This window comes from Ovis canadensis, chromosome 1 (genome assembly GCF_042477335.2).
Source record: "Ovis canadensis isolate MfBH-ARS-UI-01 breed Bighorn chromosome 1, ARS-UI_OviCan_v2, whole genome shotgun sequence".
Lineage (NCBI taxonomy): Eukaryota > Metazoa > Chordata > Mammalia > Artiodactyla > Bovidae > Ovis > Ovis canadensis.
In genome coordinates this window covers 106,147,886-106,269,781 of record NC_091245.1, presented here as the reverse complement: position 1 = coordinate 106,269,781, position 121,896 = coordinate 106,147,886, and the positions used below count along the sequence as shown (strand labels likewise).

The window sequence follows — 121,896 nt, the reverse complement described above, 5'->3', positions numbered from 1 at the left end:
GAAGCAGGTCACAGTCCCTGGGAGGAAGGGTGCCTTTGGAAAATGTTTGGAATTGAGAGATTTTGTTGGTTGATGTTAGTTGTGGGTAGTGAGAGTCCTCCAGTTTCACTGAGATGCAGAGAGAGAGCTGAGGGGGCAGTGTAGGATGGGGTGAGGGTTAGGGCTATAAAAGAAGTTGCTTGGCTGTAGCAGAAGGTGCAGGGTGGAGAGGGTCCGACCAGTGAGTGTGGCCTCTCCTAAGAGGTGGACTGTTGGATGTGAGGGTCTGCAGCCCAGGAGAGCGGCTGGGGTGGCTGGACCCTTCTGAGTCACACTGACAGCTGGGTCCCCTCATTCATCAGTTATGTATTGAGCACCTGTCAGGCACTAGGAGTAAAGCAGAGGACAAAACAGACAAAATTCCTGTCTTCCTAGAACTCTCTAGGTGGGGTGAAGTGAAAGTCTCATAGTCGTGTCAGACTCCGATCCCATGGACTGTAGCCTGCCTGAATCCTCTGCCTGTGGAATTCTCCAGGCAAGAATACTGGAGTGGGTTGCCACGGTATGTGCATCTTCCTGATGAAGGCATCAAACCCGGGTCTCCTGCACTGCATGCAGATTCCTTACCAACTGAGCCACCAGGGAAGCCCCTAGGGGGGGTGGAAACACAGTTAACAAGTGACATGTATAAAAGTTGAGGAGGGAAAGAGAGTAAAGCAGGAAAGGGAGGACTGCAGTGTTAAATGAGTGATCAGGGAAGGCCTCACTGGCAAGGTGATACATGAAAAGAAATCAGAAGGAAGTAATAAGCAAGGTGGGCTTCCCAGGTGGTGAGTGGTAAAGAATCCACCTGCCAATGCAGGAGAAATCAGAGCCGCGGGTTCTACCCCTGGGTGGGGACGATCTCCTGGAGGAAAGCATGGCAACCTACTCCATTATTCTTGCCTGGAGAATCCCATGGACAGAGGAGCTTGGAGGGCTACAGTCCACGAGGTCGCAAAGAGTCAGACACGACTAAGTGACTTAGCACTCACACAATAAGCAAGGTGTTACTTCCTTATCTAGAAGAAGGGCATTCTCCATAGACAGAGGTGGGAACAGCAAATGCAGCAGCCCTTTCTGAGGCAGGAACTGACTTCCCGCGTTTGAGAAACAACAAAGAGGTGAGTGAGACAGGATTAAAGGGATAGTAAGAGGACTGGGGGGCTACCCAGGTGGCGCTAGTGGTAAAGAACCCGCCTGTCAATGCAAGAGACGTAAGAGACTCGTGTTCGATCCCTGGGTCAGGAAGATCCCCTGGAGGAGGGCATGGCAACCCCCTCCAGTATTCTGGCCTGCAGAATACCATAGACAGAGGAGCCTGGCAGGCTACAGTCTGTGAAGTCGCAAAGAGTCCGACACGACTGAGCAACTGAGCACAGGAGGAGGACTGGGAGGGAGCAAGGCCTTGTAAGGACTTTGGCTTTTACTCCGAGCATGATGGGGCTCATTAGCGGTAAGCAGAGTGTTCTTTTCTCAGCCTCCACCTCCTCCTCCCCAAGCCTCAATGTATGGCTCTTCCACTCACCCATCCTCCCACCAGAGTGGACCCTCTGCCCCGCCCCAAATGCAACATGAGACCTAGGCCAAATAGGACAGGCCTTCACAAAAGGCTCCAGGAGGAGGAGGCAAAGACCTGGGCCCATACACCCATGTTCATAGCAGCATTATGCCCAATAGTCAAAAGACAGCAGCAACCCAAAGGTCCATCAACAGAGGAATGGATACACAGTGTGGTATATACATATGATGGAATATCATTTGGCCTTAAAAAAGAAGGGAATTCTGTCTGATGTATGAAACCACGTGGATGAATCTTGAAGGCATTGTGCTAATCGAAATAAGCCAGGCACAAAAGGAAAAATAATGCATGAGTCCACTTATAGGGGGTACCTAGAAGAGTCAATTCATACAACCAGAAAGTAGAATAGTTGTTGCCAGGAATTGGGAAGAGGGAAGAGTAGGGAGTTACTGTTTAATTGGTATAGTTTTTCTGTTTGAGTTGATGCAAAAGTTTGGGGAATAAAGAGTAGTGTTTGTCCAACATTGTGAATGTACTTAAAACCACTGAATTATATGTCTCAAAATGGTTGAAAGGGTAAATTGTATCTTATGTATATTTTTCCACATCTTTTTTTCAAAAGAAAAAGGAGACCTGGGCCCAGATTGGCCTCTCCCTGTAACTCCTCCCTGGCTAGTATCCTCCCATGCAAATGAGGGGTTCCATGCATGGAGGTCAGTGAGTCCCTTACAAAAGCTGTAAGCAAAATCGAGGCCTCTCTTCAGAGGCAAGAAGCCTAAGATCTACTTGAAGTGGGAAAAAAAAAATAATGTTCAGAGTAGTATGGGGAGTATCATACTGCCACTTGAATAAAAAAGGAACAATTAGGGACTTCCCTGCTGGCGCAGTGGATGAAAATCTGCCTGCTAGTGCAGGGAACATGGGTTCAATCTACTGAGCCCATGCTCTAGAGTCCAAGAGCCCCCACTACTGAAGCGCGTTGGCAAAGAGCCTGTGCTCCTCAAGAGAAGCCGCCTCAATGAGAAGCCTGCATACTGGGAGAAGAGTCGGCCCTGCTCCCCACAACTGGAGAAAGGCCACGCGGCAACAAAGACCCAGTGCAGCCAAAAGCAATTAATAAAAAATTAATAAATTAACTGATTTTTTAAAGAGGGAACAATTACATATTGTTTGTACCTGCATCATCTATTTCTTGGAGAACACACAGAAAGCTCAGAAATCTGGTAACCTGCTGAGGGGAACTCAGTGGCTGGGCAAGGAGGTGAAGGAAGACTTGACCTTTGAATTTTAACATCGTGTAAATATCTATACAAATAAACCTAAATAGGGCTTCTCTGGTAGCTCAGCGATAAAGAATCCGCCTGCCAGTGCAGGAGACACACGTTCGACCCCTGATCCGGAAGATCCCACATGCTGCCCAGCGACTTAAGCCCGTGGGCCACAACTACGTAGCCTGTGCTCTGGAACTAGGCAGCGACCGGCTAGTGAGCCCACGTGCTGCAACTGCTGAAGTCTGGGAGACGTAGAGCCGGTGCCCCGCAGCAAGACAAAGCCACTGCAACCAGAAGCATGCTCACCGAAAGGAGAGAAAACCCCGCAGGGAGCAACCGATACCCAGAGCAGCCAAAAACAAAATAAAAATAAACCTAAATACATTCTGGACGAATTCGACGGCACTTCTGGAAATAGTGCAGGAAAAAAGGAAATAGAGGCAGGGGCCCACCCCCGAAATTCTGCCGACTACAGAGGCAGAGAAGTCATCACGTTTGCCGGAGAACAAGAGCAATATTTCGGCGCTCTCTGTTCCGGCAGTGCTCACAGCAAGTCCCCGTACGTTATCGCGTGGAGAGCTCCGGAGGGTTTATTATCTCGGTTTGCAGGCGACGAAACCGAGGCTGAGAGAGTCTCCGCCTCACTTTGGCTCCGGATGGGGACAGGGGCTCGGGCCAGGGACCTCCTTCTCCCGGGGGCCCCAGCCTGGCGCTTGTGCTCGGCGGGCGGCTCGCGCGCGCCCCTCTCAGGCCTGCCGGGAGCCTTTTATCGGATGAGGCGGGCGGTGTTCTCTGGTTGGCAGAATAAAGGCACCTAGACAGTGTGTGTGTGTGTGCGCGCGTGTGTGCACGCGCGCGTGTGGCTGGGGACAAGGGCTAGACACTGTGTATGTGTGTGTGTGTAAGAAAAAGTGTGTGAGGTTCCAGTGTGTCTGAATCTTTGTGAGTCTGCTGTATGCATGTGCGCCAGCAGAGTGTTGACTCTGTATGTTAGAGCTGGGGGTGTGTGTCCATGGGTGAAATGGGAGTGTTTGTGTACATGTGTGCGGGCAATCTCTGTCCTTGACTGTACAGCTCTGGTATCACCTCTATGAAACCACCCTGACCTCCCTGGCCAGCATCACTCAGTCCCTCTCCTGGTGCCCTCCCTCCTGGACGCAGCTCCATCACCCTGCCTGACACACACACTTTATTAAACCTTACTGCTGACATCCCTGTCCCTCTCCTGTCTGGGCAGGGAGCTGAAGTCTGCACGGGACAGGGCACATGGTGGCCCATCCATGCGTGTGTACATGTTTGATGTCACATGAGAGGCCTGTATATGTTGGAAGGTGTCAGGGGGTGGGGAAGGGTCCCATCTGACAAAGTTAAGTACACCCATTCTGTTTGGATCCTGGGGGCCTATAGTCCTTCTCCCAGATTTCTCACCCACAGGCCTCCTACTCAAAGCAGCCCAACCCCATGACAAAGGGCAGGCCATCTCTCACGTGGTTACTTATGGACCCAAGGTCAGCCAGACTGCTCTTCCTCTGTGGCCTGATTTTAAGGCAAGGCGTCTGTCCGTCTGCTGGATAGGACAGGGGCTGCCTTGGGACACCGAGCCCCACCTCCTGTTGGTCCTCCCAACTGGTCCTGGAGTCAGTTCGAAATTGCCAGGTCGAACTTAATGCCTCTCTCCAACCCCCAAGCACAAGGCCTGAATTCCCAGGTCTGTTATGTTATGCTCACGCTAGTAACAGCTGTGGTGCATTTTTATCTGTTCTGTCTTCTGTAGATAGAGCCTAGGACTCCAGGGCCATTCCCCCTGGGGAAGTCCTTCCTCCTGTTGATCTTCTTGCTTTTCCAGTCAAGGTCTGAAGCTTCTCTCCTTCTCTTCCAGAAACAGTGCTGAAAGGGAAGGAATAGAGCTTAAATGGTTACACTACTCAGACTCTAGAACTACACTCTCTGGAGCGGTTGGCCCAGCTCTACCAGTGGCAAGATTTTTAGCTCCAGGCAAATGTGTCAGACCAAAGCCTTTCTCAAGTTGGATAATTCAAGGACTGTTTCGTAAGAGGATTATGTGCAAAGGTATGGGCAGAGCATTGGTGAACCACAAGGAATAGTGAGTGCATTACCCGCAAGCTAGTAGCAGCGGCTTAGTTACTGCCCTCGGGGGCCCAGGAGATGGAGGGAGCATGGTTCCTAGAATCTGGAGAGAGAGGGCCGCCCAGAAAGCAGACGGCAGGTGCTGTGATCTACAGCAACCCCGCAGAAGGAGGGCAGGGACACACCCAGACTTACTCTCCTCTACCTCATCGGTCAGCGCCACTCTCCAGCCAACCCCTACAGAAGTCACGGGACAAGGCCTTCGGCCTCCTGGCTGCAGAGCAGAGTGGAAAGGCTAAAGAAAGGATGTGGAGTGGCAACAGAAGTCCCCCACACCCTGCCAGCCTGAGTTCCCTCATCGGTAAAACAGGCTATTAGGGGAATTCTCTGGCAGTCCAGTGGTTAGGACTCTGTGCTTTCACTGCTAGGGCCTGGGTTCAATCCCTGGTCGCAGAAATAAGATCCCGCAAGCCGCACATGCAGCCAAACTAACGTAAAATAAAACAAACCAGTCTATTCGTCCCACCTTGCTTCTAGGTTGTCATGATGATAAAAGGTGAGGATGTGTATGAGGCCTTGCATGTTGTACCAGCACATGCTGCGTGCTCAGTGAACAGAGTCAATGGTCTGCCTGTCGATTTTAATGATGAACTGACATGGCACATTTGTGTGCCTCCTAAGTCAGTTCAGTCATGTCCAGTTCCTTTTGATAAGACCAGCAGTTTTGTTATCCTCTCCCCCTTCTCTCACCACAGTCCGGGAGGCTCCAGCTCCAAATTTTGAAGCATGTCAGTGCAGAAGAACATGCTCCCCAACTGGCTCTGGTCATGGATTTCTAAGTCCCAGCAGGATGTAGTGAAGTCCATCCTGATTGCAGCTCCAGGAGGTAAGAAGGGGCATCAGATGCCATTAAAGAGAAGGGGAGAATTGAAAGTAGGAATCAGGTGTGGGTGGGAGGACAAATGGTCCATATTTGCTGCTGGCTAGGAGGTATTTGGGGAGGATCTGTGTTCACAGTCTCCTCCATGTTAATTTATAGCGACGCTATGGACTGTAGTAGCCAGGCTTTTCTGTCCATGAGATTCTCCAGGCAAGAAGACTGGAGTGCATTGCCATGCCCTCTTCCAGAGGATCTTCCCGACCCAGGGATCGAACCCACGTCTCTTAAGTTTCCTTCATTGGCAGGCGGGTTCCTATCTAAAACAGAGACCTTGAATGCTTTCCCCTGCAAACCGCTCTTCCCTTCCTAACCTAACTGCTCAAGCCAGAGTCCCTCAGTGCCATCCTTTGGGTCTGGGAGCCTTGCTCTGTCTCTCCCCACATGGCACCATCATTCCGCTCTGTCTGCTCTTCTCCAACATACATCTCAGATCTGGTTCCCACTCTTCATCTCCACTGCCACTATGCTAGTCCTCCCACCTCGACTTCCCCTAAAACACCTCACTGGTCCCTCTTCACCTACTGTCTGGTCTCTAAAGCATCAGTTGACCGCCACCCTCCTGGATGAGCCCACTGCCCTCCAAGGCCCTGCTTCTGTCTCCAGTTTCACAGGGACCATGCGCCTCTACTCTCACTGCAGCTTGCCCTCACTAGCACCAGGCTTTTCCTTCCTCAGAGTCTCGGCATATGTTATTTTCCAACCCCACAGAAAACTCCTTGCACCAAATTGTCCCCACTGGTTCTTTCTCCTCCCCCAAATCTCAGCTTAAATATGATCACTTCAGGGACTTCCCTGGAGGTCCAGTGGTTAAGATTCCATGCTCTCAGTGCCGGGGGCCCAGGTTCGATCTCTGGTCAGGGAACTGGATTCTGCATGCTGCAACTAAGACCTGGCATAGCCAAATAAATAAATATCATTAAAAATGTAAGATCACATCAAAGTGGCTTTTCCCAACCACCTCATCTAAAATACATCCCCTTCTCCTCACAGGCTTCTCTGTTCCAGCACCATGATCCATTTCTTCATAGAATTTACAAAGTATGTAGTTATATATTTATTTGCTTAACCCTTGTTTATAGTCTGTCTCATCTCCATACTAAAAATTCCATAGAAGGGCTCTGTTGGGCTCTGTTTTGCTTACCAATGCATCCTTAGGACCTGGCGCAGAGTAGGTGCTCAATAAATATTGCAAATGGTCATCAAGCAGACAGGAGCCGATGTGAGAATGACAATGATGCTATCAGAGCCCTTCTAGAGAATCTCATTGCATGATCAAAATGTTCCCCATCCCCTTTCTTCAACCTCCAGCCCCTACCCTAGATCCCCTGCTTCCTAGATTCATCTAGGGCTAACTTCAGTAAAGTACAAAGGGACCATAGTGAAAGTGAAAGTAGCTCAGTTGTGTCTGACTCTCTGCGATCCCATGGACTGTATGGTCCATGGAATTCTCCAGGCCAGAATACTGGGGTGAGTAGCCATTTCCTTCTCCAGGGGATCTTCCCAATCCAGGGATTAAACCCAGGTCTCCCTCATTGCAAGTGGATTCTTTACCAGGTGAGCTACCAGGGAACCCCCTCAAAGGGACCATATTACTGGCAAAAAAAAAAAAACTCTGTTCAGGTTGATGACCAGACAGAATGGATGGATTAAAAATTTATCAGGAAAAATGGATGAGAGAAGGGCGGAAATGCCAGAGGACAGGGGCAGAGAGCCAGCAGGTCCAGGCGAGGGGCTCTGAGTGGGTGTAGGGGTGGCCCACTGGGTGTGTCCCTTTTCTTTTTTCTGGCTCCTTTTGATAAGACCAGCAGTTTTGTTATCCTCTCCCTCTTCTCTCTCCACAGTCCGGGAGGCTCCAGCTCTGAATTTTGAAGCGTGTCAGTGCAGAAGAACATGCTCCCCAACTGGCTCTGGTCATGGATTTCTAAGTCCCAACAGGATGTAGTGAAGTCCATCCTGATTGCAGCTCCAGGAGGTAAGAAGGGGCATCAGATGCCATTAAAGAGAAGGGGAGAAATGAAAGCAGGAATCAGGTGTGGGTGGGAGGACAAATGGTCCAATTTGTTGCTGGCTAGGAGGTATTTGGGGAGGATCTGTGTTCACAGTCTCCTCCAAGTTAATTTATAGACCCCAGTCTGGGCCTCTTCTCCCAACCCCAATAGGCAGGGCAGAGAGGAGCATGGGAGCCAAGGGGCATTCCCATGACTATTGGACTCTGGCCCCTGGTGCACAGGACTTCCAGTGACACTTTAACCAGGATACAGAGCTGATTCCCCACCCGCCGGCCTCCTGCCTCCCACAGTTAACAGCGTGGAGCAGATCCCCGGAGACAGGCAGGTGTGCAGTGGCATGGAAGGTGTGGCTGGCACTGGGGCTCCTCTTCCTCTGAGCTGGGCTCGGGCAAGCTACGGAGACTTCAGGACCTGGAGGAGCACTGAAGGGGCTGAGGAAACTCAAAGGAGGGAGTGGGAAGCCAGTCAATTGTCAGGGGCTGGAGGGAAGAAGTCAGGAACCTTAGGAAAGGGGACTGGGTGATTCTCAGCCTGGAAATGAAGGGCCACTGTGAACTAGATATCAAAGGGGGCTGAGGCTGAGAGAAGTCAGCAGCTAAAGAGCAAGAAATCTGATGTTGTGAGGGACCAGATAGCTAGGTGATCAAGAATTTGAGCCTGGAGTTAGTCAGACCTAAATGGGAATCTTATCTCTGTTAATTAGAAGCTATACAACCTTGGGCAACTGATCTAACCTTTCTCAGCCTCTGTTTCCTTGCCTAGAAAATGGGGATAATTACAGAACATATAACAATACCTGCTTACTAGCATCCTGGTGACTAAATAAGATACTGTATACATAATGCCCAGCTCAGAAGACTCAGCAAACCGGAGAACTGAGGGAAGGAATAGAAAGTGCGCTGAGATGAAAGGATGGGGACCAGAGGCAGGTGCCCACACAGCCCCTTTTCACTGCAGGACCAGCAGGGTACCTGCGATGGGCTAGTGTAGCCCAGATGACTAAGGAGCTGAGCATTTCCTTCTTCCAGCGGCAGCAGCTGCCGGCCGCTATGGCAGACACCTTCCTGGAACATCTGTGCCTGCTGGACATCGACTCTGAGCCTGTGGTCGCTCGCAGTACCAGCATCATCGCCACGATCGGTAAGCACCCCCACCCCCCCTGCAGCGTCACAGGGCCTCGTGTGTTTTTCTCAAGGTGCTGCCTCATCTTTTGTGTTCTTTGAGACTTCTCCTGGTTTGATTGAGGGATAAATAAATAAATATACATTTTAAAATTTTATTTATTTATGGATGCACAAGGTCATTGCTGCAAGAGGGTTTTCTCTAACGGCTGAGGGCAGGGGCCACTCTCTGGTTGTGGTGTGCAGGCTTCCTCATTGCGGTGGCTTCTCTTGTAGAGCATGGGCTCTAGGAGAAGTGGGCTCAGTATCTGCAGCTTGGAGTCTCTAGAACAAGGCTTGGTAGTTGTGCTGCTCAGGCTTAGTTACCCTGAAACATGTGGGATCTTCCTGGATCAGGAATCAAACCGGTGTCCCCTGGATTGCAAGGGAGATTCTTAACCACTGGACAACTTCAGAAACCCAACAAATATTTGTTGAGTGCTTGGTAGATAAGCTTCTGGGTCCTGGGAGTAGGTCAGTGAAATGAAATAGACAGGGATTTCTCTGGTTAGGATTCCATGCTTCCACCGCAGAGGGCCAGGTTCTATCCCTAGCTGGGGAAGTAGATCCCACCTGCACAGCATAGCCAAATAAGTAAAAATAATTATTTTTTTAAAAAGAGACTTCCCTGGTGGTCCAGTGGCTAAGACTCCATGCTCCCAATGCAGGAAGCCCAGGTTCAATCCCCGGTCCAGAAACTAGAACCCACATGCCACAACTAAGACCCAGCACAACCAAATAAATAAATATTAAAAAAGAAAAAAACAGACAAAGATCCCTACTCTTGGGGAGCTGACACTAGCTGGGTGGGACCATAATAAATATAATAAGTTATTAAAAAATACAGAAAGTATTTAGTATATTAGAAACTGATAAGTACTATGGGGGAAAAAAAAAGAAAAATCATGCGTGGTAAGGGGTATTAAAATGCAAGGGCAGGAGGGAGGTGGCAGTCCTAATAGGGAGTCAGGGTAGCCATTGTTGAGAAAATTAGACCTGAGCAATGTCTGAGGGAAGAGAGTTCTAGGCAAAGGGAATAGTCAGTGCCAAGGCCCTAAGTCAAGGAGGCTGGAAACCATCAAGGGGAAGAGCAGCAAAAATGAAGAGGTTGGAGGAAGGGGAAGATAAAGGAGGGTTTAGCAGGCCATTTTTAGAACTCGAGTTGCGTGTCACTCCAAGTGTAGTGCGAAGCTGAAACTACTGTAGAGTTTTGAGCAGGAGTTACATGCTGTTACTTAGGTCTTAACAGAACCGCCCTGGCAGCTATATTGAAAGTAGATTGGGGTTGGGGGTTGGGGTGAGCGCCGAAGCTGCTCCTGCAGTATATCTGGTTTAGACCACGTGGTGGCAGTGGAGCTGCTGAGAAGGGACAATATTCTGAATGTATTTTGAAGGTAGTGCCAACAGGATATGATGGATTGGATATGGGGTGGGGGTGGGGGTGAGACAGGAGTCAAGGACTAGTCCCAGTTTTTTGGTGTGAGGAGCTAGAAGAATCCATTATCAACTGAGCAGGAGAGACTGTGGTGGAAATGTTTAGAGGAGAGATCAGTTCAGTTTGGGGCTTGTTGAGTTTGATTACACATATTAGACATGCAAGTGTGGTATAGAGTAGGCAATCAGATACACAACTCTGGTTTTGGGAGAGGGGTCTAAACGGGGCATGTAAATTCGGAAGTTGTTGACATACTGATGGGATGTAAAGCCATGAGACTAGTTGAGACTACCAAGGGAGTGAAAGTAAAATGAGAGAAGAGGAATGGTCATCTAATGGGAGCTAAGGCTGAAAGGGAGCAGCCAGTGAGGTGGAAGCAAACCAGGAGAGGGTGGTGTCCTGGAGGCCAGCCAAAATGTATGTCAAGGACGTGTGTCAGATACTGTTGACAGACCAGCTAGGATGAGGACTTTTAGCAACAACACAGAGGTTGTTGGTGACCTTGACAAGAGCAGATGTAATGGAGAGTGGGTACAAGGAGAATAGGGGGGAGGGGTTTACAGAGATAACTCTTGTCATGAATTTTGCTGTGCCAGTGAGCAAAGGAATAGGGCTGTGTAGCTAGAGGGGGAACTGAAATTAGGAGAATTCATTGTTGTTGGATGAAATAATACCAGGCTTACATGCTGATGGGAATGATCTAACAGAAAAGGGACATAGACAACTGGGGGAACTGCTGAATCTGTATTTGATTGGGTGAGAAGGAGACCCAGTAGGCAAGTGGAAGAACTGGCTTAGAGAGGGACTGGAGAGGCTGGTCAGCTGGGTCTGTTACTCAGCTGTCCTCCCAGCAGGGAAGGAATGGAACTCAACTCTCCTCAGTCCAACAGGAAGGAGGCTCTAAAGCTTGGCGCCTATCCCCTTCTCATTCACTGGGGTTCCCCCACCCTGCAGCACGGAACATCAAGGGCCTGGCTGAGCCCAGTCTTCTAGGGGCTTGCAGTGCAAGGAGGCGGGTCTTAGCTGGAGAGGGGAAAGTAGTCTCTGATCTGTGTGCAGGGGTGGGGTCAGGGGACAAAGGTCGGGTGACAGGCCTTCTGCGGCCTGGGGCGGCCCCAAGGGTGATGATGGGTTCGGCTGTCACTCAGGTTTGGTGAGAAAGTTGTCTGAATCGGGTCTCTGGTTCCAGGGCCGGCATCTCGCTCCGTGGAGCGCCTCAAGGAGATGATCGCGGCCGGGATGAACATCGCGAGACTCAACTTCTCCCACGGCTCCCACGAGGTTCAGGGCGGGACCACGGGGAGACGGGTGGGGCTAGAGGATGCCCCGAGGTCCCGGCCAGCTTCCCCTGAAATCCTCGCTTTGTTCTGGTCCCCAGTACCATGCTGAGTCCATCGCTAACGTCCGGGAGGCGGTGGAGAGCTTTGCAAATTCTCCGCTCAGCTACCGACCCGTGGCCATCGCCCTGGACACCAAGGGACCAGAGATACGCACTGGGATCCTGCAAGGGGTGAGAGGGGACCAGCCCTGTTCTGGGGACGGCGAAGGGGGCGGTGCGGCGTGAAGGAAGTTATCCGTAGGGCGGAGCATTGGGAGGGGCCGGCCCTGACCTCCGCAGGCCGAACTCAGCGGTCCTCTGGCCCCGCCCCTAGGGCCCGGCGTCAGAAGTGGAGATAGTGAAGGGCTCCCGGGTGCTGGTGACCGTGGATCCAGAGTTCCGGACGCGCGGGGACGCGAACACCGTGTGGGTGGACTACCCCAGTATCGCCCGAGTCGTGCCGGTGGGGGGCCGGATCTACATTGACGACGGGCTCATCTCCCTAGTGGTCAAGAAAATCGGTGCGGAAGAGCCTCCAGCCCTGGTTCTGCGCAGTGGGCCCTCTTCCTTTCGGTCCCGCCTTCACCCTTCACTCCCACCACACCTTCCCGAGTCCCTGGCATCCAGACTCCTGGGCTACCCTGGGCTGGGGCTGGATTGGCGGGTTAGAAGTTTCTTCCACAGACGTCCACCCTGTGCTATTCGGTGCAGAGCCCAGGCTGAGCATGAAGAAACAAATAAGACATCGTTCCGTTTTCTTGAGGTCCAAGCCTGGTGTTCTCACTGCTGTGACTATGCCCCGGCCTCACCCCTAACCTAGGTGGATTCTTTCCATATCCGCAGGTCCAAAAGGGCTAGAGACTGAAGTGGAGAACGGCGGTGTCCTGGGCAGTCGGAAGGGCGTGAACTTGCCAGGCATCGAGGTGGACCTGCCCGGGCTGTCCGAGCAAGATGTCCAGGACCTGCGCTTCGGGGTGGAGCAGGGCGTGGACATCATCTTTGCCTCTTTCGTGCGGAAAGCCAGCGACGTGGCTGCCGTCCGGGCTGCTCTGGGGCCGGAAGGACAGGGCATCAAGATCGTTAGCAAAATCGAGAACCACGAGGGCGTAAAAAAGTGAGACTTGGTCTTTGTTCCCATCAGGCCCTACGCATCCCCGTCTCCCTCCTCTTTCCCTGCCTCCCTCTCTCTGGCTTCTCTTGGGTCTTTCCCAGCCCTGACTTCCCCAACCACCCAGGTTCGATGAAATCCTGGCAGTGAGCGACGGCATTATGGTGGCCCGGGGTGACCTGGGCATTGAGATCCCGGCCGAGAAGGTTTTCCTGGCTCAGAAGATGATGATCGGCCGTTGCAACTTGGCGGGAAAGCCCGTTGTCTGTGCTACACAGGTCTGCCATGAGCCCTGGGGGCAGGGCCCTCTATGAGTCTGGGGACACCGAGGGTGAATATGCACACCTTAGTTCTCTAGCACGTTTTGCTGTCCAATGTTTGACCCTCAAACAACAAAGCTATGAAGACCTACTGTGACCCCCGTTTTCAGATGAGGAAACAGAGCAGCCAGGATCACACAGTTTGTGAGTGTGACTCTGGTTTTCAGGGCCCTCCGAGTGGATGTCAGAGACATAGTCGGGGCAGGGTCCCCAGTCATATATGACTCCTACAGCTCTGACCTCAAGATATCCCCCAGATGCTGGAGAGCATGATCACTAAGCCCCGGCCAACTCGGGCAGAGACGAGTGATGTGGCCAACGCCGTTCTGGATGGGGCGGACTGTATCATGCTGTCGGGGGAGACTGCCAAAGGCAGCTTTCCTGTGGAGGCTGTGAAGATGCAGCATGCGGTAGGAGCTCAGGATGCAAGGCAAATGGGCTGGAAAACCACCCCCCCCTTCCAGATCCCAGTACCCTTGCCCAGCTTGACCTCCTGGTGCCCACAGATTGCCCGGGAGGCAGAGGCTGCCGTGTACCACCGGCAGCTCTTTGAGGAGCTACGCCGGGCAGCACCACTGAGCCGGGATCCCACCGAGGTCACCGCTATTGGTGCTGTGGAGGCTGCCTTCAAGTGCGGTGCTGGTGCCATCATTGTGCTGACCACCACTGGCCGGTGAGGAGCACACTGGGACCACAGCAGGACAGAGCTCTGGGTCCAGGGCAGGCTGGGATGGGCCCCAAGCGTGGCTTTTATCTCATCATCAGAGATCTTTCTGGGGTAAGAAGAGAGGCAGCTATGGGAGCTGGAAGCCTAGAGAGACAGATCTTGGAGCACACCAGGAATTGTGCCTATCTCCTCAAGGGGTTGGGAGGGCAAGGGGGCATCACTGGGTGCACTGACTTCCAGGCCATCTGGGCTTCCAGGGCTCAGAAACAGGCCCTCTGCATTTAGCCCACAAAGCTGTGCAATGCTGGGGTATTACAGAAGGCTCCAGAAGGTCTGAGTTCAAATCTTCACTCTGAAACTTAGCTATGATATCTTGGGTAGGTCACCCAGGTTCTGTAATACTCCTCCACTTGCTCACAGGGTCATGAGGATTAACAAGAAACATTTTTTAAGTTAAATACTATATAAAGATGCACTCCCAGAAGGGTTTTCTGTTTTTCAAAGAGGTTTCTCATCTCATTTGATAGATTTTTTTTTAGTCATCTCATAGTTTCCCCATGTGGTCAGAAAGGCAGGTATTCTTACACCCACTTTATGGGTGAGACAACTAAGGCCCAGAAAAAATATGATGACTTACCTAGGGTCACAAAGCTTATTGGTGGCGCCTGAAACCCGAACCCAACACTCTTCCAATATTCTGGACTGACCTTGTCTGCCTCCTTCAGCTCAGCCCAGCTTCTGTCTCGGTACCGACCTCGGGCAGCAGTCATTGCCGTCACCCGCTCTGCTCAAGCTGCCCGCCAGGCCCACCTGTGCCGAGGAGTCTTCCCTGTGCTCTACCGTGAACCTCCAGAGGACATCTGGGCCGATGATGTGGACCGCCGGGTCCAATTTGGCATCGACAGTGGTGAGCCCCCTGGCTCCCTCCCACCCTCCCCTGGATTTGGATCCTGAGTCCTCCAACCCCACTTCCTACACTCACCCAAAGGGTCTTGCCTCTCTCCTCTGGTCCCAGGTGTTCTCTGTGAGATTCACTAAGATTGAGATACTTGAGTCTCCAAGGGTGGGGGGAACATGCTGAGAGAGGGCAGAAGGAGCGAGGGCAGGGACCAGGGCATCCCTAAGTGGCCGGCACAGCTGCTGCCTCCACCAGGTGGCTGGAGCTGGGCATGACACAGGGAGCAAGAGAGGAGAGGAGAAAGAGGGAGCCAGGGCCCTGCAGCTGCAACTGAAATCGAATTGACAGTTGCTATGCTTATACCCTGGGCTTCCCTGGTAGCTCAGCTGGTAAAGAATCTGCCTGCGAGGCAGGAGACCCTGGTTTGATTCCTGGGCAGGGAAGATCCCCTGAAGAAGAGATAGGCTACCCACCCCAGTATTCTTGGGCCTTGCTGGGGGCTCAAACAGTAAAGAATCTGCCTGCAATGCGGGAGACCTAGGTTCAATCTCTGGGTTGGGAAAATCCCCTGGAGGAGGACATAGCAACCCACTCCAGTATTCTTGCCTGGAGAATCCCCATGGACGGAGGGGCCTGGCAGGCTACAGTCCCTAGGGGTCTCAAAGAAGTTGACATGACTGAGCGACTGAGCACAGCACATACTCATACTCCCCCTTTCCGTGTGCACAGCCATGCAGGTGGAGAGACTTGCTGCTCAGCAACACGCCCCATGGCACCCCATGGGCACAGCTGCAGCTCGCATCTCCTACAGTGGTCGCATTCCCTGCAGTGCCCCCTGTGGGGCACACTGTACAGTTTGCCTCAGGCCCCTCCTTCCTTATGGGTGCCCTTGAGGGAGGCGGTGAAGGGTGGTGGCTGGTTCTCTTTACAGAGCTGGCCTGGGTCCCTCAGTGGCTGATTATCATCTTCTCTCCTTCCCCCGCTCCAGGAAAGCTCCGTGGCTTCCTCCATTCTGGGGACCTGGTGATTGTGGTGACGGGCTGGCGACCAGGCTCTGGCTATACCAACATCATGCGGGTGCTGACCGTAACCTGAGGTCCCCCTCCTCCTCTGACCAAGCCAGCCCAGGACCCGCCCCTCTCCACTCCCTCCTGCAGCCCCACATCTGAGTCTTTTCTACTCCCAATCCTCCCTACCCCAGGCCACATCTGCCATCCAGTTTCCTTCCAGGGCACTCCCTCCCTTTCTCTGTCTCATGCAGGCCTGGATAGTCTGTATCCAATTAAGCACTGGCCATCCAACAGAACCATTGGTACATTCCCTGCATCTAATGCTCTCAACTGGTCCCTAAGATGCTCTGAGCCTTTAATCCCAGCTCAACTATTAATTCTATTCCCCCAGGTTTCCCATAGCTGAGGGTGGAGGGGAGGGGAGCAGGGTAATCATGGCCACAGTCTCCACAAAATCTCATCTTAAAAATCATCTCCCAAGGAGAGTGTCACCTCTTTCTTCATTGTGACTGGAAGCTAGGGGAGATGGAAGCCGGGGAGCACCAGAGCCAGGCGGGCCCACCTCGTTAGTGTCTCACCACCTCGAGGCTTGCAGGCCACGCCCATTTGCTCTCACACCCATCTCATGCTTTACTGGGTCAGGTCTTCTGGCCTCCTTCTGCACCCTGAAATGCCCACTTTGTTCCCACACACAAACCAGGAGCCAAAACAAGTGTCTCTATTTTCTTTTTAAACCCAGATATTTGGAAGCCATATAAAACTTCTTCCATACACCCAGAACCCCAGAACTCCCTGCCTAGGAGAAAAGGAGCATTAGGGTCCTGGCCCCACATTCTTTGATGCTGGAGAGTAGATGTGGGGACAGAGGGGTGAGCTGCAGGATTCGCTTGTCCCTGAGAAGGCAGAGGTACTGGCTAGCCTGCCCTTCCCTAGGCTTGGATACCTCGGGCCCTCCCCTTGCTCCTGCACCAACAGCAAACTCAACAGGAAAGAAAAAGAACTAAAAATAAGAACAGTCCTTCTCCCCGTCTCAGGTGGCCCTTCCTGGTCCTACCTAGATAGGGAGGGTGTTCAAGTATTGCTGCTGATGGTAGTTGCACAAGACCGCAAGAGCTGGAATGGAGGGCCCTGTCCATTCCTGTTTCCCTGGTAGGAGGGAAGGGCAGAGACGGATAAAGGAATGGATAGATAAAGCGAGTTGATAATAACGAAAACTAGCAAATGAATGAATAAACTATTAAATGAATAAATAAGGGAGGGAGGAAAGAAAAAAAATTCCAGCTCGGGATTCAGCCACGTGCCCCCTACCTGGGGGGATCTAGACTGGCACACTAAATAAGGGGGTGTCAGCAATCCCATAGCTTCAAGGGGGCCATCACCCGGACAAGGGCACAGGAAGGAGAAGGTTCCCAGTTTACAAAAAGGTAGTTCTACCACAGAGACAGAAAGCACAAGGAACTCGGCAGGAGGTGTGTTCCCACTCGGGATACAGACAGGGAGGGTCCACGCATGGCAGTAAAGCTGGGTGCCCACACCAGGGGCCTGAGACATTTGTTGACATCAATGAGGGCACGGGTAGTTGGCAGTGCCCAGCTATGCTAGCCGGACAGGAAGATTAACCATGCCAGGCAGAACCTGAAAGGTCATGGACAGGAAAACAGAGACATCTAGTTACTTGGCAGTGATGGTGATGGCAAGTACTTGTGCTTAGTAAGATGGGCTCGTGGACTTGGGCCTGCACCTGGCAGGACCATAGCTAGGGGAATACCCTCATCAGAGGACTCGGAGTCGCTTCTACTTGGCAGTGGAGACATACAGCGCCTGGCACAGTGCCTTGAACATGGTAGGCGCTAAGAACCTTTGATGACTTGGTGAATGGATTAGGATGGGTGTCAGGCTACAGGGTGCCTGAACTGAGGACAGAGACCATCTTCTTGGTACTAAGGGGAGATAGTCCCATAGGGCAGTGTTTCAGGTCCCCTCGGTGTCCCCAAGAGGTGTCTGCCCTCAGGCGTACGCTACTGCACCCAAGGGCTTACCTAAAGGTTTCACATGTTGGCAGACAGCTGGGGGCCCCGGGGAGTAGCTGGCTCAGGCACTGGCAGCCTGGGGGGCTGGGCTGTCCCTGGAGGCTTGGTCAGGAGCCCTGAAGGGGGCAGGCGCTCACTTCCTGAGCTCTTACGCCCAGGAGAGCCATCACCTGCTGCCCTCTGAGGCAGAGAAGGTTGGGAGGCTGAGAGAGGGCGGCCCCGAGGTCCTAGTCGCCGTCCACCCCCTCCTGGGGGAGGCCCCAGCAGTGACACCTGTGAGCGCCCAGCCCGAGATAGGCTGGCATGAAGGGTTCGAGCAGGCGGGGCCGGCAGGCGGGAGGTGGATGCCCAAGGCCCCCGGGCTAGAGGGCCAGCTTGGACAGGCACCAGGGGGGAGGCTGGGGAGCCTGCTCCTGCTGATCTTCGAGCAGAGCGAGCAAGGAGGGTGACTGGAGAGTCGGGTGAGAGGGGAAGAGGGCCCCGCTGGTGTGTCAAGGCAATGGCCACACTAGAGGTCACGGCGGCTGCTTGCAGGGGTGCGTGCACCAGCGGCTCCCACAGCACCGGCTTTCCACTGAGCCGAGCGCCTGTGCTGGGCGCCAGGCCCCGAACGCCGCGAGCCATATCCCTGTCGTGTTGGACCAGGTGCTGCTCCATGACGCCTCCACTGCTGCCCGGACTTGGCTCAGAGCGCTTCCGCTGCAGTATGGAATTCTTCTTGCCTAGAAATTATCCCGGGGGAAGGAGTTAAGGATAGGATAGGAATTCAAGATGAAGGTTGGCTATCAAAAGAACGAGGGTAACAAGATGGAGTCAACGGACACTGGCAGGGTGAAGGTAGGGGATGGGGATCAAGTGTGTGGAGACGGAGTTGGGAGATGGAGATTGGGAGATGAGGGTTGAAGGAAGAGGGTTAGGGGATGAGAGTACGGATCAGAGATGGTGAGGATCAGGGACTGGTACTCAAGGAAGGAGGATTCAGTGCATGGGAACTGGGGGCGATGTCTCCAGGGTTCAGAGATGCTGGGTTATAGGGACTGGGAGCCAGTGTGTTGAGAGCCCTACGGGGGGCATCTGCTGGGACTCGGGTGCCCTGGGGTGTGCCAAGGCACTGGAGCCTGGGCCCTGGGATCCGGGGGACTCCTTGCCATGGATGAGGGTGAGGGCGCAGCCTGGACCTCACCGATACGGCGCAGCCGATCCATGGCCACTGTCTCGAAGGCCCGGCGCATCATAGGGAACTCCTCGAGCACGGCGTTGAAATGGTCCACGCTGAGTGAGTACAGGCGGCAGTAGGTGTCTGCACGCACGCTGGCCGTGCGTCGGCCCCGAGTCAGCAGGCAGATCTCTGACAAAGTTGGGAGGAGGCCTTCAGAATCACTGTCTGCAGAACTCCCTCTCACTGGGCCTGCAGCAACTGACCCAGATTCCTCAGACTCCTCCCCGGATGGGAGCAACTTATGACTCCCCACCCACCCAGAGGCCCTGAGTGCTCCAAGCACCCTCACTCTCCCACATAATTACTGTCCTGCCTCTGTCCAAATTAAAGCTGATAACAGGCAGGTCTGCTGCACTCCTAGTTATTCCACTTCACTTTAATTCCCACCCCACCTCCATGGCTTTAGCCCAAGGGGTAGGCCTAGGGCAGTGCCCTCTCTTCCCTCCCCTTTGAAAGAACACCAAGGCAACCCAGAAGGAGAAAAGTAGTGCCAAAGGGCGAAGGGCAACACAATGAGGATGCTGGAAGGTGGTGGGTGATTTGGGGATTGAGAGATTATGAATCTCAAACCCTTTTGGGCAGCAGCCAGGAGAACTGTGGAACTGCCACAGGCTGGGTCCCTGATTCTCCCACCAAGTCATTCCCCCAGGGAGCCACAAAGCTCCAGCCCCTGGGATAGCACTGCTCTATTCCTATCTTTCCCTCATCTTGTGGGCTCCCTGGGTCTCACTGGCCCAGGGATTTTCAACCTGACCATGCACGGGAATCTCTTAAGCCTTTAAAATTACAGAACTCTAAACCCCAGACCCAGAGATTCTAATTGAATAGGCCTGGGGAGGGGCTGGAACTCTGTGGTCCTGGAGCACAGCCAGGTGAAGACCCAGACCCAGGGGAGCAGCTGCCCTCCTTTCTCTGCTCCAGATCCCCCACCCGCCCACCCTGAGGCCTGCTGACCCCCAAAGTAGGATCCATCAGTGAGGCGGGTGTCCCGGGCGCCACGTGCCAGCACACTGAGCAGCCCATGCTGGATGAAGTACATCTTCCTGCCCACGGAGCCCTCACGCACCACGAGGTCCCCCGGCTGGAAGACCTCAAAGCGTAGCTTGGTGAGCACGGCCGTGACGAAGCTGGGGTCAGCATGGGCAAACAGCGGCATGTGGGCCACCAGGCCCCGGCAGGTGAAGTTAATGATCTCCTGGGCAGGGGAGGGGCCTGTCAGGCAGGCTGTGCTCCCTGCCCCGAGGTGCCCCCATCGAGCTCATCTGTCTCCAGAAGCCCCACCCCTGGGGTCATGATCTGCCAAAGGACGGGGATGCTTCAGTCGGCCTGGGACCATCTCTAAGCTCCTGCCCTCAGAGCTTCCCCATGAGCCCTTGCAGGACCATACCCCAACCCCACCCCAACAGAGATTCCTGCAGCCCCTCCTTATGTGTACTTCACCCCTGAAAGATCATCAAGGAAGACCTTAACTCCTGAAAGTGCTCCAAAGGCCTGAACTCCCATGGGGCCCTCTGTAGGCCCCACTTGCTGTAGGGGCCCCAGCTGACTAATAGAGGTTGTCCCAGAAGCCCAGGTCCTTGAAGAGCCTCCCTCCAGGGCCCCGCCCAGCCCCACCTCCCGCAGTGGCTCGCTCAGCTCGCCTAGGATGCTCTCCTCATCGAACATCTTGCCCTGGTAGCGGTGTTCATAGTACTCGTGGATGCGCTGCCGTGTATCAGCCGGCAGCTTGTGGAAGGACATGTACTGCTCCACCTGCTTGTACTGGAGAGCCAGCCGACGGCCAGCGGGCAAGAAAGCACAGAGACAGATGTGGAGCCAGAACAGTGTTGGGGGGGAGGTTGTGGAGGACGGTCACAGCCATGGGACACACCCAGAGGGTAGAAACATGCAGACAAAAGGATAGATGAGTAAGGGTGGATGCAGGGAGGACACAGCACAGTCACAGGAAAACCCGGACGTGGAGGAGTCCAAGGACAGGTGCATTGGTACAAAGGAAAGGTACACACACGGACAAACGGGTACGGGGCAAGGCAGGACCCAGAGAGCCAACAGGGACGCATCAGAATGGGCTGCACGTGGAGCTCCCCAGCCTCCAGCACCCCTCCCCTCCCTTTTCCTGCCCCTGCTGACCTTCTCCTGGTACTGACGCCGCGAGGAGTCCAGGGACTGGATGAGGGCGGTGGCATGACCGATGAACATGGCGTAGCACGTGGCACCCACGATCATGCTGAGCATGGTGAGCCAGACGTCGGGCATGCCTACAGGTGCCTGCTGCCCGTAGCCAATGCACAGCATGTGGCTCATGGCCTTGAACAGGGCGTGGGAATACTGGCGGCCCCAGGAGTGGTTCTGGGGGGCAGAGTCAGAGCTGGGCACAGACCCCTCAGAACCTCATTCTCCTCCCGCTCCCCGCTTTCTCTTGCAATCCTTCTGTCTGCCCCCATCTACTTCAACTTGCCTGCCAAGGGGGGCACTTAGGTTTGGTTCTGGGGGGCCCTGAAGCAGAAGGGGCCTCTTCTATAGCATGGGAGCTGCAGTTTCTCCCCAGCTTTCCTTCCCCATATGCTCCCTCCAATACAAGTACTTCTTCCGGGCCTCTTTCCTCTCACCTCCCCACCTCCTCTCTTCTGTCCACTCATGGTCATCTCTCCACCATCGCCCACTTGCCCCCTGTGTTCACCCCTCCTGCTCAGAGAGAAGAGCCCTTGGAAGGCCCAGGAAAGGCCGAACGGCGGGGACTTCTCACCACCATGTGGCTGATGGAGACCCAGCAGTCAGGAGGGAAGTCTTGCAGCATGGGGACCAGGAACTGCAGACAGCCATCCCAGTGACACAGCAGCAGCATCATTCCGATGAGGTTGAAGATGCGAACCACAGCACTGGCCAGGTCATAGGTCATGTGAAAAATCTGAGGAGTCCAAGGAGGGGCTGTTGTGGACAGGAACCTCTCCCTGCCAGGACTTTTCCATGCCTGGCCTTGCAGATTCTCTCTTCAAATTTCCCTCTGGCCCTGCTCTCCATGAATGTTAAGACTGTGGCTATAAAACCGCATATATAGCTAACACAAAGGAGGTTGTATTACTGCTCTCATCCCATAGGTAGGAAAACTGATGCAAATCATGTGCCCCAAATCACAGCAAGTGCCACAGCAGAAACTCAGTCAAAAAGGTCTACTGCACAAGCTGCCCAAGTATAGGCTGGGAAAGGGGAGAGAGGGCAATTCGCAGTGTAACAGCCCCAGGGCGTATAAAAGGATGAGTGCCAGAAGCTCTCTTCCCTTCCAATAATAATAATAGATAATCTACTGAGAACTTACTGTGCCAGGCACGGTACTAGGTGCTTTACAGGTATTAACTCCTTCAACTCTTATAACCTTATCATATGTAAATATATTTAACATTTTCATTTTATAGACAAGGAAACCAGGTCTCATATAGTAAATAGTAAAATTGGGATCTGACCACAAGCAATGAGACTGCAGAGTTCACACTCTGAACCACTAAACTCTGCTGTTGTCCTGAAGCTGAAACTCCAGCCTTCCCCATGCTCTACAATTATTAGCTCCTCTTCTATACCTTCCTCTTGGAGTCTAACTAACCCTTCAGTGTTTGTCCAGCAACTATGCTCCATTCTCCTGCAGCACCATCCTTGCAGCCTGCGAATCCCATCCCCTGAACACTCATTCTGTCCCTGTTTCTCCCCTACTAACACTGGAGACACCCCTCCCTCGGAAGCCCCACTCATCTGCCCCACCCCAGAAAGTTGCCAGGAGCCCCACTCGTATCGCTGTCTGGAGGAGTCTGCAAGCCCCCCCTGCCCACCTCCCCACCCCACCTCCTCCCACTGGTGTATGTAGCGGATGAGGCGGGAGAGGCGGAGCAGCCGCAGCAGGCTGAGGATCTTGGTGAAACGCACAATGCGCAGGGCCCGCGCTGTTTTGTAGACCTCAGCATCCAGTCGTGGCTCCAGCTCCACCACCAGAAAGATGTAATCCACAGGAATAGAGGAGATGAGGTCAACCAGGAACCAGGTGCGCAGGTAGCGTGTGCGGATGGCCCGCGGTGCCAGCAGGATCTCAGCACCCTCCTCTACCACGATGCCTGTGCGGAAGTTGAGCACCAGATCCATCAGGAAGAAAGTGTCAGAGAGGACGTTGAAGACAATCCAAGGTGGAGAGTTCTCTTCCTTGAAGAAGGTGATGCCCACAGGTAGCACAATGAGGTTCCCCACCATCAGCAGGAGCATGATCAGGTCCCAGTAAAACCTAAGATAGGGGTGGGATGGGAAGTAAGACCACAGTGAGAGTCAGTCACTAAACTAAGGGCAGATAGTCTCAGCCAAAAGTGGACAAGGATACAGAACAACGGGATGACCATTTACAGCTAATGGGAGTGTAAATGTGACCACCACTTGGAAAAATAGTTTGGATTTATCTAGTAAAGTCTAACATTTGCATTCCCTGCAACTTGGCAATTCTATTCCTAGGTATATACACATTCAAGGGAAAGATTCCAGGAGATATATACAGGTATAACAGCATTAAATCTGGAAATAATCCAAATATCCATCAGTAGAAAAATGTAGATTAATAAGATAAACACAGTAGATAAATACACTGATGCCCTGGAATATTATACAACTGTGAAGTCACCCAACTGCAGCCTACATTCCACAGTACGAATGAATCTCACAGATTTAATGTCAAGAAACCAAAGGATACACACTGTAGGATTCCACACGTACAAAGTTCAAAAATAGATCAAACTAAACTGCATTTTTTAGGGGATTCACAGAAAAGTAGTAAAACTGTAAAGAAAAGTAAGGAAATAAGTACCACAAAAGTTAGAATAGTGGGTTTGGAAAAGGGATGTGAGAGCAGCAAGGAGCCTTCTGGGGTATCCTCAGTGTAGTCTCTCTTGACCTAGACAGTTATTACATATGAGCCTGTTTTACAGTTACTCCTTCAAATATATGTGTGTGCACACACACACATACACACACATATATATATATACACCCTGGTATATATTATACTATTTATATATATATCTGCCTTATCTATTTACTATATCTCTACTATATTAATATATATACCTCTAAATATACCCCTAATATGCATATATATTCTTTATATAGTACATATATGTAATGTCCTCATTATATGTATATAATCTATGTCACTATTATTAAATATTTTTTAAGTTAAAAAAAGATAAATATCCTTTGCTGATCTCAGAGGGCTGTTAAAAAATATGCACTGATATGAATGTGGATGGATGGGACAGTGTTGTACAAGACAAGTTGGTGTTATGACTCACCTACTCTTTATCCCAAGGATTCTGAAGAGACTGCTGCTTTACCCATCTCCAGGTCTCTGCCCATTCCTAGTTTAGGACTGAAAACCTTCCCTAGCTTTCCCAACCCCAACTCTCCTTCCCAACACAGTTGGGCTCATGGTTCCTGTTTTCCTGCTGGGATCTGTTTCCCAGAGTGGGGATGGTCTGTCCTGCCCCTTGTTTGAACTAGCTTTTCAGATGTACCCCTCCCCTCTTCAGAGCACTTCGGCAGGGCTGCACATACAGAGAAGCTCCACAGCAGATCCTGAGACGGCAAAGCTTGAAGCTCTGCACTCCTTTCCTCCCCTAACCTCCCTGTGCCCACTGAGACTTTGGTTGCGCCCAGGCAAGGGCATGGTCGGGGAGAGCCATATTGCTGTGTGGAAGCTGTGAAAAGAAGAGGTCATTCAAAGAAGATCATTGGACAATCTGAAGATCCCAACTAGATATGGCAGTTTCAATTTCAGGACACACCTAGTTGCAGCATCAACTGAGGACCCAGCCCCTTCTGACTCTGACTGAAAAAAAATCAATCCTTTCAGCTCCTGAATGAAGCTTGGTGGTCCTCAACTCCAGGCCTCCAGGAAGCCCTGTGTGATTTCAATCAACAGCAAACCCTGGATCTCCTCTTCTCTTTCCTGGCCACCGGAGAAATCCTGTACTGTAAGCTGGGAGAGGAGAGGGAAAGAGGGTTTGCCTTGCCATAGAGCATCTTCACAGCCTGACTCACAGGCAGTCACAAGCCTGGCGGGTGATACAGGAGAGAGGATGGAGAAGAAGCACAATAATAACAGAGATACATGGTTTATGGGGATACATTTGAGGGTGAAATGGGGAAGAGGAGGGAGATGCACAGCAGACTGGAAAAGGTGCACTAGTAGGGTGATACTGAGACAGTAAAAAAGAGAGCAGTGAACGAAACAATGAGAGAAAGAACATTAAGGGAGTGTGTATGTCTGTGGATTAAAATGACGTCTAGGTTTCCAATGGTGTTTCCAGGCTCCCGATTCACACCTCATCCTCTCTGCTCATTTAGCTCCCCAGGATAGGTGATTGGCACATATCCTTGCCTCATCCAAAAGCTGTCCTTCATTTCCTCCAAGGACAGGGTTGCTCTCCTCCCCTAGCGACCTTGATGTAGAGGTACAGCCTGATGGGGACTATGGAATAGCCCCACCCCCACTCTTCATCCCTTCTCTCTGGTAGTCACCTGGGCGGTGGTCACATGGGCAGTGAACTGGTGCCCCTCTGTTGCTGCCTCAAATCACTCTGAGTCCAGGCCCTAACCCGCCGAATCCCGTCTTCAGCACCAGGGACAGCGATCAGAACTGCTGTCCGGACACCACTCCCTTTCTCCCCGGCATCCCTATTTTTTTTTTTTTTTTTGGTAGCCTGCCCTGCTGAACTAGCCAGGTACTTGGGGTAGAAATGGGGACAGTGGGAATAGCTCGGTTTCTCCTTTAGGCTGACCCTGAGTTTCGGAACATGACAAAATTTCCCAGATCCCCAGCAAGCAGAACTGGAGGAGACAGCAGTCCCTAATTCCAGTATTCCCCTTGGTCCAGGTGGGGTGTCGGGTTTTTGAAATGGGAAACCCAGGTCTCTGGTGTCCGCTTGTCTCTCCCAGCGCCCCTAGCCTGAAAAGTCACCGAGAACCTCCGGCTGGGGATCCTTCACCCAAGAATTAGGTTGGGGGAAGTGACTCTGTCGGCCCACCAGGGAACCCCTGGGCCGGAAATGAAGTGTCCGTGGAGGGTGGGGCGGGCCCGGCTCCCGTGTCGCGGCCTTGGGGGTGGGAGCTGTGTCCCCTGCCCACCCTGCCGGACCCCCAGTACCGGAAGTCGCTGTATGGGTGGATGATCCAGGCCCCCGCTGACTTGACCCGCTCCTGCTCGATTTCCACTGCTTTGTGGCTGCCGAACACGCGAAGGGAGAACTTGTTGACCGTGGGCTGGAGCAGGGTCCCGAGCTGCCTCCTCTTGGGCTCGGGCCCGGGCCTGGACCCAGGGACCGGACCCGAGGCTGTGGTTGTAGACGCCGGGGCAGCAGGAGGCTCAGCCTCCAACCCAGGGGTCGCCCCGTCGTTGGCCCCAGTCGTGGGCCGCTGCTCCGCCTCCATGACGCCCGTCAGCTTACACGTTTGGCCTCCTAGACCCTGCTGCGGCCATTCGGGACCTCCCGACCCCTCCCGGAGTCGGAGCGGGAGCAGCCGGGCGGGCTCGGAGCGGAGGCGTAGTCGGCTGGGAACTGCCAGAGAGCCGGGCGGAGGGGGTGTGTGCGACAGACTCCTCAGAGGGCGGCGGGCGGGTCGCGCTGCGCCCCCTGGCGACAGCTGCACGGAGGCTGGGCAGGGCGGGCGGAGGCGGGGTCGACCGAGAGCCATCTCGGAAAGAGGCGGGACCAATGTAGTCCGTAACGAGAGGGACACTGAAGTAGGCGTGGCTTAGCCAATATGGGCCGTCCTCCAAGTATAGGAAGAGAAGGAGGGGAAACGCTGCTGGAGCCAACAGAGAGGGTGTGGTCTAGGGCTGAAGGGCTTTTATCCACTGAGCGCCAGGGAGGCGGAGCCTCCCGCAACTGGCGGGAAAACCGGACGCTGGCTGTAGCTCGTGCGGCTTGCGAGGGCGAGAAATTGGGAAGAGATGGGGAATGCCTTTTGAGCTTCCTCTTATCCACTCTCCCTTACGGACTTCCTGCATTTCACTTTTTTCCTCGCAACACTCTCCTAGACATACTCGTTTCCTCTGACTTCTTCATATTGCTCCTTCTAGTATTTCATTTCCAAACTCATCTGCCAGCCCTCACCAAGAGCAACTCTGCCAGTCACTGAGTGGACGCTGAGGATGAACACAAAGTCCTGTCCATAAAGCCAGCGCTCGTCTATGCTTGCAGACAAGACAGGTAAATTACAGTGCTATGTGATGGAAAGGGCTATAAATTCTCTTTTGGGGGGGGCGGGGCGCTGTGCTGGGCAGCTTGCAGGATCTTGGTTCCCTGACCAGGGACTGAACTTGGGCCTTTGGCAGTGAAGGTGCAAAGTCCTAACCACTGGATTGGCAGGGAATTCCCTAAAAGTTCTTAAATATCTCAGATTCTTCCCCTTATCTCCACTTCTTATTATCACTGCCTTATTTCAAGCGCTCAGAATTTGTTCACCTAGATTATTTCAGATGCCCCTTAAGGGGTCTCCAAACTCTCTCAGGGCAATTAGTTTTCCAGAGTTACCTTAGTCTGCCAGAGTTACCTTCCTAAATCCAAATGTAGCTTTATCACTTGCTTGATGTCCTTCAAACTTCCCCATCTTCTATGGGATTACAGTTAAACTCCTTAGAATGACATACAAGGCCCTGTAAAATCTGAACCTAGTTTTAACAACCTCTCTTCTGATAGTTCCTCTCTTGAAAGCCAGGACTCCAATTCTGTTTAAATGCTTCGTTCTGCTTTGTCTCTAGACCTTTGTATTTTCTCTGCCCAGTCTTCTCCAATTCACTTTTCAACAGTTGGTTCAGATGTCATCTCCTCTAGGAAACCTAGACATGCATTTATAACTCTGTTTTCCCTCAAGCTAGGGTCTAGTCTACAGCTTTCCTACAGTGACCAGGACACCACTGTTCATAACAGCTCTTGTCACAAGGCTGCCGTTATTTTATGGAAGAGAGGTCTTTCTCTTCCATTAGACTATGGAGCTCTGAAGAACAAGAGGGTTACACCTGACACAATGCTGAACACAAAGTGGACACTTAGTAAATGGTTGTTGCATGAATAAGGGAAAGTGTTCATGGAAGAGGAAGTGAACTACACTTCCTCCTCACCTCTTAATTAGCCTTCCTCATCTATTTTCGGAACTTTTTCTAAACTATTTCTGGCCAACTGATGTAAGCTCCATCTGATTATCTTCCATCCTGGCCCCCCTCTGATATTTCTTTACTTGAATATAGTTATCCTCAGGTTATTTTTTTCATTTCCCTTATTATTACTCAATTCCTTCTATAGCGTCTTTAACTCACCTAGTTTTTCTCAATGCCTCCTTCTTTTTCCTTATTTTTTAATTCAGTAAATTTACACTTCTCATATATTATGTGTAAGTATCTAACATAAAGTTCTCAAATTTTCCCTTCTTTGGCACTTGATTCTCCATCACCCCATTTTTCAAACCTTACCTCCAAGGCAATGCCCCGCCCCTCTCCCAAAAGTGCATAGCTTTTGTTCAAGAGGAAAGGTGGGAGCCCTCTTTGCTGTGGTTAGGTTGCCGCACTGCTTTTTAAGAACTGAATATTTAGAGGCTAAGCTCGCGAATCACACCGCATCACAAGCCTCAAAAGGTTAGCAGACCGGCGACATCCCGTAAACGACAAGCCCTTCTTTTCAACCTTCAAACCTAACAAAACAAGACACAGACGTCTCATGAAATAGGTAAAAGATTGAGGAAAACTACGGAAGGACACACCACCTACATTAAAAGACGCTTACTCCTGGGAAGGAAAGTTATGACCAACCTAGATAGCATATTCAAAAGCAGAGACATTACTTTGCCAACAAAGTTTCGTCTATCAAGGGTATGGTTTTTCCAGTGGTCATGTATGAATATGAGAGTTGGACTGTGAAGAAAGCTGAACGCCGAAGAATTGATGCCTTTGACCTGTGGTGTTGGAGAAGACTTTTGAGAGCCCCTTGGACTGCAAGGAAATCCAACCAGTCCATCCTAAAGGAGATCGGTCCTGGGTGTTCATTGGAAGGACTGATGCTAAAGCTGAAACGCCAATACTCTGGCCACCTCATGCGTAGAGTTGACTCATTGGAAAAGACCTTGATGCTGGGAGGGATTGGGGGCCGGAGAAGGGGACGACAGAGGATGAGATGGCTGGATGGCATCACTGACTCGATGGACTTGAGTCTGAGTGAACTCCGGGAGTTGGTGATGGACAGGGAGGCCTGGCGTGCTGCGATTCATGGGGTCGCAAAGAGTCGGACACGACTGAGCGACTGAACTGAACGGAAGGACATTAGGTGGGGCAGCTCTGCCCGGTAATCCCCGGCGACTCTCTCCCCGCCCCATGAACTTCCGCCCCCAGTAGCTCCTCTGCTCCAACCGGCCGACCGCAGCGAGCTACGCGAGGACGCGCAGGCGTGCGCGGTCCTGGGGGGGCGGAGCCCAGGGGTAGCTGGGAAGCGACGCAGGACGTGCGTACGTGCTCGCTCGCGGTGGCGGCGGCGGATCGGAGAGGCCAGAGCCGGAGACCGAGCTGGGATCGGGCCCCGGGCGGGGGCGGTGCGAGCGGCGCCAAGCGAATCCTGGGGGCGGGGACGGAGCCGGGGCGGGAGGGACTGGAGCGGAGCCCGGGAACTAGGCGGGAGGTCCCAGGGTCTCGGGTTGGGGGGGTGGAGCCGCACTTCGTCGCCGCGGGGGTGCCGGGACTCCGGCCGCAGTGCCGCCGCCATCACGGACTTCCTGTGGGACAAGCGCACGGGCCTCGCCGCCAGAACGGTGAGCGCGCGGGCTGGCGGGCCGCGGGGCCGCGCGGAAAGATGGCGGCGGCTGTGGGGCGGGCGGAGAGAAGATTGGATTGGGGGCAAGGGGCCCGGGCGAGATTAGGAGAGGGGCTGAAAAGCCCCATTCTAGAGCCCCATTTCTAGGGGTTGAAACCTGGAAAGTGGCAGAGGTGCAGTGTAGGAAGATGAGGTGGAAGGTCGACCTGCCTTAGATGTATTTTGGGAAAACCAGTAGGGAAGTTAGGAGAGATCAAAGTAGGAGAAGGAGTGATGGAGTGCGAATAGGAGTGGTTTCAGAGATGAGAAAGAACAGAATATCAAAGTTGGACCAGAGAACCGTCGTGTCCGTTGGAGGATATGGAGAGAGTTTGACTTCAGGAGTGAGTTCTGGATTTTCTAAGTGAGAAAGGGAAAAAAATAGATAAAGAAGTTGAGAAAGGTTGTAGGCTGGAGATCCTTGGGGGATGGGGAGAAGGGAAGCCTGTGAGGAGCTTTGGTGGCCGTATGTATTTGGTAAGATGACATTTGTGTGGCTGTGCTAAGCACAGTTGGATTACTTGGGAGAATAGTGTGTTTGCATCTTCTTGGTTGTCTTAAGCACTGTAGGGCCAAGAATGAATCGAATGCCACCCGCCTCCTCAATTTGAGAAGTAGCTCAAAATGGGAGCCAGATGTTGGAGTCTCTTAAGCCTTTTCTGCACCTAATGCTGCCACCCCAACCCACCCAACAAGACTTCTCTCCCTGCTATCTTTGGATCTATCTCATTCTGTCCTAGTCTCATCTTCCCTGATTGTGACTGATTTCTTTCTGATTCTTTCCTTGAAGGAAAAAAAGTTTGTGCATCATGCCATTTCAATCCAATCACTGAAAGCTGGCCAACTTAGTTTACTGATGCTGATATTAATTAAAAATCAGTTATTCTGTACATAGTAAGCACAAAAGAGGGGAGGCTGGATGTGAAGCTGACTGCAGCCTGGAGCCTCGTGTATTGTATTAAAACTATGGGAGATTTGGCCAGTGATGTGAGAAATGATTAAGATAGTTCAAAGGGCCAGACCCAGATTCCTGAAACTTACATTTGGTTTATACAACTGTACCTGGGAAACTGGATGCCTGCCCTCAGGACATGGATGGCCTATTTGGGGAGATAATCTACACTTTGAGTAATTGTAAAACATTTGTGATAATATTGTGTAGTAAATCATTATTCTCTTTGAATTGTGAGGAACTCAGAATGCCTCAGATCTACCCTAGATACCAGCCAAGGATGAATTGTTGCAGTCTTCATGAGTTGCACAGTCTTACCTGTAATGTGAGCTGTGGCCCAGACCTGAGTGTCTTCAGGAGACCCCCTGTTTGAGGAAAATCAGAACAGAGCAATGAGCTGAGTAGGAGGAAGATTCCTTAAGTTTTCAACCAGAGTTAGTACACTTCTCTATCAAGGAGAAATTGTAAGCCCAGAGGAAGACTGAGGAGTTGTGAATGGTTTAAAAAAACAAGAAAAGTAGAAATTGAAGAGCAGAAAACAGCATTTCTAGGGCAGCCAGTTCTTGGAGGGGATTTCTGAAAACTCAGATCCTGCCCCTACTATTTCTCCTTTCCCTTTCCTTACAGATGCCTCATCCTCGAAGGTACCACTCTTCAGAGAGAGGCAGCAGGGGGAGTTACCATGAGCACTATCGGAGCCGAAAGCATAAGCGACGAAGAAGCCGCTCCTGGTCAAGCAGCAGTGACCGTACACGGCGGCGCCGACGGGAAGATAGTTACCATGTCCGTTCCCGGAGGTGAGGCTTCAGGAAGAAAAACTCAAATTAGACCCACTCACTTATTTGTTTATTCAACAAAGATTTATCAGTTTCAACCTAAGTAGCTAATATAATGTGATGCTCAAAATGGGTATCAATTTAACCCATTCACACTGTGGTGTTGAGTGTTATCATAGAGGAAGTATGTTTGAAAGGGGCTAAGGAAGCCTCCAACAGGTTTGATTGCAGGGGGGCAAGATACATAGATCAGGGAAAACTTCCCAGAGAACGTGGCATCTAAGCTTGTCTGAATGACAAGAGAAGTGTTGTAGGCAAAGGGAAAGCAAATGCAAAGGACTAGAAACTTGAGATGGCTTATCAGTTAATAGATAAAACAGAGTTCAGTCTCCATGGTTTTAATAAGTCAGCCACATGTTCAGTGGAAGGGATGGGTTAAGGATAGTTTGGAGCAAAGCTGCATGTCAGTCAGAAATGGCTTGAGAGAGAAGCAACTCTTCATGCCATTACATCTCTGGAAGGGAGGAGGAGGCCCTCAGGGGGAGTTGTCCTGCAGGTGTCTTTTTAGAGGTTATGGTGATGTGCAGATTTGGGGGTCCTCCTCTGTGCATAGTTATTTCACGGCCCTGGCTCTTGCTCCTCTCAGAGTGGTTTGAGTGTGTGAGAACTACTTTTCTCATGTTACTCCTTTTCCTCAGTGCAGGGGGACCTTGTTAAATGGTATGGAAAGGACTGTGACCTGAACAGATGCACCTAATTAGGGTGTTTGTTGTCCAACAGCAGCTATGATGATCGTTCATCCGATCGGAGGGCGTATGACCGGCGATACTGTGGCAGCTACAGGCGCAACGACTACAGCCGAGATCGGGGAGAAGCCTACTATGACACAGACTACCGGCATTCCTACGAGTACCATCGGGAGAACAGCAGTTACCGCAGCCAGCGCAGCAGCCGTAGGAAGCACCGACGGCGGAGGCGGCGCAGCCGGACGTTCAGCCGTTCCTCTTCGGTGAGTGCTAGCCCAGGCCCTTCCTCTCCCCACTCTTCTTCAGCCCTCTGGGACCCCGGTAAGTGAGAAACATTGGGACGTGAACACTGAGGTATTCGCTTGGAAGCTCTCCAGCTCTTGGAGGGCCCTGAATCTGCTTCGGAGGTGAATGGGCACAGAGCATTTGTGAACCCCCGTGCCCTCCCTGGCATGCTGGGCTTATTGTGTTGGGAGCAGCTCTTCCACCCCCCAGAGGCCTCCATTTTCTAATGGGGACCTTGCTTGTGAACAGCCTTTCTCCCCCAAGCCCTGGACTCTGGCCCCCTCAGCAGGTGGGCTTGGGTGGGAGCAAGGGGAGACCTGTGCCTGCCTGGAAGGGCACCGTGTAGAGCATGGGGTTGTGGGTGACATTGGCAACAACACCACTTCTCCGCTCTGCCCGTGCCTCTCCCCGTTCCCATTTTGGGTTTGGGGACTTGGGATTGCGCGCCGCTCTCTCTTCTCACCCCGATCCGCCTTACTGCATCTGACGTGTTCCCTTCCACTGTCCCCCATCATTGTCTGTCCCCCCTGGCTGGGCGCCTGTGACCGGTGACCCCTCCACCACCCACCCCGCCTCCCTCCGGCCCCCGCTCCGACACCTGGCTTGCTCCGACCCCCCCCGCCCCCCGACAGCAGCACAGCAGCCGGAGAGCCAAGAGTGTAGAGGACGACGCTGAGGGCCACCTCATCTACCACGTCGGGGACTGGCTACAAGAGCGATGTACAAGCCAAATCGTAACAATCCTATAGCCTGTAATGGTCCCATAGCCATCCTAACGTCCTGAGCCAACCCAAGCCACAGCCTCTTTTGCCTTTTCTCAGTGGTGTTGTTTATCTGGGTGGTTTGAGTTGCTGTTGAGAATTGACCTCTGCTGTCCACTCCCAGCTCTCATGGCCCCTGGGTTAAAGGTGGTGGGAATCACGCAGGGGTTTTCTTCCCCTGTGACCATCTGTATCTGTTCCCCCTTCCTTCATCTCCTCACCCCAGACTGCTGTGCCCTTTTTTCTTCAAACTGAACTCATTCCCCACCCTTTCTCCCCCCCCTTCTCCCCCACCCTGCTTTTTTCATTTCAGATGAAATTGTCAGCACCTTGGGAGAGGGGACCTTCGGCCGAGTTGTACAGTGTGTTGACCATCGCAGGTAAATGTCAGCCCACTCCAGACTCCACACCTGTTAGCCATAAAGAGGTAGTGAGGGTTATCTGAGGCTTTTTTTCGTTAATGAGCCAAAGATAGGATTTCTTAATCCCCAGGCAGCCCTGTTCCTTCTGAGATATTCTTGAGATTCCAGCAAAAGCCTTTCCTGCCATCCTGTAGGGGTGGGGCTCGGGTTGCCCTGAAGATCATTAAAAATGTGGAAAAGTACAAGGAAGCAGCTCGACTAGAAATCAATGTGCTGGAGAAAATCAATGAGAAGGACCCTGACAACAAGAAGTAAGCGCTGCTGGAGTATGTGGGGCGTCTGAAAGGCCACACCTCAAGACAGGAAAGCCTTCCCAACATGGGCTAGACAGGCAGAGGAGTTGTAGACTGTCTCGTTTTCTGTTCATCATCGTGGAGGAGTAGAACATTACTGTTACTGAAAGGAAGGAAGGGTCTGGGACATGCTATAATCCTTTCTCCTTGTTTCGGGGGCAGTTACATTGCTCTGTAGTTGAGCTCCAACTCAGGATGACCTTTGTAGGAAAGTGCCCTGGAAATGGCCCTGAGACTGAGAATCAACATTTTTCATCAAAAAAGTACTTGAGCTTTTAATAGAACTACGCTAATGAAGTTGCAGGTGCTTATGTATAGTTTCTCTGTTCTCACACGTTGCATAATCAAAATGTAAAATTTAAGAGTATTACTGAAAGACGTAAGTAGGTGTAAACATGGGCCCAGTGATGGCTGATGGTGAGTGAATTTCAAGAGCAGGAGCTGGGGTCATGTTGACGGAGTGGCAGTTTGACAGTTCAGGGTCCACATTGGAGCCTGGCACTCAGCAGCTCCTATTTAACTATTTGAAATGTTGCAGGAAAATGGTTTGAAGTTTGGCAAGTAGTACCTCTCTTCCTGGGTCTGCCAGAAAGGCCATTCTGTAGTTGAACTGAATTTTCTTGGTGATAATAGCTGGCGTGTTTTTACCCGAGCATGTGCAGGCAGCAGCAGTAGTCCTTTGTTGGAGGGGTGGTGGACAGGCGGGAGCTCCTCAGACGCCCCTTCCATCTCTCTTCCCAGCCTCTGTGTCCAGATGTTTGACTGGTTTGACTACCATGGCCACATGTGTATCTCCTTTGAGCTTCTGGGCCTTAGCACCTTCGATTTCCTCAAAGACAACAACTACCTGCCCTACCCCATCCACCAAGTGCGCCACATGGCCTTCCAGCTGTGCCAGGCCGTCAAGTGTGAGTGGGGTGGGCCAAGGTGGACTCGGGCAGCCCCTTCCTCCGCTGGACCTCTTGGGTCTCAGTTGTGCACTGGTGAAGCCCCTCAACAGGCACCTCGACATTCTGCAGTTCTTCTGTTCACTGTCCTGTTGGCATCTCCTCCTCTTCTGACTTAACTCCTTCACTTTTGTCATCACTGATTGTTTCGCCTCCACATTCAACCTAGCAAGAGCTCGAAGAGAAAGCATTTGAAGTCAGAGCTCTTAATTACCTCTCTTTTCCTTCACTCCCCTTCTTTGGGAAAGTAAGTCAGGCACTAAGCACAAAGAGACAAAAAGATTCTTCACGCTAGAGGTTTGCACTCGTCTGGAGCTGAGACGCTGTCTGCTCTCAGCAAGCCAGGTGGGAGCAGGGAGTAGCCAAGGTGCCAGGTTGAGAATTCAGACCAGTACATACTTCCTCCTCAGCCATCAGAATAATACAGTTTCACAGAATTAAATTCACAGGAATCAGATAGACACATGTTAAAGCACAAAAATACAACTCATCGGGACTTCTGTGATAGTCCACTGGTTAAGACTCCACACTCTGTTGCAGGGTTCAACCCTTGGTTAGGGAAGTAAGATCCCTGCATATCATGAGGTGTGACCAGGGGAAGGAAAAAACCATAGCAAACCATCTATACATTGGTTGAGAAATATATATATAACTTATGTTAATAAGCATAGAGCTTGTCAGACTAGGCATTTCATTTGGAAGTAGAGCAGAAAGCAGCCAAGCGCTTCTGGACCTGCCTCCTCACCAGCTTTGAGCTAGGTGACCAAGCGTGGAGTCAGCTGGTAGTAGTTAGTTCTAGCCACCTGGACCAACCCTGACCTGGCCTTCTCCTCTGCAGTCCTCCATGATAACAAGCTGACACATACGGACCTCAAGCCTGAAAATATTCTGTTTGTGAATTCGGACTACGAGCTCACCTACAACCTAGAGAAGGTAAGGTGGACAGGGTCTGTCCCTTGGCCAGTGCGCACAGGTGGCCATTGCCCCTTGCCTTTCTTTTAGCCCTTTTTGTCCCCCCTTTTACTTTTTTCTCCCACATTTTCTGCTCTGGCTCTGAAAAAAACAATACCAAAATAGATGGAAAGGGAGAGATTTAAGATTTAGATTCAAAGAGAATTTGGAAGCAGAACCTCAGTTAACTTTCCTGTATAGTGAAAATGCTTACAGGGTTCTTGGTTTGGTTTCTTCTCTTTTCTGTAAGGAAAGCTCAGCCCTGTTGACTAACTGGAGATCATGGGATCTCAGCTAAGGAAGCTATTCCTCACTTTGCTATCTGCTATATGTTATCGAAAAACTGTATACCAGTCACTTAGGTATACTCTTCAGATGCATGCTATTCTATAGTTACTCCTAAATCCTCTTTCTCCCCCGTTCCTATCCATCCTATCCATCCCTATTCATCCACTCTGATGGATATGGGGGAGGCTGTAAAAGCAGAAGACGTGTGGAGCAGGCAGGAGGTCAGAGTTGGTTTTTTAAGGCTCAGAAGCACTTTAGAGAATAGCAGTAGAATCTTGGTCTGTTTTTTCTCTCTGTCTTGGTGCAGAGGTTCATGTTTTTCCTGCTTTGCCTCCTAGAAGCGGGATGAGCGCAGTGTGAAGAGCACAGCCGTGCGGGTAGTAGACTTTGGCAGTGCCACCTTTGACCATGAGCACCATAGTACCATTGTCTCCACCCGCCATTATCGAGCGCCAGAGGTCATTCTCGGTAAGAGGGGGAAGGACAAGATGGTCCAAGTATGTGAGGTGGTATGGTGGTGAGGGGGGCCCCCGAGCCTCATAATACCTTTCCTTCCCATCCCTACCTAGAGTTGGGCTGGTCTCAGCCTTGTGATGTGTGGAGTATAGGCTGTATCATCTTCGAATACTATGTTGGCTTCACCCTCTTCCAAGTAAGTGGTTGGGTGTCTTATGAGACCACTAGGCATTCTTCTACCTGATTTCCTTCTCTGCTGAGAAACTGCCTGCTCATTCCTCCACATTGCTTAGCTTCCCAGCAGCTAGACCCCAGCATCCCTTCTCAGTCCCTTGCTCAGTTCTGTCTTTGTTTCCCAGACCCATGACAACAGAGAGCATCTAGCCATGATGGAAAGGATCCTGGGTCCCATCCCTTCCCGGATGATCCGAAAGACAAGGTGAACCTGGAGTGGGAGGAATGTAACCCTTCTCCTTTTCTCTCCACAAAATTGGTCTCTATCACATTTTCTTTTCTCTTCAACACCTGCCTTGCCCTCAGCTACTCTCAGATGGGAGAATAAGGGAAATCAATCCCATAACAAGAGGAACCTCCTGATTCCTCAACTTCCCCCTTCCCCTCTAGGAAGCAGAAATATTTTTATCGGGGTCGCCTGGATTGGGATGAGAACACATCAGCTGGGCGCTACGTTCGTGAAAACTGCAAACCACTTCGGGTGAGCCAGACTGGGAGTGAATAGTGCCCACCACCCAGAGGTCCCTTCCTTCCTAAGGTGTTTTGCCCCTGGAATGCCTTTCACAAGCAAAGAGCTAGGAAACAAGGGGAGGAAAACAGAAAGAAATCTTTTGTTGATAGGAGAGAAAGGGAGTGATTTTATGAAAGGAATGAGGTTAGACAGCCATTTATTTCTTGAGCCAACCAGAAAAAATAAACTGCTTTTGAAGAGCTTACATTTCACTGAGCTAAAGATTCATGAAGTTGTCGAGGATAAAAACAAGTAGAACTTCCAGAGAGCATGAAGGAATAACTGTGCCAGTGGGAAGGCAGGCTGAGCTGTAACATCAGAGATGGCCCTGGTGTGGTCCTAGTCCAGTAGCAGCATACGGTCACGAGCAGATCCTTGGTCCTTCAGGATTGAAAGCTAGGGCCTTGAAGAAGGCAGGGCTTATAAGGCATCGTGCCTCACCTTTTTCCTGCCCTCCACCACCAGCGGTATTTGACCTCAGAGGCAGAGGAACACCACCAGCTCTTCGATCTGATTGAAAGCATGCTAGAGTATGAACCTGCCAAGCGGCTGACCTTGGGCGAAGCCCTTCAACACCCTTTCTTCGCCCGCCTTCGGGCTGAGCCACCTAACGCCAAGTTGTGGGACTCCAGTCGAGATATCAGTCGGTGACGATCTGTCCCTGGGCACCCCTGTGTCTCCTAACAGCAGTGGGTGTCCAGTCCAGGACACTGGTGCTTTTTTATACAAGAGAACAGAGCCGGAGCTCACTCCTTCCTCCTGGCTCCCTATGTACCTGTGAATATGTGAAATAGTGTAAATATGAAAGAACTTGTACCACCGCTTCAACCCCTGCCTTGTACATAATGCTATTCCATCTCACACTCTTCCCACCCTCACCTGCCCCTTCAACAGCTGAGTTGGATCTGGGCAGAATGAGGTAACCAGAAGGGATCTACACCATGTTTTATAAGGAATTTTGTACAGTCTTTGTGAAATAAAATGATGTTCTTCACCCGACCCCCATCCCTGGAGTTTGAGGTTTGGAGATGCTGGGGTGGTGGGATGATTAGATTGGCAACGAAGGGAGTCCCATCTTACCCTTCAAAATTAACCTCAGGCTACCAGTTTATCTGAACGATTTGTGGGTAACATTTGACTGTAAGAAAGGGTTACAAAGTGAGCACGTATTTGATGTGAATAATGAGGTTTGGGAAAGACGTTCGGTTAGTATAGCTGTTAGGCTGGGCCCCAGGTTAGGGTCAGAAGTCCAGATAGAAAAACTTCCTGAACTGGTCTCCTGGGATACCGCCTCCTCCGGTCGGAGGACTCCCATCATACTCTTTCGAAGGCTAGGGCGGATCGGGATTCTAACGCGAGGCCCACTGGGAGATGTAGTTCGTTAGTTGAAGGAAGTCACGTGGGAAGGGGCGGTACTTGGCTCCTGAGACCGAGTTAGAGGCGTCACGTGGGGGCACTTCCTTCTTTTCCTTTATCCGAGACGCAGGCGCAACTCGCTGCTGCTGCGGGGATCCTTGTGACCCTTCCGGTCGGTACAGCCAATCCGTGCACAGAGAAGCGGGGCGGACCGAGAAGAGCGGAGCGGAGGGAGCTCTGAGAGCCGCTGCCGCCGCCACTGCCACGGCAGGGGCGTGGAGGGCAGGGGCGGCCCAAGCCGAAGTTGCAAACATGGCTCAAAGCAGAGACGGTGGAAACCCCTTCGCCGAGCCCGGCGAGCTTGACAACCCCTTTCAGGTGACTTGCGCCGACCTCTTTTAGGCTGCTGGGGTGGTTTCTGGGTTCTAGAGGGTCGGGCTAACTTGTATTCCTGTTCGTGACATTTGATCCGAGGAAGGGCCGCCACGTGGGTGTGACGACGACTCCAAACCAGTGAGCATCCTTGGGGGGCGGGCCTTGCCCCTAAAGGCGCTGGTACTGGTAGTGTGGGTGAAAGGTTGGGGGCAGATATATTGGCCAACAGCCTGGCCCCAAGCTGCAGTTCTTGGAGCCACAGGAATTGAAAAGAGGCCCCTATGAGTTCCCGCAGAGGCACCAGGTGCCAACTGAGCCGCAGCTCTCTGCCCACAGGACCCAGCTGTGATCCAGCATCGACCCAGCACGCGCTATGCTACTCTTGACGTCTACAACCCTTTTGAGACCCGGGAGGTGAGATTCTGGAGAGCACAGGAAGGCCGGGAAGGGTAGGGTATGCCAACAAGCCCACTGTGTTGAGGTCCAGGGGACTTTTCTGCACACAAAACAAGAAAGAAGCACCGTGATCTTGGTTCCCTGGAAGAGGCCAGTCTACCATGGGATGCCTAACCCATCTAAAGACATCAAGGCCAGAGATATGTCAGTTTGAGCTCTAAATGTCAGTCTTGGGATTACCTGGATTCTATCAGGGCCTGATGAAGTCCCTGTCTGGGAAGGCTTTTTTAAAAATGAAAAGGGATGGGCTTGGTTGGAGTTGAGAAAACAAAGTATGCTTAGGTACACACTTAGAAAGCAAGGGATGAAGAAGACTAGACCTGGTTGTCTCACTGAAATATAAAAATGTAAGAGTTTAAGGAGGTTGATTTGGTAGATGAATGCTTTGACTCTTGGCTAAGGAACTTGATGTGAGGGTAGCTGCAATTTGTTAGAGAGTTCTATGATATAAACACAGTGACTAGCTTTCTAATAACTGGGGGGAGGGGCTGCCACTTTAGGTAATAAGTTTTAGGTCTAAAGGTATTCAAGTAGACTCTAGCCTCCTGTGTTATGGGGGACTAGATGATGCTTAAGGTCTTTTCCAAACTCAACAGCCACCACCAAGCTATGAGCCTCCTGCCCCTGTTCCAGTAGCTCCACCCTCAGCTCCACCCTTGCAGTCCTCAAGAAAACTCAGCCCCACAGAACCCAAGAACTATGGCTCCTACAGCACCCAGGTAGGGGGGTGTATAGGCAGGGGTAGGGGGAGGGGGCATCCCTGTGGTTCAGGACTCAAATCTCCGTCTGCTCTAACTGGGCAGGCTTCGACTGCAGCAGCCACAGCTGAGCTGCTAAAGAAACAGGAGGAGCTCAACCGAAAGGCAGAGGAGCTGGACCGAAGGGAGCGGGAACTCCAGCATGCTGCCCTGGGCAGCGCAGCTAGTAAGTGGATCCTTGATAGGGTTGCGGAGGGCATCTGACAGCTTTGAAGTCTCAAAAAAGGAGCTCAGAGCATGGGCACTGGAACCAGATTGCAGAGTTTGAATTTGGGTGCAGTGGCTTATTAAGGATGAGCTCTTAGGCAAGTTACTTAATCTTGAGTGCCTCAGTTTCCTTACTTGTAAAATGAGAATAACATTTGTATCTGTTTAACAGGATTGTTGTGAGGCTAAACAAAGTTATATAGATAACTATATAGTTGTAGAGATGCCCACATCCTGGGTATAGTGGTTAGAAGTTATAAGCCATAGTAAACAAAAGTCATAACAAACACTACTAATATGGTGTTTACTATTTGCCCTTGTCTTCTTGAACTCTCAAATTGGAAATAGAGAATCCAGGGGTAAAAGGAAGGGGGAGTGATTTGTTGGTCTCTGTTTCACTTGTGGGGCCTTCCTGCTCCATTTGTGCCTTACAGCTCGACAGAACAATTGGCCTCCTCTACCTTCTTTTTGCCCAGTTCAGCCCTGCTTTTTCCAGGACATCTCCATGGAGATCCCCCAAGAATTTCAGAAAACAGTATCCACCATGTACTACCTCTGGATGTGTGAGTAGTTAGAAACCTTTTTGAAGGAAAAGTATAGGTAGTAAGTTGTACATCATTTCTTTTCTTGGAGCTCACTCGCCCAGAACTAGATACTTTGAATGAAGTATCATTGAAGGCTCATTTCTCTGGCATTTTCCAGATTACTCCTTTTACAGTGCTCAGAACTTATTCTCCAGTCTTCTAGCAAATGTACGTTCTTGTGCTCTCCCCCTTCTCCTTGTCCATATGCATAAATGTATTCTGGATCCTTTTAAAAGTCTTTGCAAACCGGATGACACACGGTTGAGGTTTGCTGGTTGTCTCCCCTGTTGAGGACCCTGTGAAGGTGGAAGCTGCCTTCCTTTCCTTACTCTGCCGCATTCGGTGAGGGTTGTGGGGTGGGCTTCTCGGGAAAGGAGCTCTCACAGACCCATCATCCTGTCCCTCCGACCCTTAGGCAGTACTCTGGCTCTCCTCTTGAATTTTCTTGCCTGCCTGGCCAGCTTCTGTGTGGAGACCAGCAATGGCTCAGGCTTTGGGCTCTCTATCCTCTGGATCCTCCTCTTCACTCCGTGCTCCTTCGTCTGCTGGTATCGCCCCATGTACAAGGCTTTCCGGTAAGAAGGGGCAGTGGGCATGATGGCAGGGAAGGGACTTGGAGGGGCCCCTTTCTGCTCCTACAACCCTGATTCTTTGCCCACACTTCCCATTTTTTTCTCTTTGCAGGAGTGACAGTTCCTTCAATTTCTTCGTTTTCTTCTTCATTTTCTTCGTCCAGGATGTTCTGTTTGTCCTCCAGGCCATTGGGATCCCAGGTTGGGGGTTCAGGTCTGTGAGACTGTCATTTACACTCACCCCTTCCTCCCACTCCTTTTGATCAAGTCAGCATTGGATACTGGAGTTGTTCAGGAAAAGGAACTGTGGTTTTAATCCTTGGGAGATACTGATTTAATAGGGTTACAGGACACCCTCCATGATAGAGAGCTCAGACAGTACTGTCAACAGAGAGATTAAGGGAAAGCTGGTTGGACATGCTTAGTCTGAGGAGGCTTCCTGGAGGAGGCATGTGTAATGTTGAAGAGGAAGCATCCTCAACAGAAAGGTCTGTTTGGAGTGAGGATGTCTGGAAGAGCTTGGAGAGCTAGGATGGTTCAGAAGCTGAGGTTAAGCTAGTTTGGGACTGCAGTGCACGGCAAGTTGCCAGGCCCACAGGAAAACAGCCCCTGGTTCGAAGACAGGACGAGTGGAGAAGCTGGAAACACTGGGACCGAGCTGTGAGCAGTTCTCACTTCTGTGGATTTTCTCCTCCTTGCAGTGGCTGGATCTCTGCCCTGGTGGTGCTGAAGGTCAACACAGCTGTAGCTGTACTCATGCTGCTGGTTGCCCTGTTCTTCACTGGCATCGCTGTGCTGGGAATTGTTATGCTGAAGCGGGTGAGGGGCTGTAGGTGGGGCCTGGAGAGTGATATCATGTGTCCCTGGGGACTTGACTGGAACATTCAGGAGCAACTGGGGAGGGCCAGGCAGATGGAAGGATTCTCAGCTAATGGACCTGAGCGGAGGGGGGCAGTTGTAGGGGTATGTGTGCGTGTGTGCTGGTCGGGAGCCAAGAAGGAAAAGCTAGAGCTACAGGCTGCTGAGTGGTCGTGATGGTATTAGATTGGAGTGGGATTAACAGTGGCTGGAACATGCTGTAAAGTCTGTGTCTTCTACTTGCAGATCCACTCTTTGTATCGCCGCACAGGTGCCAGCTTTCAGAAGGCCCAGCAAGAGTTTGCAGCTGGTGTTTTCTCCAACCCTGCAGTGCGAACCGCAGCTGCCAATGCAGCCGCTGGGGCTGCAGAAAATGCCTTCCGGGCCCCGTGACCCCTTACTGGGATGCCCTGGCCCTTCCACTTGAGGGAGGCGACTAGCCCCCATCCCTGAGGTCTCTGGGACTTTTGAGACATCACTGTTTGATGTCTCCACTATAGTACCCCCAATGATACAGCCATGACTGCTGAACCTGACTTAAGGGTGTGGGGAGCCCAGCGTGACCCAGTCACTGCTTCCCTCTCACCCCTCCATCAGGCCACACTGCTGCCACAACTACACACCCGACCCGCTTCCCTCTGCTGTGCCAAGGCTGTTGCTTCGGTTATTTAAATAAAAAGAAAATGGAACTGGAACACAAATCCCCGTTTCTGGAATTTTAATGGGAACTAGGTCTTATAGACTTGGGCACGACTGAGCGACTTCACTTTCACTTTTCACTTTCATGCATTGGAGAAGGAAAGGGCAACCCACTCCAGTACTCTTGCCCGGAGAATCCCAGGGACAGAGGAGCCTAGTGGGCTGCCGTCTATGCGGTCGCACAGAGTTGGACACGACTGAAGCGACTTAGCAGCAGCAGGTCTTGCAGAAGATAAAGTGGAAGCGACTGGAGTGGAAGCTGAATTGTGGACTCTGGAGGGAAGGTCGGACCTGGCCTTAGTGTAAACGGAGAGCTGTGGCGGCGGGACAGCAGAGCCCACTGGCTGGCTCAGGAAGTGGGAGGGAAGTCCCCGGTTGGGCGTGGAATCGCGGAGCTGCCAGTGAACTCAGCTCTCCACCCCGCTCCTTTAATGACTTTCTCCTTTAAGATAGAGCCGCTACCTCTTCTGGGAACGCAGCGGCCTAGGGGCATGAGAGGCTGGGCGGGGCCCAAGTAGGCGCCGAAAGGTTTAGCTCGGTCCCTGCGGGGCCGGAGCTCCTCGCCAAACCAGAGGGGGCGGCCAGCTCGCCCGGCCGTCCGCCCCATCCCTTCCCGTCCCTCCCCCTTCCTCTCCCACCCCCTCTCTCCCACGGTCTCCGACTGGGACTACAACTCCCGGGGTGCAGCGCGCTGGCCCTCGTACCACGCCCCTCCTCCCGCACCATCTCATCCCCCATCCCCCGTCTCCAGTCCCGGACCTGCTGCAGCCTGAGCTAGGGGAGCAAGAGCGTGGTGGGGAGGGGAGTGGGGCTGGCGACCCTGGAGACGGCGGCGCCGCAGCCTCTCCCCACCAGGCGGCCTCGGATCCAACTGGACACTCTGAAGGCACACCGACCGCGCCTCTAGAGTCACCCCACGCCGACCCGAACCTCTTCTCTAGACTTCTTTTCCATCCTTCTCGCCTTTTACCCTTCCCACCCTTCCCGGTTCTGGAACGCCTCCCTCTCTTCACTCCCGGACCGGCCCTTTTCCGCGCCCTTCTTCCCTAGGGAGATGCGATGAGCCGGTGCCCCCGCGTTCTCAGCGCCGTAACGGTTACGGTGCCCGTCCAGTACCCGTGGTGGGGAGGGAGCACTCCGCGGCCCCTCCGTGAGGCCTCCCCCTTGGACTCCCCCCCAGCTGGAGTCCCTGGGCCATGCCTCAGGGGACCCAGCCAGGGGGTGGGCTCTAGAGGGAGGGGGGTGGAGAGGAGGAAGGACGGGACCTTGGGCGCCTCTGAGATGCTCCCAAGCGCCAGGGGGTGCCGAGCAAGGCTCAGGCAACCGGGCGGCAGGCATGATGCCCTCGCCTAGCGATTCCAGCCGCTCGCTGACTAGCCGGCCCAGCACCCGGGGCCTTACACACCTCCGCCTCCACCGACCCTGGCTACAGGCCCTGCTCACGCTGGGGCTGGGTCAGGTGTTTCTGGGCATCCTGGTGGTCACCTTCAGCATGGTGGCCTCCTCCATCACCACCACCGAGAGCGTCAAGAGATCCTGCCCGTCTTGGGCTGGGTTCTCGGTGAGTTGGGTGCACAGTTGTTGGGTGGGGGAGGCTCCTTGGGCCCCACCCCTCAACACCAGCTGCCAGTCCAAGTCCTGGCCTCTCCTGGTCCTCTTACTCCTTACAGAGCTGGGTACACCCTGTGGTGCGGGGCTCACCCAGGTGCCTCCCCTTCATGCTGAGCCTGTGCCCGCTTTATCCCCAGCTGGCATTTTCCGGGGTTGTTGGCATCGTGTCTTGGAAGCGGCCATTCACTCTAGTGGTAGGTGCCAGGGTCTGATGCCCACTGGGAGGCAGGTGCCTGGCACCTGAGGGGATGCCCATTTATGCCCCCAAGAAGGGAACTGACTTTTCTACTCATGTTGACCAGGCATGAATGCCTGTGCACGAGGGTGGCTCCATTTGCAGTAGAGGGTATTTTGGGGGTCTCAGCCCTGAGTCTATGCCCTCTTTTTCCCAGATCTCCTTCTTCTCCTTGCTTTCGGTGCTCTGTGTCATGCTCAGCATGGCCGGCTCTGTTCTCTCCTGTAAAAACGCTCAGCTGGCCCGAGACTTCCAAGAATGCAACTTGGTGAGATCTGAGGAGGGCGAGCCTGAGTGCACTAGTTGGGGGAGGCGTGTGGAACAGCTCGGCTTGTCCGGGTTCAGGCTGCCTCACTCTCTCCACTCCCACTCAGGATGGAAAGGTCTGCGTGTGCTGCCCCTCTGCTCGTCTTCTCAGGCCCTGTCCAGAGTCGGGGCAGGAGCTGAAAATTGCCCCTAACTCCACCTGTGATGAAGCCCGAGGGGTCCTCAAGGTGAGCATGCACCCCCATCTCCACCATTCCTTTCCCTCCCACCGTCTTCCTGGCTCACACTCTCGTGTCTCCTCCTGAGTCCTCACAGGCCCTGAATATGTGGGACTTACTGCGCCCTAGGCTGCTCTCACATTCCTCTCTCTCGCCTTCCCCAGAACTTACTCTTCAGCGTCTGCGGGCTCACGGTCTGTGCCGCCGTAATCTGTACCCTCTCTGCCATTGTCTGCTGCATCCAGATCTTCTCCCTGGACCTTGTGCACACGGTGAGTGGGAAGCTGGGGTCAAAGCCACGAAGGTAGGCTGGGGGCAGGGGTGTGTGTGCTGGGACTGGTCTTGGGGGGAGGGAATGGCTGCAGCGCTGGCTTTTGAGCACCAGGGGCTGTGGCTCACCTAATAGGCATGTTGACTGTAGGAATATTTAAGAGGGAGGGTGAGGAGGGGAATCACTGGGAGTAACAGAAGTGTGTGATGTCAGCCCCAGGGCATTGGAGAATGGGACTAAAAGTTGGGCGGAGTCCAGGTCTTAGATGCGAGCAGGGATAACGGGCTGATGTTCTGGTGGGGACAGAACAGAGAGTGATTCTGGATGCAGAAGAGTCCATAAAGAGGAGGAATTTCTAGATGGGCAGGGTAAGAGGTGAAGGTCCTCAGCTGGGGCAGTTAGAAGAGGAACTTGTTCTGGAAAAGGAAGGGGCCAGAACTGAGCTTCTTGGAGGGGGCGGGGTCAGAAAATGTAGAGGAGAGAGGAATGTGGGAATCAAGGAGCTGTATTCCCAGGATCCAAGCGCGCTGACCTGCTTGCTCCCCAGCAGTTGGCCCCTGAACGCTCAGTCTCAGGCCCTCTGGGGCCTCTGGGCTGTACCTCCTCGCCCCCAGACCCTCTCCTGCACACCATGCTGGACCTGGAGGAATTTGTACCACCTGTGCCCCCGCCACCGTACTACCCCCCAGAGTATACCTGCAGCTCGGAAACAGATGCGCAGAGGTGAGGCCAGGCAGAGTCCTATTGGGGGAACTAAGGAAGGAGACTGGGGCTGGGACCAGATTGGTGGGGAGGGATCTTTTCAGAATAGTTCTTTTCCAGGCTTTGACCCTTTCCCTCCTTCTGCCAGCATCACCTACAATGGCTCCATGGACAGCCCAGTGCCCTTGTACCCTACTGATTGCCCCCCTTCTTATGAGGCCGTCATGGGGCTACGAGGAGACAGTCAGGTGAGAGCAGGGCTTGGTGCAGGCTGGGGACTCTTAAGACAGAGCCTGAAAATCTGAGTGAGCTGCTGGTACTGGATAAAGATAATACTAGTTCTCATGATCTAAAGCACTAGCACATCCACTGTCTCTTTGACCTGCCTGAGAAGGTAGTGAGGTGGGTGGGGTAAGAACTATTATTTCCATTTAACAGACGTGGAAACTGAGGCCCACATAAAGTGACTCGGACAAAGTGACAGAGCGGGACTGGAATCTAGGTCTCCTGAGCTCTGTCAAGCCTCTGGGGTGGCCGTATCGGTGTGCAGGGCTGGATGCTTGACCCTTGTGTCTTCTGCAGGCCACTCTGTTTGATCCTCAGCTGCATGATGGTGCCTGCATCTGCGAGCGAGTGGCCTCCATTGTAGACGGTGAGCAGAAAGTGGGGAGGGTGGACAAAGACTGGGACGCCTGGGAGAGTGGAGCTGGTGGGGGGCAGGGCAGGGATTAGACTGAGTTGGTGGGTGCGTGACAAGCGAGAGCTGGGTTTTCTTGGAAAACTGGACTTAGTGGTCTCCTCTGAGATAGGCTGGAGGCAGGCTGGCCCCCAGGGGGCTTGTCCTGAGGAAAGAGGCACTGCCTAGCCCTGGCCAAGCTGATGCTACCCAGCCGCCCCTACTGCCCACAGTGTCCATGGACAGCGGGTCTCTGGTGCTGTCAGCCATCGGCGACCTCCCGGGGGGCTCCAGCCCGTCGGAGGACTCGTGCCTGCTGGAGTTGCAGGGCTCCGTGCGCTCCGTTGACTACGTGCTCTTCCGCTCTATTCAGCGCAGCCGCGCCGGCTACTGCCTCAGCCTGGACTGCGGCCTTCGGGGCCCCTTCGAGGACAGCCCCCTTCCCCAGCGGCCCCCAAGGGCAGCCCGCTCCTATTCCTGCTCTGCCCCCGAAGCCCCACCCCCACTGGGTGCCCCCACAGCGGCCCGCAGCTGCCACCGCCTGGAGGGCTGGCCGCCTTGGGTGGGACCCTGCTTCCCCGAGCTGAGGCGGCGGGTCCCCCGGGGAGGCAGCCGGCCAGCTGCGGCCCCTTCCCCCCGAGCCCCGGCTCGCCGCTTCAGCGATAGCTCAGGTTCCCTCACCCCGCCGGGGCACCGGCCTCCTCACCCGGTTCCCCCGCCACCGCTGCTGCTGCCACGGTCCCACAGTGACCCGGGCATCACCACCTCCAGCAACACTGGTGAGCCCCCACAAAGTTCAGGAGAGGGTAGGCACTGGGAGTGAGAGGGCCAATGATGCCCGCTGGGATTTGGGACATTACTGGGGTTTCTGAGGAGGCAGAAATTCTGATTCGCACCTGCATCAGACACTTACATCACCTGTGAAAAACACACCAGTCAGTAGCTTAGTGGTTAAAAAAAGAGGATTTGGTTGTTGGAATCCAGTCTCAGAGGCCCCAGGTTGGGTTAGTTACCTACTCTTTCCAAGCCTTGGTTTCTAACCTGTAAAATGGGTATAATAACAATACCTCACTGTACATACTGTGGCGTTACTGAGAAGAGATGCAGGTCAAATGCTTCCGCCCTGGCACAGAACAGGCTTGTCATTACCATTATGTGCCAGGGACTGGGGAGGATACAGCAGAGAGTGATGGCGCCTTAGTCCCTAATTTGGTGGATCGTTCTATCTAGTTGCTGGCAGACATGGGCAGCGACAGTGCCCCCTTGGTTGGGAGTGGGCTGTAGGAGCTGGGCTTGTGTTCTCAGGAGGGCGGTGAGATAGGTGGGGGTGTCTACAGCACACCCCCAACTCAGTCTGTTTCTCTCCCCTCCTCTTCAGCTGAATTCAGGGACCTTTATACCAAAGTGCTTGAGGAAGAAGCTGCTTCCGTTTCCTCTGCAGATACAGGTTAGGCACACTGTTGGTTCCCCGGGGGCGGGGGATAGGGCAGTGCTGCCTGGCCTTTTCTGCACCTCCCATTCCACCCACTCTCCCTCTCTCTCCCCCCAGGGCTCTGCTCTGAAGCCTGCCTCTTCCGTCTAGCCCATTGCCCTTCCCCCAAGTTGCTCCGTGCCCGCTCAGCAGAGAAGCGGCGCCCTGTGCCCACCTTCCAGAAGGTCCCCCTGCCCTCGGGCCCTGCACCAGCCCACTCCCTGGGGGACCTGAAGGGCAGCTGGCCAGGCCGGGGCCTGGTCACCCGTTTCCTCCAGATGTCCAGGAAGGCCCCAGATTCCAATGGGAATGGAGCCCATGGGCATAAACAGGTAGAGTCGGGGGAGCCGAGGAAGACACCCAGGAAAGCCTGGAGCTTCGAGTTAGGGGCCATACTGATGCTCTCTCCTGTGGCCCCATCTAGGTGCCCCGGAGCCCCTGGGGCCGGCCAGGCCGAGAGAGCCTCCACCTTCGCAGCTGCGGCGACCTAAGCTCCGGCTCCTCCCTGAGGCGTCTCCTGTCCGGCCGCAGGCTGGAGCGTGCTACCCGTCCCCACAGCCTCAGCCTCAATGGGGGCAGCCGGGAGACTGGGCTCTGACCCAGGCGTCCCCCAACACTGAACAGATCCAGATGAATGCTGGGGCCACAGCAGCCCCCAGCACCCTCTTGCACTGGCTGACACACAGAGAAACCTGCTGAACAGTCCCAGAAGTATTCGTTTCCCTCCTACCTCTAGGGGCTCCTGCTGCTTGCCTCTGCCGTCTGGCCTGGGAGAGCTCCTGTCCTGTGCTGCACGGGTGTTCAGGCTCTGGGGGGACATGCCTGTGCTTCCGGTGCTGGAAGAGGAAAATAAAGTCCAGTTCCCCTGGCGTGACAGTAACTCTGATTCACCAGGGGTTGTGGCCAGGGCACAGGCATGTCCCAGATGTTTAAACATAGGGGGATGTATGCCTGTGCAATGGGGTGGTGGGGTATGAAGGGTCAGAAAAATCAGGCTGGCCTCTCAGCTCTACCACCTCTAACTGCATGACCTTGGGCAAGTTATTTAACCTCAACTGCCTGATCCATAGAACATTGTGAGGACGAAAGTTTGTAAAGCTCTTAACACACTAAGTAAGCCTTCAATAAATTTCAGTTTTTCCCTTCTCTTCTGGATCATTCTTTATCACCGTTGAGATTTGTACTAGCATCTCTCTTAGTTACGAAAACTCTGAAGACACTGATATCTATTTCCAGCTACCACACAGTATCTCTGCCCCTTTTCATAGCCAAACATTTTTTCTCTTCCTTCCTTCTACTCAAACATCCATTCTCTCCTCACCCATTCCCATCAGGCTCCTTCCCCTCCCTTTCCCCAGACACTGCTCTTGAAACAAATTTTTCAGTAACCATAAGAAGTATCAGACCCAGTGGCCGTTTCTCTGGCTTGCATGCATTTCACTTCACCTCTAAGAAGCATTTAACCCACGTAATCAGCATCTTTTCTCTTGAATTTTCCCCTTTCTTGTCTTTAAAGACATCACGTTGTTGTTTAGTTGCTAAGCTGTGTTTGACTCTTTTGAGACCCCCATGGACTGTAGCCCACCAGGCTCCTCTGTCCATGGCAAGAATACTGGAGTGGGTTGCCATTTCCTTCTCCAGGGGATCTTCCCAAACCAGGGATGGAACCTGAGTCTCCTGCACTGGCAGGCAGATGCTTTCCCACTGAGCCGCCAGGGAAGCCCAGAGACGTCATAGTCTTCTATATTTCCTCCTACTTTGCTGTCCTGGTATCACTTGTCAGCAGTCACACCTCTGCCTGGCTGATTAACACTGGAGAGCCCCAGGGCTCTCCCCTTGGCCCTCTTTTTCCTACCTCCAGTTTGTCTGTAGGTAGCCCGGCAAGACCCATGGCTTTCACTGCCATCTATGTGCTCGTGGATAATTCTCTCCTTTACCTCTCCACGAGCTCCAGCCTCCAGTGTGACATCTCTCCTTGTATATTTCGTGGATGTCTCAGACTCAACATGGCCACAATGGAACTCTTGATTCCCAACCCTTGTGCCTGTTCCTCTAGGAACATTCTTCAATACATGGCACCACCACTCACCTCACTGCACTTTCCATAAGCATAGGAATTAGCCTCATTTCTTTTTTCTCATCTGGTATGTCCAGTCTTACCCTGAACTCTTCCATGTCTCACCAGCTACCTAGCCCTAGTCACCACCCTCTCTCCTTGCCTCTTAATTGATCTATTTCCATTCTTCCCACAATCCATTCTCCAGTCAGCAAAGTGGTAAGAAATCATGTCATATTAAAGTTCTGCCTAAATGTAATGGCTTCCCATTGTATTTAGGATAATCTCCAAACTCGTGAAACTATGGTCAGGTACACCCTGGTCCAATCAAACTGCCATTGCACAAGAGGCTTTGCACCAGCTAGCTCTTCACCACAGAAAAGGCGACGGCACCCCCTCCAGTACTCTTGCCTGGAAAATCCCACGGAGGAGGGAGCCTGGTAGGCTGCAGTCCATGGGGTCGCAAAGAGTTTGACACGACTGAGCGACTTCACTTTCACTTTTCACGTTCATGCATTGGAGAAGGAAATGGCAACCCACTCCAGTGTTCTTGCCTGGAGAATCCCAGGGACGGGGGAGCCTGGTGGGCTGCTGTCTCTGGGGTCGCACAGAGTCGGACATGACTGAAGTGACTTAGCAGCAGCAGCAGCTCTTCACCAACACGAAACTCTGCCCTATAGCTGTTGCTTTCACCTAATTCGAGAGTCTTAGTTCAATATTCATCTTCTCGTTGAGCACTTCGCGTTCTATTATACCGCCCTGTTGTTTTGAATACTTAATTGCTATTTCAAATTATCTTGTTTGTGTCGTCCCATAGAATGCAAACTCCTATGAGCAGGGGTTTGCTCATTGCACTTGGTCTAACACTTAGTAGGTCCTCAACAAACTCATTAAGTTACTAAAAGCGTGAGGTCTTGTAAACAGCTTCGGGGCCCTATGACTTTGGGGATAGTAGTGGGACCCTCAGGAGAGAGGGAGTAGGGAGGGGGCACTGCCCATAGATGGCGTCAGGCTGCAAGGCTTCTTGAATAATTCACCATCATAACAACCGAGCTTCAGGGAAAGAGGGTTAGGGCGCGGCCAGAACGACAAAATGAGATAGGAGGGAGTGGAGATCGGGGTTCCCAACGGGGCAATTTCTGGGCACTAAATGTTCCCTATCCCGAGACTCCCAAAGGAGGAAACTCAAGAGTACAGCTCAGCTTCCAGTGACCCGCACTCACTGAAGGAAAGCAACCTCCCCCATCCATTAGGGTGTGCTGGCGAGTATATACGGAGGCGCATGCGCGCTTCTTGCTTCCCGCGCCGTCTTTCCAAATAGAACCCCGAATACGCTTGCGCCGTATTTGGGCTACGGCTGGCCAGCGGAAACAGTCCGTCCCCAGCACTACCAATAAAACCTGCGGAAAGTGCCTGCGTCCCGCCTCCTGACGATTACGGGTCTCCCTTCCCGAGCGAGGCCCGGGTCCCTCCCAACCCGCCCTGCGCGCCTTGCGGCTGCGCGTGGTGAGATGCGCCGAGTCTCCGCTGAGCCCTGTTCTCCAGCCCCGCCTACCAGCTTTACAGGCTGCTTTGGGATTTCCTTTCGCCTCCGGTTGGGGCTGCTGTTTCGCTTCACCCACGGTAGGCGTAGTGGATTTTGCACGGCTTAGATCTTAACTCTCCCTTCCCTGCATCTGGAGCTCACCCTTTTATCAGCACTGTTATCATTAGTTGTAGGGATGGTCGTGTTTTACTAATGAGGAAGAGGGGAGAAATCTTCAAATCCTCTTCTAAGCACTTGCATTTTTGAGGGCTGGAATGGGGGAAAAGTTCTGTATAATTTATCCATTCTTCAATCATCCGACAAATGTTCAGTAAGCACAGCACTAGCGCCGGGTGCTGTGCTACCTGGCGATACACATTGACCCTGGCTACTGGCGAGACACATTGATCCTGCTCTGTTAGGCTTTGGCAAGGACGGATCAACAAAGGAGTTAGGCCACTGGGTGCTATAATTGACATTAAGTCATTTTTACAATTAACTGCAACTAGCAAGAGCTACAAAGGAGATGCGAGATTTGTGAGCTTGTTACAGGAGGGTATGTGTGTGAGAGAAAGAGAATTTCTCAGACATAACGACAGAAGCTGAGATCTGAACGAAAGATGAATAGGCGTTAACTAGGCCTGGAGGTGGAGAGTGGTGCAAACTGAAGAAGAGCCTTTGTGAGGATTCGGAGGAGAAAGGATAGAGAAAAAGGGGGCCAGTCCACGGCAGGCTGTAATTAGAGATTGGTCCCCGTGCCTTGGCACTTACCGCTTAGAGTCTGATTTCTACACAGCAGCCAGAGTGATCTTTTAAAAATACAGACCGGATGGTGGCGCTTCCCTGCACCAAACTGTCCAGTGAATTTCCATCTTGGAATAAAACGCAGACTTCCTCACAGTGGCCACGAAGGCCTTACAGAATCTGACCCCCAACCTTTTTCCCCAAATTCACTTCCTACCACTCTCCCCCTCACTCCCTTTGTCCAACACTCCCTACCCCTTTATTTCGTTTCATAGTGCTCATGGCCATCTGAAGTTCTGTGTTGTCTACCATCCCCAGTAGAACATAAGGGACTTTATCATCTTATTCATTACTGTATCTAGAACAGTGCCTGGCCCATAGTAGATGCCCAATTATTATTTGTCAAATATGTGCATTGGGGAGCACATAGCAGGGGTGCCCTGCCCATTTAGGGTTGTCAGGAAAAGGGTACTGATGGTAGAGACATTAAGGCTGAGGACTTACTGATGAAAAAGAGTATTTATTCTTTTTTTTTTTTTATTTTAAGAGAGAAGAAAATATCCTAGCTCAGAGCAGAGGGAAGATGGTATGTGGCCTGTTAGGTGAGATGTGATTGGAGCATATAGTCCACGTGGAGAGATAAGAAATGAAGCTGGAACAAAGATGCCAGGTCCTGTAAGCCCTCTTAAAAAGCAGTATGGAGCCATTGAAGGATTTTAGGAGGGAGAGTGGTAGCTTCAGTGTTTGTATTTGAGTTACACCATTGAATGCTTCTTGAAGAATGGATTGGAGGAGAAAAGTAGAGTGTAGGAGGTCAAATGAGAGGTGTTTCAGTAGTTAACAAGAGAAATGATAGGAAGAAGGATTCGCGGAGAGGACAGAGTCAGGCACAAGCCCCAAGTTCTTCAAGAAGAGGTTCTGTTCATGGTGATAGAGAACACAGGAGGAAGAGTGGGTTTGACTGGAGGAGACGATGCCCTCGTGATCGTGCTGCTGAAGTGTCTGTGAGACTCCAGCAGGAAAGGTCTGGAGGGTAGAGTCATCACAGAGTCCATCTCAAGAGGAAGATTGGGATTGGAAGTGCAGATTTTGGAACCAAAGTCAACTAGAAGATAATCAAAGCCATGGGGTATCTCTGGAGAGAGCATGACGTATGAGAAGAGAAGGTCTAGGACAAAACCCTAAGGAACAGACAAGAGGAGGCGAAGCCTGCAGAGAAGGCACAGCCAAAGAAGAGAGAAGACTTCCAGAGCAGCAGAGTGCGAGTCAGAAGAACAAAAGAGAGTGCTTCCAGAACAGAGGGGCCTGTGTCAGCTGAGGTGAAAAGTACAGTTAGATCAGTGCTGTGTACTTAGTTGCTCAGTTGTGTCTGACTCTGTACTGTAGCCCGCCAGGCTCCTCTGTCCATCGGGATTCTCCAGGCAAGAATACTGGAGTGGGTTGCCATGCCCTCCAGGAGATCTTCCCAACCCATGGATCAAAACCAGGTCTCCCACATTGCAAGTGGATTCTTTACTGTCTGCAGCACCAGGGAATCCCTGAGCTGGGCATTATTCACTAGACTTAGCAACAGAGGGATCATCAGTGACCTTGGCAAGAGCAGTTTTGGGGAACCAAGAGGACCAGCTTCAGCCCATGCAACGTAAGAAATGGAGAGAAGACTCACCAAGTGTAGCAACTCATCCCAGAGGTTTGGCTGTGAGTAATATTACATGCATGGTTGCATGAGGTTCTCATAACAACCCATGAGGCAAGAGGTTTGAAGATAAGGAAACTGAAGCTCCAAGAAGTCAAGTAACTTCCCAGTATCTCAGTTCTAGTAAGGAATGAAGCAAGGGTTTTAATCCTGTTTAATCACTAGGGTGTCCATGTCAAAACGCCCTTCCCCTTCCTTATTGCCTCCTCTTGAGGGATAGAATTGGTGGCAGCCAGAGGGAGCAGGGGTGGGGGTAAAGGCTGGGATTGAAGACTCCTTCCGCTGTACCTGGAGGAAAGAAACAAAGGCTAGATAACAGTAGCAATAATAATTCCAGCCATCCATATGGAGCTTTACAGTTCACAAGGACCACCTTCTCATACCTTTTTATCTGCAGTGAGGCTCATGACAGCCTCATGGGAGGCTCAGGACAGTAAGGAATGTGTGAGTAGGCTCACAGTTGTTCAGCATTTGAATCATACTTCCTGTTGCCTCAACCAAATCCCCTCAATTAAGTCACTCAGGCTCTAATAGACCTCTTCAGAGTTAGCTTCATTCTTCTGGAAGTTCATCACTCTTTTGCTTCATATCGCACCAAAGACATTCCCTGAAACACTGACAAGCAGGGCCTTAAACAGCGAATGTGGTTAGTAACTTAACTCATTCATTCATTCAGTAAACCTGAGCCCCAATTCTGTGCTTGTCTCTTGAGGAAGAGTTTTAGGTTTCAGAGAAATAGGAACTGTGGAATTTGCCCTGTGGCCATTTAGAAACTTACAGAAGGGACTTCCCTGGTGAGACGGTGGATGGGAGTCTGCCCGCCAATACAGGGGCCACAGGTTTGATCCCTGGTCTGGGAAGATGCCACAAGCCACAGAGCAGCTGAAGTCCATGCGCCGCAACTATTGAAGCCTGCAAGCTCTAGGGTCTGCGAGCTGCAAGTACAGATCCCGTGTGCTTCGAGTACTGAAGCCCACACACCTAGAGCCCATGCTCTACAGCAAGAGAAGCCGTCACAACAAGAAGCCTGTGCGACCGCAACAGAGCAGCCCCCGCTCACCACAGCTAGAGGAAGCCCATACGCAGCAACGGAGAGCCAGTGCAGCCATAAACAAATAAATAGACAAATAATTGTTTAAAAAAGAAAGAAAAAGAAATGTACTGAAGACTAAAAATATACTACTGAAATGTCAGGGAGACTGTATGACATGATGACTAAGAGCTGCTTGGGCTTCACAGTAGGAAAGAGCTGAATTTAGGCTTGACTTTGCCACTTACTTAACCTCTCTGAGTCAGTTCTCCCCATAACATGGGGTTGTCAGGCTAATGCATGTAGTAACCACCCATGAAAGATTAGCTATTGGTATCTTGAGAAAAATTATAGGAAAGCATATGAGGTATAAACACTTTCCATTTGCACTGGACTTTACAGGTATGCTATGGTTATTGTTTAAGAGTTGGTTAATTAAACCAACTTGCCATAATCATTCAGCAACATGTCAAATTATGTATCAGATCATCAGTTGTACACATTAAACTTACACAATATTACATCTCAGTGGCGGTCGCAGTTTAGTCGCTAAGTCGTTTCAGACTCTTCCTGTAGCCCACCAGGCTCCTCTGTGCATGGGGTTCTCCAGGCAAGAATATTGGAGTGGCTTGCCATTTCCTTCTCCAGGGAAGCTTCCCGACCCAGGAATCAAACCCAGGTCTCCTCCATTGCAGGGAGATTCTTTAATGACTGAGCTAGAGACGTAAAAAATTTTATCTCTATAGAGCTGAAGAAAAAGTTTGTTGATCAGATGAATCCGGAGATGAACCTACAACCTAGTAATTAAGGGGCAGAAGGATCTCACTGGAAGATCATTTGGTGTCAGTAATCAGTAAGAGTGGTGTTTCTTCAGATCAGAAACCAGAGCTGAAAGGACAGATTAAAGGTTGACTGGTAAGGTTTATCCATTCACTTATCTCTTAAGTATTTTTTTGAGTGAGTCCTCCTCTGCCATACATGACAGGAGAGTGTCTCTCTTTGACCATGGAGGCGACAGTGGGCCCAGGAGGAGGCACCCTCCTTGGGGAGTTGACTTGAGACCTACAGAGTAAGGAGCCTGTGACATGGTGCCTGCCAGGCTCCAAGGCTGGAGTTTGCTGTCTGAGCCAAGGGTTGGCTGAAGTGAGATCAGAACTTCTGTGCTGGGTCAGCCAAACTATTTTTGTGCTTCAGCTTCTCACTTATATTTATTTCCCAGTTGCCCTCCCTTGGTGTTTAGCTAAGTCTTTTAAAAGTGCTGTGCAAAGGGAAACGAACGCATTTGTGGCCACCTTGTACGTACTCTTGCCTGGAAAATCCCATGGACAGGGGAGCCTGGTAGGCTGCAGTCCATGGGGTCTCAAAGAGTCGGACACGACTGAGCGACTTCACTTTGACTTTTCACTTTCATGCACTGGAGAAGGAGATGGCAACCCACTCCAGTGTTCTTGCCTGGAGAATCCCAGGGACGGAGGAGCCTGGTAGGGGGCCGTCTATGGGGTCGAACAGAGTCAGACATGACTGAAGTGACTTAGCAGCAGCAGCAACAGTACATCCATAGTGACTACTGCAGCCTGGGCATTTGAGGTGACTCCCCTAGGGCAGTGGGTCTCAGTTGTCCCCTGGAGGGCATTTTGGAAATATGTCTTTAGTGGAGACCATGATTAGGAGCAATAGGCTTTTCTAGTAGTCATGTACGGATGTGAGAGTTGGACCAAAACGGAGGCCAAACGCCAAAGAATTGATGCTTTCAAATTGTGGTGCTAGAGAAGACTCTTGAGAGTCCCTTGGACTGCAAAGAGATCAAACGAGTCAATCCTAAAAGAAATCAGTCCTGAATATTCATTGGAAGGACTGATGCTGAAGGTGAAGCTCCAATACTTTGTGAAGAACTGACTCATTGGAAAAGACCCTGGTGTTGGGAAAGATTGAGGGCAAGAGGAGAAGGGCACGGCAGAGGATGAGATGGTTGGATGGCATCACCAACTCGATGGACATGAGTTTGAGCAAGATCCAGGAGTTGGTGATGGACAGTGAAGCCTGGCGTGCTGCAGTCCATGGAATCACAGAGTCCGACATAACTAAGCAACTGAACAACAACAACAATTAGGAGCACTTTGAGAATTTAGTGGAAGGAGGACAGGAAAGATAGACTATAACATGCGCGACAGTCCTGCACAAAGAAGTATCTCATTCTACTTTGGAATGTTCTGTTCACCAACATATGCAAGTATAAGATCAAATATAAATTAGCAAGACTTTATAATGATGCAGAAAAGTTTTAGAAGTTCTGTTGTTGTTGAAAAGCCCAATAACTTAGGAGAAGATCATTATGGACGAAGAAGTTAAATACATTGTCTTGAAATTATTGCATCTGTCTACTAGGTGATTGCAGCCATGAAATTAAAAGACGCTTACTTCTTGGAAGGAAAGTTATGACCAACCTAGATAGCATATTCAAAAGCAGAGACATTACTTTGCCAACAAAGGTCCGTCTAGTCAAGGCTATGGTTTTTCCTGTGGTCATGTATGGATGTGAGAGTTGGACTGTGAAGAAAACTGAGTGCCGAAGAATTGATGCCTTTGAACTGTGATGCTGGAGAAGACTCTTGAGAGTCCCTTGGAGTGCAAGGAGATCCAACCAGTCCATTCTGAAGGAGATCAGTCCTGGGTGTTCTTTGGAAGGACTGATTCTAAAGCTGAAACTTCAATATTTTGGCCACCTCATGTGAAGAGTTGATTCATTGGAAAAGACTCTGATGCTGGGAGGGCTTGGGGGCAGGAGGTGAAGGGGACAATAGAGGATGAGATGGCTGGATAGCATCACCTACTCGATGGACATGAGTTTGAGTGAACTCCAGGAGTTGGTGATGGACAGGGAGGCCTGGCATGCTCCGGTTCATGGGGTTGCAAAGAGTCGGACAAGACTGAGGGACTGAACTGAACTGAAGTGACTCAGCATATTAGAGCACTTCCAACTATGTAATATATTTAGTTGTAAAGAGTTTCAACGTGGTAGTATTCCTGCCAAAACAATGAACCAACTGCAAATACATAATGAAATTTTTTTTACTGACTTCATTGAGATTTAATTTATATACTATAAAAGTTTCTCCTTTTAAGTGTACAGTTCAATGATTTTGAGTAAATTAATAGAATTTTGTGATTTTGATTCCCACTCCACCCGTAGGCAAGCACTAATCTGTTTTTTGTCTCTCTAGATTTGGCTGTTCTAGAATTTCATATAAATGGAATCATGTAATCTGTGGTCATTTTGTCTGGCTTCTTTGACTTACCGTGATGTTTTTGAGGTACATTCATGTCGTGGCATGTATTGGTATTTTGTTCCCTTTTTATTGTTGAATACTATTCCATTTAATGAAATACCAGTTTGTGTGTTTATTCACCAGCTGATAGACATTTGGTCTGTTTCCGTAAATAACGCTGCTGTAAATATTCATGTGCAAGTCTTTGTGTGGATAAGTGTTTTCTTTTCAGTAGCTCCCTAGAAGTGGAATTGCTGGGTCAAATGGTAACTCTGTTTAACATTTTGAGAAACTGCCCAACTGTTTTCCAAAGTGGCTGCACCATTTTACATCCCCAAGCTCTCATTTCTCCACATCCTTGCCAACACTTGTCATTGTCTGTCGTTTTGATCATAGCCATCCTAATGTATATGACATGGTATTTCATAGTGGTTTTGATTTGCATTTCCTTAATGGTAAATGTTGTCAAGCATCTATTTGTGATCTTGTTGGACATTTGTACATTATCTTTGGATAAGTGTCTCTTCAAGTCCTTTGCCTGTTTTTAATTGGGTTATCTTCTTCTTATTGAGTTATAAGAGTTCTCTGTATATTTTAGATCCTAGGCCCTTATCAGAGATGTGGTTTGAAAATATTTTATCCCATTCTGTGGGTTTTCTTTTCACTTTCTTGATGGCATCCTTTCAAACACAAACATTTTTCATTTTGATGAAGTCCAATTTATCTTTTTCTTCTATCATTTGTATTTGGGACTCATAAATAAGAAACCATTGTCTAATGAGACTTTGAACTTAAGCTATAATGAGATGAGAATTTGGGGGACCTTGAGAGGAAGTAAGAGTGTTTACCTGTGGGAGAGACATGCCTTATTGGGGAACAGAGGGCAGACTATGGTAGATTGCCTCCTAGATGGCCCCCAAATGATCCCCACCACTTGGTGTGCATACCGTTATTTAGCCTCTCTGTCCCACACACATCTCTATGGAAGACCTGTGTAGGGACTTTGCTGGTAGTCCAGTGGTTAAGACTGTGTGCTCCCAATGCAGGGGCCGCAGTATCATTCCCTGGTCAGGGAACTGAGATCCCACATGCCGCACAGGTGTGACAAAAAAATAAATAAAACAACTATCCTTCAATTGGGCTTCCACTGTGGCTCAGCTGGTAAAGAATCCACCTGCAATGCGAGAGACCTGGGTTCGATCCCTGGGTTGGGAAGATCCCCTGGATAAGGGAAGGGCTACCCACTCCAGTATTCCGGCCTGGAGAATGGGGTCACAAACAGTTGGATATGATTGAGGAACTTTCACTTGATCCTTCAATTAAAAAAAATAAAATTAAAAAATATATATATTAATAAAAAAAGATGACTGTTATCCAATAGGATATTGTAAAAATGATAATGTGTGGCTCCTGAGGCTAGGACGTTGTGGCTTCTGCCTTAGTCTCTCTTAGACCACTCACTGGGGAGGAATCTAGCTGCCATGATGTGAGGACACTAAGCAGCCCTATGAATTAGTCCACGTGGTGGGAAACTGAGGCCTTGTGCCAACAGCCAGCCCCAGTTTATCACTTATGTTAGGTGATGAACCTATGTTAGGCTTCCCAGGTGACGCAGACAGTTTACTGCCTGCAGTGTGGGAGACCTGGGTTCGATCCCTGGGTCGGGAAGATCCCCTGGAGAACGGAATGGCAACTCGCTCTAATATTCTTCCCTGGAGAGTCCAATGGACAGAGGAGCCTGGTGGGCTATAGTCCATGGGATTGCAAAGACTCCACATGACTGAGTGACTAACACTTTCACTTAACTTGGAAGCAGAGCCTCAGCCCAGTCGAGCCTCCTGCAGATGACAGCAGCCCTGACCAACGTCTTGGCAATAATCTTTTTAGAAACTCCAAGTGTGAACCATCCAGATAAGCCACTCCTGCATTCCTTTCCCACAGAAAATGTGAGATAACAAATGTTTATTGTTGCCTAAAACAAAGAAAAAGAAACCACTGGCTAATCTTCCTTATTCCAGAAATGTTATAGTTTGAGCTCTTATATTTAAGTCTGTGATTCATTTTGCTTTGATTTTTGATTGTGGAGTGGGGTAAGGGTCTAAGTTTATCTTTTTTGCACATGATATCCAGTCATCTCAGCACCATTTGTTGAAAAGAAATTCCTTACTGAATTGCTAAGGCTTAGAATCAAATAGTAAATTTGTTAAGACTTGTGGAATGCATTGAATCTTATTCATAAAGACTGACTTTTAAGCATTTTTATTTATCATGTATTTTATATTTTTACAGCATCATAATAATTACATTTTGTAAAAATTACATGAAAGTTACACACTGAGATTATTAATTCATGGGCTGTTTTTCCTTCTCTTAAATCCTAATTTATTCCATTTAGGTTAGTACATATCTAACTATTCTATAATGTCTTGTAGATAGTCCTTCCTAAGCATTTATTTATTGAAAACATATTTTCCTATAAATAAAAGTCCCATTATCTTTCCTTTATATTCCAATTAAGGCAACAGTATTTAGTCTCTTAAATTATGTGTATAGGTAAGTCATAGTATCTATACCTTTATTTCAGGATAGTAGAGAGTATGTGAGGAAATGCTTGTTATGAAAAGGGGGTGCTCAGGCTGTTGGGTGGAGATTTCCTGTGAAAGGGAACAGAGGCAGACCGGCCCCTCCCCAACTGAAAATCAGTCCATCTTGCTCAACCCGGGAGTCCTGGATTCTGTTTCATTATCGACCAGTTATCCCCTGACCAATGCCTTTGAAGAACACAGATCCAGAAATGGTGCCACGCAGCCAGCACTTTGGAAGCCAACTTGGGCTTCATTTTTAGCAGATAAAACACGCTGTGGAAAACACGGGACAATTTTAAAACAACACAAAGCAGCACTGCAGACCAGCACAGCAGCTTTTGAAAATAACCAGCAGCTAAGGTAGCATTCGGCACAGCAGGAGGCACTCACCTCCAGGTGAGATGTGTGTCATAGGACTCTGGATATGAATCTGTTATCAAACACAAGTCTGTGTGGTCAGTGCAGTGAGGCCAGATAAGACCAAAACGTCGAGCCTGGACCAAAGAGATGTTTCCTGCAGGGCCATGCAAAGCTGCTTATGCCTTAAAAAACCCCCAACTCCTGGAAAGCTTTCAGCCAAGCCCTTTTATAGGGAAGGGTGGGGGGCCGTGGTTAGTTGTTGCAAACTTCCTGGTGTCAGATCATTTGTTCTTAAGGTCAGGTCATCGTCAGGTCACCATGTTGCTGGAAGCCTCCAGCAGAGCAAGTGTTAGTCTCTGTTCTGACAAAGGGCAAAGTGCTAAGGCTCAACTCCCCTCTCCAAGGCCCAGGCTAAGCCAAGGGGACCCTGGGCAGGCCCGTTTCTCTGCCCTGGAGCACCGGTCCAGCACCCAGTCTGTGTCCTTCCACCAGTGCCCAGGCCCTGCTGAAGAGGCAGAGCTCAGCTGGTGGCGCACTCAGGGGCGGGTCCCCAGAGCCTGCCCAGCCGTCATCACTGAGGGAGCCAGGCGCCCAGCACCCAGCCAGTCAGGTTTTTCATTTAAACCGGAGTGAATTATTTGTGTAGGGTCAGTGGGAATACGTGTGGTAGCAAATGCCTATGGGTTAGTGCCCAGCTCACAGCAGTTGCCCTTCTCTGAGAACAGGTCCACCCACAGAGGTAGACCTGAAGTCATGATGGGCAGTGTCCTTGCAGCTTAACCCTGACCTCTGCCACCTCCTAAGCGGGTGGACAGCTGATCTCAGCTGTAACAGTTTTTGAAATGTGAACGGAGAGACTGAAGCTGGTTGAAGCTGTGCATGACATTTAATGGCAGTGCCATGCACTCCAATTGCTGAGGCCTCCTTGGATGGTGACCCATGGAGACCGGCACCTCCATTAGACCCCAGATGGGGAATGGAGGAGAGGGCACAGCTGCTTCAAAGCCCGGGCCTGGCCAGGGGACAATGTGGCGAGGGCCCTGGAGCTTTGTGGGACACAGCCCTCAGCCTGTCCCCAGACCCCCAGCTCACTTGCTGGCCCCAACGAGTAGGCCTCTCATCTCTCACCCACTCTCTGCCTTAAGGACCACTGCCCGGTTGAGTGTTGGCAGCCATAGGGTCCCATGTATACCTGCTCCACCCCTTATTACAAATCCAGGTCCCACCACTGAGTAGTCAAGGGACTTTGGGCAATTTCATGACCATTTAGAGTCTTAAGTTCCTCATCTCTAAAGTGGGGAAAAAATTAGTATCTGCGTCTTGAGAATGAAATGAGACAATGAACATAAGGCAGCATAGAATAAGTACTCAATAAATATTCTCCCTTATAATAACCAACTTTATTAAGAAGATAAATACAAAAGCCTCAAGGGCAAATCACCTTGATAGAAACGAAACAAAAGACTCAACAAAGTCTCTGCCTGCAAAGGGAAACAGGCAAGGGAGAGGAACTTTGGAGCCAGCAGAGCGGGTCAGGGCAAACATAGTATGTGCTTAATAAATATTGGTGGAACAAGTGAACTCAAGGGAAGTAAGATATTGGATGTCACCTGCTCTCCTCCCCAGGACAAGTCATGTACAGCATTTCCTTGAGAAATAGGAAGTCTGAATGGGGCAGATTTGACATAATGATGGTGGTTCAATTAAACGGAACAATTTGGCACCTACCCATCCTGGACCAGGCCTTCTGCTTGAATGAGTAAGATCTCATTTGTGGAATTCCAAGCTCCTTATGTAAACCCAGTCCTATCTTGTTGTAGTATTTGGTGCCAATCTTCATTAACATAGTGGGGAGCCCCTGCCTGTCACATGGGAGACCAGGTTCAATTCCCCAAGGGGAGGCAACACGCCCTTTTTGGGCTTCCCAGATGGCACTAGTCATAAAGAACCTGCCTGCCAGTGCAGGAGACATAAGAGACAAGGGTTTGATCCCTGGGTCAGGAAGATCCTCTGAAGGAGGAAATGGCAACCCACTCTGGTATCTTTGCCTAGAAAATCCCATGGACAGAGGAACCTGGCAGGTTACAAACCATGGGGTCGCAAAGACTGAAGTGAATTGGCAGTGTGCTAGGCATTATCGTACTGACCCCTTACAATCCTGTGCGATGGGAGTTATGACTTCCCTTTTATAGACGAGAAACAGAGGCTTAGCGTGATAAGCAGTTTGTCGCTGTTCAGTCACTAAGTCATGTCTGACTCTTGGCCACCCCGTGGACTGCAGCAGGCCAGGCCTCTCTGTCCCTCACCATCTCCCAGAGTTCACCCAAGCTCATGTCCATTGAATCGGTGATGCCATCCAACCATCTCATCCTCTGCTGTCCTCTTCTCCTTTTGCCTCAGCCTTTACCAGCATGAGGGTCTTTTTCAGTGAGTTGGCTGCTCACATCAGGTGCCCAGAGTATTGGAGCTTCAGCTTCAGCATCAGTCCTTCCAGTTTATTGATGGTCAAACAGCCAGTAAATAGTGGAGCCAAGATTCAAACCAAGCTCCTCTCACCGAGACCATAGCTCCTCTAGGGTTATGGGAGCCTAGAAGAAGAAATGGTCAATTTCCCCTGGAGTTTATTTGGAAACACTTCACTGAGATAATTAAAAAAAAAAAAAAAAAGACAAGTGGTTCCCGAGGGTCTACTGTGTACCAGGCACTGTGCTTATCTTACTGATTGTAGTAATGACCTTGTGAGATGGTGGCATTTAACAGATGGGGAAATTTAACTGATGAGGAAATAGGCTAAGGGAGCTAGAGTCAGCCAGGTCTTGAATGTGTATGTCACTCCCACTAAATCTGTGATGTGGCCCATGAGGCAATACAAGCTCCTTCTCACATCCACTGAGGATACAGCTTTGTACCACACTTTGCAGTTTCTGAACTGCTCTACACAACCTCTCTGTCCTGTGAGAAAGGAGAAACAATTCCTCCTCATCTGTATCTGCTGATGAAACAAGAGAGGCCTGGGGAGGCACCGGCCCCCTGCCCAGGGCCCATCCTCCCTGCACTTCTCTAGTTAATACTCCTTATCCCTCACCCCTTCTCCATGAAGCCCTGTAGGAAGGGCCTCTGTGCACAGCTGTTACCAATTTTGTCCTTATCTATAAGCATCTGTGTGTCTGACTCCCCTGCTTATGAGCCTCTATAGTGCAAAGATTGCTTAATCATCACTCAGGATTTTGGCCTCAGTATTTTTGTACCATGATCCTCTTTTATTAGTATTAACCATTATCAGCATATCTTTAAAATATTTTCCTTAAGAAGGCAGTGTGCCTGCTGTGGCTCCCATCCTTTGGGATATGGGAACCTCTACCCAATCCTTCATTAAGATCTTTCATCTAGATTCTTCCTAAAGCTGTCATCCATACATGCCTTCTAGAATTTCATAGGATGTATAAGCCCTCAGGAAGCCAGTCGGTTGCCCTTTACAAGTATGGTTGCAGTTGCCTCACTTCCTGGGTCATGTGACACTCCCATGGTTTCACGTGACTTGTTCCATTATGCCCGAATTAACCCGCAGGGCTAATCTGGCCTGTATAGCTATCACAGGCCCCTGCATCCCTGTTTTTATTTAGTTGATCCTCTATCCCTCAGAAGTTTGGGAACCCCAACGCCTTCTTGCCTGGTGATGGAGCTTTCAAGTCCTTCCAGAGAGGTGAGTGGGGACAAGGCTTCTAATTGGTGGTGTCATGCACTTTCTGGAATTCTGGCTAACCCGGCTCTGGAATTCAATGAATGACGGGCTCTCCTTGAAGCAGGTCATCATGCCTTTTTGATGGAGGGAAGGTGGGATTGAAGGGGAAGTGGTTGGGAAGAGGGGTGCAGGAGGGTCCTGCTTGGGGTGGGCAGAGAGCTATTACTAGCCGAGAGCTTGGAGGGAGGGCTGAACTCAGGTGTCTGTGGACTTTGTTCCATTCTGTTAAAGGTGGGAGACTAGGCAGTCGAGCCCTGCCTAGGAGAGTAGATGAGAGGTGGAGAGGGGCTTGCCTTCTAGCCACTCCTCATTGTGTTCTCAGGAGTATCCTGTGCCTCGGGGCAGAGTAGAAATCATGGCTGCCAGCCTCATGGGATTACTTCTACTTCATACAGTGTCGTGGGTATCAGGTAAGTGAGTCAGAGAGAAGGGAAGGAGCCCCAAGGTCCCCCTTCTGCCATATGGTCTTTGGCAGTCTCTGGCATACTGGTGGTGGACTTAAGTAGATGCTCAGTAAATCCTTTTGCGTGACTGAGAGCAACAGTGGGGTGGAGGTACAGCAGGATAATTTTTAAAACCATTTATTTATTATTTATTTGTGTGAGTTGGGTCTTTGTTGTGGCATGTGGGATCTAGTTTCCTGACCAGGGATCAAACCCCTGCCCCTTGCATTGGGAGCTCAGACTCTTAGCCATTGGACTGCCAGGGAGGCCCAGGAATTTTTGAAACCAGTATTTTGTCTTTCTTTTCAGCTAGTGGGTCCCTTCTCCCCATCTTCATCCCTCAGCCCTTGCCTCTCTTGTGCACCCTCCCTGCCAGGTGCCCGCCCCTGCATCCCTAAAAGCTTTGGCTACAGCTCGGTGGTGTGTGTCTGCAATGCCACATACTGTGATTCTCTGGACCCCCTGACCCTGCCTGACCCTGGCACCTTCAGCCGCTTTGAGAGCACTCGCAGCGGGCGCCGAATGGAGCTGAGTCTGGGGACCGTCCAGGCCAATCGCACAGGCACAGGTAACCAGCTCTCACCGAGGTTATGGTCCTTCTGGAGCCGAGTCATGCCAGCGATCAGCATGGAGTTTCTCCCCTGTGCACTGACGCCTTTTATTCCCTGCGGATGTCCCCAGGGTTGCTGTTGACCTTGCAGCCAGATCAGAAATTCCAGAAAGTGAAGGGGTTTGGAGGGGCCATGACAGATGCTGCTTCTCTCAACATCCTTGCCCTGTCACCTGCTGCACGGAATTTGCTGCTCAAATCATACTTCTCCGAAGAAGGTGAGGAGGAAGGGACAGGATGACATAGTGCAGTTGGCTCTTTGACCTCTCCTTTCTCCCTGACATCCACCCATCCCTGACATTTGGGTCTCTGTTAATGCCCGGTGGGAAAAAAATTGTCCTATCCATCCGCTGAGTGCCGGGGCCCTCCAGCTCAGACAGTCTGCCCTTCACCCTGCACCCCAGTTCCCTTTGGCCCTGACTCAGGAATTTCTACAGGAATTGAATACAACGTCATCCGGGTCCCCATGGCCAGCTGTGACTTCTCCATCCGCACCTACACCTATGACGACAGCCCTGATGACTTCCAGTTGCTCAACTTCAGCCTTCCAGAGGAAGATGTCAAGCTCAAGGTGGGCACTCTGGCTGCCTCAGGCCCCAGCAGCATTGATGCCTGGTGATTGAGGGGCCTCAGGCTAGAACAGTTTGCAGAGAGACATAGAACTTGTCCCTGCCCTCTCTTGGGATGGGAGGGTAGAGGCTGATGGCTAGGCCAGATACACCAGTTGGGCCAGTCTATGTTCCAGCTCTGGGTGTCTCTCCTCACTACCTTTGTTTCCAGATACCACTGATTCACCAAGCTCTGGAGTTGGCCAACCGCTCTGTCTCACTCTTTGCCAGTCCCTGGACATCGCCCACTTGGCTCAAGACTAATGGGGCCGTGAATGGGAAGGGGACACTCAAGGGTCAGCCGGGGGATCTCTACCACAAGACCTGGGCCAGATACTTTGTCAAGTAAGGAAACAGCAGGGCCGTCGGGCCTGGACCAGGCTCCCCTTTCACACACCCTGGTCTGCGTCCCAACCCTTGACCTGTTCGGCTGCCAGCTCTCAGCTCACCTTTCTACCTTCTGGGCCTTCAGGCTTAGGCCCCTCAGTTTTCCCCATTCATTCCGACCTCCTAGTCCCCAGGGCCCTGGTCCCCTTTCTTGGCCATGATCCCTCACACCCTTGCCCTCGCCAGGTTCCTGGATGCCTACGCGGAGCACAAGTTACGATTCTGGGCAGTGACAGCCGAGAACGAGCCTACTGCAGGGCTCCTTAGCGGGTACCCCTTCCAGTGCTTGGGTTTCACTCCTGAGCACCAGCGAGATTTCATTGCCCGTGACCTGGGTCCCATCCTCGCCAACAGTACACACCGCGACGTCCGACTGTTGATGCTGGATGACCAGCGCTTGCTGTTGCCTCGCTGGGCCCAGGTGGTAAGGACCAGGACTCCTGTGGGCACCTTGTTTGGATGCTCAGTTGTGTCTGACTGTTTTTCGACCCCATGGACTATAGCCCTCCAGGCTCCTCTGTCCATGGGATTTCCCAGGCAAGAATACTGGAGTGAGTTGCCATTTCCTTCCCCAAGGGATCTTCCCAACCCAGGGATTGAACCTGTATCTCCTTGGCAGGCAGATTCTTTATCACTGAGCCACCTGGGAAGACCTTAGTACCCTAGTGACCCCAAATCCAGCATCTAGATGACTAGCTCTGGAACAGAGTGCCTTCCCTGCCCCAACTTTTGATTCCTAGAGTACCCTGGCTGGGGCCAGGTGCCCAGGTGGCATTCCTGGGATGCTGGGGGTAGTGTTGACCCCCCTCTGGGTCTCCAAAGCCCAAGAATCTCCTAGGTTGTCACTTTAACCCCCTCTAAGTTGTGTTCATCCTGCGCCCACCTCTCAAGTTCTAGTGCCTCCTCCAGATCCCTCGTGTAGGACCCAGGCTCCATGGTTCTGTCTCCCCAGTAGCCCTTCCCTTTCTCTGTCCAGGTGCTGGCAGACCCAGAAGCAGCTAAGTATGTTCATGGCATCGCTGTACATTGGTACCTGGACTTCCTGGCTCCAGCAAAAGCCACCCTGGGGGAGACGCACCGCCTGTTCCCCAACACCATGCTCTTTGCTTCAGAGGCCTGTGTGGGCTCCAAGTTCTGGGAGCAGAGCGTGCGGCTGGGCTCCTGGGATCGAGGAATGCAGTACAGCCACAGTATCATCACAGTGAGCCACCTCAGTCTCTCCTTCCGCACAGCAGACCACCTTGGGCCCCTCACTAGTCTCACCAGAGGCTGACAGGGGGCCCTCCTCTCCAGCTTTTCCCCAGCTCGCTTACTCTTGGGGGCAAAGTTTGGGGATCTCATGATGCCCTCTATTGCCTTCCCTTCGGAGATCTGTGCACCCCATCACCTTGTTCTGAATGCTTGAGCCGTTGTAGCTGCCTCAGATTTCTGAGTTTCTCTGGCGATGCCTCTGCCCTCAAAACCCCTCCCTCCGTAGATTTTTAGTGTTTGGCTGTGCTGGGTCCTCGTTGCCGCTCGGGCTTTCTCCTGCTGTGGCAAGCCAAGGCCCCTCTCCAGCCTTTGTGCACAGGCTCATTGCAGCGGCTTTTCTTGCTGTAGAGCACAGGCTCCTGGCATGCCAGCTTCAGTAGCTGTGGTGCATGGGCTCAGTTGCCCAGTGGCATGTGGAATCTTCCTGGATCAGGGATCGAACCTGTGTCCCCTACATTGGCAGGAGGATCATTAACCACTGGACTACCAGGGAAGTCCCCTCCTTAGATATTAAGGATATAAAACACACCCCTCCCAGGGCCGAGGCCCCACAGCCCATCTCCCTCATGTGACACTTAACTGTATTCACTGGGGGCCCAACGTGGAACCTTTGTCTCTGCCCTGTTTCCACCCTAGAACCTCCTCTACCATGTGGTTGGCTGGACCGACTGGAACCTCGCCCTAAATCCTGAAGGGGGACCCAACTGGGTGCGCAACTTTGTTGATAGCCCCATCATTGTGGATATCGCCAAGGACACATTTTACAAACAGCCTATGTTTTACCACCTTGGCCACTTCAGGTGAGTGGAAGGTGGGCACTCCGACTCCATGCCAGGCCTAGCATCTCCTGCACTGGGCTTGTATCACCCACTATGAGGAGGCAGGAAGGTGTGGAGAGTGGGAACCTTGGGAGGCTCGCATCTGTCCCTTTTGCACCATGTAGGTAGGAAGTGACTAGATGGCATTTGAGACAGACAATTCCTCAATGCCTGATGCTGAGGTTAGGAGGCAGGAGGGCAGGGCATATCTAACCACTTGGCTGGAGGCCTGGAGAGTTAGGGCACATCTTAGGAATGGTTCTGGGGGCCGGTGTGGGGGTGGGCAGGGTGGTATAGATGGTAGGGAAGGTGACTTCTCAAGTGATAGACTGATGGAAGCTACCCTCAGGGCTGGGGTCCCTGACAATCCTGTTCCCACTTCAGCAAGTTCATTCCCGAGGGCTCGCAGAGAGTGGGGCTGGTTGCCAGCGAGAAGAGCGACTTGGACACGGTGGCACTCTTTCGGCCTGACGGCTCTGCGGTTGTGGTCGTGCTGAACCGGTGAGAGCAGCGGGGCCTGGGAACTGGGATGAAGATGAGACGGTGGGCTTGGCGGGATCACACACTCCACTACTCCTCCCTACCTCCTCCAGCTCCTCTAAGGATGTGCCTCTCACCATCAAGGATCCCGCCGTGGGCTTCATGGAGACTGTCTCACCTGGCTACTCCATTCACACCTACCTGTGGCGTCGCCAGTGATGGAGCTGATACCCACGCTTGCGCCTGGGCTCAGCTTGGACATTAAAGGGACACGGTCAGCCCACATGCCGTCTGTGGCTACAGAGGGTACAGCAGGACCAGGGGGAGCTTAAGTGACGTAAGCCCAGAGGCAGTGGTTTGGGTGACTCATTCTCCCCTCTAGTTGGTGCCAGGGGCTGGAGGGCCCTAGGGAAAGGATCAGGAAGCCCCAGTGGTCCTCCACCCCCGTGCTTGTGTGAGCGTGTGCTATGCGCTGGTTGCCTGTGGAAACTGGGCCCCGGCCCAGGGTGAGCTCACTGTCTGTACAAACACGGGTCGGGGGTGGGGTAGATGGAGAGAGAGGTTAAGGAAAGGAAGAGACGAGGAAAGCCGGACCCAAAACTGGGAACTGTTTGTCTTTCTTGGAGATGCAGAACCAGGCCTACGCAGATGTCCGCACCCAGGCACAGGCAGTGAAAGAAGCCAAGCACCAGAGGGTAGACTCGAGCACCAGATGGCCCCCTGGTACCAGCTAGGAAAAATGGCAGCTGCTTAAAAGACAGAATGTCTGATCTCAGTCCATGTGAGCAGTTTTATTTCGGGGGGGTGGCACCCCATTTCCACCATACCAACAATGGGGAAACACAGGGGCCTCTGGAATGCATGACAGTAGAAAAATCAGTCCTGAGAGCATGAGGATAAGTCATTCCTCTTCATCCTCCTCAGCTATGCCCAGGGCCTGGGTGCCTGGGGCCCGGGCAGATGGTGCCCGCTGGATGGAGACAATGCCGCTGAGCAAGGCGTAGCCGGCCATGGCCGCCAGCCCCGCCAGCACGGTTAGGATCTGGTTCCGGCGCCGGTGTGGCTCCTCCTCAGACTCTGGGTTCGCTGGTGTCTGGCGTGGAGGTGGTGCCTCAGCTGAGGGGAGAGGAAGGGAGGTGGATGGGAGGCTGGTTCCTGGGTCCCTGCCCACTCTCCCCAGGACTAGCACCCACCACCTCCCCACCCATCCGCCCCTTACCTCCTTCCCAGGGGAAGTACAGGCTGAGGATGTGGGTGCAATAGGCACAGAGATTGTGCAGCCCCCGTAGGTGGGCCTGCAGCTTCCCACTGGGCAGCTTTGCTTGTTGCAGCAGGGCCAGGTAGCTGAAGACGAAGGCATCCAGGGAGGCGGGGCTGCAGCAGAGAAGAGTGGGATGGAGAAGGGGAGAGACGGGGTCAGAGGAAGAGTCAGCCCAGGGAAGATAGGCTCTGGGCAGCGGGGGACCACCGGGGGAGAAGAGGACACACAGCTCTGGTCCCGGGGTGGGGAAAGTGCCCCAGGTGGCGCCAGCCTGGCCTTGAATGGGACTCTATCCCAGGGCTGCATAAAGGGCACATTGAGTGCCCCACAGCTCAGCAGGCCCGTCCCGGGCCTGGCGGCCCTCCCACCCTCCTGTACCACTGAGGCGGCTCCGGCCCCACACACAGCCCTACCTTCACCAGACCCAATGTCTGTGCCGAGCGCCTCCTGTCCAGAGCTTGAGCCCCCACCCTACCCCTGTGGCTACATTTGAACCTGTATCTTCTTCCAAGCCACCTATGACTCCCCTGGAGTGAGACTCACGCATCTCCAAAGAAGAATTTCTGAGAGCCCAGGCGCTGAGAGAGAAGAGTCAGGCATTCTCGGGCCTCCTGGTATAGCTATGGAGGGGACACGAGGTCAGCTCGCAGCTGCGGGTTGGGTACCGCCTCCCCTCGCAGGCACTTGGCCCCTCCGCCATCATCCTGGGGGCTCTTGTCATACAACACCCCCTGTCCCAGAGGTACCTCCTTCTCCAGCTCCTCCTCATCCTCAGGCCTGTGCTCCCCACACAGCAGCTGCAGCCGTTCCATGTACTGCCGCTGCATGCGGCCAGGCAGGAAGAAGTTGAGGGGAAAGGGCATTGCCTCTGCGTACCACTTCCGGGTCACTTCCACATAGTTCTTGGCGTCTATCCAAAAAGTATGTATCTGCATTGGGTATGTAGGAAGGAAGAGGCTGGTCTGAGCCACTGCACCTGCCTGACCCAGGGTGGGATTCTGGTTCCCATGCTGGGTGTGTGTGTGTGTCTGTGTAGGCCTGGGCACTCACCAGCACTGGGAGCAGCTTCTCCTCCAGCAAAGACATGAAGGCCAAGGTGTCTGCTCCCTGCCGGGCTGACAGGTCGTAATCAGCATTGTACTTCTGTGGAGGGAACGTCCATGGTGAGGTGGATGCTGGGGGACTGCAGGGACACTTCCTCAAGGAGGGAGGCCTCCTGTCTGGCACCACCCAGCCTGACCTCTGAGCGCAGCAGAGGCAGAGCAAGGAGCTTTTCCTGCAGAGGCCCCCTCGCCTGGGCCCAGTCAGTAGCCTGTTGCTGTTGGCGGAAAGCCTGGACCTTGGAGCCTGCTGGCCGTCAAGGTCCTGCGCCCACTGTGGGGGAGGAAGGAAGGCCCAGCCACAAACCAGGAGCAGCTCCCAGAGTTTCCACGGAAAGCTGGCGGGATGCCTGCTGACGGCAACTTTCTAACAGTAACTTCCCCAATCCAGACACCACAAAACTAGCAGCGCAGAGCTCAGATGCAAGCTGGGCCTCAATGCCTCAGGAACTAGGGGACGCCATCCTCACGCTCCCAGGACCCAGTGAACCCATGTCAAGGGCTCCCTGGCTTGTTCTCTCAATGCTCAGCTCTTGGCCATCTCTTGCTTCATTCCATGGTCCAGGCGCCACCACCACACGCATTCCAACCATACCCCCAGGTCTCAGCCTGCCACACCTTCCTAGGCTCCAGTGTCTGCTCCTCAGCACCCTCCTCCATATCCTGAGTAAACTTTGTCCCCAAGTAACCTCTTGAGTGTGATCGTTAAAGCTCTCTGAGCCTCATTCTCCTCCGTGGAATAGGGGTAATAATCTTTCTCTCAATATGGCTGTGGTAGGAAAAACAGGGAAAGCTGTGCTTATACAAAAAGAAACAGTGGCCCAGTCCCACCAGGAGTTTTGGCTTTTACCTGGATCCCTTCTCTCCATTCCTCTCAAGCCTCCATTAATTCCCCAGTTCCTCCACCTTTGGGAAAGTAGAAATGAATAAGAGGGGTCTACTTCTGACAGTATGTTCCCTTTTGGAACCAGACCATGAAAGCTGGAAGAGCCCAGAGAAAGTATCCTGGCTAAGCCCCTGGTCTTACAAATAAGCTTATAGCTCTAAGAGATTAAGCAATTTGCCCAAGGTGGTCACAGAGCCAACGACAGTGACAAGCACAGCCTAGGTCTCTCTAGTCCTCTTGTAATGCTCTTTCAACTTTCCCATCGTGGCACTTGGTCTTGTCCATCCTGAGCCCCATATTAGAAAGCCTGACCTGGTCCCTGAAAAAAGAGTAATGGCCCTTAGAACTCCCTCTCTGAGAACTTCTACCCCACCCCCACACTGGTCTCATCTTTGAGGGCTTCATCTGTTATTTCCTACTCCTTTCCCTTCCATGTGTCAACAGCCTGTTCATCTCTCCCTCCCTGCCCGCAGGCAGAAGGCATTGTGGCTCCAGATGTCTCGACAGTGGCCTAGTTGACTCTCTAGCCTACTGCATCACAGCAACATGTCTGTGTCTCCTCCACGAGACTACATGTCCCCTGGAGCCCCGGGTCACCTGCGTCTGGTTTGGCATATACTTGGTACTCAATAAATGTGTGTAGCACTGAATTGACTAAACTCTCACTGGCAGTCACCCTACCCAAACCACCTACCTCTTTTCGAAGGTGGGTGATGATCTTGTGTGGTACTGAGATGACCTCTCCATGACTGGTCCGAAGGGCAGGCAGAGTTCCTGACATTGAGAAAGAAGTATGTCCACCAGACCCTTAGCCACCTATCCACACATAGCCACAACACATCCTTGTCTGTCTCCTGCACTTCCCCTTGTACACTCCCTTCCTCACCCCCCAGGAACACTGGGTACCTGAAGGACTCCGCCAGGGGTTGGTGATCTTGTGCACCTTGAGTGGGGCACCAGTAAATCTTGCATAGGTCTGCAGGGAAGGAAGCAGAAGGCAGAGAGGCCAAGGACACGGCCCACAGAGGGGAATCAAGACAAGAAATAACATTTATTGAATACCTTCTGTGCTATGCTCTACAGTGAGGGATTGCTTCACACAAAAAAGGTAGACATTATTGTTCCCATTTTACAACGGGCAAACACAGGGATTAGAGACCTTATGGACGTGTCTCTGATTACAAATCAGCCAGGAAAACCCTTCCCTCTTAGATCCTCTCGTTCCATCTACCTGGGAACACCTAGCCTCACTTGGAAGCACTGGCCATTCCTTCTTGGGCAGTCTGTTTGGTCTGTTCCTACTTCACCATCTGAACACTTTATTACACTTGTTTGCTGACGTTTCTAACTTTATGTAAACAATTCCAGGGGAGGGACCAAATGCTACTCATCTTTGCACGCCAATGTTTGGTATCTGGAAGAGGCCTAATACAATGATGAGAAGAGTGAAAATGAAAGAGTGAGTGAATGAGTTCACTAGTTTGACTCCAAAGCTCTTTCTACAGAGCCTTAGCGGTGAGTGGGCCTTTTGGTTCAATAAACAATAATCTCAGTAAATGCCGTTGAGTGAGGAGGAGGAAGGGGAGACTGAGGAGAAGGCAGTAATGCCAAGCCGGAGAACCTTGAGGTCATCCAGCCTTCGTAAACCTCCGGATGAAGAAACGGCGCCGAGAGAGAAGAGACTGCCCCAAGGTCACATAGCCAGTAAATGGATGTTTAAGAACTAAAATTCATCTTCTGAACCCCCGACCAGGCCTCTTTCCATTGCTAAACAAAATCTAGGCTACCAAGGCACCGAATAGAGTTCATACCGGCCAGGCACGCTCTTGGATTGCCTCAGTTTACCCCACTGTGCCCGTACTGAGGCGCCCTGGCAAAATTCGGATGACCGGCTAGTCCGGCCCCCTCCCCAGTCCTCCAGGGCGCAGCAGAGAGCGCCGGCGCCACCCCTCACCAGCACGGCCAGGCTGTCCAGGTCCACTGACGGCAGCCCCCAGCCCCCTGACCAGCAGAACAGCTCCATGGGCGCCGCCATCTTGCCTGCCCTCTGTCCCGGAAGCACCTCCCCCTGCGCTTCAGCCCTCCACCGTGTGGATCCGCCCCCCTCCCCGTCGGCAGATCACGGTCGGGACCCAGGGGAGGCTGTCAGGAGGGCGCGGCTTGTCCAGGCCCGAGAGGCGGCCTGAAAACGGCGTGGGGCGGAGCCGAGGGCTTCTGGGGAGGGCGGCTGCCGCCTGATCCAGAGGTGCCTCCCGAAGGAGGGGTGGATCCTTAGCCCTGCGCGCCTTGGAGAATCAGGGCGCCCCGATGGAGGGGAGCCCTGAACACCCGAGGACGCGGTGGGAGCAGGAGAAGGGGATTTTGTGCTCCATGACGGGTTCTGGGGGCCCTCGCAAATCTGCAAGACGTCTGGGCTGCTCTGGGGCCCCTCAGGGCTCGGCCCTGAGCGGGGGCTGCGGGGGGGGGGGGTCCCCCGAGCTGCATGTTTTCCACAGCGCGTTATGTTTGGAACCAGCCCCGCGCCTCTTGTTGCCATGGAAACAAAACAGGGGCGGTGGCGGCGGCCGGAGCGAGGCTGGGCTGGGGCCTGTGTGTGTGGGGGGAGGGGAGGTGGGGCTCGCGGGCTGTTGCCTTGGTAACGGGAACTGAGGCGCCCCTCCGCCTCATCCGGGTCACGGCCTGTCCGCCAGTACCCCCCAGTGTTCCCAGTCTAGCCCCCGGTCCCTGGCCGGTCCTCTGGCCTACTCCTGTCCTTGGTGTCCCTTTCCTCTTTCCTGATTTCTTTACTCCAGCCTCACTGACCACTGTTTTAGGCTCTCCCTCCAGTTCCCACCGGACACTTCCAGATTCCAAGTTTTCCTAGGAGTGAGGGGAAAATGGAGGCACAAGCACAAGTCATGGAACGCCCCCCTCCCCAACCCCCCATCCTGATGAAGAGCACTTGCTCTACCCGAGCAGCAAACTTCATTCCATACGGACATCCCCTGGGCACTATAGCAAGCTAGTTTCGGCCACTCCCTTGGAATTCTCTCATGCCAGCTGTGGAATAATGCCCACTGTCTGGCACTACCCCTGCCAAGGGTTCCTGCCTTCTCCAACAGTGGCTTCCAGAAAACAGTAGCATTCGGTAGCAGCCCCCAACAGCGAGATACCTGGAGATGCGGCGAAAGGGAGGCACCTGGGGGAGAGCACCATTAGAGAGAGGCAGGAGGTTAGGAGGCCTCCAGGACTCTTCCCCAGTGTCCCTGGTTCCCAGGGCTGGGGATGTCTCCAGGGTGATTGGCAGCTCTTTGTTTCAGCCCCCCCTCACCGCCTGCCGGGCCCCCCCCCCCCCTTCAACTCCCCCTTCCAGTCCCTCCGCCCCCCGCTCCTGCTCTCCGCCTAGCCTTTTCCCCTCCCAGCCGCCTGCCTGCCAGGGGTAGTGAGCCGGCTGAGCGGCATGGAGACACAGGAACTTCGGGGGGCCCTGGCTCTTCTCCTCCTTTGCACTTTCGCATCTGCCAGTCAGGACCTGCAGGGTAAGCCTGTACCAATCCTCTTAGCCCCTTCTCTGCCTCCTCCCCATTTGCCCCCAGCCGACTAGCTGGGAACATGTGGGCCAAAGGAGAGGGCAGAGTTCTGAAATTGAATCGGAGGGAAGAGTTGATGAAATTATGGCCCTGTGGGGGAGGAGTTGACACTGGAAGGCGGTGGATGAGTGGGAGCTGGCCAGGGTCAGCATGAGGCCAGGGCAGAGGACTCAGGGGCTGGATGCTAGCTAGGGTTGCCTGGCTGGGTTGGTGTCTGAGCATCCCCAGGCACCCCAGGGTCTGGGAGAGCAGCTCAAAGGTGGGCTTCTTCCACCGCTGGGTTCCTGGCTGCCTAAGAACAGGATGGGGGTGGGGAGCAAGAGGTCTGGGCTCTCCTGGAGGTCTGGTGGTGGGATGGGCCTGTGGGTGTGGGAGAGGTAGTTGGAGCAGATGACACAGGCACAGATTCTTTACTGGCTGGAAGGGAAACCACAGATTGGCCAGGACACAGGAGGCAGAGGAGCTGGGTCCGACGTTCCTGTGGGAGAAAGCCAGACAGCAGGAGGGTCACAGCCTTCAGTGGGCAGCTGTTCTCATCTAGACCGAGTGCGCGGAACCCCCAGGATGGGAGGAGGGGCACTAGAGTGTGGGATGAGCCAAACCCAGCAGTGCAGAGAAACTGCCTTCCCATTTCTGTGCTGTGGGCACCAGGTGCTTCTCCTGCTGGAAATCAGCAGTGACTCCTTTGCGCCACCTGGTGGGAGCATCTCAAGTTTGTGGGGTTCTGTTTGTATTTTCAAGTGAGCCTCAGGCCTGCTGGTTCCCAGAGTGGCAGTAAGGGAGGCCCAATGCCTCTTGCTCTGATAGCAACAAGGGTTGGATTTCAAGGGGCAGTGAACACTATGGGGTGGGGATAACGGATGCCCCACCCCTGAAGGCTCAGAGGAGAGGGCGGGCCTTAGCATTTAACAGGGGTCTGACCTTGATCATCCCTGTTTGGCCAGTGATCGACCTGCTGACAGTGGGCGAGTCCCGGCAGATGATAGCTGTGGTGGAGAAGATCCGGACAGCCCTGCTCACCACTGGGGACATCTATCTCTTGTCCACCTTCCGCCTGCCCCCCAAGCAGGGTGGTGTCCTCTTTGGCCTCTACTCGCGCCAGGACAACACACGATGGCTGGAGGCCTCTGTCATCGGCAAGATCAACAAAGGTGACTGGTGGGCATCTCCTTTCCTGCAGTGGTGACCCCTTTGAACACTCTTCCTCATCCCCATTCTCAGAGCCCTCTTCATTCTCCTTGGGCTCCACTGGGGACTGAGGACCCATCAGGCTATGTCCAGGCACCAGGGGTACCTTGTGCTTAGGAGGTGCCTCAGGAGGCCAGGCACCCAAGAAATGGGGTGAGGCATCTGCGGGTGTGGGGAGTTGGATGTGGGATGTCTAGGGGGAGGGGAGGCTTGTCTCTGTGCCCCAGCAGTGGTATAGAGGTCTCTTAGATCCCTGGAACAGTTCAGGGGGTACGGAACCAGTTGCCATCCTAGCAGAGGATAGAGTGGCCTCATGTAATCAGATGGCATAATAGAGTGGTAATGGATAGATAGGTCGATCTGATAACACTGAAGGATAGAGGACAGAGTGATCCGATGACACTGAAGACTAAGAAAGTCCTAGTCTTTGAATCAATTTGAAAACCATTTTTCGTGTACCTGTTATGTACAAGGTATTGAGAGATACATAGCTGAGTGAGCACTGACAGCCCTAGAGATGTGGTATTCAGAAGAACTGATCCAAGGCTCAGCTGGGAGACAGGGGATGGGGACAGTGCGCATACTGACCTCCCCTTCCGGGCAGTGCTGGTGCGGTACCAGCGGGAGGATGGCAAAGTGCATGCAGTGAACCTCCAGCAAGCAGGCCTGGCTGACGGGCGCACACACACGGCTCTCCTGCGACTCCGAGGTCCGTCCAAACCCAGCCCTGCCCTGCAGCTCTATGTGGACTGCAAACTGGGCGACCAGCATGCTGGACTGCCGGCACTGGCCCCCATTCCTCCAGCAGAGGTCAATGGGCTGGAGATTAGGACTGGACAGAAGGCTTATTTGAGGATGCAGGTGAGCAGAAAAGGAAGACCCTCTGAGTGTCGGTCAACAGTTTGCACCGGTGGGAGGAGGAGTTAGTAGGTTCTCCCCCATGACAATGTTTGTCTCCCCCGACAGGGCTTCGTGGAATCCATGAAAATGATTCTGGGCGGATCCATGGCCCGGGTTGGAGCCCTGAGTGAGTGTCCATTCCAGGGAGACGAGTCCATCCACACTGCAGGTAACACATGCCTCTGTGAGTGGGCATCCTGGGCCCCAGTCCTGCCATCTTTGATACTTTCCATCCTCTTGACCTCTCTTCCCCTTAGCAACAGTTCTTTTGGCTCACCTACTCCTCATCTATTCCTGGGGCTTCTTGACTCTGTTACCCCAAATCCCCTTCACCTCTGACTCTGTGATCTCCAAATAATACATTCCCAGGAGGCACGGCTCAACAAAATCTCTGTTAAGGTCATCCTGCCTATCAGGGTGGCCAGAAAAATAGAAGGATCCAAAAAAAAAAAAAGTATAACTCCGAAAAACTTTTAGTGGGGGCAAGGAAGGTTGTGGCTGGGTCTTTCTCAGTTGACTGAGCTAAGGGACTTTTTTAGTTCCCACTGGCATCGTCACCTACCAGCAGTTTCCCTAAGCATTTCTCATCTGCCTGGTCTCTCTGACAAGGATACTCAGAGGTTCTTAAGTAAATAAAATGTCCACTTCTCCCAGATCTTTCAAAGAGCTCTTGTGGTAGAAGCTCGAGAGGGAGGAAATGGAATGTATTGGGGCCCTGGCCCTGCACCGGTCACCTCTCACTTGGATCCCTTCTGCCACAACCATGCCTGGGAACAGGAGGATCTGGGCCTTGACTGTGCGGCAGCTCCCTTAGAGGGACCCTCATCCAGTGGAAGGAGCTGGCGGGGCTGGCCCATCACCACTGCCCTCCTGCCATTCATACTACATCTTTATTTCAAGGCACCAGCCCTTTTCTCCTTCCTTCTCCTCAACCAGCCAGGCCCCTCCTCACATCTCCACCCTCTGTGTTTTCTTGTCCTCTCTAGTGACCAATGCACTCCACTCCATCCTAGGTGAGTAGGCCATGCCAAGATGAAGGGGCATGAGGGTGGGGAGGAGATACAGCAGCCTGAAATAAAGTCCTCTTCAGCTAGGAATGGGGTGGGGTTTAAAGGTGGGGGGTGGGCAACAGTGGCAGCACCCAGCTTATTACCCAGAGAGGGGTCAGGGCTGGTGCCCCAGTTCTAAGCCTCTCTGCACCCTGGACCCTGACAGGGGAGCAGACCAAGGCCTTGGTCACCCAGCTCACCCTCTTCAACCAGATCCTGGTGGAACTGCGGGATGACATCCGAGACCAGGTTTATTGGGCTGGTGAAGGGTGGCGCTGACTCTGGGTGGGGTGGCAGGTGCCAAGAGCTGACTCCTCCCCATCCTTCTGTCTACCAGGTGAAAGAAATGTCCCTGATCCGAAACACCATCATGGAGTGTCAGGTGTGCGGTGAGTGGGAGAGTAGGGGAGGGCTCCACATTTCATCAGTGTGCTCCCCACCTCCAGGGCTTTAGCCTCCACTTCTGGTGAACGAAATGGTGACCTCTGGGTGGCTTTGACTGTGTCCAAACCCACCCCCCAGGCTTCCACGAACAGCGTTCTCACTGCAGCCCCAACCCCTGCTTCCGAGGCGTGGACTGCATGGAAGTGTATGAGTACCCCGGCTACCGCTGTGGGCCCTGCCCTCCTGGCCTGAAGGGCAATGGTACCCACTGCACAGACATCAATGAGGTGACGAGGGCCCTTTCTGGAAGAGCATAGAAAGCTGGGGTGAGGGAGCTATCAGAGGCCCAGGAAGGCGGGGTGAATGTTGGTCAGAAGCAGAGGAACCTGGGGTTGGAGACCAAAATAGACAGGTGAGAAGGGACGGAGCCAGGCCTGGGACAAAGACGATAAGGTCATGCAGGGAAGGAGCCGGGAGCTCGGCAGGGGCATTGTGAGAGGAGAGGGCCGGCCAGGGTGGGGTCAGAGCTCGGCGAAGTTGGGCGAGGGGAGGCCCGCAAACGGGGGCCAGGAGCAGTGGTCCTGGGACCACAGGCAGGAACCTGACCCCTTCTTTCTCGTCTGATCCCCAGTGTGCTCATGCGGACCCTTGTTTCCCGGGCTCCAGCTGCATCAACACCATGCCTGGCTTCCACTGTGAGGCCTGTCCCCGAGGCTACAAAGGCACACGGGTGTCTGGTGTGGGCATTGACTACGCCCGGGCCAGCAAACAGGTCAGGGTGGGCAGAGTACGTGGACAAGAGATCTGGGCCTTGCAGGGATGAGCGCTTCAGGATTCGCTGTCGAGCCCTTGGGATAAACGGGATGAGGCTCCTGGCTTACCTGCCAGCTTTGCCTTGGGTTTGGGTCTGGGCTTCATGTCTGTGTTCACAGATAATGCCATACAAGTGCTCTCTTCTATGCCTGAGGAGACCCAGAGTAAGTCTGGTTCTACCCCAAGTCTGCTCCTTCAGGTCTGCAACGATGTCGATGAGTGCAATGATGGTAACAACGGTGGCTGCGACCCAAACTCCATCTGCACCAATACTGTGGTGAGCTGAACACTCTGCACGCACGGGTGGTGGGGCAGTGCGACCCCCTCCTCAGATTTCCTGCTCCCCCCCTCCTTTTCTACCCAGGGCGTTCTGCATGGTAGGCGTGCCACGCGGACTGCTTTGGAATTCTGATTCTGCCTCTCACTAGCCTTTAGCAAGTTATTTACCTTTACTGCATTTCAGCGTCCTCCCTTGAAAAATGGGGCTCTTACTCTCCTTGAAAGGTTGACAGAACTAAAGGAGATAAGTGATAGACCAGGCCTGTCATCTCTGAGGGTCCCTCCTACGCGCCTCGAGGGACGGGGATAATGTTGCTCGTGGTGGGCGGACCCTCCTTCCTGAGACACTGCCTCGCTCCCTCCTCCCAGGGCTCGTTCAAGTGTGGTCCATGTCGCTTGGGCTTTGTGGGTAACCAGAGCCAGGGCTGCTTCCCGGCCCGGACCTGCCGCAGCCCAGCCCATAGCCCTTGCCACGCCCACGCTCACTGTCTCTTTGAACGCAACGGTGCAGTGTCCTGCTCGGTGAGCCAGGCCTAGGGTTCAGAAGAAACAGGGAATCTAGGGAAAGGGGTTGGGCTAAGGCCCACATCTAGGGACTGGTATGGGGGCTTGCGCGGGAATGGGAGGTGGGCCTTGGCCCTGAAACTGGTTGGTAAGAATAGAGCCTGAAGAAGGTGGGGTGTGGGGAGCCAGCCTAGACCACTAACCCCCACCCTTTGTGTCGCCCCAGTGTAACGTGGGCTGGGCCGGGAATGGCAATGTGTGTGGGCCCGACACAGACATCGATGGCTACCCAGACCAGGCACTGCCCTGCATGGACAACTATAAACACTGCAAGCAGGTGCGGGGGCAGGCGAGTGAGTGAGCGGGCAGGGCACCCCAGGCTGGCGCACAACGGGGCTCACCCAGCCATTTCCTCTCCCTGACCTTTAGGACAACTGCCTTCTGACACCCAACTCTGGGCAGGAAGACGCTGATAACGATGGCGTGGGGGACCAGTGCGACGATGATGCCGACGGGGATGGCATAAAGAACGTTGAGGTGGCGCCTAGATGTCCTGCCCCTTCCAGCTCCTCGGCAACTGTTGCCTTATCCCATAACCCCGTCCCCCTTGGCCACTGGCAGCTCCCAAGGAAGGGCCCCAGAGCTCCACATTAGGGAGGCATAAGCCTAGTACCCAGAATGACGTGGACAACATGGGAAGTTGGGTGGGTGGGATTGTGCCACAGCAGTGGACCATCACAGGAGTGGGACCGTAGACAGGGTGCAGGGACAAGGATGGGGCAAGGTGGCCTGACTCTCTGCCTCCCACCCCAGGACAACTGCCGGCTGTTCCCCAACAAGGACCAGCAAAACTCAGATACAGATTCATTTGGTGATGCCTGTGACAACTGCCCCAACGTTCCCAACAATGACCAGAAAGACACAGATGGCAACGGGGAAGGGGATGCCTGTGACAACGACGTAGATGGCGACGGTGCAGGCCTGGGGCTGGGGGCGTGGCTGGGAACCCCATGAAGAGTCCAGATAGGGCAGCAATGAAGCGGGCAGGCTGAGAATTCTGGAAGGGTGATGCCTGGGGGAAGTCAGACTGGGTGAGAGGTTACCTGTGGCAGATGTCAGTGGGCACGTGAAGGAGGGTGTGGGGTTAGGCCAGGAGTGGGCAAAAGGATGAGACGAGCTCCAAGCAGATTTCCTGACCCGCTGTTCTCTGGATGGGAGACAAAGCCCAGGACTTTCACCAACCTAGAAGACAAGAGTGTGACTGTGTTCTAGCGGTGACCCTGTGTGACCCTCATTATATTTCCAGGCATCCCCAATGGACTGGACAACTGCCCTAAAGTCCCCAACCCCCTGCAGACAGACAGGGATGAGGATGGGGTGGGAGATGCTTGCGATAGCTGCCCTGAAATGAGCAATCCCACCCAGGTACAGGGGAATGGAGAGGGCAAGGAAGGGGTGGGTGACTGGCGGATGAAGCCCAGCCCTTTGGATGGGAAGTGGTCAGGTCACCCTTTTTAGAATTCTCCAAAGGAGATGGTGAGAACAGGTCCCTCTCTCTCAGACAGATGCAGACAGTGACCTAGTGGGAGATGCCTGTGACACCAATGAAGACAGGTAGGGTTTGGGCCAAGAGATGGAAATTCAGGGGAAACCTTGGCTTCCTCTAGCATGTTCTCAATCCCCTCTAGGGTCCAACTTTAACTCTCCACTACTGTTGAGCAGGAGGCGATACCCATAGTCTACCTCCCATTCCTACTGCTGGGAACCTCCACCTCATCTGGCTGACTGCAAGGGTTCTGGCCGAATGGAGGGTATACCCCAGAGACTCCTAAGCAGAAGAGTGGGGAAGGATACGGTACCTTCAAAAGCCTTTATTTGGTGCCTGTTCTTCTGGACAGTGATGGGGATGGACATCAGGACACCAAGGACAACTGCCCACAGCTGCCCAACAGCTCCCAGCTGGACTCAGACAACGACGGACTTGGAGATGAGTGTGACGGGGATGATGACAATGACGGTGTTCCGGATTACGTGCCTCCTGGTCCCGATAACTGTCGCCTGGTACCCAATCCCAATCAGAAGGACTCAGATGGTAAGGCTGGCGTCACCAGAGGACTGGACTGCTGTGGGGTTTGTTCAGGGAGAGGTGGCAAGCCTTGCTGGGGAGAGAGGTCGACACCTCGAGGCCTGAGGTGGTGGTGTTGGCTATGGCAGTGGCCAGGGCCTCCCTGAGCACCTGGCTTCATCCTGCCCAGGCAATGGTGTTGGTGACGTGTGTGAGGATGACTTTGACAATGATGCGGTGGCCGACCCCCTGGATGTGTGTCCTGAAAGTGCAGAGGTAACCCTCACGGATTTTCGTGCCTATCAGACCGTGGTCCTGGATCCTGAGGGTGATGCTCAGATTGACCCCAACTGGGTCGTGCTCAACCAGGTACTAGGGCAGTGAGCTGGGTGGGTGCTGTCAGGCCTGACTAGTAGGCAGAGCCTAGGGAGGGCAGCGCACTGGAACCAGGGCTTTTGTCTTTACTGCACACCACCAGGGCATGGAAATTGTTCAGACCATGAACAGTGACCCCGGCCTGGCAGTTGGTATGTAAGGGGCACCCAATTCAGCAATTTCAATAATTTCCAAATGGAGGGGGTCCTACAGGCAGAGGATGGGCCACTGCCTTCCCACTGGGCCTCCCACCCCACCCCCACCCCACAACGGGAGTTAGCAGCTTTGCTACCCCTGCCCCTGATCCCACCTCCCCTCCCACCCACCCCCAGGATATACAGCCTTCAACGGTGTGGACTTTGAAGGCACCTTCCATGTGAACACTGTGACCGATGACGACTACGCAGGCTTTCTCTTCAGCTATCAGGACAGCGGCCGCTTCTACGTGGTCATGTGGAAGCAAACAGAGCAGACCTACTGGCAGGCCACGCCTTTCCGGGCTGTGGCCCAGCCGGGGCTACAGCTCAAGGTCCCACAGCCGCCCAGACTCCCTAGTCCAGGGCCCTTTCCCAAGGCCTCCCCACCAACCCTGGGGCCGCCCCCACCGCCTGGGCAGGGGGAAGCCTCCTACCCAGACATCTGGCCTGGAGGTGGGCTCCCTGGGGCTCCAGAACATCCTCCTGACTCCCTGTTCCACCTGCACTTACCAACCTGTTGTCTTCCCTTCCTCTGGTACTATGGTTGACCCACTATCTTTGCTGATGCCCCGTAGGCAGTTACATCAGTGTCTGGCCCAGGTGAGCACCTCAGGAACGCCTTGTGGCATACAGGCAATACTCCTGATCAGGTACGACTGCTGTGGACTGATCCACGGAATGTGGGCTGGCGTGACAAGACCTCCTACCGCTGGCAGCTGCTGCACCGGCCTCAAGTTGGCTATATTCGGTGAGGGGAGGGGCTGAGCCCTCCCAAGAGACCCCAGGCCCATCCAGCCTTTCCTTCCTCTCCAGCTGGGATTCACCCATGACTTCCCCTCTACTCACTGCTCTGGTGCCATGGGCCTGGACTGGAACCACTTCTCTCTACCTCCCCTCTCACCAGACTAGCTGCCCTGGCCCTGCTTGCTTCTTAACATCAGGCAGCCTGGGCTCTGGTGCTGCTGAGGACCTATAAACAATGTTAGGCAAGCCCTTCTTTTGCCATGCTCCATTTCCCTCTCTGTAAAATGAGGGTGGATCTGGGAGCCTCCAAAGCCCAGGCCAGCCTGTGGAGAGGCACATCAATCCACCTCATCACTGGTCCAGCCCAGAACCTGCCTCATCAGAGTCCGACTGGAAGGGATCTTCATTTACAGAAGAGCCAACGGAAGCCCAGACTCCGCACTGCATCTCTTAGTAGCCAGGCTGAGGCCTCTCAGTTCACCTCTGGTCCACAACTTTGCGTTTCCTAGTTGGTGGGGATGACAGGGAAGGGAGGGGAAATGGCCCAGAGCCCAGAGTGCAGGGACTTGGGTTGGTTTCCCCTTTAAGGTGCCTGGGGCTGCAGGGCGCCAGGGCAGGGGATGGTGGGGGTGGACTAGAGCCTGGGAAGCGGGTGACTTCACCCCCCAGCCCATTGTACTCATCGTCATGGCAACCCAATCCTCGCTAGGAATGTGGCTGGTGCTTTGAGATGCAAAGGGGGCTGGACAAAGAGCCAGGGGCCCCAGGCCTGAGAAAAGCACCCCTCCTTCCCCCCTTTCCTTCCTCCCTTTTCCCCACCTCCCTTCTGTCTCAGGCCCGGTGAGCCCTAGGGGGGTTGGGGATGAACAGGGCTGGCTCATGGTGGCGCAGTGCCCACTGGCACCTAGCACCAATGGACACTCCTATCCCGGACAGGGTGAAGCTTTATGAGGGTCCCCAGCTAGTGGCCGATTCTGGGGTGATCATTGACACATCCATGCGAGGGGGGCGTCTTGGTGTATTCTGCTTCTCCCAAGAAAACATCATTTGGTCCAATCTCCAGTATCGATGCAATGGTGAGGCTCGAGACGGAGAACAGCCTGACCTCTTATGCCCTCACGGGAGAGTCACATCTTGACTTTAATCATATCTCCTTTCTCAGACACAGTGCCCGAGGACTTTGAGCCATTCCGGAGGCAGCTGCTTCAGGGAAGAGTGTGAAGAGGTGGCCACTGGATTCAGAATCCTGATTTTAGACCCTCGGGCCTTGGGGTCCATCCTGGAGTCTAATTTACAGCCCCTCAGCTAAACATCGACCCTCCTCTGAACCCACGAGTTCAGCCCCAGAGGGGTGGTGACCCCACTGTTCAGGAGATGGGAAGTTTTCAAGGGGGTATTTCTCAGGCACTAACCCCAGGAAAGATAACAGCACATTGCCATAAAGTTTCAGTTCTTTTCTAAGCCAGTGCAGTTACTTATTTTAGGGATTTTCCGGGGCAGGGAGAGGACTAGTAGAATGTAAGTTAGAGATCTAGTTTGGAGAGGAAGGTGTGGACGGGGACGAGATGGAGGACGGGGGTTAGGTGAAGGATGGGGTGCCGGTCGGAGGATGGCTAAAGTCCTCCCAGCCCCACTTACTCACGGTGGCAGCGGCGACACTCCAGTCTAAGAGCAGCCGGGATCGACAGCCAGGAGGGCTGGGGCTGCCCCGTTCGGGGTGAGGGGGAGGCCGGGGGGCCGAGGGGGCCGGAGGCCGGGACGAGTGCAATATTGGCGGGGGAAAGAACAACACTGCACCGCGTCCCGTCCCTCCCGCCCGCCCGGGGCCCGGAATCCCGCTCTCCACCGCTGGAAGCCGGACCAGCCCGAGAACCCAGGACGCGCTGGGGAGTTGGGTTCACCTTGGAGGCCAGAGAGACTTGGCGCCCGGAAGAGGGTGAAGGGGGTGGTAAGGGGAGGGAAAAAGGGAGAAGGGGAGACCGCGATATCCCGGAAGGCCGCTTTCCGACGCCCGGGCGTTGCGCGCGCTTGCTCTTTAAATACTCAGACTGCTAGGCGCGGAGCCGTCGCCATGGTGACGCGTGTCCCAGCAACCGAACTGAATGGCTATTGCCTGGCAACGCCCGGGGTTGAAGTTTTGGGGCCGCCCACCTAGATACTCGCGCTTTCTCTAGTCTGCGGGGGCAGGGGGGGGGCTTCCCCGCCTCTTCTGCCAGCTCCCCGGCGCGATGACGTAACGCCCCCAGCCCCGAGCCCGCCCCCGGGTCCCGCGGCGGCACAAAGCCGCGCCAAATCGGCGGAGCCGCGCGGGCCTGAGAGCTACGGTCCTGCTCCTCCGGCTTCACTCCAATCCCGCCGCACCGAAGTGTTCTTAAAGTTCATTTCGCAATCTGTGTTCTTTGGGACTAACAATTGTTTCCTAATGCGGACGTAATTGCTTCTGTCGGTCTAGACTGCAAGCCAGGACCTCCGAATGGGGCCGGATAACTCCACGTGCGCCGCTGTGGCCCCAAACACTCCTCGGTCCCACGTGTGTCTGCCCTTCAAAATATAATTTGGTCTTCCCAAATCACGCACCCTCATATACTGTTTTGCACCACCCCACCGCCTTGTGCATACCTGCCCCAAAAGCCACTCTGCTCTCCGAAGGATAGTTTCGTGCCCCTAAATACCATCTGTCGCTCCACCTATTCTCTGCTTCCTAAATGCGTAACTGCCCCATTCCGCCTCCCACATTCCGATGTCCTCGCCCAAATACCTGCGTGCCCCTTCCACATAACTCAGGACCCCACCCACTTAGCGCCATTTCCTCCAGACAGCTCTGCGACAGGTCTGAGCCCCTTCCTAAAACCCCCAACCCTTCCATCGATGATGCAGTGTGTTCCTCCCCTTCTCTGTCCAAGCCACTGCCCCTCCTGGCTAGGGCCTGCTCTCTCCAGTTTCTCTCTGCCCCCAGTTAGGCAGTGCCACCCAACCTCCTCTCCCCTGACCCGGGTAGCCCCTCAGCCCTCTCGGGAAGGCCGGGTGAAGCTCTCGGTGACCGCTAGAGGGCGGGAGAGCCCGGCCAGCGAGCCTCCGCTACCTGGTGGATTCGGGGAAAGGAAAGACCCTAGGGTTTGGCGGAGTTTCGTACTTCGCTAAGTGGAAATTTCTTCCCCCGCCCCCTTCTCGAGAGAAAGTCAAGGAAGGAATTGGGCTGCTGGAAAGTCCGGCTGGGGCGGGGACTGTGGGTTTCGGGGTAGAACCGTGTTTAGAACTGGACAGGGAGAGGTTAGAAGGGTGGGGCTATCCGGGAAGTAGTGGGGGGAAGGGGTCCAAAACTAGCTCCGAGTTTACGCATTGTCGAGCCTTCCGCTCCTTTCTCAGCCCCCAGAGTGGGACCCCAAGCGACCCAGTGAGAATGGGACAATGGTGTGGAGGACCCACAATGCCGGCCCTGGGCTAGGACTTTGACCTAGTTCAATTTCTCTGTTACTCGTCTCACCAAGGCAGTTGTCCTGGGGCTAAAATAGGACCATGGGGACCCAGGTCAGGTTCCAGACTTCCTCCACCACCTTCTGGAGCCAGGGAGTGGTTGGTGAAAGGGGGGAGGCCAGTTAGAAAACAAACAGGTTGTCAGGGAGTTGAGTGATTGAAGCCCACATACCTTATTTGAGGGGCCAGAAATGGTTGGGGAGGAGGAGGAAGAGGTTGGAGGTAGGGAAAGGGGGAGGGGGTGGAGCTTTGTCACCTGTCACCTGCTCTGGCTGAGCCTAGGGCAGGCGGGGGACCGGTATAAAGCAGCAGGCGCCTGTGTCCGCTCCACCTCGTGGGCAGCTCCGGCCCGAGTTTGTTCTGTCCCCTCCCCACTGCTCCGCCACCACCATGACACCGGACATCCAGGCCCCTTTCCTCTCCCTGCTGCTGCTGTTCCAAGTGCTTACAGGTGAGGGGCGCAAGGCGGGGAGGGGGCTGCCCTGCTCCTGTGGTCTTCCCAGCTTTCTGTGGGTTTTGCTTCCTGGGAGATGGCATCCAAGAGGCAGAAGTTGCGGACAGGGGTGGCCTAGTTTCTGCCAGAAGGAAGAATAAAGGAGTGAGGCTAAGGGAAACCTGAGGAGAGACCCTACACGCACAGCTGGAGGACAGTGGGTGCCAGGAGCAGGCGAGTGTCCTGAAGAGAAGTCTGGAGGGGTTGGGGGTGGAATCGGGAGAGGAAAATCTTAGGAGCGGGAAAGCCCACAGTCCAGGAGCAGACAGATGATATGGGAAGAGAGATGGAGGTTGCCAGCCGGTAAGGAGAAAGAGAGCTGACTCAGGGGCCCACTCCCCATATCCTCCTGGCATTACTTCCCCAGATGCCAGAGAATGTACTTTCTCCTTATGCTGAAATTTCCCCCAACCATACTCTGTAACCCCGATTTCTTACAGTTGCCAGTGTCACTATGCTGACAGCCTCTGTCTCCACAAGCCCCAACAGTACTGTACAAGTTTCCAGTACACAAAGCAGCCCAACGTCCAGTCCCACTATAGAAACTTCTTGGAGTACAACCACCACCTTACTCAGAACCAGCAGCCCTGCCCCAACCCCGACTACCTCTCCAGGCCGCGATGGTGCCTCATCTCCAACCAGCAGCGCTGCCCCAAGCCCGGCTGCCTCTTCAAGCCATGATGGTGCCTTGTCTCTGACCGGCAGCCCTGCCCCAAGCCCAACTGCCTCTCCAGGCCACGACGGCGCCTCGACCCCAACCAGCAGCCCTGCCCCGAGCCCGGCTGCCTCTTCAAGCCATGATGGTGCCTTGTCTCTTACCGGCAGCCCTGCCCCCAGCCCAACTGCCTCTCCAGGCCACGGCGGCACCTTGACTACGACCAGCAGCCCTGCCCCAAGCCCAACTGCCTCTCCAGGCCACGACGGAGCCTCAACTCCAACCAGCAGCCCTGCCCCGAGCCCGGCTGCCTCTTCAAGCCATGATGGTGCCTTGTCTCTTACCGGCAGCCCTGCCCCAAGCCCAACTGCCTCTCCAGGCCACGGCGGCACCTTGACTACGACCAGCAGCCCTGCCCCAAGCCCAACTGCCTCTCCAGGCCACGACGGAGCCTCAACTCCCACCAGCAGCCCTGCCCCGAGCCCGGCTGCCTCTTCAAGCCATGATGGTGCCTTGTCTCTTACCGGCAGCCCTGCCCCAAGCCCAACTGCCTCTCCAGGCCGCGACGGGGCCTCAACTCCAACCAGCAGCCCTGCCCCAAGCCTGGCTGCCTCTCCAGACCACGACGGCGCCTCGACCCCAACCAGCAGCCCTGCCCCGAGCCCGGCTGCCTCTCCAGGCTATCACAGTGTCCCATCCCTGGCCAGCAGCCCTGTCCCGAGCCCGGCTGCCTCTCCAGGCCGCGACGGCACATCAACTGCAACCGGCAGCCCTGCCCCGAGCCCGGCTGCCTCTCCAGGCTATGACAGTGTCCCATCCCTGGCCAGCAGCCCTGCCCCGAGCCCGGCTGCCTCTCCAGGCTATGACAGTGTCCCATCCCTGGCCAGCAGCCCTGCCCCGAGCCCAACTGCCTCTCCAGGCCACGGTGGCACCTTGACTACGACCAGCAGCCCTGCCCCAAGCCCAGCTGCCTCTCCAGGCCACGACGGAGCCTCAACTCCAACCAGCAGCTCTGCCCCAAGCCCAGCTGCCTCTTCAAGCCATGATGGTGCCTTGACTACGACCAGCAGCCCTGCCCCAAGCCCAACTGCCTCTCCAGGCCACGACGGAGCCTCAACTCCAACCAGCAGCTCTGCCCCAAGCCCAACTGCCTCTCCAGGCCACGACGGCGCCTCGACCCCAACCAGCAGCCCTGCCCCGAGCCCGGCTGCCTCTTCAAGCCATGATGGTGCCTTGTCTCTTACCGGCAGCCCTGCCCCAAGCCCAACTGCCTCTCCAGGCCGCGACGGGGCCTCAACTCCAACCAGCAGCCCTGCCCCAAGCCTGGCTGCCTCTCCAGACCACGACGGCGCCTCGACCCCAACCAGCAGCCCTGCCCCGAGCCCGGCTGCCTCTCCAGGCTATGACAGTGTCCCATCCCTGGCCAGCAGCCCTGCCCCGAGCCCGGCTGCCTCTTCAGGCCGCGACGGCGCCTCAACTGCAACCGGCAGCCCTGCCCCAAGCCCGGCTGCCTCTCCAGGTCAGCACGCCGCCTCATCCCCAACCAGCAGTGACATCTCGTCCGTGACCACCAGCTCTACGTCGAGCTCCATGGTCACTTCAGCACACAAGGGCACCTCATCCAGGGCTACCACGACCCCAGTCAGCAAGGGCACTCCATCCTCAGTCCCCAGCTCTGAAACTGCCCCCACTGCTGCCAGCCACAGTACCAGGACAGCTGCCGCGAGCACTAGCCCTAGCACAGCACTTTCCACCGCCTCCCATCCTAAGACTTCTCAGCAGTTGTCTGTTCAGGTCTCCCTGTTCTTCCTGTCTTTTCGCATTACAAACCTCCAGTTTAACTCTTCCCTGGAAAATCCCCAAACCAGCTACTATCAGGAGCTGCAAAGAAGCATTTTGGATGTGGTGAGTAGCTGCCTTTCCTCTAACACGCACCCCCACCCCCCACCCCCGAAGCAGCCTTCAGAACTCTTTGAGGCACTTGCATCAAATCTTAGACCTTTCCCTCTCACCCCAGATTTTGCAGACTTATAAACAGAGGGATTTTCTGGGCCTCTCAGAGATCAAGTTCAGGTACAGTTCTGGGTGTGGACTCTGTGGGACTGGCGAATGTTGTCATGACTGTGGGGAGGGTGTACTGACCCAGAAACTGGGGCCCATGGCTGAGTTCCCCATTTCTTTGTAACCAGGCCAGGATCTGTGTTGGTAGACTTAACTCTGGCCTTCCGAGAGGGCACCACTGCTGAGTTGGTGAAGGCACAGTTCAGTCAGCTTGAAGCACACGCAGCCAATTATAGCCTGACCATCAGTGGAGTTAGTGGTGAGTCCTCTCCCCCAGCTGCCAGCCAGCACCACCCTGCCTGGGACCCTCTCTCTCCGGCCTCTGGGTCCCTGCTTTTTCTCTTGGAGCTGGTAAGGGGAGAGCCACCTCCTTTGGGAGACTGCTCTGACCACTGCTTTCCTTTCAGTGCGCGATGCCCAGTTTCCTTCCTCTGCCCCGTCTGCGTCTGGGGTGCCTGGCTGGGGCATTGCCCTGCTGGTGCTGGTCTGCGTTCTGGTTGCGCTGGCCATCATCTATCTCATTGCCCTGGTGAGTGCCCAGTCCCCAGCCCTGACAGAGTCCCCCTGCTGGAAGGAGCTGCGCACCCCCATAACCTCCTGTCTCCCCAGGTTGTGTGTCAGTGCGGACGAAAGAAATGTGAGCAGCTGGACATCTTTCCAACCCTAGGTGCCTACCATCCTATGAGCGAGTACTCTGCCTACCACACCCATGGGCGCTTTGTGCCCCCTGGCAGTACCAAACGGAGCCCCTATGAGGAGGTGAGGGAGGTGGGGGCAGCGGTGGGGCGAAAGGGCTTTGTCTGGGCAGTGGTTTTGAAAGTGTACTGGGAAGACCCAAAGAACTTAGAAGAGGTGACATGAAATAAGCCGTGACTTGACAAGGCTGGGGTGGAGGTCAGAGGGGTTCTGTGGGAAAGGCTTAGGGAAGAAGGGGGACCTCGGGAGGGTGTGCCCCCCACAACCAGCACCCCCAGAAGAGCATTCACAGCTCAACTAAACTGGGATGCCCAGAGGTGGCATGAATGGGGCACTGCACCCAGGGGAACCCTTCATGGAAGGAGCACCTTGTCCCAGCTTGTCTCCTAAGAATGGAGGGTAGATTGGGAAAGGCTGGTGGGGAGAAGGGGGTCTCTGAACTGGGAAAGAAGTTTTACCAAGCCAGGTGAGCCTGGGTGCAAGCTGGGGAGGCACAGATCCCCTCTTCCTTCTTTCTGCCTTTCCCTCCCTCCGTGACCTAGTAAATAATTACTTTGCCATCTGGGGCTGAAAGGCCACTCCAAGTGGGGGAAGGGAGAGTTTCCTTTTCCTGACTTTTCCTCTGTCTGGGGACTTCCTTCTTCCAGTTTTGCAGAAACGTGTACACCTCCTTGGGCTGGAGGAGCAGAGAATGGAGGGAGAAAGTGGCAGGAGGGGAAAGCAGGGGGTGCTGAGAGCCAAGGGGAGGGAGTGAACCGAACCGGAGCAGGAGGAGGAGGGGGAGTGGCCCTGTTTACAGTCATCTGGCTGGTGGTGGTGACCAGCAGGTGCTCTCTCCAGATTAACCCTTTGAAAGCTAGTCAGGCTCCTGGACCATTCAACCCATCCTGGGGTGCCATCCAGGGACCCCAGGGAGGAAGGTTGTCCCAGGAAAGCCTCTGCCGCTCATCCCGGATCTCTTCTGCTCCTACCTAGGTTTCTGCAGGCAACGGTGGCAGCAACCTCTCTTATACAAACCTGGCAGCCACTTCCGCCAACTTGTAGGGACACGTCTGCTGAGAGTCCAGCCAGTACTGGCTGCCTCCCTGGAATTCTTCACTTCTGGGGACCCCCGCCCCCAGCTCTGTTCCGGGCTAGTGAACTGGGCATTCAGGTGGGCTGCTCACAGCCTCCCTCACAGGACCCATCAAGTCCCCTAAACCATCTTAGCCCTGGTGAAGCCCACCTGAGCCCCTGGGGACATGTCGGAGGCAGCAGCTCCCAGGAAGACTGGCTGGAGTGCTTGGAAACGGGAGTGGGAACGTGAACATTGCTGAATAAAACGTGGGCCTCCTCCCCACCCACTACCAGCTTCTGATCTGTTGTCTGTGACTTGTGGATGGGTGAGGGGCAGTCAAAATGTGTGTGTGTGGCAAGGGGCGGGGGCGTCTGGAAGAGACCTCTGGGAGAGGAGGGGAAGAGAAGGCCAGAGGAGCGGGGTTCATTTGAGTAGCAGGAGGCTGGAGAGGAGATGGCATTGGAGTGCAGGCGGACGGACTCCTATCGCCTGTCCTGCATGGCCAGCAGCGCACGAGGAAGGAGGAAACAAAAGCCTGAGGCTCCAGCAGCCAGCATGACCCAGCTCTGCCGGCCCGAGAGCCGGGCTCGCCCCTATCCCCAGGCCTGGATTTCACTCCCGCGCCCTCCTCTCCCCTTGGCATGGTGCCCTCAGGCGGCTCTATTCTTAGCTGTCCGGGTGTGAAGTAAGTCCTAAGGCAGCAGAGTCAACAGGGCCACGATAAGGTCCGTGTCAGATCCAGGGCCTGGTGCCAGACTGCCCCACCTGCCTACTGGCTCTGGGGTCTACTACCTGGTGCCCCAGGGGTGGGGAAATAGTTCTGGTTCTGATGTCAAAGACTTCCCAGATGGCTCGGTGGTAAAGAACCGGCCTGCCAGTGTAGGAGATACAAGACTCAGGTTCGATCCCTGGGTTGGGAAGGTCCCCTGGAGAAGGAAATGGCAACCCACTCCAGTATTCTTGCCTGGGAAATTCTACGGATGGAGGAGCCTGGCGCGCTACAGTCCTTGGGGTCACAGAGAGTCAAACATGACTGAGCACGCACACACTCCCTGACTGACGCACTGATGCCAAAAGCTCAGCTTCTCTGTGCACCGGGACTGAATTGAATCTCTGAGACAGAGTTTTAGGTGAAGTAGAAAAGAATAGCTTTATTGTGTTGCCAGGTGAAGGCGGCCACAGTGGGCAAATGCCCTCAAAACCATATGTCCCAAATTGGAGAAGATTTACAGTAATTGCTCAAAGAGCACATGATCAGCTCATGGACATTTTTCTGATGGGTTGGTGGTGAGGTAACTGGAATTCAGCATCATCGACCTTCAGGACCAGCTGCTCTGGGGTCCCATCTTTAACTTTTCCCACCTGCAGGGGATATTCGTTTCTACAAAACTGCTCAAAGATATTGTGAATATCCATTGATGGGGAAACAGGGTGTTGCTCAAGACTGTTCTCGATTGTTTGTTTCTCTCTGGTCTCCCATTCCGTCCTTTCCCTAATTAACAATTGCTTGAATCTGCCCCTTGGAACTCAGGGAAGGTCATGGAGGCTGAATGAAGGCTGTTTCCTATAATCCAAGAAATGGGGGAACACAGAAAGGCCTTGTGCCAGGAGCCTCTGCTCTCTTTGGGCACCCTAAGTCGCATTCCTGCAGGGCTCCGCCCAGACGCCCCATGGGGGTGGGGTGGTGGTGGTGGGAGGGCGGGCAGCACCAGAGCGATGTGCCCCCTGCCAGCCATATCAGTTTGGACCTGGGCTGGGCACAGGTCTGGCAGAAGACTGGAGAGCACAGGGCTTGGGGACCTCCTTCCCGCAGGCACCAGCTCCATTGCGCACCCCTGCTCTAAGAAATAGCAGGGAACTCTCCATCCCCTTGGCCTGCCACATCCAGCACAGAAGCTAAGAGGAATAGGCTCCGGGAAGGCAGACATCACAGGAAGGCCTGGCATCACAGTTTATTGTTTATAAACCATGAAAATAACAGCTGTTGCTTGGCACAGGCCTAGCAGTGCTCACCGCAGGGGGGCAGCAGCAGGCACCAGAGGCCTTGCCAGGCCCAACCCAGTGGGGACGCTCAACCTCAGCTGGGACCCCAAGGGAGACTTGGCACATTGGCATGGGTGCGGGACAGGTTAAAGCATGCAAGGGGGAGAGGAAGGGGATAAAAGGCATGCGGCTGGGGGTACAGGGACCCAAATAAATAAAGCAGGATGAGAGGGTCCCTTTCCCTCACCAAAGAGTGCCTGGGCACTGTCCAGCCAAAAAGCCTCTCTGCCCCAAGGCTGCAGTTCAGCATGGATGGGGCAGGGAGCTTTGCAGGGCGGAGGGCAGAGCTGGGGAGCATGCCCAGTGTTCCGGGTGCCTTCCCTCCCAATCAGCCTGGGGAGGAGCACAGGGCAGGGGTAGGGCAGGGGTGGGGTAGGGGCTCTCTCCATGATTTGGGCAAGATGCCAAGGGCAGGGCATGGGGCAGAGACGTGGTGGGTGTGGGAACCTGGATTAACAGGCAATAGGGAGAATGGGGGTCAAGAAAGGCCCTGGGAAGACACAGATAGGGGAAGGGACAGGACCACGTGGGAGGAAGAGCTTGAGGGAGAAGCTGCCAGAGAGATGACCCGGCTTCAGGAGGTGTGGAGGGCCAGGGCCCAGCAGGGGCCCGGTAGGGTCAGTCCAGCTTGGCGAAGCCCCCAATGGTGACCTTCCTCTCGGGCTTAGTGCCCACGGGCTCCTGTAGCTGCACTGCGCCACCCCCGATGAAGCAAAAGGCAGGGCACACAGGTCCCGAGCAGTCCAGGGGGCACTCCAGGAGCCCTCGGAAGGACACGGCATCCAGGAAGGAAACACGACCCCGCTCGTAGTCCAGGCAGATGCCCAGGCGGGGCGGCAGGGGCACTGTGCAGCTGGCCGCTGGGCCGTCCCTGCCTGTCAGCCCCGCATTCGCGCTGGCCCCGGCCCCCAGCAGGATCTTGCCCATGCCGATGGTCAGGAAAGCGAAGGGTGGTGATGCCTCCACAGTGGCATCCTCGGCACCGCTGTCGTGCCCACTGTCCGGGTCGTACCTGCAGGAATGCATGTTGGGTAGAAGAATGTCGGGGGGTGGGGTAGATGGTACCCAAGGGCTGAGATGTTGGGAGGATGGAATGTCGGGGAGCAAGCAGTTCCAAGGATTTGGGGGCGTTGAGAAGAGAACACATTGAAGAGACGGGCGTTATAATGTAAGGCTGGGGGTTTGGTTCGGTGAGACTGGGGAAAGGCAAGCACACTGGCCAGAGGGGTGGGGGAAGGGGAGGAGAGACAGGGTATCGCTCAGGCACACTGGAGAAAGGCAGTGCCTCCAATGCAGGCAAGTGGCGAAGAAAATGGCACTGGGATATCATGCTGGGAGAGAGTTTTGAGGGTTAGAGAATCTTGGAAGGATGAGGGGTTAGCGGTGGGGAGAGGCGAGAGCAGAGAAAACATGCTGGGAAGGGGGATGCTGGGAGAGAGATGAGGGCGGGTCAGTGTCTTAGATGAAGGATGTTGCAGGGATGCAGGTTGGGGATCACAGGTTTAGGAAGGAACTGATGTTGAAGAGAAGCCGCTTCTGAAGAAATGGGGTATTGAGGGATAGAGTGTTGAGGGGGAAGAAGAGCATGTGTAGGTGGCTGAAAAAGAGGATGCTGGGGATGAGAGAGTATGGAGATGGAAAGTTTAAGGGAAGATTTTGAGGAGGCTGAGACAAGGTGTGGGGGAAGGCAGTACTGGAGAGAAAAAGCTTTGTGGTGAAAAGATGTTGCCAAAGGGGTGTGAGGGAGAAAGGGCACGGAGACTTGGCGAGATGGTGTGTTAGCCTGAGTGACAGATGGTGGGGAGTGGAGATGGCTTCCTTTTCTATTGCCCCTTTCCCCAGTCACTCCAAAGATCAACCTCCAAAACGCTTTCACGGAGCCCACACTTCTCCTGACCACAGTGCCTCCAGCCTGGCTCATGTTATCTCCTCCTGATTTCCTTCCAGCTCCATCCCAGCAAGTGTGTGGTCCCCTCATCAACCCCGTGTGTTCCCAGCTCCCCCACCCAGATCCCCAGAACCCCATACCTCCCAGAGGGGCCTGACCTGGGGCTGATCACGTCGGGGGCACCCTGGAAGCTTTCCTGAAGCTTGCTCTCCAGCCCGACGCCCACCTTGACCAAGTAGGAGGCTGGGTCTACGGCGCAGGCCCAGTAGCTGCGGCCCTGGGTCACAGCCACATCGCCCAGGACCACGTCCACGCTCAGGTGGCAGCCCGTCAGCAGCCGCTCGGCAGCCAGCAGCAGGGGCAGCCCTGGCACACTCCTCACCGCTCGCTGGTCCTTGCTGATGGCCAGCCGCTCTCGGCTTGTGCCCCAGCGGCCATCCAGGAAGAAGTGCAGGACTGGAGTAGGGGAGGGTTGAGACAGAAGGAAGGACTTCAGGGACAAACACTGGCACTGGGGACCTCGAGGTGTCAGCACGAGACACTGGGAGATTTCAGAACACAGAACAAGTTGCCAAGGGACGGCAGGGGGCTCTTGGGAACAGGGCCTGGAAAGCTGGAGTGGGGAGCATAAGGGAAGAAGAAAGGGCATCCCAAGTGGGCATGGGACCCCAGGAAGAGTTTTAGTGATGGCTAGTGGGCATGGAAACCAGTCTCCCGGCCCCAGCTGACTCGCTCTGGCTGCCTCCTCTATTATGCCTATACTCCAGAGCCTCCGCTATTTTCTGGAGAGTCACTTGACCAACATTTATTGAGCCCTGGTGCTGTGCTGGGCTTAGTCGCTCAGTTGTGTCCGACTCTTTGTGACCCCATCGACTATAGCCCGCCAGGCTCCTCAGTCCATGGGATCCTCCAGGCAAGAATACTGGAGTGTGTTGCCACACCCTCCTCCAGGAAGTCTTCCCAACCCAGGTCTCCTGCATTGCAGGCAGATTCTTTACCATCTGAGTCACCAGGGAAGCCCTATTGAGCCCTTGAAAAGTGAAAGTGAAGTCGCTCAGTCGTGTCCGACTCTTTGTGACCCCATGGACTGTAGCCCACCAGGCTCCTCAGTCCATGGGAATCTCCAGGCAAGAATACTGGAGTGGGTTGCCATTTCCTTCTCCAGGGGATCTTCCCAACCGAGGGATCGAACCCAGGTCTCCTGTATTGCAGGCAGATGCTTTAACCTCTGAGCCACCAGCTCAAATTCTCAGCTAAGACTTTACACATTAGCAAGTCACTTAATTCTCACAACAAGGCTATGGGGTAGGTGTTGTTACTATACCTACAGAGGAGGAACTACAGGTTCAGAGAGGGTGAATAACTCACCCAAAGCCACACAACTGGTAAAAGGCAGAGCTGGGATTTGAACCCAGGCAGTCTGGCTCCAGAGCTAGTGAGGATGACCCAGTGTGTTATGCTGTCTCTATGGGGCCCGCCCAGCAGCAGCTGTCCGTGCCTGGGTCCCAGGCACCCAGGGCCCACTCACCGGGCGCGGGCGGAGTGTGCAGATGCACGTCCTCGCTGTACTCGCCGTAGCCGGCCTTGTTGCAGCCGCGGACACGCAGCACGTACACAGAGCCCGTGTCGGGGTTCTCCAGCAGGGCGCTGGTACCCCTCACCTCCTCCCGCCGCTGCCAGCGGGTGGGGCCTGGCTGGGCCGGCACATCAGTGCGTCGGAACTCAATGGTGTAGTGCCAGGCAGGTGGTGAGTGGGGGGGCAGCCGCCAGCAGAGGAAGATCTGGTCGTAGGCAAAGGTGCGCTGGGTGTCGATGACCGGAGCCTCGGGCACTGTTGGAAGAGACAGCGGGGGTCAGTCACGACCTGGCCAGGGGCATGGTGTGGAGGGTGGGCGGGAAAAGGGAAAGCAGCGGGAGCCGGGGGGGTGAGTGCGAGTGAGAGGGATCTGGGGAGACGCCTGTCTGGGCCCTGGGCGCGGGAAAAGAAGAGGCAGGTGGCCTGATGCCAGTCCTGGGCTGCCACTCCCTCGATCTGGGCCTCAGTTTCCTCCTCTGTCAAATGAAGGTATAAGATCACGTGTTGTCCTTTCTTTCTACGACCCTTTTTAGTCTATGAATACAGAGGAGCCCCAGGGAAAGGCAGGTAACGGCCACTGGAGCCCACCCAGGCAAGAGGGCGCTGAACGGGAAGAGGAAACTGCATGGGAGACAGATGCGAGGAGAGGCAGCAAGGCAGAAAATGGGGGCGGAGGGCCAGCCCAAGCTTGATGGCACAGGAGGGGTCAGGGGGAGAGAAGGAAAGCCTGGAGGGCAAAGGTCATAAGGACAAAAAGTCGGAAAGGCCAGGATTAAGGGTCAGGGAAGAGGATGGTGGAGGCGGTCTGGTTAGGGCAGGAAAGAGAAGGAAGCCATGGGTGGGGAGCCAGGCTGCGTGGGAGTGGCAGGGCAGGGCAGGGGACCTGGCAGAGGGGGCAGGACCCCCAGGGCAGGGCCGCTGACTTGCCTGGGGTGCTCCGGAGCAGAGTCCGCGGTGGCCACAGCCTACAAACAAAGAGAGGGAGAAGCAGCGCTGAGCGCGGTGGGACGGGGTGGCCGGGTGGGCTGGGTGGGCAGGACGGCTGGCCAGGCCGGGCGGGAGGCTTGGGAGTTAGTTCCCTGGTGGGCACTGCCCCCCGGGCCCGCTGCTGGGGAGGAAGGGCGGAAGGCTCTAATTGGACATGGGGCCTGGCCATCTCCTCACCTCGCAGGAAATTAAGCTCTGTCAGCAGCTTCATCTCACGCCCCACATCCAGCTGGCAATGGCGGAAGGAGGAGCTGGCAGCTGGCCGGAATGTCTGGAGGGCCTCTGTGGCTCGGGCAATCCTGGGATGGGGGCAGGCAAGGGTCAGACTTCCCTGTAGCTCAGGCGGTAAAGAATCTGCTCGCAATGCAGAAGACCTGGGTTCCATCCCTGGGTCAGGAAGATCCTCTGGAGAAGGGAATGGCAATCCACTCCAGTAGTCTTGCCTGGAGAATCCCAAGGACAGAGGAGCCTGGCAGGCTACAGTCTGTGGTGTCACAAAAAGTCGGACAGGACGGAGCCACCAACACCGCCAAGGGTCAGGCACTGCTGTCTGGGCCGCCACCCTTCCCCTTGATTCTGCCGTGTCTGGCCCTAGAGCCTTGGTATCGGCTATGGGTCTCTTCCCTGTCCCTTTGGGCAAGAGCTGGTATCCATTTGGCCTGGTGAAAAGTCCTCAGAGCCCAGCTCTCCGCCGGGCAAGACTCTCGACACTGCCTGATACGTGGGCTACACCCACGATGCCCCGACCCTGCAGGAGCCTGTGACCCTGGGCCCTGCCCCCCCGAGTACCTGCTGTGCAGCTGTTTCGCTGCTTGCACAAAGCAAGGCTGGTCTGTTTCTTTAAGAACCTCCTGAGCGTAGCCCACCAGACCTGAGCCGTCCAGCAGGCTCCGGTGCTCCTGGATCTGGGCGCCGAGACGGGCCAGCCGTTCCTGCTGGCACTCCTCAATGGCCTGGAGCAGTGACGCCCGCTTCTCCTCCAGCACAGCCCCCAGGCCCCGCACCAGCTGGGACACCTCCTCCTTGGCTTGCTGACCACTCACCTGTCCAGAGAGCAACACTGACTGCCTCCTTCTTGAAGGCTGCCTCTGCTCCAGCCTCCTGGGGCAGCACACCATGGCTAGGATCACAAAGGATCTGGGGAAATCCTACCTACCCATTCAAATGGGACCAGGCTCATGGCTCCACGGCCTCCTGTACACCCACATGGGCTCAAATCCTGACCATTTGTGTTACTCTTCCTGGAGGCCCACACCTTGATCCTGACTCCTTGAGGACTCCCCCAAATAAAAGAGGCCATGACTACACTAATATCCACCTGGACCGCACTAACGTCCACCAGCATCTGTGCCATCCTTATCGCCCTTCCCCATGTCAGCTGATTCAAGCAATCTGGCAAAAGGTATCAGAGCCATCACCTCACCCTCCTTGGTCCAAGGATGTGTGCCATCCCCAGAAGGCAGCTGAGCCTGAGGGCATCTGAGCTCCATCCCTGGGGCTTTTCAAGCTCTCCCTCTCCCGGATGATAGACACCCTGTCTCCACTGTGGCCTTGGGTACCGCCTGGCCTGGGACACTGCCATTTCTGACAACCTAGTTTAACCAGAGCCTTGACACATCCATGGACCCCACAAAGGCTTCCTGAGTTTGCAGCCAGGTGATTGGGCTGTACCCACCTCCACCCCCTTCCTGCTCCCACTGCCAGGCAGGGCCCAGGGCCCACCTCCATGCCCTCCCTCACCTCCGTGTGCCTCACGGTCTCCTCCAGCTCACAGATCTGGGTCTGCACTGTGTCCTGGTTTCCCAGGATGTATGTCAGGCTCTTTGTCAGCTTGTCCTGAGGGGAAAAGAAAGAGGTGGGCATCACACCTGGCCCTGAGGAAGCCAGCAGAGCAGATGTGAGCGGGTGTGGGTGTAGGCAGTCCTGGCGTTGAATGAGGCAGGGTCCTCACCTTGAGGGCCTGGTAGGCACTGACCACTGGCGTGATCTTGTGGCCACTGTGGGTGCGCCGCACACGGCAGAGCTGGCACACCAGTCGTTGGCACGTCTTGCAGTAATGGGTTACCTCTTCCTTGTGATCTGGGCACATTAGTCCCTAGGGACAGAAACAGCAAGGAAACAGTCAGCCAATGGTGTGTGTAAGGGTGCTGACCTACCACAGGGCAGTTCCCTGCCCGTCCTCCCCTGGACCGGACCCAAGCTGGTGGAGGGGAGTTTAGACGCGGTGCTCCATGGTGCCACCTGCTGGTATGCCCTGGCAATCAAGGAGAGCCTTTCCTGCAAACCGCCAGCTATTAGCCTTGCTCCTCCCTTCCTCTACATATGGTAATAACAATAATGGTTAATAATTAGCCATGTCTATCTTGTTTATTGCTCTAGCCCCAACACCTGGGATAGCACCAGGCACACAGGTATTTGATAAATATTTGTTCAATGAATGAATACCTGATAGACCTTTTCAGTGTATTTAAATTACTTTCACAAACATTATCCCAAGGATCCTCCCATCAACCCTGCAGGTATGGAGATTGCAGGGCAGATATATTACAAGCCTCATTCAGCAGATGAGACGGAGGCTCAAAGATGTTCAAAGGTTTGTCCAGTGCCTCTATTGTTACAGAAAAAGGAGTTTGGCAATGGCAACCCTGTGGCCACCTCCTTTTGGAAGCCTACAGTGCCGGGCATGCCCTCCCACCCAGCACCACCATGCCCTCCCCCCGCTTCCCAGGCCCTGCAAAGGCTGGCTCACCTTGGGGCGAAAGGAGAGGGTGGGCAGGGTGGGTTCATGCTGGGCCTTCTGGGTGCCCCAGGGATGGAAGAGCTTGAAGCACTCGTTGCAGAAGGTGGCGCGGCACTCGGTACAGCCCTTGGTGGCCTCTAGTGGCGGGGGCTTGCACAGCTGGCACAGGATGGCGCCACCCACACTCACACTCTGGCGGTACCGCTCCACCACACGCTCCAGGGTCAGGTTCCGGAAAAGCCCTGCCAAGCCCCGCTCCCCCAGCTCCACATCACCCTGGCAGGCTGGGCACGGGAACATGATCACCTGAGGGTGCAGAGCACCTCGCTTCCGCCCGGGGTATGTCCCAAAGCCTGTGGACGGGCCAGGAAGTAGGGAGGTGAAAATCACAGCTGGCTCAGGGTGGGGGAAGTCTGCTCAATTAAAGAATTAATTTTCATTGTGCCAGAGCTCAGCTCTTAGCAGAGCCTGGATGGGCAGTACCCCTTGAAAAACACACAGGTGCCCCTGGCCAGGGATGGACCCCTTCCATCTTCCTGATGGACATCCCAGCATCCCCATCCCAACCCCATGGGTACCAGCCCCACCTGACTTAAGCAGCCGATCCAAGCGGTCTGGTTTGGGGAGAGTTCTGCGGGAGAGGCGAGGGCTTCGGGTGGATGGGGTGGAGGCAGGAGAAGTGGGCTCGGAGCTGGGGTCCCCACCATGGCCTATGTAGCCCTGCTGGCCCAGGACCTCCCGGGCACAGGCCTGGCACACGTTGTGGGTGCAGGGCAGCACCAGTGGCTGCTTATACATTTCTTGACACACTGGGCACAGCAGTTCCTTCTCCATGTTCTTCATGCTCGTCTGTGGAGGGACCAGGAGGTTGGATCAGAGCTTGGACACCTGGGTACATCTCAACAGGCACCTCAACTGCATTTAAAGACCCAAGGGTTCTTGGAAATGAGGAAGAAAAACTACAAGGGACAAGCGATGGATTTTTCTCCAGCATCAGCCTTGGCCTGGTTCACAGGCCTTCCAACTCCCTGTCTCCAGCAGGCTTCCCTCCTGCAGAGCTACATACCTAAGGAGGAGAGATGGCTGGAGCTCAGGTCTCCCCCAGTCTCAAGCCCCACCCCCTGTCCTAGTCTCAGCCGGACCTACAGCCCTCTCACCTGGCCTTTGCCCCCATCCCCCCATCTCCCGGCAGCCTGCCCCAGGCACATCTCTCAAGGACACCGCCCATTCTGCAGCTCTGTGCAGAGGCCCCCCACCAACCGCCCCCCCTCCCCGCTTCTCTGGCATCCCCATTCCCCTCCTCCCCCGCGTGACTTCTTATAACCAGGCTCTCTCCATCCTCCTGCTCACCCTGTCTGTCCTCCTGCGGTGGCTCCGGCCTGCAGCCGCCTTCGCCTCCATTGCTCACCACTAACCCATCTGGCTCCTCCTAACCCATACCATTTTGCCCCCCACCATCCGGCTCTCCTGCTACCACCCCAGGCATAACCCGGCCTGTCGCAACCCCTCCCAAGGTAGGGTAGAAACGGGCGCGCCGCCTATTTGCCCCCTCCCCACCGGAAGTACCCCTCCCTTTTTCGGTGGCGGGGGTCCTCAGGCTATGCCCCACCCCCACACCTCACCTTGGTCCCTCTCTTCGCAGCCATCCCGGTCAGGGGCGCAGCTGACACAAAGGAGGGAGGGACAGGGAGGGAGGGGGAAGGAAGTGGTGGGGGGGAGCAGGGTTGGCACCGCCCCTGGGAGAGCCGGGCACGGGTTGCCATGACAACCGCAGGCTCGGAGGCAGCCCTGAGTGGGGGTGCGGTGGGGTGGGGTCTCGTGAAGGGGTCCAATTTGGGAACTGCACCGTGGTGCGGCTCCTTCCTTGCCCCCGACCTGTTCTCAGTTTTCTTGGAAAATACCCAGTCTCACTCACGCCCCTTCCTCATAGCATAGCCCCGTTGCCCTGCAACCCCAACCTCGGTGCACGGCTGGAGGCTACCCCGAGCCACCCGCTGTATCCAGGCAGCTCCATGTTCCTTACACCCTAGCAGATGGACGCCTTCACGGCAATCACCTCCGGGCTGCCCCCGGGATTACCCTCTCATACCTGCATCCCGATCCTCCCAGTCCTTTCTGCCATCGACAACCCCCTGGCTACATCCCAGCATCTTGCGGGACCCCCACCTGCTCGAGATCCCGGCCTGCCCCAGACCCCTATGCTCCCCCTCCCCTTCCCCTCGACCCCACCTTAACTCACACTGATGCGGACCAGTGCATCCATGATAGAAGTGAAGGTCTGCATATCCTCACCCTCAGCCATGGCCCTAGCATGCCCGCCCGCCCCCGGGTGCCCGGTCCCGGCTGCGGCTGCGAACCCCGGGCTTAATGCAGGAGCCGGGTGGGGATGTGGGGAGGGGTGAGGGTGAGATGTCACTGCGCATGCTCCAGGGACCAGCATCTAACAGCGCCCGTCGAGGTAGGAGGTGGGAAAGAGTATTCCCCCACGTGGTTCTCAGCAGGCGGTCGGGTAGCGGGGCAGTAGTTAGGTAACGTGGAATGGTATTTGAGGGGGAGCCATTTCTTATGTTCAAATTCTTCACTGGCTTCTAATCTTACTCATAGAAAGCAGAAGGATAGTTTTAGAGAAAGATAGATTCCAGGATGGGAGGATTAGATTTTGGTTTGGGCAAGAGTCCACGGAAGATATCAAGGCAGTGTTCATGGGGGGGTTAGTTTTGAAGAACAGGCTGACATAATTGACAAAGAAGACAGAAGCAGTCCACGGGCCCGGTGACTTGAAGAGTTAAGTGCAGCTTGCACTGAGAGGCAGCAGATGCTCTGGGTGCGGGGAAGAGCCGGGAACCAGGGTGGTGGCCAAGGATGCTCCTGGACGCAATATTTCCTCCCTGCAGGAAGAGGGCGCTGCAGTCAGGCTCTGAGGGGGAGAAAGAGGAAGGCGTAAGGGAGAAACAAGGCCACGTTAGGGCCTGACGCATGCGCACAGCCAATCGTCCCGGGTTCGGCTCGCCTCCTGGACAGAAGCACGGATTGGACCCAAGGGCAGGGCATGATGGGTAACGGGACCAACGGGATCCCCTCTACTCCCCCAACCCGGGCGGACTAGTGGGGGTCGGAGTTGGGCGGACCAGCTTTCCTGGTCCTCTCCCCACAGAGCTGACGTGTCCTGGGTTCCAGGCGATGGGCATTTCCACGGGGCGGGAGGGTTCGGGGCGTCCAGAGGTGAGGAATTCCTGGGGGGTCGCCGCGAGGTGTGGGGAGTTGGGGAGGGTGGCTGCAGTCCCCGGGGTGCTTGGAAGTGATCGGGCTCTCGAGCTCCCGGGCCTGCTGAATCTGCCTGCGGCTCCTGCGGGGAGGGCTGGGCCTGACTCCGTCTCTCCTCTCCCCCGCTCCAGTGGTGGGTACAGGCACGTCGCTGGCGCTGTCCTCCCTCCTGTCCCTTCTACTCTTCGCTGGGATGCAGATGTACAGTCGCCAGCTGGCCTCCACTGAGTGGCTTACCATCCAGGGCGGCCTGCTTGGTTCCGGCCTTTTCGTCTTCTCTCTCACCGTATCCTCTCTGCGGGGGAGTGGGCAGAGTTGTTTGAGGGTAGGAAGGGTGGAGGGTCACGCAGGCTTGTACCCTTCCGTTAACCCACACATCTCAGCCCCCATGGCACGACCGACACCTTAACTCCCTCAACCCAGGCCTTCAATAATCTGGAGAATCTTGTCTTTGGTAAAGGATTCCAAGCAAAGATCTTCCCTGAGAGTAAGTGAAAATTGGAGGTTGAGTATTTGAACCCTTTCTTGTAACCCTCACCTTTAATCTCCTCCAACACTGTGCTGAACTCCCAGGTGCTTAGACAGTAAAGGTTGTTGAGGAGGAGGAACCATGTGTACTAAGACTGTCTGAAAACAGATACTTTTGGATACAGTACTTTTTACTCCTGGAATTGGAGCTAGGAGAAAGGGCTTCTGAGAGCAAGAAACTCATTTACTTTCTGGCCAGTTTCCGGGGAAGGTTTGAGGGAATAGGCAGGTCTGGGCCTGTAATGAATATATCCAAGGAGGGTGTTCTTTATTTCCACCAGAAGAAGAAGGGCCAAATTCATTGAAGGGTTCCAAGGTGACATGGACCCAATACTAGTGAATTGTATTTGTTTGAGATGATTGTGAAGAGCCTAAAGTATTAGATACACCAGCTTTCTGTGTCAGCAGGAATCCTCACCAAAGTAGAGTAACTGTTAGATTGTTTTCCATTTGAAAGGATCCTTGTTATTGCTCATGTAATCAAGAATTGATGATTTAGTTACGTATGGAGAATTAAGTTCATAAAGCAAATTAGGCGACAAGGCCAGATCACCTAAGGATGCCACATGCCCCAAATTGATAGCAGATGCCATCTCCTGTGAAGCCTTCACCTGTCACTGTGGCCCTCATTTCTTCACCCTCCTTACCTCTTGCCCTCTTCACCTGGCCCCTCTGCAGGCTTTCAGAGCTCCTTCCATACAGCAGCTTCAGAACATCTCTCTGTTAGGTTTTCTTTCTGTGTGTATTGTCTTCATTTTCTTCTGAAAGAAGCCTCTGTCATGGGGCAAGCTGCTTGGCCCTCTTCACCTGCCCTCCTCAGCTGGGCAGGTGGGATTGCCCTTGGTATCTGCCCTCCCACCTTCTCTCCAGTCCTACTCTAGCTGTCTGGAGACCCTTTTCTGCCCCCATGGGTGTGTGTCCAGACACTCTGCTCTCCACTTTATGTCCAGGGAGTGAGGCCCTCAGTTGCAGCACTGGCCAGCCAGTTTAGTGAATTGATCCCCTTTGGCTGGCTTCTGTTGAAAAGGCTGTGACCCTCTTCCTCAAATGCAAGCAGGCCTTACCCTTCAGACTCTGCTGTCATCTTTCCTTTTATGGAGGCAAGCCAGGATAGGAAAGTTAGGTGATATTTGGGGCAGAGCTGGAAATGAGAATGCATCTGGTACTTCCATGTCCTGGGTATCGATAAGGCCATCTGATGTCCCCCTGCTGTCATGCGTTAACCTCTCTAAGCAGGTCCCCCAAGATTCAGAGAGCCCCAGATTTCTCCTAGACCCTACATATGAATGCCTGGTGTTTCCATTCTGACCACCACCCTTCTTGTCACCTTTTGCCTCCCCAGTTCTCCTCTGCCTCCTGTTGGCTCTCTTTGCATCAGGGCTCATCCACAGAGTCTGTGTCACCACTTGGTAAGTGCCTGACAGCTGGATAAAGGGTGTAGCATCCTGCCCTTTGGCACTTGACCCTCCTGTGATGGTTCCAGACTTCCCCATACCTCCCTCCTGCTCTGTTCTCCCTCCTGTCCCCTTCCCCATTTTCCTAAAGCTGAGCCTAGATTCTTTCCCTCAGCTGGTGTCTGCTGTAGGAGGCACCAGGCTAGCAGCATGCCCACTAATGCCATGACTGTTTTTCTTCACCCTGTAGCTTCATCTTCTCCATGGTTGGTCTGTACTACATCAACAAGATCTCTTCCACTCTGTACCAGGCGACAGCTCCAGTCCTCACACCAGCCAAGGTTACGGGCAAGGGAAAAAAGAGAAATTGACCCTGAATGTCTAATAAAGTTGATTCTTTGTAGCTCTGAGCTGTGATACGCTGTAGGCCTCTCCTGCCCATGAGTGTACATGGGTGTGTGCAGAATGCTGGGGCAGATGGGCACCTGCTGCTTTCAGTCCTTGGGGATGGAGGAGCTTTCCTTCCTCCAAGGTTCATTTTTACCAGCTGTTTATTGAGTGCCATCAGTGCCAGGCACTTTGCCAGGCGCTGGAGTGGCGTATGCTTGTGTAAGAGTCTCATAGAGGAAAAGCGTGAGAATGATCTGCAGTCTTGCCCTTTGGGAAAAGAGGTGAAGACTGCAGTGCAGGAAGGCCTGCTCATCGGAGCTGGAATAGATCTTGAAACAGAGGAGTAAAGGAGGGAAAGGCCCCTCACCCCTGCGTGTGTCCATGGGGTTCCATTTACACCTCTGGGGGCTTTGTTATTCCAGCTCTCCACCCTGAGCAAATGAGCCCTCTGCCCTTCTGCTCCAAGTCTGCAGGTGGGAATTTCCTACTGATGTTGCCCTCCTAAACCTATGTGTTCTCCAGTATGGACGTATGCCTGTATTTAGAAAGACTCCCAGGTTGATCACTGTCTCTATCCTCTTTGGTCTGAGTGCCTTCATATTTTTCTTGTCTGGTAACCAAAGGACTAGGAAGCATCGTAAGTTTTTATAATAGCAAAGTATATAAAACGATAGGGACAAGGCCACCAACCTTGGAGCCAGCCTTAGTGGAAGTGAGGGAATGTGACTTCTCAGGTCTTTGTCTGTGCTATGCCATGAGAAGTGCCTCTCTGACCAGAGTGTCTGTCCTTTGGAGCACCTAGGCACCCTCCCTCTTGGGTGGTGTGGGCTTTAGGGTGCTTACTGTGCCTTGGTCAGCTTGATATTCTCCAGAGAGCCTGGTGATGGGCAGTGAGGACTAGAGGGTTGGTTGAATGAAAGAACCTGCCCTCCTGGAACAGAAAATTCAGTACATGGGATGTGCCTGAGTTAGGGAATGAGACCCAGTGAAGGTGAAAAAGTGAGTCAAAGGAACTCTGGTCCAGGATTAGACATCCCCACGCTCCCCATTTGTAGCCAGAATCCAGACCCTTTCACCTCTGTCTCTAGGCTGAGGGAATACTATGCAGTTTGCCCAGGTTACCTGCAGAGGGTGCCACGAGCTCATGTCTTCCTCCCGGAGACTGGCAACACTCACCTGCAAGTTGGCATTGAGGGCTTAGAAAGTTCCTGCTGGCTCTTAAGGTTCTTGCTGAGTCTCTCCAGTGGAAGCCAACTTTTGGAGGACATGAGAGACTGGCTAAAACCTGAATCAAGTCTCCTTGCTCCTGGCTATGAGTGGAGGCAAAGACAGTTCAGTGGAGACCAGAGCCTTCCTGAGAAGGAATGGTAGCCCTAGGCTTTGACTTAGCTAGTGATGGTTGGGGGAGGTTACCATATGTGGGACCCTTGGGGAGAAGAAATGGTGGCCCCAAAGGGTCCTGGACCTGCAGGAAGCTGGATTAGTTATAGGTCTCAGTCTGTCAAACCCTGTCCTGGAGTGGGCAGCAGGGCAGGTGCCAGCCCAAGTGAGCACTGACACGGTGGGGAATCTGGCCGCCTGGGGGCATCATACCTTCCAAGATGAGAGCGGGGGCCAGGTTACTGGAGGTTGGGGAGGAGCCTAAAGCAGGTGTCAGGACAATGCCAAGGGATCTGGGCACCTGCTGCCACCCACTGCGTAGGCCTCAGGGACAGTATGTGGCCAGGAATAATGATCCCTTCCTCAGGGAATGGGTACATTTATCAGGCAGGCTGGCGCCGACATCAGCTCTCCACCCAGCCTGTCCTTGGGGTGCCTCGCCAGCTGCCTGCACCTGACCTGCCAATTAACCCTAACAGGGGTATCCCAGCCATCTAACACCATCATTAAATAAGGGGGCGTGAGGCCATCAGAGCTTCTGGAAATCTGAAGGTGAGAAGGGCAAAGGTGCTAACCTCTTGGCCCCAGGACGCCTGGGGCTCTGCTCCACCCTGGAGGCTGGAGGCCTAGGGGAGAGAGGGGCGGTCCGCCCCGGCGGACCGGGGGAAGCCAGATGTTTCCTCCTGCTCCCTCACACGTGGCCCTGACACCCGCTGCCTGCTCCGGAAACAGGAGTAAATAACACAGGGTGGGCTCCTGTCCCAGAGATGGACTCCTTGGGGCAGGAGGTGATGCCACCTAAGAAGAGGGCGGTGGGAAGGTGAGACGAGGGGGCTCCCCTGCCCGGGCGGAGGCTGAACCCCCCTAGGACTGGCGCTGGCAGGAGGGGATGCCTGGCATTTAAGGGCATGTCGAGGGTCTGCAGGGAAGGGGGCGCCCAGGGCAGGGAGGGAGGGGGGAGTCTGCGCCAGGCCTTGGCTCCAGCCCTTTCCGGACCTTATTGTCCTTGGTGAGAACAGGACGCAGTCCTGTTCCCACTGCCCAGGCCCTCCCCCCACCCCCAAGCTCTGCTCCCCAGGGGAAGGATGTTGGGAAACAAGAGAGAACCAGAGACTGGTAGAGACAGAGCTTCTGAGAGACAGAGAGAGAGACAAAGGGAAAAGTTTCAGTCAAAAGCCAGTATTGAAACTCACTGTAGCTTGAGGGAGCCCTGGGCACTGTGGGAACCGGGAAAGAACGGGAAGCTGGAGGCCCTGCCGTCAGGGACCTCTGGACTGGCCTGCCCCGTGCACACTGCTCCTTGACTTAGGGTCACTCATAGGGTCGCCTCCTAAGCAAATAATAGCTGGAACCCTTGTGCAGACGCAGTTAGTGGCACTTGATTGCTTCACCGCAGGTACATTTCTTTGCCTCCCTGCCAGCAGACTAAGTTTCTCGGGGCAAGGCCAAGATCCTGCTCCCAAATCCCACCTCCCTGCTCCCTGGGGGCTGAGAGCAAACTGGCCACCATAGGTTGCACTGTAAGTGGTATTTGGTTGAGTTCCTGCCCTGGCAGAGAAGCCGCCTAATTGGCTCTAGAATTGGGCACCACATCACCTGGGGTGGAGGGCAAAGTGCAAAATTCCTGTCCTGGGGCAGGAAGCAGACTTTAGAGCTGCTGGCCCGCCCTCCCCCCACCTTTCCCTGAGCCACGAGGAGCCCCCCATTCCCGCCCCAGCCTCTGCAGCCCTGGGCACTTGGGCTAGGCCTCCTTCCTTCCAGCTCTCCTACCTGGGATGTTTCCTTCACAGGGAACTGCAGACCTGACTTTATAATGTAACATTCTATGATAATGGGCATATCAGTTATTAAGATTCTTTCTACCTTTGTATGTACTTGAAAAAATTCCGTAATAAAAGTTAAATCTTGTGTACTGTATCCTTCTTTCTGTTCTGTGGGAGAGTGACAGGGAGACTGTCTGAAACCACACCTAGAAGTAACATCCGAAGCCTAAATTTGAGGCCCTGTGTGACAATGAGACCTGAGCCAAATGGCCCTTATGGGCTGTGAGGAGCCCTTCTCTGAGAATTCCCCTCACCTCAAATAAGCTGGAAGTTTCCCTCACTTTTAGGCTGAAGCCACACCATCAGGGGGCACTGAAAAGAGATTCTTCTCCACAAGTCAAGACCCCACAGAAAACTCTTCCCGCACACCCCTGTTCTGGGCCAAGAGTTGCCACGAGGGCTGACAGCCTACTTCAGAGCAATTTCTGGATTGAAGTGCCTGTACGCTTGTGTGAGGGTTTAGGCTCATCCTCCAGGGAGACCCTTCCCCTTCCTGCTCTCAGCCCATCTCCAGCCCTTGGGTGTGAATGCTCCGTGGTGTCTGACTCTTTGTGACCCCACAGACTATAGCCTACCAGACTCTTCTCCTGGCAAGAATACTGGAGTGGGTTGCCATTTCCTTCACCAGGGTATCTTCCCGACCCAGGGGTTAAAACAGTCTCCTACGTCTCCTGCATTGCAGGGAGATTCTTTACCGTGGAGCCTCGGGCGAAGGCCCTGTGATGGAGGCCTTTTTTCTGACGCAGACGGCTACAGGTTCTGGACATCTGTGGGACAGTAGGAAAGAGCCCAGGTCTTGAAATCAGACAGACCTGAGTTCTAGTTCCACTCTGACATCAGCTGAGGGTCCTTGTGCAAGCTGAGTTAAATTCCTCACCTGTAAAATGAGGATAATACCTGCTTCAGATTGTGGTAAAGAGGACTGGAATTCAATAACAACGTGGAAGAGCCTAGCATAGCACTCAATCCACTAGGCATTTGACAAATGTCATTTTTGTCCCTTACATGACAGCAACCACGACCTTTCCAGCCAACTTAGTGCTTTGCAGATATTCTCAATTTTATCACTTACCTCAACCTTATAAGGTTGATTTCTTACTGTGTACTTTATATGCCAACCCGGTTGGGCCACATTGCCTGGATATTGGGTCAAATATTAGTCTGGATGTTCCTTTTTTGGGGATGCCACATGGCATCTCTGACCAGGGATTGAACTTGTGCCCCTGCCATGAAAAGGATGCGTTCTAACCTCTGCACTACCAGGAAATTCCCACTCGATGTTTCTGGAGGGTGTTTTTGAATGAGATTTACACTTAAAATCGGAGTAAAGCAGATTGCCCTCCATAACGTGGTTGGCCCTCATCCAATGCACTGAAGGACCACATCGAACAAAAGACTGACCTCTGCAGAGATGGAGGGAATTCAGTGGCAGATAACCCTGGGACCTGAGCTGCTCTGGTCTGCTGGATGCTCTTACTGGTCTGTGCTCACGTGGCCTGGGACCTGGCCCTTTCCCCACTGTTTCCAGCTCTGGTCAGGATGAAGTCAAGACGGAGGAAGACCTTGTAGATTTTGGGTTTGCCAGCCTGTACACCCCACGAGGATGGTCTTGATCCCTGTCTCCTGCACAGTGTCACGAACCCCCGTCCATAGTTCATCAAGCACTCGATCAGATCTAGTCCCTTAAATCTATTTCTCACTTCCACTGTATAATCATAAGGGATTTGATTTAGGTCATACCTGAACGGTCTAGTGGTTTTCCCTACTTTCTTCAATTTAAGTCTGAATTTGGCAATAAGGAGTTCATGATCTGAGCCAGCTGTGAAAGTGCTGCACTCAATATGCCAGCAAATTTGGAAAACTCAGCAGTGGCCATGGGACTGGAAAAGGTCAGTTTTCATTCCAATCCCAAAGAAAGGCAATGCCAAAGAATGCTCAAACTGCCACACAATTGCACTCATCTCACACGCTAGTAAAGTAATGCCCAAAATTCTCCAAGCCAGGCTTCAGCAATATGTGAACCGTGAACTTCCAGATGTTCAAGCTGGTTTTAGAAAAGGCAGAGGAACCAGAGATCAAATTGCCAACATCTGCTGGATCTTGGAAAAAGCAAAAGAGTTCCAGAAAAACATCTATTTCTGCTTTATTGACTATGCCAAACCCTTTGACTGTGTGGATCACAACAAACTGTGGAAAATTCTGAGAGAGATGGGAATACCAGACCACCTGACCTGCCTCTTGAGAAATCTGTATGCAGGCCAGGAAGCAACAGTTAGAACTGGACATGGAACAACAGACTGGTTCCAAATAGGAAAAGGAGTATGTCAAGGATGTACATTGTCACCCTGCTTATTTAACTTCTATGCAGAGTACATCATGAGAAACGCTGGGCTGGAAGAAGCACAAGCTAGAATCAAGATTGCTGGGAGAAATATCAATAACCTCAGATATGCAGATGACACCACCCTTATGGTAGAAAGTGAAGCGGAACTAAAGAGGCTCTTGATGAAAGTGAAAGAGGAGAGTGAAAAAGTTGGCTTAAAGCTCAACATTCAGAAAACGAAGATCATGACATCTGGTCCCATCACTTCATGGGAAATAGATGGGGAAACAATAGAAACAGGGTCAGACTTTATTTTGGGGGCTCCAAAATCACTGCAGATGGTGACTGCAGCCATGAAATTAAAAGACGCTTACTCCTTGGAAGGAAAGTTATGACCAACCTAGATAGCATATTCAAAAGCAGAAACATTACTTTGCCAACAAAGATCCATCTAGTCAAGGCTATGGTTTTTCCAGTGGTCATGTGTGGATGTGAGAGTTGGACTGTGAAGAAAGCTGAGGGCTGAAGAATTGATGCTTTTGAACCATGGTGTTGGAGAAGACTCTTGAGAGTCCCTTGGAGTGCAAGGAGATCCAACCAGTCCATCCTAAAGGAGATCAGTCCTGGGTGTTCTTTGGAAGGAATGATGCTAAAGCTGAAACTTCAGTACTTTGGCCACCTCATGCGAAGAGTTGACTTATTGGAAAAGACCCTGATGCTGGGGGGGATTGGGGGCAGGAGGAGAAGGGGACAACAAAGGATGAGATGGCTGGATGGCATCACCGACTCGATGGACGTGAGTCTGAGTGAACTCCGGGAGTTGGTGATGGACAGGGAGGCCTGGCGTGCTGCGATTCATGGGATCGCACAGTCAGACACGACTGAGCGACTGAACTGAACTGAACAACCCCATGAACCAAGACCTTAAAATAAATTTCACACATGTATCTCCTACTGGTTCTGGTTCTCTGGAGAATTCTAATACACCTGTTTTAGTGAAATGAAATGGGGTAAAGTGAAAGAGAGGCTAAAATAACCTGCTCAGAATTATAAGGGAAGGCAGAGCTGGAGTTGAAGTTCAGGTCCAGTGATATTTGCCATGATGCTTAATCAGTGTAATTCCAACACAGCACATGGCCCCCACTGCCTCTGACCTCATCGCCTCAAACTCTTCTCCACACTCGTCCATTCCACCCCAAGCCCTTGCATGTCTCCTGTGACACTTCACGGCCTTTGCACATGCTGTTCCCACTGCCCAGAACAGCCGTCTGGCAGTTATCTATACTTCTGTCTCCGTCCGTGGTCTCATTCAGGTCTCCATGCAAATGCTTCCCTTTCAGAGACGCCCTTCTGGCCCTACTATATAATATGGTACACTGTCATCCTTTAGCCCCTCACTTAGCTATATTTTTCTTCACAGAATTTCTCACTATTTGATATATTCAATAGGTGTTTCCTGTCCGTCTCCCATCATTTTGTTGAAGCAGTTTGTTTTCACTGCAGGCTTCATTGAAAGCAGAGATTTCGTCCCTTTCTAGTCACTAGAATACTGCTTGATGTATAGTATAGGGGGTGCTCAATACATGTTTGTTAAAAGAATCAAGAACCTGGGACTTCCCTGGTGGTCCAGTGGTAAGACACCAAGGTCCCAGTGCAGGGGACCTGGATTTGATTCCTGATCAGGGAACTAGATTCCACATGCTGCAAAGACGACCTGGTGGAACCAAACAAATAAAACGAAATAAAAAAAAAAAAAGAATCAAGAACCCTGCTAGCCACACACCATTGTCACACTGTGAGCTCTTTGCTGAAATTCAGCCTCCAGATTACATTACCTCCAAGCTGCTGGATCCTCAGTGTCTCTCTCAGCTGCCAGGCTTGGTCCTGTGCCCCTCCTCCCTCAGGCTATCATCTTTTCCCATCTTGGTCTCCTCTGATTCACCTGACTCTCTGTTCTCCAATCGGGGGCACAATCTCTGACCCATCATTTCCCCTGAAAGTCTGGCTGTAATTTCCGTCTGTATGTTTTTTTGTTGATTGCATGTCTGTCTGTCCTGTCACTCTGATGGAGCTGCAGTTGCCCGGGGGACGCTGATGGAATCAACACAACCTAATCACCTGGAAACTTCTTCAAGGACCCAGTAATCACCATGGCACCTGTGGGCATCCAGAAAGCTCGGCTGCCTGACAGGACACACACCACGACCTCCCTCTCCTCTAATGGGGGAAGCTGCTGACCTGAGGGACCAGCCCTAACACAAACACTTTCGAGGGGTCTTTCTTAGATAGCCTGACCCTGGCCAGCCTTTCCAGCCTCAGCTCCTGCCACTCTTCCACGAGGCAGTCTTGCGCCAGAGATGGACACAAAGGATTACTCACTATGAACTCAAGCCCCCCAGCCTTTGTTCAGGCTTTCCCTTTGCTTTGTACACTCCACCCCCAGCCCCTGCTTCAAGTCTCTCACTCATCTTTCCCATATCACCTTGGGCTTCAGGGCCTCTTTCATAGAGGCGCACGTCTTCCCTGCAACAGTCAACCCCTTCCTCCATGTTGCATGTAATTTTGCTTATTCTCCCATCGTTAGTTTAGCATAAAGATTCCAGATTTACATCTCTGGAATTTATGTCTCTCAGAAACTAAAGCTTGCCAAAGGAGAGAACTCCAAAAAGCACGAGAAAACTGAAGCTCAGAGAGGTTAAGCTACTTGCCCAAGGCCACACAGCTAAGGAGTGGAAAGAGCCAGGACACAACCTCAGGACTTCTGGACTCTAAAAGGTCAAACTTTTAGCCCCCAAGCTGCACTGCCTTTCCTATTGTCAACTTAAAAAACAGTCACAACCTAAAAGTTGAGAGTTACGTTTTATTCGGTGAGAATTTTTAGGACTTCAAGCCCAGAAAACAGAATCTCAAGGAACCCTGAGAGAACTGCTCCAAGGAGGCAGGGGAGGAGTCAGGTTACGTCGATATGTTCAACAAGGAGCAGGTATTCTGAACATCAAAATTATTTATTGTGAATTAAAGAACCAGATACCTCAAGTGAAGGAATTTAGTGCTTTTCTGTGTATGGGAGGGTGCAACAGTCCAGGCTCACTGAAATCATTCCTTTCATGTTCATCTCAGCTATCTGGGGCCAGCATCCTGTGTTTTTCACATCCTGAGTTCCTCAGTGCTCGCTGCACAGAGTGGCTGCAGCCTGATGTCTGCTGAATCACAGGTATTCTCCTTCTCCGGTGCCCTAGGGGCTCAGAAATTAACATTTGGAGGGCTTGCATTGCTGACGACCGTGACATCTCCTTGTTTACTGATATGGCAGGAAATATTCCATTTCTCAATACCCTGCCATAATCACTTGTATTTGTGGCCTGCTGTGACGGCAGAAGAGTGATGTTCTGCAGAAAGATTGAAGAGAGAGGCACTGGACCATAAGAATCTGCTGGCTTTTGTCCAGTGCTATGCAAAGCCGAAGACCCCGTGTCTAGCAGACGGGAGTCTCCCAGTCTCCTGGGATCAGAAGAGCTGGGTCAGTTTTCCTGGAGACTATCAAATGCTAACCTGTCCTTCCTTCTGTTCCCCATCCTACATTTATAGAAGCCCTTTGGGTTTCCCACACTGTGCTTGGTCCTGGAGTTACAATGTTCCTAGGTGGGCCAAGCAAAGACACAAAACACCTACAGCTCAACATGGAAAGTGCCATCTGTGAAAGAGAGTCTGTGGAAGCTCAGAAGAGGAAGATGGTGTCTAACCAGCAAAACAGGGTCAAGGTGCAGGAAGGCTGCTTGGAGTGAAGGAGGAAACAGACAGAACAGGCTCCATCTTGAAATCAGGACACCATCTTGGGCCGGACTGTGGATTTTGAGCTATATGCCCAGTGTCTATGGAAACGACATACCAACTGGAAAATCAGACTCCCCTCCACCCCTCGATGGAAGAGCCCCAGGGCTCTGTCCCCTAAAAGAATACCCTTATTATCTATCTGTGTAACCAAATAGAATCATAAATTCTATTATGCTTATTGGGGTATGATAATTGTCCACTGTTAACTACCTAGGCTTAAGGCATATGAATCACAGGTTAACTTTGTATCTTTCTTTTCTTTTGTTCAGACTAGTTTCAGGGAATTTGGGGAGGTGGGTTTGGGCACGTATACTTAGGGTATATAAGGTTTTTGCAAAAAACTGGTCGGGGTCCTTGGCTAGGAGTAGACTCTGCCTTGGGCCCGCGGGTGTAATAAACTGCCCTCCACTATCCGCATCGTCCTTGAGTGAGTTTGTTTCCCAGAAACCGTGGCTACAACAGGAGGACATGATGCCTGGGCTGGACGTCTGAGAAACATGTAGCCACGCAATCAGTACGCCAACCATGGCACATTGAGTGTTTCACTTTCACAGTTTTGTTTAATGCACTGGGAATTTATTTTAGTGTAAGGTGTTAGGTTGAAATCTAACTCACTTTTCCAAATGCTAAAGTGTTAGTCGCTCAGTCATGTCTGACTCTTTGCAACCCCATGGACTGTAGCCCACCAGGCTCCTCTGTCTATGGGATTTCCCAGGCAAGAATACTGGAATGAGTTCCTATGTCCTTCTCCAGGGGATTTTCCTCAGGGATAGAACCTGAGGCTCCCACACTACCGTCAGATTTCTTTACCATCTGAGTCACCAGGGAGGCCCTTCAAATGCTAAGCTTGTGGCAAGTGTTTTCCAAATAATTCATCTTTCCTCACTTGAGATGCCATTTCTATCATATGCTGAAATGGTATATGTTTGGTCTTTTTTTTCTCACTTTAAAAAAGATATTTAGTTTAATTTTGGCTGTTCTGGATCTTCACTGTTGCACGTGGGCTTTCTCCAGTTGCGGTGAGTGGGGGACACTCTTTACTGAGGTGCCTGGGCTTCTCGCTGCGGTGGCTTCTCTTGCTGTGGAGCGCAGGCTCAGTAGTTGTGGCACAGGGCTTAGATGACCTGCGGCATGTGGGATCTTCCCAGATCAGGGATCAAATTGGGTGTCCCTTGCATTGCAAGGTGGATTCTTAACCGCTGGACCACAAGGGAAGCCCATTTCTTCACTTTTTATTTTGTTCCATTGATCTCAGTAGCTGTTATTTAGTTGTGTCTGACTCTTTTGTGATCCCCGTGGACTGTAGCCCTCCAGGGTCCTCTGTCCATGGGATTCCCAGGCAAGAATACTGGAATGGGTTGCCATTTCCTTCTCCATAGGATCTTCTGGCCCAGGGACTGGACTCGTGTCTCCTGCACTGGCAGGTGGATCTTTGCCACTGAGCCGCCAGAGAAGCCCCTTGATCTAGGTAAGAAGATGTGCTACCATAGTGACATAGTTAGCAGGCTCTACGGTCTGATTATCTGGGGCGTGCCTCAGTTTCCTCATTTGTGAAATGGAGATAATAATAATAATACCTACTTCATAGGGTAGCTGTGAAGATTGAGTGAGATTATGCATATAAAGTACCTATTAGAGTGCCTGGCACAGAGTAATCAATCAATGAATGTCAGCTGCTATGATGATACTATCTGCCCATTCCTATACCAGTAACTGAGGAAGATGAAATTACTAAGCACAAAGTTTTGAGTCAGTTGGAACAGTCTGCTACTTACTACCTGCATGACCTCAGGCAAGTTACTTACCTTTTACCTTCTCTGCTTTGGTTTCCTCATTCATACCTGGGGATATATTAATAAAAGTACCTTTTGCAGCCTGTTGTGAAAATCAAACATGCAATGTCACATAGGACATGATACATAATGGCCCCTCAATGAATGTTTAATCTTCTGCTGATTATTATTATGACATTATAATTTATTATCTGTTTTCATGTGTTGTAAGGCAAGCTCCTTCTCATTATCTTCCCCCTCCAAATTTTCTGGGGAGTGGCAATCTTTCAAGGCCAGGTCTACTATGGGTGAACAAGATAGAATTTCTGGATCTGCAAGGCTGATGCCTGCCTCTTGAACTGTGTTGAAAGTCAGTGTGACTAGTGAGGTCATGAATGGGTAACCAGTAGGATTTGGGGAAGAATGGAGAAGGGAGTTGGGGTGGGCCTTTGAAGCTCATATGGCAGGTTTCTGAAAATATTTTAATTTTGCCTTAATTTTTACTTTAACAAAGGAATTTGCATAGTTTAAAAGGCCATCTAGTTCTATAAGATAGTGAAAATAACAGGGATTTCTCTGGTGGGCCAGAGGCTAAGGCTACAATCTCATAATGCAGGGGGCCAGGTTTCAGTTCCTGATCAGGGAACTAGATCCCACATGCCACAACTAAGACTCAGCACAGCCAAATAAATCAATAAATATCTTTTAAAAATAAAGGAAAGAAAAAAAATTAAGGGATGATCCAGAGAGATGATATGGGGTGGGAGGTGGGAGGGGGGGTTCAGGATTGGGAACTCATGTACACCCGTGGCTGATTCATGTCAGTGTATGTCAAAACCAATGCAGTATTGTAAAGCAAAATAAAGTAAAAAAAAATAATAATAAAAATAAAGGAAAGAAAAATAACAGTCCCTTGCTCCATTTCCTACCTCTATACATATACTCCTCCATCAACTACTCTCAAGTTTCTAAGATGCTTTCCTTTTGTACTTCCCTCTCTATATTTCTAAATAACATGCTCATGCTATTATTTCTTTTTTTTCTATTTTAGATATAATCAATCAATTGCCTGCCATGGAAAATGAGGATATAGTTCTCTCTAATCCTGATTCCTCATATATGCCCCTCCCCCCACCCTCTCAATTTAAATATATTCCAAATTTGAGTTAAATCAATGCTTGTGTTTACATTATTATGGCTGTGAAAATATTCTACACACTGAGTTATGTCGTGTTTGTACTAAGACTCTGTGAATCCGTCAAAACTGATTTTATTAATTAACCTTGGGGACATGGGGCTGAGAAACTTCATTCTCTAAAATCATACAGTCACAACTTTTCTCTTTGAAATCAAAAAGTGAGAATGGGACATACCCTGCTCTTGCTGGAGGTTCAACCCATGTTGATTACTTTGATAAAGAGAAGCAGCCTCAATTTCCAACCTAGGTGCAAAGCTTCAGATATTGGGGTTTTGGACATATCATTCCACATTTATCTTAATTATGTAGTTATCTATTACATAATTATCTAAACTTATTTAACTAAACTTTGTAGTTTCCAAGTGGACCCACAGTTTACTTCTCAGTCTAGGCTGTTGTTAACTCCTTCACTTAATCTGTGCTTACCTTGAACCTATCAAAATACTACTTCATTTAAATATCATCTGAACTCAACTGTTTCCCATACTCTGTAATGATCTGGCTTTTTCCTTTGTTTGATGAGCGTCTCCACAGTGCCTTTGGTTCGTGCTCTCTCTTGTAGTAGCAAGTAAATAAACCCAACTGTCCACTT

General features: G+C 53.1%; 11 protein-coding genes and 2 long non-coding RNA genes across 40 annotated transcripts; 9 read left to right on the top strand and 4 right to left on the bottom strand.

Moving 5' to 3' along the window:
* Positions 1–4,349: 4,349 nt before the first annotated feature.
* Positions 4,350–16,244, top strand: PKLR (pyruvate kinase L/R). Of its 10 annotated transcripts, none has more exons than XM_069576353.1 (15): positions 4,350–4,519; positions 4,691–4,881; positions 5,655–5,785; positions 6,830–6,877; positions 7,681–7,811; positions 8,877–8,988; positions 11,633–11,724; positions 11,822–11,953; positions 12,096–12,282; positions 12,605–12,875; positions 12,997–13,147; positions 13,447–13,599; positions 13,696–13,862; positions 14,582–14,763; positions 15,743–16,244. In XM_069576353.1, the coding sequence occupies exons 6-15, from the start codon at positions 8,898–8,900 to the stop codon at positions 15,847–15,849; spliced, it is 1,533 nt and encodes a 510-aa protein (XP_069432454.1). In that variant the 5' UTR covers positions 4,350–4,519; positions 4,691–4,881; positions 5,655–5,785; positions 6,830–6,877; positions 7,681–7,811; positions 8,877–8,897; the 3' UTR covers positions 15,850–16,244. The 10 variants fall into 10 exon arrangements, with proteins under 10 accessions (XP_069432454.1, XP_069432401.1, XP_069432435.1 ...); XM_069576300.1 differs by having other exon boundaries at positions 8,806–8,988; XM_069576334.1 differs by lacking the exons at positions 4,350–4,519; positions 4,691–4,881; positions 6,830–6,877 and adding an exon at positions 7,999–8,173.
* A 230-nt stretch (positions 16,245–16,474) lies between these two features.
* On the bottom strand, positions 16,475–26,697 carry HCN3 (hyperpolarization activated cyclic nucleotide gated potassium channel 3). Of its 2 annotated transcripts, XM_069576293.1 has the most exons (9): positions 26,185–26,592; positions 22,848–23,277; positions 21,760–21,921; positions 21,144–21,362; positions 20,628–20,774; positions 19,968–20,208; positions 18,978–19,142; positions 17,804–18,516; positions 16,475–17,399 (listed from the first exon to the last, which is right to left on the bottom strand). In XM_069576293.1, the coding sequence occupies exons 1-8, from the start codon at positions 26,466–26,468 to the stop codon at positions 17,813–17,815; spliced, it is 2,352 nt and encodes a 783-aa protein (XP_069432394.1). In that variant the 5' UTR covers positions 26,469–26,592; the 3' UTR covers positions 16,475–17,399; positions 17,804–17,812. The 2 variants fall into 2 exon arrangements, with proteins under 2 accessions (XP_069432394.1, XP_069432383.1); XM_069576282.1 differs by having other exon boundaries at positions 16,475–18,516; positions 26,185–26,697.
* LOC138433548 (uncharacterized) lies at positions 18,861–22,081 on the top strand. Its single transcript, XR_011254354.1, has 2 exons — positions 18,861–20,119; positions 21,707–22,081. It is a non-coding gene; the product is annotated as an uncharacterized lncRNA (long non-coding RNA).
* Positions 26,698–29,446: 2,749 nt separating the features above from the next.
* On the top strand, positions 29,447–38,496 carry CLK2 (CDC like kinase 2). Of its 6 annotated transcripts, none has more exons than XM_069576211.1 (13): positions 29,447–29,834; positions 31,455–31,624; positions 32,384–32,612; positions 33,267–33,354; positions 33,709–33,775; positions 33,952–34,068; positions 34,852–35,018; positions 35,896–35,990; positions 36,635–36,764; positions 36,866–36,948; positions 37,112–37,191; positions 37,377–37,467; positions 37,963–38,496. In XM_069576211.1, the coding sequence occupies exons 2-13, from the start codon at positions 31,455–31,457 to the stop codon at positions 38,146–38,148; spliced, it is 1,503 nt and encodes a 500-aa protein (XP_069432312.1). In that variant the 5' UTR covers positions 29,447–29,834; the 3' UTR covers positions 38,149–38,496. The 6 variants fall into 6 exon arrangements, with proteins under 6 accessions (XP_069432312.1, XP_069432351.1, XP_069432342.1 ...); XM_069576241.1 differs by having other exon boundaries at positions 29,503–29,834; positions 32,387–32,612; positions 33,270–33,354; XM_069576221.1 differs by having other exon boundaries at positions 29,503–29,834; positions 33,270–33,354.
* SCAMP3 (secretory carrier membrane protein 3) lies at positions 38,497–43,364 on the top strand. The gene is made up of 9 exons (XM_069576270.1): positions 38,497–39,231; positions 39,565–39,642; positions 40,281–40,403; positions 40,488–40,608; positions 41,084–41,212; positions 41,649–41,808; positions 41,918–42,019; positions 42,507–42,624; positions 42,910–43,364. Exons 1-9 carry the CDS (start codon positions 39,166–39,168, stop codon positions 43,054–43,056), a joined length of 1,044 nt encoding a protein of 347 aa, XP_069432371.1. The 5' UTR covers positions 38,497–39,165; the 3' UTR covers positions 43,057–43,364.
* A 462-nt stretch (positions 43,365–43,826) lies between these two features.
* ENTREP3 (endosomal transmembrane epsin interactor 3) lies at positions 43,827–49,959 on the top strand. 4 transcript variants are annotated; one of them, XM_069576199.1, is made up of 12 exons: positions 43,827–44,923; positions 45,111–45,167; positions 45,366–45,476; positions 45,583–45,702; positions 45,858–45,965; positions 46,515–46,687; positions 46,815–46,914; positions 47,249–47,318; positions 47,576–48,121; positions 48,721–48,789; positions 48,892–49,145; positions 49,238–49,959. In XM_069576199.1, the coding sequence occupies exons 1-12, from the start codon at positions 44,699–44,701 to the stop codon at positions 49,409–49,411; spliced, it is 2,007 nt and encodes a 668-aa protein (XP_069432300.1). In that variant the 5' UTR covers positions 43,827–44,698; the 3' UTR covers positions 49,412–49,959. The 4 variants fall into 4 exon arrangements, with proteins under 4 accessions (XP_069432300.1, XP_069432289.1, XP_069432280.1 ...); XM_069576188.1 differs by having other exon boundaries at positions 43,880–44,923; positions 46,512–46,687; XM_069576179.1 differs by having other exon boundaries at positions 44,094–44,923; positions 45,033–45,167.
* A 2,359-nt stretch (positions 49,960–52,318) lies between these two features.
* On the top strand, positions 52,319–74,311 carry GBA1 (glucosylceramidase beta 1). Of its 6 annotated transcripts, none has more exons than XR_011254318.1 (13): positions 52,339–52,492; positions 65,699–65,778; positions 66,140–66,227; positions 66,637–66,828; positions 66,942–67,088; positions 67,308–67,441; positions 67,651–67,823; positions 68,052–68,289; positions 68,842–69,066; positions 69,753–69,916; positions 70,319–70,435; positions 70,528–70,688; positions 74,135–74,311. XR_011254318.1 is itself a non-coding variant. In XM_069576118.1 (12 exons), the coding sequence occupies exons 1-12, from the start codon at positions 52,381–52,383 to the stop codon at positions 70,631–70,633; spliced, it is 1,776 nt and encodes a 591-aa protein (XP_069432219.1). In that variant the 5' UTR covers positions 52,319–52,380; the 3' UTR covers positions 70,634–71,189. The 6 variants fall into 6 exon arrangements, 1 of the variants encoding a protein (XP_069432219.1); XR_011254316.1 differs by having other exon boundaries at positions 52,342–52,492; positions 70,528–70,751; XR_011254317.1 differs by lacking the exon at positions 74,135–74,311 and adding an exon at positions 71,047–71,189 and having other exon boundaries at positions 52,342–52,492; positions 70,528–70,751.
* Positions 71,185–76,198, bottom strand: MTX1 (metaxin 1). The gene is given in 8 exon segments (XM_069576148.1): positions 71,185–71,530; positions 71,634–71,788; positions 72,219–72,295; positions 72,422–72,604; positions 72,726–72,818; positions 74,356–74,435; positions 74,568–74,637; positions 75,616–76,198. Coding segments are annotated over 8 exon segments (1,455 nt in total). The 5' UTR covers position 76,198; the 3' UTR covers positions 71,185–71,315.
* On the top strand, positions 75,772–87,194 carry THBS3 (thrombospondin 3). Of its 3 annotated transcripts, none has more exons than XM_069576068.1 (23): positions 75,772–77,179; positions 78,175–78,381; positions 79,023–79,279; positions 79,385–79,487; positions 80,305–80,331; positions 80,534–80,616; positions 80,705–80,756; positions 80,890–81,038; positions 81,383–81,523; positions 81,764–81,841; positions 82,213–82,365; positions 82,574–82,684; positions 82,777–82,884; positions 83,161–83,320; positions 83,654–83,772; positions 83,909–83,961; positions 84,246–84,439; positions 84,603–84,781; positions 84,891–84,939; positions 85,120–85,316; positions 85,560–85,732; positions 86,665–86,804; positions 86,891–87,189. In XM_069576068.1, the coding sequence occupies exons 1-23, from the start codon at positions 77,101–77,103 to the stop codon at positions 86,947–86,949; spliced, it is 2,871 nt and encodes a 956-aa protein (XP_069432169.1). In that variant the 5' UTR covers positions 75,772–77,100; the 3' UTR covers positions 86,950–87,189. The 3 variants fall into 3 exon arrangements, with proteins under 3 accessions (XP_069432169.1, XP_069432186.1, XP_069432176.1); XM_069576075.1 differs by having other exon boundaries at positions 76,083–77,179; positions 80,705–80,749; XM_069576085.1 differs by lacking the exon at positions 80,534–80,616 and having other exon boundaries at positions 75,904–77,179; positions 80,705–80,749; positions 86,891–87,194.
* LOC138433462 (uncharacterized) lies at positions 83,199–86,471 on the bottom strand. The gene is made up of 2 exons (XR_011254325.1): positions 84,207–86,471; positions 83,199–83,589 (listed from the first exon to the last, which is right to left on the bottom strand). It is a non-coding gene; the product is annotated as an uncharacterized lncRNA (long non-coding RNA).
* Positions 87,195–88,995: 1,801 nt separating the features above from the next.
* MUC1 (mucin 1, cell surface associated) lies at positions 88,996–94,456 on the top strand. 2 transcript variants are annotated; one of them, XM_069576106.1, is made up of 8 exons: positions 89,489–89,653; positions 90,136–91,801; positions 91,862–92,255; positions 92,368–92,423; positions 92,540–92,670; positions 92,819–92,940; positions 93,021–93,170; positions 94,083–94,456. In XM_069576106.1, the coding sequence occupies exons 1-8, from the start codon at positions 89,593–89,595 to the stop codon at positions 94,149–94,151; spliced, it is 2,649 nt and encodes an 882-aa protein (XP_069432207.1). In that variant the 5' UTR covers positions 89,489–89,592; the 3' UTR covers positions 94,152–94,456. The 2 variants fall into 2 exon arrangements, with proteins under 2 accessions (XP_069432199.1, XP_069432207.1); XM_069576098.1 differs by having other exon boundaries at positions 88,996–89,653; positions 90,136–92,255.
* A 1,635-nt stretch (positions 94,457–96,091) lies between these two features.
* Positions 96,092–104,332, bottom strand: TRIM46 (tripartite motif containing 46). Of its 2 annotated transcripts, XM_069576038.1 has the most exons (9): positions 103,986–104,332; positions 103,408–103,751; positions 102,610–102,753; positions 102,399–102,494; positions 101,448–101,701; positions 100,836–100,957; positions 99,624–99,926; positions 98,254–98,551; positions 96,092–97,219 (listed from the first exon to the last, which is right to left on the bottom strand). In XM_069576038.1, exons 1-9 carry the CDS (start codon positions 104,239–104,241, stop codon positions 96,826–96,828), a joined length of 2,211 nt encoding a protein of 736 aa, XP_069432139.1. In that variant the 5' UTR covers positions 104,242–104,332; the 3' UTR covers positions 96,092–96,825. The 2 variants fall into 2 exon arrangements, with proteins under 2 accessions (XP_069432139.1, XP_069432149.1); XM_069576048.1 differs by lacking the exon at positions 98,254–98,551.
* Positions 104,333–106,359: 2,027 nt separating this feature from the next.
* On the top strand, positions 106,360–108,987 carry KRTCAP2 (keratinocyte associated protein 2). The gene is given in 6 exon segments (XM_069576058.1): positions 106,360–106,409; positions 106,411–106,454; positions 106,794–106,948; positions 107,086–107,149; positions 108,533–108,599; positions 108,835–108,987. Coding segments are annotated over 6 exon segments (486 nt in total). The 5' UTR covers positions 106,360–106,374; the 3' UTR covers positions 108,956–108,987.
* The last annotated feature ends 12,909 nt before the right edge of the window (positions 108,988–121,896 follow it).

Coding starts and splice junctions, on each gene's coding strand:
- PKLR (XM_069576300.1), top strand. CDS start 7,730: ATGCTCCCCAACTGGCTCTGGTCATGGATTTCTAAGTCCCAACAGGAT. Junction 12,283..12,604: donor CCTAGTGGTCAAGAAAATCG/GTGCGGAAGAGC, acceptor CCATATCCGCAG/GTCCAAAAGGGCTAGAGACT. Junction 12,876..12,996: donor AACCACGAGGGCGTAAAAAA/GTGAGACTTGGT, acceptor CCAACCACCCAG/GTTCGATGAAATCCTGGCAG.
- HCN3 (XM_069576282.1), bottom strand. CDS start 26,468: ATGGAGGCGGAGCAGCGGCCCACGACTGGGGCCAACGACGGGGCGACC. Junction 20,775..21,143: donor GGCGTCAGTACCAGGAGAAG/GTCAGCAGGGGC, acceptor CTGGCTCTCCAG/TACAAGCAGGTGGAGCAGTA. Junction 20,209..20,627: donor TGAGCGAGCCACTGCGGGAG/GTGGGGCTGGGC, acceptor TCCCCTGCCCAG/GAGATCATTAACTTCACCTG.
- CLK2 (XM_069576211.1), top strand. CDS start 31,455: ATGCCTCATCCTCGAAGGTACCACTCTTCAGAGAGAGGCAGCAGGGGG. Junction 33,776..33,951: donor CAGTGTGTTGACCATCGCAG/GTAAATGTCAGC, acceptor GCCATCCTGTAG/GGGTGGGGCTCGGGTTGCCC. Junction 37,468..37,962: donor AAAACTGCAAACCACTTCGG/GTGAGCCAGACT, acceptor CTCCACCACCAG/CGGTATTTGACCTCAGAGGC.
- SCAMP3 (XM_069576270.1), top strand. CDS start 39,166: ATGGCTCAAAGCAGAGACGGTGGAAACCCCTTCGCCGAGCCCGGCGAG. Junction 39,643..40,280: donor ACCCTTTTGAGACCCGGGAG/GTGAGATTCTGG, acceptor CAAACTCAACAG/CCACCACCAAGCTATGAGCC. Junction 40,609..41,083: donor TGCCCTGGGCAGCGCAGCTA/GTAAGTGGATCC, acceptor TGTGCCTTACAG/CTCGACAGAACAATTGGCCT.
- ENTREP3 (XM_069576169.1), top strand. CDS start 44,699: ATGATGCCCTCGCCTAGCGATTCCAGCCGCTCGCTGACTAGCCGGCCC. Junction 46,688..46,814: donor TCGGAAACAGATGCGCAGAG/GTGAGGCCAGGC, acceptor TCCTTCTGCCAG/CATCACCTACAATGGCTCCA. Junction 48,790..48,891: donor CGTTTCCTCTGCAGATACAG/GTTAGGCACACT, acceptor CTCTCCCCCCAG/GGCTCTGCTCTGAAGCCTGC.
- GBA1 (XM_069576118.1), top strand. CDS start 52,381: ATGCGCCGAGTCTCCGCTGAGCCCTGTTCTCCAGCCCCGCCTACCAGC. Junction 69,917..70,318: donor TACCACCTTGGCCACTTCAG/GTGAGTGGAAGG, acceptor TTCCCACTTCAG/CAAGTTCATTCCCGAGGGCT. Junction 70,436..70,527: donor GTTGTGGTCGTGCTGAACCG/GTGAGAGCAGCG, acceptor TACCTCCTCCAG/CTCCTCTAAGGATGTGCCTC.
- THBS3 (XM_069576068.1), top strand. CDS start 77,101: ATGGAGACACAGGAACTTCGGGGGGCCCTGGCTCTTCTCCTCCTTTGC. Junction 77,180..78,174: donor TGCCAGTCAGGACCTGCAGG/GTAAGCCTGTAC, acceptor CTGTTTGGCCAG/TGATCGACCTGCTGACAGTG. Junction 85,317..85,559: donor AGCCGGGGCTACAGCTCAAG/GTCCCACAGCCG, acceptor GATGCCCCGTAG/GCAGTTACATCAGTGTCTGG.
- MUC1 (XM_069576098.1), top strand. CDS start 89,593: ATGACACCGGACATCCAGGCCCCTTTCCTCTCCCTGCTGCTGCTGTTC. Junction 89,654..90,135: donor GCTGTTCCAAGTGCTTACAG/GTGAGGGGCGCA, acceptor GATTTCTTACAG/TTGCCAGTGTCACTATGCTG. Junction 92,671..92,818: donor GACCATCAGTGGAGTTAGTG/GTGAGTCCTCTC, acceptor CTTTCCTTTCAG/TGCGCGATGCCCAGTTTCCT.
- TRIM46 (XM_069576038.1), bottom strand. CDS start 104,241: ATGAAGAACATGGAGAAGGAACTGCTGTGCCCAGTGTGTCAAGAAATG. Junction 102,754..103,407: donor CCCTCTCCTTTCGCCCCAAG/GTGAGCCAGCCT, acceptor TTCTGTCCCTAG/GGACTAATGTGCCCAGATCA. Junction 97,220..98,253: donor CCCGACGTGATCAGCCCCAG/GTCAGGCCCCTC, acceptor GCATTCCTGCAG/GTACGACCCGGACAGTGGGC.